At 53.6% G+C, this 126391-nt stretch overlaps 10 protein-coding genes across 21 annotated transcripts; 5 read left to right on the top strand and 5 right to left on the bottom strand.

Moving 5' to 3' along the window:
• The first annotated feature begins 25144 nt into the window (after window positions 1–25144).
• On the top strand, window positions 25145–42494 carry SULT2B1 (sulfotransferase family 2B member 1). Of its 2 annotated transcripts, XM_087421431.1 has the most exons (7): window positions 25145–25374; window positions 29124–29263; window positions 34579–34787; window positions 36861–36987; window positions 37543–37637; window positions 40556–40736; window positions 42303–42494. In XM_087421431.1, exons 1-7 carry the CDS (start codon window positions 25325–25327, stop codon window positions 42476–42478), a joined length of 978 nt encoding a protein of 325 aa, XP_087277557.1. In that variant the 5' UTR covers window positions 25145–25324; the 3' UTR covers window positions 42479–42494. The 2 variants fall into 2 exon arrangements, with proteins under 2 accessions (XP_087277557.1, XP_004440281.2); XM_004440224.3 differs by lacking the exon at window positions 25145–25374 and having other exon boundaries at window positions 29098–29263.
• Window positions 42495–42863: 369 nt separating this feature from the next.
• Window positions 42864–53286, bottom strand: SACK1E (scaffolding CK1 anchoring protein E). Its single transcript, XM_004440225.2, has 5 exons — window positions 50785–53286; window positions 49657–49824; window positions 49259–49383; window positions 45451–45895; window positions 42864–43741 (listed from the first exon to the last, which is right to left on the bottom strand). The coding sequence occupies exons 1-5, from the start codon at window positions 51256–51258 to the stop codon at window positions 43466–43468; spliced, it is 1488 nt and encodes a 495-aa protein (XP_004440282.1). The 5' UTR covers window positions 51259–53286; the 3' UTR covers window positions 42864–43465.
• Window positions 46969–47492, top strand: SPACA4 (sperm acrosome associated 4). Its single transcript, XM_014795312.2, has one exon. It carries the CDS (start codon window positions 47112–47114, stop codon window positions 47490–47492), a length of 381 nt encoding a protein of 126 aa, XP_014650798.1. The 5' UTR covers window positions 46969–47111.
• Window positions 53287–53350: 64 nt separating the features above from the next.
• Window positions 53351–57379, bottom strand: RPL18 (ribosomal protein L18). 2 transcript variants are annotated; one of them, XM_004440227.3, is made up of 7 exons: window positions 57228–57379; window positions 55960–56046; window positions 55498–55605; window positions 54927–55025; window positions 54253–54376; window positions 53963–54032; window positions 53351–53468 (listed from the first exon to the last, which is right to left on the bottom strand). In XM_004440227.3, exons 1-7 carry the CDS (start codon window positions 57228–57230, stop codon window positions 53393–53395), a joined length of 567 nt encoding a protein of 188 aa, XP_004440284.1. In that variant the 5' UTR covers window positions 57231–57379; the 3' UTR covers window positions 53351–53392. The 2 variants fall into 2 exon arrangements, with proteins under 2 accessions (XP_004440284.1, XP_087277556.1); XM_087421430.1 differs by lacking the exon at window positions 57228–57379 and adding an exon at window positions 56413–56433.
• Window positions 57380–57485: 106 nt separating this feature from the next.
• On the top strand, window positions 57486–65710 carry SPHK2 (sphingosine kinase 2). Of its 6 annotated transcripts, none has more exons than XM_087421426.1 (7): window positions 57486–57643; window positions 58644–58800; window positions 61679–62147; window positions 63030–63179; window positions 63285–63379; window positions 63471–63586; window positions 64014–65710. In XM_087421426.1, exons 2-7 carry the CDS (start codon window positions 58762–58764, stop codon window positions 65104–65106), a joined length of 1962 nt encoding a protein of 653 aa, XP_087277552.1. In that variant the 5' UTR covers window positions 57486–57643; window positions 58644–58761; the 3' UTR covers window positions 65107–65710. The 6 variants fall into 6 exon arrangements, with proteins under 6 accessions (XP_087277552.1, XP_087277550.1, XP_087277551.1 ...); XM_087421424.1 differs by having other exon boundaries at window positions 61612–62147; XM_087421425.1 differs by lacking the exon at window positions 57486–57643 and adding an exon at window positions 57652–57980.
• Window positions 65698–71731, bottom strand: DBP (D-box binding PAR bZIP transcription factor). The gene is made up of 4 exons (XM_087421429.1): window positions 71124–71731; window positions 69792–70202; window positions 67983–68194; window positions 65698–66384 (listed from the first exon to the last, which is right to left on the bottom strand). The coding sequence occupies exons 1-4, from the start codon at window positions 71260–71262 to the stop codon at window positions 66169–66171; spliced, it is 978 nt and encodes a 325-aa protein (XP_087277555.1). The 5' UTR covers window positions 71263–71731; the 3' UTR covers window positions 65698–66168.
• Window positions 71732–72258: 527 nt separating this feature from the next.
• On the bottom strand, window positions 72259–77896 carry CA11 (carbonic anhydrase 11 (inactive)). 2 transcript variants are annotated; one of them, XM_087421428.1, is made up of 9 exons: window positions 77365–77896; window positions 77202–77276; window positions 76137–76249; window positions 74435–74620; window positions 74113–74208; window positions 73876–73948; window positions 73628–73782; window positions 73208–73373; window positions 72259–72419 (listed from the first exon to the last, which is right to left on the bottom strand). In XM_087421428.1, exons 1-9 carry the CDS (start codon window positions 77429–77431, stop codon window positions 72394–72396), a joined length of 957 nt encoding a protein of 318 aa, XP_087277554.1. In that variant the 5' UTR covers window positions 77432–77896; the 3' UTR covers window positions 72259–72393. The 2 variants fall into 2 exon arrangements, with proteins under 2 accessions (XP_087277554.1, XP_004440289.1); XM_004440232.3 differs by having other exon boundaries at window positions 72261–72419; window positions 76137–76279.
• An 8316-nt stretch (window positions 77897–86212) lies between these two features.
• On the bottom strand, window positions 86213–92954 carry NTN5 (netrin 5). Its single transcript, XM_087421423.1, has 6 exons — window positions 92310–92954; window positions 89164–89352; window positions 88693–88842; window positions 88270–88323; window positions 87973–88053; window positions 86213–86632 (listed from the first exon to the last, which is right to left on the bottom strand). Exons 1-6 carry the CDS (start codon window positions 92938–92940, stop codon window positions 86268–86270), a joined length of 1470 nt encoding a protein of 489 aa, XP_087277549.1. The 5' UTR covers window positions 92941–92954; the 3' UTR covers window positions 86213–86267.
• LOC101394508 (galactoside 2-alpha-L-fucosyltransferase SEC1-like) lies at window positions 86319–103413 on the top strand. 4 transcript variants are annotated; one of them, XM_087421421.1, is made up of 5 exons: window positions 86319–86450; window positions 87678–87769; window positions 90675–90792; window positions 95204–95315; window positions 100896–103413. In XM_087421421.1, the coding sequence occupies exons 3-5, from the start codon at window positions 90766–90768 to the stop codon at window positions 101918–101920; spliced, it is 1164 nt and encodes a 387-aa protein (XP_087277547.1). In that variant the 5' UTR covers window positions 86319–86450; window positions 87678–87769; window positions 90675–90765; the 3' UTR covers window positions 101921–103413. The 4 variants fall into 4 exon arrangements, with proteins under 4 accessions (XP_087277547.1, XP_087277546.1, XP_087277548.1 ...); XM_087421420.1 differs by lacking the exon at window positions 86319–86450 and adding an exon at window positions 86530–86689; XM_087421422.1 differs by lacking the exon at window positions 86319–86450 and adding an exon at window positions 86712–86774.
• Window positions 103414–111221: 7808 nt separating this feature from the next.
• FUT2 (fucosyltransferase 2 (H blood group)) lies at window positions 111222–122757 on the top strand. The gene is made up of 2 exons (XM_087421419.1): window positions 111222–111446; window positions 117398–122757. Exon 2 carries the CDS (start codon window positions 117400–117402, stop codon window positions 118444–118446), a length of 1047 nt encoding a protein of 348 aa, XP_087277545.1. The 5' UTR covers window positions 111222–111446; window positions 117398–117399; the 3' UTR covers window positions 118447–122757.
• The last annotated feature ends 3634 nt before the right edge of the window (window positions 122758–126391 follow it).

Here is a 126391-nt window from a genome sequence, read left to right as displayed (position 1 = left end):
CCCAGTAGAACATTCTACTAGTATGCTAGCCATGCGTGTCATTTGAAACTTTCTAGTAGCTACATTTTTAAAAAAAGTAAAGAGAAACAGGTGAGATTAATTTTAGGAATATGATTTATTTAGTCCAAGATATCCGAAATATCATCACTTCAACATGTAATCAATATAAAAATTACTCAAGAGCTATTTTACATGCTTATGTCAAATCCAATGCTCAGTTTCCAAGGGTTACATTGAAATGTAGTCTTACCAAAGTATTAACCTCGCATATAAGGGAAAAGTATTTTATGCTGCTTCTGTTTTTAAAGTTAAATTTAAGTTTATTAAAATTAAATAAAATTGGAAATGTTCACTTCCTCAGTCACATGTGCCACAATTCTAGTGCTCAATAGTCACATGTGGCCAGTGGCTCCTGGATTGGACAGCACAGCTCCAAGCCGTGTTTACTTACCTGTATCTCTTGTGGATGCAATGCCAGAGCCTGACCCAGAGGATGCCTCCCCAGATATTAGTCGGAGGGATGGATGGATGGATGGTTGAAGAATGGATAGATAAATAGGTGATGAATGGATGGAGGAATGGATAGATGGATGAATGGATGAATGGATAGTGGGATGGACAGCTGGATGGGTGGATGAGGAATGGATGGAGGAATGGATGGATAGATGGATAGGTGGATGAATGAATAGATGAGTGGATGGATGGCTAGAGGGATGGATGGATAGATGGATGGATAAATGGAGGGATGGACAGCTGGATGGATGGATAGATGGATGAATTGATGAATCGATAGATGGGTGGATGGATAGAGGAATGGATGGATAGGTGGATGAAAAGAGAGGGATAGACAGCTGGACGAATGAATAGATGGATGGATAAATGAATGGATAGATGGGTGGATGGATAGAGGGAGGGAGGAATGTATGGATGGATGGATAGATGGATGGATGAATGAATAGAGGGATGGAGAGCTGGATGGATGGATAGATGGATGGATCAGTGAATGGATAGGTGGTTGTGGATAGAGGGATGGATGGATGGATGGATGGATGGATGGATGAATGAATGAATGGAGGAATGGATGGATGGATGGATGGATGGATGGATGGATGGATGGATGGATAGATGGACGGATGGATGGACAGCTGGATGGATGGGTAGATGATGAATTGATAGTTGGATAGATGAATGGAAGGATGGGTGTACAATCCCTGCTCCTCCCAGTGCCCCCCAGCTGGCACTGAGTTTCCCACTTTCTTCTTCCACCCCCCCAAGTCTCTTCCCCGTGTCTCCCAGATGCCCAGGGCCCCCATATCCATTTCTCTCAGGTTAGTGGTCCCCATTACTGTCCCTCCTTTCCTGTCATTGGGTAAAATGCTACTCTGGTGTCTACCAGTTCCTCTTGCCACTTCTTTAGGATTCTGGGCCCCTCACCTCCTACAGCCAGGCCTTGCATCTCCCCATCCTCATCCCCATTTTCTGAAGAGACTCAACAGACTCCTCGATGCACCACTGCAACCCTGTCCCTCACTCCCCATCACCCCATGATAATTGACTCGTCCCATCAACAGCATTTTTTGAACATCTACTGTGCTCCAGGAACTCTTCCAGGCACTTCCCTTGGGATTCAACAGGGGACAAACATATGACAAGTCCTGTCTTCACAGAGTTGACAGTCTGGTGAGGCGACACAGTCAACAAGACCAAGAAGCAAAACATTTAGGATGTCAGATGGTGACGAGTCCTATGGAAAAAAGTAAAACAGAAAAGGGGGATGGAGACGTTGGTAAGAGAGCTTGGAGGAGGTGAGACTGGGCCAACTTAGAGGAAGGGAGGCAATGAAGCTCCCAGGCACCTAGGGAAGAGCATGTCACACAGGGGAACAGCAAGTGCAAAGGCCCTGAGGCGGGAGCATTTCCTGGGTTTCTGGGCCTCATTGTATGGCTGGTCCCCTGACCCCTCAGGCAGCCTCCAGACCCCCTTCCCCCTTCAACATCCTCCTCTACACTCTCCTTGGGTCTTCTCGGATCTCCTTGTCCCCCAGGGCTGCCCCCCCAGGTTTCCCTCCCTCTCTCCCCCAAGGATCTAGGCATTCCGTTCCCCCTAGAATCTCCCTCCTCTCAGAACCCTGGCTGGCTCAGGGGCCCTTCCCCTCTGGTTCCAGCAGCTCTGTGGGGGGCCTGGCAGGGATTCAGGGGAGGTTTCTGTGGGAGGGACAGGGCAGGGTTGTCACCTCCTCAGAGCCAGGAACAAAGGGTCGTTGAGGGCAAAACAAAGGGTCCTTGCAGGCAGCACAAGGCGAGGAGGCCCAGGCCCGAGGGCCAGGCTAGGTGTCTCGGCTCAGCACCCCGCCCCTGAACCCCACATCAGGAAAGTCCACGCAGCCCCAGACAGGGAGAGCCGGCCCTCTTGATTCTTCCCCCTCCCTGTGAGGGAGCCCTTTTCACAGATGGGAACACTGAGGCTGATACTGAAAGTAACTGAGGCAAGATTCAAACTCAGTCGTGGTGGGAGTGGGGGCTCCCCACACCACAGCATCCTAGAGGTGGGATTTCGGGTAGATAAACTGAGTGGATGTGACGCCCCAGGATTTTTGTCTTCTGCCCGCCCTCAGAGCGAGAGTGAGCAATGCTGTGTGACCTCAGGCATGTCACCCCACCTCTCTGAGCCCCTTTCTGCATGTTAAGTGAGTCTGACATGCCACACCCCCCTCACCTACACAACAACATGTGGCAAACAGTAATTGGTCAGCAAATAGAATTCTAAATGGTGATGGTTTTGTATTTATTCATCCAACCAAAATTTCTCTGGCATATATTAGAAAAATGAGAAGAAATTTCTAGAAAGATTCCATCAAAATGTTAATGGTGGTATCTCCATGAGTAGAAGGGGAATCAAGGGTATCCTTATTTTCTTTCTGGACTTATCTGCTCAGACATTGTTTTTTTGACAAGGTACACACATTCCTTTTATCCTATAAAAATAAGTCCTTTCTGGTGAGGAGATTGCCCGTCACAGCCAGACCCCAGGTCTCTGAGGGTCAGGAGACCAGCAGGTGGGGAGGAGGCGGGTTGGGGGGATAGAGCAGAAGGGGACAGTGGTTTGCCAGACACGCCACCAAGCACTTGAGAAATGTCTCACCCAGTCCTCACAACAGCCCCATGACATGGATACCACTTACAAGTGGGGAAATCGAGGCACAGAGGGCCGACGGGACTAGTTCCAGGCCCCACAGCGGGCAGGTGCTAGAGCTGGGATTCAAACCAGGAGCCATGACCTTCAAGTGACCTTCCCAAGCCCAACCATGCCTGGTGGTTGTCTGTTGCATCTCTCGGTCTCTGTGTCTCTCACTGTCTCTGATTATCTCTGTTTCTCTGTCTTCCCTTTGGCCTTTCACTGTCTCTGTCTCTCTCTGTGTGTCTCTGTCTCTCCTTTGTTCTCTCTGTGTCTCTTGCTGTCTCTCATTGTCTCCAACCCTCTCTAAGTGCCTCTGTCTCTCTGTTTCTCTCTATCTCTGACCCTCTGTATATCTCTGTCTCTCTTTGTGTCTCTGTCTCTCCCTTGGTCTCTCTGTGTCTCTCGCTGTCTCTGTCTCTCTATGCCTCTGTCTCTCCCTTGGTCTCTCTGTTTCTCTCACTTTCTGTCTCTCTGTGTCTCAGTCTCTCCCTTGGTCTCTCTGTGTCTATCACTGTCATTGTCTCTCTCAGTCTCTCTGTGTGTCTCTGCTTCTCTCTTAATCTTTTTGTATCTCTCGCTCTCATTCTCTCTGTGTCTCTGTCTCTCCCTGGGTCTCTCTATGTCTCTCACTGCCTCTGTCTCTCTCAGTCTCTCTGTCTCTCCCTTGGTCTCTCTGTGTCTCTTACTGTCTCTGTCTCTCTCAGTCTCTCTGTGTGTTTCTGTCTCTCCCTTGGTCTCTCTTTGTCTCTCACTGTCTCTCTGGTCCCTCACTGTCTCTGACCCTCAGAGTGTCTCTGTCCTCTTCCCGTCTCTCAGTCTCTCTCTCTTCCATCTGTGGCCCCTGCTGCATCTCACTGTCTCTCAGTCTGCTTCTACGTGTGCCCCTTACAGTGGTGGCCCATGGGGGCGGTTTCTGTCGGTCTTGCCCCCAGCGACCTTCCAGCACTTAGAACAGCTCCTGGCAGACAGGAGGCACTCAGTGAATATTTCTGGAATGAAGAATGAATGGGTGAATGAATGAGTGAATGAATGAATGAACTCTCTGAGCTGGGATTAGCTCCTTTGTCTGATGAGCAAACTGGAGCTCCAGGGGGGCACGGACATGCCCAGAGCCACCAGCCTGGAAGGTTCTGGTGTGGGATGGGTGCCGACCCCCCTGGACTCTGCCCCCAGCCACTTGCAGGATGCCCCAGACGTGCTGGTCACCCTCCTCCCCGCCCTTGGAGAAGGGTGGCTCCCTCCGGCCTCTCCCGCTGTTGGAGGCGTGGGTAGCAGCTGGGAGAACCGGCTGGGTGCTGCCCCTCCCCTTGGGCGGGGAGGTAGGCACCTGGCGGGCTCCCCAGGTGGCAGACGCCGCTGCCGCATATACCTGCCTCCCGTGCCACCTGCTCCCTGCGCGTCCTCCCCGCCCCACCCTCGCCCGCCTGCCATGGACGGGCCCGCCGAGCCCCAGACCCGGGCCCTGTGGGACGTCTATGAGAACAACATCTTGGAAATCAGGTGAGGTCCAGACCTGAGCACGGCCGGGAGACCCCCCGGAGGAGGTGGCCTGAGGGAAGAGCCAGGGGCTTCTCTGCCAAGTGGCCCTGGCCTCCTGCCGCCTCAGCCCTGGTCGGACGCGGCTGGCTGGGCTAGGCTGGTTCGTCCAGCCTGGGGTGCAGGTCCCTCCTGGAAGGGAGTGGAGGACGGGGCTGTGCTGAGTCACTAGCCGGGAAGCCTGGGGTGTCCCTGTTCCCTTCGGGGCCTCAGTTTCTCTGGCTGTCTAAGGGAACCACTTAAGCCGTTTTCTCCCTGATACAGGACTGGGTGGGAGCAGGAAGCTTGGCGTACGGTAGTTGCTCAGAAAACATGAGGGTGTGTTGTCCCCCTTTCCTCCTGGACACCCCAAAAGCCCTCAAATGGGGGTGCTTTCCCTCATGGGGGCTTAGAATGTGCCACCTGCTCCGTTTGGGGGAGGATGGGAGAGCAGAGATGGGTGGAGTTCAGGGATGCAGCTGAGTCCCAGGGTCAGAGGCTGTGTCCCCGGCGTGGGGAGGTTGGGGGCCAGGAGGATGGGCCCCGGACTCCGCAGCCCTCATCAGAGAGGTTAGGACAGAATGCTCCTCACCTTTTAAGTGTGACTCCTTTGTTCCTGGGGATGAGTCAGACACTTACAGTCCCCGCTTTCCAGATGGGGAAACTGAGGCTGAGAGGGAAAGTGGCGTGACTGTGATCATGCAGCCAGAGGCAAATTTGAACCCAGTCTGTCTGACCCCAGAGTCTGTGGTTTCTTCTCTCCTCAACATCCTCGATGATACTCCCTCCCATGGCTCCATTTTTCAGATGAGCAAGTGGAGGCTCAGAGAGGGCAGGCAGCCTGCCCAAGATCACACAGCGAGCTGCTTAGATGATCTCCAACCCCCGATATTTTATGCCATGCCGCACTAGTGTCTCCTGCCAGCCTTCTGGGCCCCTCTATACACCCCATGCTGTACTGTTTTGGGCCCTCCGCTCCCCTCCCTCCCCCAGGAGCCGGGGCATGGAGAGGCACCCGGCCTCCGGAGACTGGAGCGGTTGGGTTCTGATTGCTGTGTGATGCAGACAAGCCTCCTGGTGATTCTGGGCCTCTCGGGCTGAGAGCAGCCCCAGGGCTGGTCCCAGCTCTGCTTGAGGAAGGTCCCAGCCTCTCCGTGCAGCATCCTTTTCTCCCGGTTCTCTGGTTTCTTCAATTTCTCCCTCCAGAGATAATCCAGCTGCCCTCTTGGTTTCTCTCTTCAGGAAGGCTTCACCCCCCTCCCGGCTTGCACAGCCTGGCCATAAAACCCCCAGCCCTTGCTCAGTGCATGAACTTGATCAGGTCATTTGCCCTCTCTCGGCCTCAGTTTCCTCATCTGAAAAATGAGGGTAAATAACCCCCACTTATAAGATACCTCTAGACCTAAATGTCTGCAGCCCCCCGGGTGGTGCCCTTAGGACCTCAAATTTTCATTTCCATGAGCTTCTGGAATCCCCTGGACCCAGAAGGATGCATCTCACGAAGGCCCTTAATGTCCCTTCTGGGGCCCCCTCCCAGACCTCTCAGATACATGTGCCTCCAGCATCATGTGGGAACTTGGTGGCTCCCCCAGAATCATCCCTCCTGCGGGGTCACCATCTCAGAAATGGCCCCGTCGGTCACCAGGCCAGACCCCCAGGCCTTACCCTTGCAGCTTCCTTCTTCCCCTCCCACAGCCTGTCACTCCCCCTCCCCACTCTCCCATCCTCTGTCTCTCTCCATTCCCACGGCCTCTGGAGCCTCGCCCCAGCCTCCCCGCCTCCAGTCCCTCCCAGAGCTGCCCCTTGCCTCCTCCTCACAGCCCCAACACCCTCCAGGCCCTGGCACTCTGGCCTCCCCAGGTCAATCTCCTCCCTCGCCTGCATTCCGCCTCCCCCATTACTTCAGATTCCCTGGCCGTGTCTCCCTGTTCCCCGACCCGGTTCCCTCTGCAGGGATTCCCAGAGAAATCTTTTCTAATCTCCAAATCTAGCCCTGTCCATCCTCAGCTCAAGTGCCTTCCATGGCTCCCCAGCACCCACGGCGATGGTTTCCAAAACCTTTTTAAGACGCATATTTCTTTGTCCAAGAAAAATCTTACTCCCAAGCAGAAATACACAATAGAGGTCAAGACACAGCTGCTCTGGTTTAAAATGGGGCAGCGGGGCTGGAGTCCCGCTGCTGGCCCTGCTCCCATGGTCCCCACCTTCCTCGCTCTCTGGGCCCCACCTGGCAGCTTCCCCGCCCCCTCCAGCCTGGATCTCACACCTTAGGGCCTTTGCACCTGAAATTCCCTTTGTTCTCGGATGACTTCTCTCCCTCATCTGGCAAACCCCTTCTCATACCGTTTAAGGCTCTCGGCGACTGCATATAGGTCCCCCGTCACGCTTCTAGCTCCAAACCCACCCCTTGGCACCAAAATGCTGACGTGTTCACAGAGAGGGACAGTGGGGACCACCTCTGCCTCCTCGCTCGGGGGCTAGGAAGTCTCTGAGAATGATGTCAAGGAATGAATGGAGGTGAGATTGGGCAATTTATGAGCTGGTGCTTGCGACATGAGTCAGGGTTGGAAGATAGGGCACGGCGGGAGACGAGAGAGTGGGGCCATGAGGACAGGCCTGTTGGAAGGAAACGAGAGGCAGTGTGGATCAGAGGGGACCGAACTGGGTGTGGAAAATTTCCACAGGGACCATGACTCCACAACAGTGACATGAGTGACTCAACATCGAGCGAACGAAGCAATTCCCAGGGCACTGTCTGCAGCCTGGTTCCATTTTTTTGTTTGTTTGTTTTTTTTTTTCTGCAGAAGATTGGCCCTGAGCTAACATCTGTGCCCATCTTCCTCTATTTCATATAAGGGATACTGCTGCAGCATAGCTGGATGAGCGGTGCGTAGGTCCGCACCCGGGATCCAAAACTGCAAACACCGGGCCACTGAAGTGGAGCGCTCGACCTTAACCACTACGCCACCCAGGCAGCCCCCGCATAGAATTTTTTTAAGTGCTCCCCATGCTGAACGCCTTCCACATGTTACCTCATTTAATCCTCAGCACTGTCTGAAATTAACCCAAATGAATGATTAACTAGTATCATTGCATTTACGATTGAGGCGACTGAGGCCCAGAGAGGCTGAGTGACTTGCCCGAGTTCACACAGCTGCCAAGTGGGCGTAGTCAGGATTTGAACGAGGATGGCTGGCCTGACTCTATCCCACTCTGGATGGGATGGACAGGCGTGAAAGGAATCCGGAGATGAGCAAGCAGAGGGAGGAGCAGGATCGGGGAGGTGACCACTGCCCGGACAGGAGGCGTGCTTAGTAGGTGCTCCATGCTCTGATGCATTTCCTGGGATGTCCTGGGGGCTGGGCTGCGCCTTGACCAGCCCCTTCTGGAGAGCGTCAAGGCCAGAAGAAGCCAAGCCGGCATTTGGACCCGCGTTGCAGCTCCTCCCCTCCCTCTGATCTCGGAGGCCCCCAAGCAAGGCCCTCTCTGATCTCGGCCTCTTTTTTTTTTTTTTTTAAATAATTTATTTTTCCCCCAAAGCCCCAGTAGATAGCTGTATGTCACAGCTGCACATCCTTCTAGTTGCTGTATGTGGGACTCGGCCTCAGCATGGCCGGAGAAGCGGTGCGCCCGTGTGCGCCCGGGATCCGAACCCGGGCCGCCAGCAGCGGAGCGCGCGCACTTAACCGCTAAGCCTAGGGGGCCGGCCCTGATCTCAGCCTCTTTATGGCTGAAGTCACCAGCCCTGGTTTTACAACCCAGCCCCTCCTTCCTCGGGGACGGCCGAGCCACTCGAATGATTTTTATGGCTACAGGCCTGCCAGTCACAGAGCTGCTTTTTCCGAGGGGAAGGGGGCTGATAATAAAAAGGTGAAGGGCCGGCCATATGGCTTAGCGGTTAAGTGCGCGTGCTCCGCTGCTGGCGGCCCGGGTTTGGATCCCGGGCGCGCACCGACGCACCGCTTCTCCGGCCATGCTGAGGCCGCGTCCCACGTACAGCAACTGGAAGGATGTGCATCTATGACATACAACTCTTTACTGGGGCTTTGGGGGAAATAAATAAATAAATAAATAAAATTATTAAAATAAATAAATAAAAAGGTGAAAGCAATAAACAAATAATAAGATGTTGGACCTCGTCATGTGGGTGCAATTTGTGCAGGCAGAGAGGAGATAAGGCGCCTTGGTGAGAATTAGCAAAATGGTGTAGTGGTTAAGTTTGCGCGCTCTGCTTCAGGTGGTGGCTCGGGGTTCGCGGTTTAGATCCTGGGCGTGGACCCGCATATCGCTCATCAAGCCATGTTGTGGCAGCATCCCAAGTATAAAAAGGTAGAGGAAGATGGGCACAGATGTTAGCTCAGGGCCAATCTTCCTCACCAAAAAAAAAAAACGAGAGAGAGAGAGAGAAAGAAAACGATCACAGCCCTCCTTCCCCTCTCCCCACCACCCCCTGCAAGGGACCCAGGCTGGGAGAGTGAGGAGCAAAATGTGTTTCCTTCCTCACTCGCTTTCTAGGGGCTGGGGATGGGGAGGTGGGACGTGTGCCTGCTGGTCCTGCGTAGGGGACCCGGGAATGGGAATATCCGAGACCTACTTGGAAAGAGCTAAGGGGCCCAGTTCGTCAAAGGGAGGCTCGGAAGGAAAGAGAGTAGGACCCAGCGGACCATCCATGGCATCGAATACCAAAGCAAGGAGGGAGACCCTGGTCTTGCTGGGAGGCCTGCATCAGAGGGCCCAAGAGAGATGTGGCCAGCTGCTTGGAGTGGGAGTCGGGCTCAGGCCGGGACCTGGACGGGGGCTCTGAGTACCCTGCCCCTGCAGGCAAGAAGGCCCGGGTCACCCAGCTGCCAGAAGCAGCCCTGAGTTCAACTCCCACATGTATTGTTCGCTAGCTGGGACCTGCCGGGCAGACAGGGTCGCCCTCGCTGGGCATCTGTGAAATGGGCATGTGGGTGATGCCTGGGAGGGCCAGACCCGCCACTCACTCTCTGCTGACTCAGGTTTTGCGCTGTTTTCTTTCCTCCTTCTCTAATCTCGTCGCCCCTCCTGGTCTGGGCACTCATGTGCCAGGAAGGGTGGGGGCAAGATGAAGAATGGAAATAATTACAACCTTCCTAGGTGCTCGCTGTGCGCCAGCCCGCTCTGCGGCTTTCTGTCAATTAGCTCGCAATCTTCACAGCCCTGTGAGGGAGGCTGTGTTATGACCCCCATTTTACAGATGGGAAAACTGAGGCCCAGAGAGTAATCCTACATCTGGCATTTGCTCCAGAGAGCCCGCTCTTGACCCCCACGCTAAAGAAAGGGATTGGACAGGGGTCTCGAGCTGCAGGAAGAGGCTGCCCCTCTGTGGCCATAACCTTCCCCAGGGGGCTTATCACCCCGTATGGGATCTAAGAGTCTGTGGTCTGAGCCCTCCAGAACAACGCCGTCCCGTAGTTACACAACATGAGCCCGCTAGGTAAACATTTTCTAGTAACCACATTAAAAAATAAATAAAAACAGTAAAAGAAATAGGTGAAATTCATTTTAATTATATGTTTTATTTAACCTGATATGTCTGAAATATTATCATTTCAACATGTAATGGATAGAAAAAATTATCAATGAGATATTTTACGTTCTCTTTTTCACATAAGCTCCTGAAATCGAGCGTGCATTTTCTCAGATCAGACGCTAACCTTCCATCCGAAAGACTGGATATGCATTCAGATCTTATCACTGTTACAGCTGAAAAAGTCGATTCCAGGTCTGAGTTGTTCCAAACCGGCCTAAAAAGTATTCTGATAATTGAATTGAGTGTCAGAGTTTCAGTTGAAATCAATAATAATTAAATAAACCTAGAAGTTGAGCTCCCTGGTGGCACCGGCCACATTTCAAGGACTCAGTAGCCACCCATGGCCGCCATATTGGATGGCACAGAATGGATGTTTCCAGAATCATGGAAAGTTCTGTTGGACCACAAGGCTCCAGGCTGTGAGTGCCCCAAGGGCAGTGGAGGCACATAGTAGGATCTTAATAAATGTATGTTAGAAGGGACAGAGAGGAAGCATGAGAGAGAAAAGAAAGAGAGAGAGAAGTCAAGAAGAACCTTCAGGCTAAAGGCACAGCATGTGCAGAGTTCCGGTGAGGTGGAGCATGGAGTGTATAGGGAACTAGTAGAACTTGACAGTGGGAACGGAACAACACTAGCTGTGCTGCCTTGGGGACCCAAGGGAGGGGGAGCAGGGCAGGCCCATGGGGGCCACAGTGAGTCTGCTGGGCTTTGAGGGACAGAGCTGGGATGAATACACAGAACCCTGAGAATTTGAAGAGTGTGATTAATTTCTTTAGCTAGATTTTTCTCAATTATTATTATTATCATAAAAGTAATACATCAAGTTGATATATGTCAACATTTTTTTTAATCATTTAAAAGTCAGTATAGATTTTAAATGTGCAAGAATTGTGGAGGGAAAGAAAAAGAATGGGGAAGGGGAATTTGCCCTATCAGACCTTAAATTCTACTATAAAGTGAGCATAATCCAAACAATATGACCCCACCCTAAGACCCAGAAATTCTAGTACTACTTATTTGCCCAAGAGAAATGAGAACGTAGGTTCCACACAAAAACAAGGACGGTCACAGTGGCTTCACGCATAATAGCCCAACCTGGAAACAGCCATGAACTGGGGAACGGATACATGCTGTGATTTATTCACACAGTGGAATTCTACTCAGCCGTAAACACACTCTAATATACACACAAACACAGATGAATGTCAAGAACGCTATGCTGAGCAAAAGAAGCCAGATGCCAAAGAGAACAACCTATAAGATGACAGTTCTAGATTGCCCAAGACCAGCTGACTCAATTTGTGATGGAAAAACTCAGAACAGTGGTCCCTCGGGGGGGGGGGGGTCAGGTACCGGTTGGGAAGAGGCACCAAGAAATTTTCTGGGGCAATGGACTGTTCTGTATCATGATAGGGATTTGGATTGCATGAGGGTATTATGCATTTGTCAAAATTCACTTATGATTAGTGCATTTCCTCAAAAGGAAAACAATTTTAAAAGGATGGAAGTGGATATCTTGCAGCTATTTTTTTTTAAAAAGTATGAGATGGCTGCAGATCGACCTGACAAGATTGTCATGATACAGTAACTAAAAAATAAGCAAGGTGCAGAGTGAGGTGTAAGGTGTGATATCAATATTGTTTAGAAGGAAGAGGAGGAGGAGGAAGGAGGAGGAGGAGGACGGGGAGGAGGGAGAGGAGAGGAGGAATCTGAGCATCCACACTGCGAATATGCTTATACTTGATCCTATAAGCACAGTTAGGTTATACACCAAACCAGTGGTCCTGTGATCCCCCGAGGCTGCCATGGCAGTGTTGGGGGAGACCACTGACTTATTAACAAACCCAGATGATAATAAATATATATAACTTATCAATAAACCCAGACAATCAATAGATATAGAGATATGATCCAAGAATTTATTTTCCTAATTAGATTTTCTAAAAAGAAGGAAAAAATACACGGGTGCCATACTAAGGCAGTCTAGCAGAAATAACAAACATCCCCCCATTCCTGGAGCTTAACATAGCCAAAGTTCACGGCGGGCTCACATCCCGGCCCCACGTGGGCTCTCCTGGTCACATGATTTGGGGCCTGGGCTCTGCCACCCTCCGCCTGTGGCTCCCAAGTCCCCTGAGATGTCTCTAGTTCCACCAGCCAAGGGGGCAGAGGGTGAGCACGTGGCAGTCACTGCCACAATGTTCACAATTCAAAATTCAAGATGTACGGAAAGGCAGGAAGCGGAAAATTCTGGTTCCCACAACCATCCCAGACCCGTCCCTGGAGGTAACCACTTTCAGTGTTTGCCTGCCAGAAAATTTCTTTGTGTGTGCCTTGTCTTTACTTATTTATTTTTTTAAACGTAATTAAGATACTACTTTACATGTGGCTCTGCCCTTTTCACTCTTTGTAGTATCTCAGACATCTTGCCAAATAAATTCCACCTTCTTACCCCTCCAACCTTTTATTATGAAAATTTTAAAACATATAAAAACGTTGTGTCAACTTAAAACACGAATTTGCCTGTTATTTTATCCTCAAAATGAACTTATTTGGGAATAGCGAGAACAATCGAAATTCGGGATGTGCACGCTGTGGTGAACCACAGGCAAATCCAACAAACAAAGGAGAGGAGCTGCTTTTATAGAGAAAAAGGGGGAGTAGGGAGGGGCTGTTCTAAAGGAAAGTCCATTGGGGGAAACTAACTGCTCAGGGCGGGAATGGCTTCTCATTGGCTGAGCTGTGGCATTTCTCATTGGCTGAGCTGCAGTGTTTCTCATTGGCTGAGGTGTGGTGTTTCTCATTGGCTGAGTTGCAGGTTTCTCATTGGCTGAGCTGCAGCATTTCTCATTGGCTGAGCTGCAGGTTTCTCATTGGCTGGGCTGTTGCCAGGTGGGGAGAGAAATCTTCCTTCAATAGTAAAGTAGCTTTACTTCATGTGCAAGATGCAAGCCTCTCTCTCTTCCTCTTCAGTGTAATTGGTGATTGCGATGGGGGTGAGAGCTCCCCCTACAGGCCTTCCCGAATCCTATTTAGTTAAGATTTCTTTTACTAATGTCACATTTTCCCCTTTTGATCAAGATCTTCCTCCAAAAGCATCACTGATCAACAGTCAGGTTCCCTGGTCTTGTCCCTCGGTGCCAGGAAGGACCTTTCCTGGTTGTCGTGTCCCACGTTGGAGGGAAGGTGCATAGTGTTTGGAAACCATTCAGGCCACATTTGAGTAACAAGGAGGATTAGGAGGGAGAAGGTCAGGAGGCATTTCTTATTCAAAGTCTATAGTTGTCTGAGGTCATAAGCATCAGAAATCATTTCAAATTGTTGAGCTAACATCACCTTATTGGGCGTGTCATCTTTACAGAGGTTCAACAGGCAACAGGTACAGAACTTCACAACAAGTAAACAGAGTAAGATGAAGAGTGATACTCTAAGCCCCGTTTCCAGGATGTTTCTAAACCAAGAGCCCAGACCTGAAGGTAACCAGCTGAACACATCAAAAGACAGCAGATTGTTAGGTGAAGTTTGTTGTGGACAATGTGCTTGCTCTCTGATCTTACGTAATTGGGTTTCTGCTTCCCCAGAGTCGTTTATCCTCGTGCAACAGAAGGTGTTTGTCAGTGCACAGACACCTCCTTCTTAGCAAGCAGACAATCGAGGGCTATATGATTATCCAAGCCTACGTTGGCCAATGAGTTAAGCAACCATTGCTATGCTGAAATTGCTTTGGCTGTGCAGTTGGCCAACTCTTCTAGAGTCAGGGAGAGATTCCTGGTCATTTGTTCATTGGCACTCACTCTGATCCATGTGAAGAAAGTTCTTCCTGTGGAGACAAACCCAGAGTCACGTGCGCCTCCTGGAACTTCTCATTTAGAGCCACTATGGAGATTCAATGGGAGAGACCAATGAGAAGTCTCTGTTTGGTTATGCAGAGAAAACAGGACAGTAAATACCACACAGTCCTTGTATTCTCCAGTTGTCAAGACAATGAGTTGACCAACCATAAAGGACATTACTGAAACCTCGGCAGATGAAGATGTCACCAGGGGGTGTACATAAGTCTCCCACATAAGTGATATAATCTATAGACTTGTTCATCAGCGTAGAGGCATTAGCATTATATAACCAAGGCTCTGATACTATGTTGTTACATACCGAGAGGTTGCCTAAATATATGGGTATATGAAGAAATTTACAGATGGCCTGGGTTACATTGGCAGCCCCACAGAATTTTTCATGCAAATATTCAAAAGATCTTGCTTTCCCCTCCCAAGACTGAATTAAATTAAAGCAAGGAACGAATTTAGATAGGCTTAGCACCTTGAGTCAGTAAAATGGGCCAGTAGAGCAATCTAGACAAACAACAGCATCAGGAATCCCAGTGAAGTTACTTATAGGGTGAAATTAAGGGTCATTACTGTCTTGTACAGACTGAGGTTTCTGATGGCAAATCCAGCAATCAGAGAGGTTTCCCCCTTTCACAAGGGATTGGGAAATGCAGACAAGGGCATTGTCCTTCCAGGAAAGGGAGGGAGAAAATAAAGAAAGAAACAACAGTGGGAAGAGGGTATACAGGCCTGGTCCAGTCATCTTGGGGAAACTCTCTGCCTCAGATGTCAACTGCTTCCCTTCATGGTCAATTTGATTTGAGGTCCCCAGTGTTTGTTCAGGACCAGATATCAGGTGGAACCTTCAGCTATGAGATGTGCACCCAAGGCTCAGGTCTCTGAAGTCTGGCTGCCATCTGGGTAGTGAGGAGGGCCTAGTATAGTCCCTTCCAAGGAGATTTCTTTTCTTTCTTTCTTTTTTTTTTTTTTGCTGAGGAAGATTAGCCCTGAGCTAACCTCTGTGCCCAGCCTCCTCTATTTTTGTATATGGGATGCCACCACAACACGGCTTAATGAGCGGTGCGTAGGTCCATGCCTGGGATCCGACCCTGCGGAGCATGTGAACTTAACCAGTATGCCACCGGGCTGGCCCACCAAGGAGATTTCAAGGGCAGTAAAATTGGAGATGTCAGTTCGGAGTATTGTATCCAGACATTTAAGGAAAGTAGAAGACTTTAGGATCCAGTCCAGATTACAGGTATAACAAAATCTTAAAGACAATTAATAGGACTAGAATTTAATATCTACAAAGGCGAAAACATAATTTCTCTCATCACAACAAACCCCACTTTTTAAATAATCATAGCAAAATTAATTTCTTTGTATTAAACTTGGCCTGATTATTTATATAAATGCAGCAAGAATAGTGATTGACCATATAAGCTTTTTTCTTTCTTTTTCTGAGATAGATTTTTTGCTGAGGAAGATTCTCCCTGAGCTAACATTTGTGCCAATCTTCCTGTATTTTGTATGTGGGTCGCCACCACAGCATGGCAGCCGGCAGGTGGTGTAGGCCCACGCTCAGGAACCAAACCCAGGCCGCCAAAGCAGAGTGTACCGAACCTAACCACTAGGCCATGGGGCTGGCCCACATATAAGCTTTTTTTAAGATTGTTTTGCTGAAACCTTGTGAGCAAGGTACTAGGCTGATTTTTCAAGCCATTTCTTAAAGCTGTCTGGTCCTATCTGAGTCTGTGTACATCTTTCTTGAATATAATATTCTAGTCAAAGCCTTGGTAATCCAGCCAATATTTCCAATTGTGTCCTGTTAAAAGGAGAACAGACTTTCACTGAACCCATGCAAATACATACATTGTCATGAAAAGAATACTTAAGAGTTTCCAAACTCTGGAGGGATCAGGTAGAGAGAAAAAGATAAAAGTTTCAACCCTTGTTGCAAAGATACACTTTACCAAATTGCTGTAAGTTGTAGACAGCTTCAGGGAGAGGAGAAAAAGGGGTCCTTTACACCTGGAAAACAAAACATTAAAGCAATCATCCTCCACTCGAGTTCCATAAATTCCCACCCAGTTCAGTGTTATGATCTTAAAGCTATCAAAACCTGTATTCCAGAGTACTTGTCAAAGTCTTTTCCATGAGTCTCTTTGAAAATGAAACATATTTGTAAAAGCATCAGAGTAAAACAATAACTATAACTGACAAAAAGATTTTTAAAAAGGCAATGGGTAAATACAATTGACAAGAAAATTTGGGTATTTTTGTGACATACCTTTTAGATAGTAACTAGAATTACAGGTAATAACATTATATTTACATATCAGATGTTTAGGAATTTTATACAATCTCTAGAAAACTTTTTAGTAACATTTACCCATATCATATAACCTAAAAAGGTTTATTATTAGCTTATTCAACCATGCTTCTGATGTAATTTGACATACCAAATAAACCTAATTAATGTAATGTCTCTGTTTTTTCTAAGGAAAGGGAATAAATTTTTTGAGATGTCCCAGGTGCCCTCTAGAAAATCCAAAGTTACATTCAGGTCGAAAAGACTTCATGTAGAATTTGAATATTTTGAAAGGCTTGTCAAAAATATCAAAAGGTTTGGACACTTGATCAAACAGGATCACAGATCAATATAAAATAATACTTGAGTATCTATTTGACCAAAAGTAACAATAACAGGTTTCAAAGGCAAATACAAAAGGTTACATAGTTGTAAGCAAAACTTAACTCCTTCAATATTAAGAAGGCTCAGTTTTCTTAGGTAATTAAAGAGCTGATAGAAAAAACACAGGAAATTATTTTGATAAAACAATAGCCTCTCTTCAGGACAAAATCATTTTCTTTTCCCTTAACAAAATGCATTTCCATTCCATATATCTTCCTTTACTGAAATACACATCCTACTTTCTTTGCATACAGAGATGTTTCCTTTTTTTATTTCTAGTAGCTTTAGTTACACATATTAGAATTCTTAACCCTTAGAATCCCCCGTTCCTGGTAAAACTATGAAGTAAGCAACTGTGGACTGTATTAGCATTTTGTGGCTTAAACAAAGCCACAACTTAAAAGACCTTTTATAAATTTCTAGAAACATGTGCGTTTTTTTCACAGAAAATTGCTGAGCATGGCATAAAACATGTTCACTAGTAGACTCAAATATCTTTAGTTTCTCCGTGATAGGAAGCCAAAAGCAGATAAATTTGTGTTCAGTAATTAACGTTTTAGTATTTTATCTCGTTTGGAAAATGATTTAGGGATTCAATGACTATCCATTTAGTTTTACTTAGCATAAACTTTGATCTTACTTACATTTATTTTAATTACTTGCTTTTAACAATCATGCTTGGATTAGACGTTAAATAGCCAACGATCATCTTAAGTTACTTTCATTCTGACAAATTTGGTAACAGAGACAGCAAGAGCCTACTTGACTAGTAAACCTAGGCAGAGAGAAAAGTTACACATTTGCATTATACCCAATGTTAACAACTCTGATGTGAAAGTTTTTTATTTATGCCAACGACCTTAAGCTAGCTTTTATTTACTAAGATATCCTAGATCACATGAACCTGAAAAGCATTTAAGTTAGTTTCTATTATATTTCTGAGATTTAGGAATACTTAATTTATAAGCACTTAATTTCAAGCCAACTAAATAGAGCTTTTCACAAGTCAATTCTAGCGAAACCATCCAGAGGTAGAAAAATATCACATCTCTATAACATACATACATAGACACAGAGACAGACATAAACAGAGATCTCATAGCTTTCATTTTAAAACCGTGTCTCAGGTACAAAACTCTAAAGAATAGTTGGATCCAAACTGTATCTCTGGCAGATGGACTAAGTTAAGGTTACTTGTTCAGGTGCCCAAAGTCTTTTACCAAAGATTTTTATTTGCACGTTGTAAAGATCCTTTTAGAGCTGTTTTTGGAGTCATTTGATCTATTATCAAAAGTCTAGGGTAATTGTTATTTAAATTTTTCCTTCTAGTTTATTTGCTCCATTTAACTTAGAAATAGTAATTAAGGGCTTAGCATTTGAACTTTCAGAAGGTCTGATTTCAAAGGGAGCAGGTTTTCGAAGAGGGGAAATGAGGAAGATGGTATCAGGGGCAGAGCCTGGACACAAGAAGGATGCCAGGGCGGAGTCTGAGACAAAGGTTCTGGGAAGACAAAGAAGATGGCACTTGAGACGAAGAAGAAGGGGGAGGGGAACATGAGGCTTCAGAGTCCATTTTGTTCTCCTTCAGTTCTTTCATTGTTTCTGCTAATTTAGACAAGGCACCTTGTAGAGTGGTAATTTTAGAGCTTTGTGCATATCCAGAGGCCTCCAGGTACCAACAAAAATAGACATGCCATTCATTTTGCTTAATTTTAGAGGCTCAGTCTTCCAATTTGGTGTTAAGTAAAGCTAGTTTGGGGAGACTGAAAGTTTCCCAATATGGCCATTGCAATTCTGGACTGCTTTTGGTCTGTTTGGCCCACTTAGTTAAAAATGCACGTGTAGGAGGCCCACAGTTCTTAAACATAAACCCAGCCAGGATCCCTGAAGGAGAGTTTCCCTCAGAACATTTAGATGACAGGAATCCCATTTCTGAGATTTCCTCTGAAAACCCATGAAAGTTGCTCAAGTCCTAGTCCTGATCCCCAAAGGAATCTAAAAACAAAAGAAAAGTTTCTGGATTCCCAGCCCTGATTCCAAAAGGAATCTGGGAAACAAAACAAAACAAAAGAAACCTGGATTTTCAGCAAGCCCAATCCCTGAAAGGAGCTATGCTACCTTCGGAAAACAACCAAGTAGTCTCCAAGGATGATGCCTTGAACTCAAGGACAGAGCCTTGACTGAGACGACAAAGTCCCTCCCCTGACAGGACCAAGCTTCTCCTGATACCAAATAAAGTCTGAGAGCTCAGAACACAAAGGGAGTGGAGCTCAAAATCCAAGAGAAGACTCACCAACTCACACAAGCAATGAGCACAAGGGGCTCGGTGTGGGTACCTGGCTCAATTCTGTGGGCCGCCATCTCTCTAGGGTTGTCTCCTTTGGATCCCACTTTTCTGACACCATATATGTCAACTTAAAAAGCAAATTCGCCTGTTATTTTATACTCAAAATGAGTTTATTTGGGAATAGCCAAAAAGAATTGCAATTTGGGACGTGCATGCTATGGCAAACCACAGGCAAATCCAGAAAATAAAGGAATGGAGCTGCTTTTATAGAGAAAAAGGGGAAGTAGGGAGGGGCTGTTCTAAACAAGTCCATTGGGGGAAAGTAACAGTTCTGCACAGCAATGGCTTCTCATTGGCTGAGCTGCAGCATTTCTCATTGGCTGAGCTGCAGCATTTCTCATTGTCTGAGCTGCAGCATTTCTCATTGGCTGAGCTGTGGTGTTTCTCATTGGCTGAGCTACAGCATTTCTTATTGGCTGAGATGCAGTGTTTCTCATTGGCTGAGCTGTGGTGTTTCTCATTGGCTGAGCTGCAGCATTTCTCATTGGCTGAGCTGTGGCGTTTCTCATTGGCTGAGCTGCAGCATTTCTCATTGGCTGGGCTGTTGCCAGGTGGGGAGAGAAATCTTCCTTCAGTAGTAAAGCAGTTTTATTTCTTGTCCAAGAGGCAAGCATCTGTCTCTTCCTGTTTGGTGTAATTGGCGATGTGTGATAGGGCCTGAGAGCTCCCCCTACAGGCCTTCCCGACTCCAATTTAGCTAAGATTTATTTTATTTATTTCCACAGTTGGAAGAATTATCCAGTGAACACTCTTCTACCCACCACCGCTCAAATTTTATTATATTTGTCTCGAATGTCTGTGCATTCTTCTACCCACTCATCAATCTTTTTCGTGATGCATTTCAAAGTAAATTGCAGACATCAGAACATTTCACCCTAAACATTCCAGGCTGCATATCATTAAATAGATTTCAATATTCGTTTATGAGTTTTTCTTTTAGTAGATGCAGTTTATGCACAGTATGCTGCACAGATCTAAAGTGCGCCAGTTTTGAGAAATATACGTGTAGCCTAAACTCCTATTGAGACATAAACACCTCCTCTTCAATGACTGGATTCCAGTGTTGGCAGGGCCCTAGTTTATTTATCCAGTTATGATTTAATTTATCCAATTCCGGGTTGTTCAGGTTCCTCTTATCAACTATGTTGCAATTAACATCCTGGTATATATTTCCTCAGGGGCTTCCTCATGGGCACCTATCTATTCCGTAAATCTCTGGGAGTCGCGTTCATTTGTGCATCCAACAAATAATAATGGAGTCGCGCCTGCGTGGCAGACGCTGGGACATCGTAGAGGGAGAATTTCTGCTTCCTCTTAGCTTCCCTACTAGTGGGGAAGATTGACTTAAAGAAGAGGTCAATAGACAAAGAAAATATTACTAAGTATTAAAAGAGCTGTGAAAGAGGCAAACAGGTAGCTGAGATGGGTAATGATGGCATGGAGGGGGTGTCCCCTGCGAGGTGGTCTGTATAATGTCAATACTGCCAAGCCATCTCCCAAAGAGGTTGCCCTCATCACGCTCCCGCTGAGAGCTGGCGAGGGAAAGAGTCTGTTTCTCTGCAGTCTGGCCAAGGCATGAGTCATTCCGCTGAGGTGGAGGTGCCCAGAGATGGGCTCCATGCGGAATTTCAGGAGGTGAGGGAGGGTGCTTCTGTCCGGAGAACAGCCCAGGCAGGCGGGACGGCTGGACACTGCACAGTGTGTTCTGCGGCTGAGGCGCGTTGAACCCAGCTCAGGCTCTGGGCTTCTTGGCAACACTCCCCGGAGAAAGTCCAGTTGACCACGGGCGCCTGCTGTGAGTCAGCAGGACAGCCTGCAGCCACATTGGGGTCCTGGAATGGTGGGGCCGCTCACAGGAGGGGGCGCCTCTTCCAGCCCCACACAGACCGCAGCCTCCCAGCAGCCTACACTCTCACCCCTTTTGCTCATGCTGTTCCCTCTGGTACCCACACACGGCTCCTTCCCTCGCCTCCTTCAGGTCTGCTCAATATCACCTCCTCAGAGGGCCCTCCCCTGACTCCATCCATCTAAAATTGCAATCCCCACCCAGATACCCCCATCCCCCTCTGCTTCATTTTAGTCCATCACCATCCAGTATACTACACTTAAAACATCATGTGTTAACTTTATGGTTCATTCAAACGTAAACTGCAATCGGGTTTCTTGTCAGTTGCACTCACTCCTGTATCCCCCAGCGCCTGCCATATAGTGGGTGCTCAAGAAATATTTGTGGGGTGAATTAATAAATTTGCTCCATCTCAGGCAAAAAGGCCTAAAGCTCTCAGGAATGGGGAGCTCTCTTTGAACATCAGACTGAGAGGTCCCTGGAAAAAGTCCCATGTCCCGTCCCGTGATCCCCCCACACACACACTGCTTATTCTTTTAATGATACCAGAGAGGGCTTGTGAATGGCCTCAGGTCACAGAGCAAATCCAAGGCAGGCCTGTGAGGTAGGCGGGAGTTGCTTCTCTGCACATCCCTGAGTATCCAAGAGGGACACTGGCCCGCCGGAGGTTTTGTTATAATAACGGCTGATGGGCATTAAGCATTTACGTGAACAAGGCTCTTTTTTTTTTTTTTAATTGATGTTTTAATGGTTTTTAACATTGTGAAATTTTGGGTTGTGCATTTTTGTTTGTCCATCACCATATATATGACTCCCTTCACCCCTTGTGCCCACCCCCCACCCCCCACCCCCACTGCCCCTGGTAACCACAGTACAGTTTTCTCTGTCCATGTGTTGGTTTATATTCCACATGAGTGAGATCATACAGTGTTTGCCTTTCTCTTGCTGGCTTATTTCACTTAACATAATACGCTCCAGGCTGATCCATGTTGTTGCAAATGGGATGATTTTGTCTTTTTTTATGGCTGAGTAGTATTCCATTGTATATATATACCACATCTTCTTAATCCAATCGTCAGTCGAGGGACACTTAGGTTGCTTCCACTTCTTGGCTATAGTGAATAATGCTGCAGTGAACATAGGGCTGCATAAGCCTCTTTGGATTATTGATTTCAGGTTCATTGGATAGATTCCCAGTAACGAGATGGCTGGGTCATAGGGCATCTCTATTTTTAAGTCTTTGAGGAATCTCCATACCGTTTTCCATAGAGGCTGCACCAGTTTGCATTCCCACCAGCTGTGTGTGAGGGTTCCTGTTTCTCCGCATCCTCTCCAACACTTGTTGTTTTTTGTCTTGGTGATTATAGCCATTCTAACGGGCGTGAGGTGGTATCTTAGTGTGGTTTTGATTTGCATTTCCCTGATGATTAATGATGTTGAACATCTTTTCATGTGCCTATTGGCCATCTGTATATCTTCTTTGGAGAAGTGTCTGTTCATTTCCTCTGCCCATTTTTTGATCGGGTTGTTTGTTTTTTTGTTGTTCAATTGTGTGAGTTCTTTATATATTATGGAGATCAACCCACAAGGCTCTTTTTTTTAAAAAAATCATACGATAAAATTGATTTTTTTGTGGGAGTGTATAGTTTTATGAATTTTAACACATGTATAGATTTGTGTAACCATCACCACAACCAGGATACAGAACTGTTCTGTCATCTTTTTGTAGCCACACCCTCCCCCATCCCTAACTGCCCTCTCTTCCCACCCCCCCACCTCCACCCCCACAACTACGGATCTATTCTCTGTCCATATGGTTTTGTCTTTTCAAAAATGTCGTATTAGTTTCCTGTTGCTGCTGCAACAAATGACCATAAACTGAGTGGCTTAAAGCAATATAAATTTATGCTCATACACTTCTGGAGGTCAAAAGTTTGAAATCAATGTCATTGGGCTAAAATCAAAGAGTCAGCAAGGCTGCGTTCCTCCTGGAGGCTCTCGGGCAGAATCCATTCCTTTCCGTGCCTTTTCCAGCTTCTAGAAGCCGCCTGCATTCCTTGGCTCATCGTGGCCCCTTCCTCCATCTTCAAAGCTGGTGGCGTAGCATCTTCCAGTCTCTCCCCTTTCTGACCTCTGCTTCTGTTGTTACACTTTCTCTGACCCTCCTGCCTGCCCCTTATAAAGACCCTTTGATGACATTTAGGGCCCACCCGGATAATCTCTCCATCTCAAAATTATTATTATTATTTTTTTTTTGCAACGAAGCTTAGCCCTGAGCTAACGTACGTTGCCAATCCTCCTCTTTTTGCTGAGGAAGACTGGCCCTGGGCTAACATCCATGCCCATCCTCCTCCACTTTTATATGGGACATTGCCACAGCATGGCCTGACAAGTGGTGCCTCAGTCCGTGCCCGGGATCTGAACCTTTGAACCCCGGACTGCCAAGGCTGAGCGCTCGAACTTAACCACCATGCCACAGGGCCGGCCCTCTAAATTCTTAACATAATCACAGCTGTAAAATCCCTTTTACCACCAACGTAACATATTCACAGGTCCGGGGATTAGGACAGTTAGGACGTGGACATCTTTGGGGGCCATTCTTCAGCCCACCACAGTCATACGAATGGAAGTGTATACCTTGTGACTTCCTTTGTCTGGTTTCTTTCACTCAGCTGAAGACTGAGACTCTTTGAGACTCATCCTGTACCTGAACTCAATGGGTTCGCCTCTTGGTGAGTGCGGAGGAGAAAAGCACAACCAGGGCAGAGTGGGTGAAGAAAGGTTTATTGCTTGCACAAGCAATGGGGAACACGGGGGATATCTCCCAGAGCAGTGTCTCCCCCAACAGGGCGTGAGGGGTCCTTTTATGGTTAGATCAGCGTGCAGTTCACGCATATTCAGTTAAGGAAAAGGCAGGAGATCGGGGTTTCCCGCCTCCCAGCCACGGTCTTTTCAGGCGCATGCGTAGTAGGATCTAACACTGGCCGCTCGGCCCCTCCCGGAGGAGGAGGAGGATTTAAGAAGCTAATGAGGGCAGAGCACCTGAGCGCAGTGAGAGCTGATTATAGCAGGAGTCGAGACGCTGTCTTGTGAGCGATCTCTGCGGTTGGGTTCTTCCTGTTTTTCTGGAGCCTTGTCTGAAAAACATCTGACCGTTTCTGCTAGTTGTTAGCCAAATCCTCAGTAACCCTTTTTCTACCTGTTTTCCTGGGTACCTGGAGACAATCTGCATGGTTGTCAGCATCAGTGGCTTGTAGCATCGCACGGGATGCAGGTACCACTGTTTATCCGCTCGCCCCGCAGGAGGACACTTGGATTGTTCCTCGTCTTTGGCAATTATGGATAACGCGGCTGTAAACACAGAGCACAGATGTTGGGGCGAACATAAGTTTTCCTTTCTCTTGAGTGAACCCCCAGGAGGGGAGAGACTCTGCTTTAAAATCTGCGCTTATATTAAGCTATTTTGTGGAGGTACCTTAATAGACAATATATAAAATAGTACGATATAATAATAATAAGATTCCCCTGGGAGTTAAATATCCATGTCACCAAGAGGATGGAGGTGGAGACTAAGACTCAGAGAGGTTATGTGAGTTGCCTGCGGTCAAGTCTGTGTCTTCCTGACTACTCCCTTCCCCCACACCCCTGCACAGAATGAGCACACCCAGGGAGAACCACATGAAGGGGCCGGGAGGTCCCACCCCATGGCCCTGGGTGGTTAGGGGCAAAAACTGTGGGGCCACACAGCCTGGGTTCAAAGCTCAGCTCTGTCCTCTGCAGCTGTGTGACATTAGCCAAGTGCCTTCGCCTCTCTGTGCCTGCATTTCCTCCTTTGTAACACGGGGGTAGCACTACCCCCCGCCTCCCAGGGCCCTTGCGGAAATAAGTGAATTAAGGCATACACACAATGTAGTGGGGAATGCAGTGCCAGGGAGCGCCGTCAGCGCGATTTTTCTTTCTCCAACAAATATTGACTGAGGCCGCCTTTGCGTGTGCTGGTGTTCTGGATACATCGGCAGTCAAGACAGACTGAAAAAAAAAATAAAAATCCCTCGGCTCACGGAGCTCACACGCAAGCGGAGAAGAAAGGCAATAGTCAACATAACATGCAAAGCATAGAGAGACTCAAAAGGTGACAAGTAGGACAGGAAAACAAAGCAGGCTGTGGGGTGGGTGGGTTCACTTGTGGACAGGGTGTCAGGGGAGGCCTCAGACCTGCAGGAGGTGAGGGGGCCAATCACAGGCCTGAAAGGAAGACAGAGAACGACCAGTGCCAAGGTCCTGAGGCAGGACTCGGCCCGCCGTGCTGGAGGGACAGCAAGCACACCAGTGCGGCCAGAGCTGATAAAGAAGGAAGAGAGCTGAAATGAAGGCAGAGATGGATCACAGCAGACCTCTGAGGTCCTTCCCGCTACTGTGAGGACTTTGCTTTTTTTGTGTGATACGGGAGGATTCTGAGCAGAGGAGGGACAGGAAGTGACTCAGGTTCCAACCAGATCTCTCTGGCTGCCGTGTGGGGAGACGGACGGGCGGGGGCAGGGGTGGGAACAGGGAGATCAGTAAGGAGGCGACTGCAATAGTCCAGGCAGCTCTAATCCTTTCCAAGTTCCCTCAAAGGAGGCCTTCCTAGCCTCCTTCTCCAGCTGAGGAAACTGAGGCACAGAGAGGTTAAGCCATGTATTCAAGGTCACACAGCTAGTTGGTAGCAGAGCCTGGGTCCAAATCAAAGTCTGTCCGACTTCAGCCCATCTTCCTTCCCCTCTGCGTGGGCCAGGCTGCCTCTGTAGGTGGTGACTGAGCCCCCACTACCAGGGGATCTGAACTGGGGACATGTTTGTTTAGTGCACACCTGTCGTGTGCCAGGCGCTGGGGATAAAACACTGAATGACACAGACAAATTGTGTCCTAGTGGTAGAGGGAGGGGTGAAGGCTCATTGACAGTTGTTTACCGAGACCTCCTATGAAGACTGCTGTGTGACCTTGGAGACATATATTAACCTCTCTGGGCCTCCATTTCTTCTGACGTGAAGTGGCGCTCTCCATACCCACTTCATGGGGTTCTGGGAGAAGTCTGTGATAATGCGTGTCTTTGACATAGAATTTCCATAAGGGTGGCTCCCCTGCCCCTCCTCCCCTGCTGGGACCAGAGGGAAGTCAGCCACGATCCTGGAGGTCTGACGAGGCCAGAGGAGCGGGCAGGCCCAGGCTTTGTAGGACCTTGAGTTTCGGGCTGAGGGGCTGCAGCTATTTGGAGGATGGACAGGAGGGAGACACTGGAGGCCAGGAGATCAGGAAGGAGGCTGTGCTGAGGGTCCACGGGGCTGAGCAGGAGACCTGAGCTGGACCAGGGCGGTGGGGACAGACGGGGAGGGCCAGGGCCCTGTGGACTGTGGGGGTGGGAGGCAGGACGGTCGATGTGCTGGGACATTCTTAGAGTCACATGGCCTGGGGTCTCAGGCCAGGCCAGGCCAGGCACCTTCTAGCAGGCTAAGCAGGTCCTCGGCCAATTCTCCGTCATGTTGGCCATAGCTCCGCCAGCTGTCCGTCCTGCTGCAGGCTTCTGATCCAGCTCAGTGGTCATCTTCATTCCTCCGCTCCAATCGAGCGATCGCTGCGGGCCGGGCACCGGACATGGCGTGGGAACAAAACGGGCTTGTGACCCAGGGAGAGGAAAGTTCACCCCGGGGCCAGATTTGAGGTACAATGTGGGGAGAGGAGGCACACAGCATCTGCTTTGGGACACACAGTGACGTTCAGCCAAGAGGGAATCCGGGTGCAGGGGGGCCTCCTCGACCTCCACGCTCAAGCACAGAGAAGGGCAGGGGAATGGCATTCCTGGCAAGAGGAACAGCAGATACAAAGGCCCGGAGGTAGGAATAATACTCGGTGCATTTGGGGGCTTTGGCTGGAGTGTGGGGTGCATGGGGAAGGAGGGACTGGGACAGAGACTGTCTACAGGCTGAGGTGCAAATCCCACTCTGCTTGGTACTTGCTGTGTGGCCTTGGCCAAATTGCTTTCCCTCTCTGAACCTCCATTTTCTCATCTGTCGTATTGTAACGTGCAGGGAGATCCCAGCTCTACCCCATTCATGCCTCGATTACTTATTAAGTATTGATGCTCATTATTTATTGAGCAACCAGTTGTTCTAGGCTCTGAGGGTGCGGTGGTAAGGCTTGGACACTGTCGGCCTGGAATGAGGCCAGGCTTTGGGAGACTCTAAAGGCCCCAGGGGGGATTCCGGGTTTGGGGATCCTTTATAAAGTCCCTACAGGCGATTCCCAAGTGCCCGGGGCTGAGAACCACTGAGGCGGGTAAAAGGACATAACAAGTGATCTTGGGCTTTCTTTCGTTTTTGTCCCTGATAAACCACTTCATTCATTCGTTCACACATTCATTCATTCATTTGCACATCCATTCGTTCGTTCACACATTCATTCATTCAGTCAGTCAAATACCAGTTGAGAACCAACGATGTCCCCACACTGTGGATTCCACCTTGGCTTCCTAGGATGGGGCTTGGACCCGCGATTTGGAGATTGTAGGTGCTGAGGGAGACCGGGGGGGGGGGGTACCCTCATATTTATTCATTCATGCATTCAGGGACTATTTCAGGGGCTCCTGAAGGGCGCAGGAGCTTCTCCTCGCTGGCGACTCCGTTTTCCTCTCCTGTAAGCTGGGGAGGAGATTTCTCCTTCAAGGAGCTGCTGGTGAGACCGAAGACAGAAATAATGCTGAACGCTAAAGGGAGCCTCCGTGCCCTGAGCATCCGTCAGGAGCCAAGCGCTTAACATATATTATCCCTTTTAAGCCTCAGGTAGGATTAAAATCCTGAGGGAGAGATTGCTGTTATCCTCATGTGACAGATGAGGAAACTGAGGCTCCGTGCGATCCGCTTCCCAGGCCACAGAGAGAGCACGCGTGACCCACGAAGGCGGAGCCAAGGCCCAGGCGCTTAGCCGCTAATCTGCCTGGTAACTGATGACCTCACAGCTCCCGCCTACTGAGCTAAATCTGCCTGGCAACCAGTGACATCACTAATCCCACAGCACGTTCAACCAATGGGGTGGCTGATGACATCACAACATTAAGTCATTGCAACTTGCTGAAGGCCTACTGTGCGCCAAACGCGGTGCTAAGACGCCCCTCCTCTGGGCTCACACAATGCCCAGTGTGGCCTCTACTACTGGGTATAATAACAATAATTTTAGCTCAGATTTACCAATGCAGACTATGAGCCAGACTCTATTTGAAGCATTTTTACATCTCTTGTCCTAAGGGTACTATAAAGGGCCACAGATGGAAAGTAGCTTTCCCATGAAAGCCCGATGAAACGCATCCCCATCTCGACTTCACCTTAGCCAGGTCCCCAAGATACCCATCCCTCTCCCGCGCCCCGGACAGGTGACCCCAGGGGAGGCGGCGACAGAAAGACAGCGGATTAAACGGATTGCTCTTAAAACATCTCACTTTGGAAAATTTTACTTCCATGTTTGGCTACGTGAACACATTACAGGGGTTTTGGAAAAGAAGCTCGAGTGAGGAGTTTAGACTGTTTTAGCTTCATGGTGACCTCATGTCTGGGTTTCACAGGTGGGCTCTGCTGCTCTGTGGCCGTGTGGGAGTGGGCATGGCACCTGACTCTGGCCTGTTTCCTCGTTTGTAAAATGGGGTGGTGACTTAGCATCTTCCTCAAGAGGTGGGCAAAGAGTAAACGTATGGAAAGTGGTTTAGCCCCACTTTGCAGATGTGAAGTGCTCCACCAGCTGTGTGGCTTTGGGCAAGTCACTCAACCTCTCTGTGCCTCGCTTTCTTCATCCATAAAGTGGAGATAATAATCATTGTCACCTCATAGGATCGTTGTGGGGTTCTGTAACCATCCCCACTCTGCAGATGAGGAAATGAGGCTCACAGAAAGTTCCTTGCCAGTGCTCCACTAGCAAGTGGGGTGCCCCTGCCCATCTCCTCGCTGGCCCTCCCTCCTGCCCTGAGGTTCCTCACCACTTTCTTCCACCTCGTGTCAAAGCTCTAAAGCTGGACCCCGTGCAGGCTCCTGGGACCTTGGAGGACGCTCAAATGCAGGCCCCTGGCCCCCCACCCTCCCCTGGGTGACCTCTGTCCTCGCCTCCTCCGCGGTCCTCATGGTGTCTCCCTCGCCCTCCCACAGCCAGAATTTGTCAGGCGAATACTTCAGGTACAAGGGCCTCCCCTTCCCTGTGGGCATCTACTCACCCGAGAGCCTCAGCATCGCGGAGAACGCCGACGTGCAGGACGACGACATCTTCATCGTCACCTACCCCAAGTCAGGTACCCGCCGGGCTGGGGGAGGGGCGCCGGGAGAGGGGGCCGGGGACAGAGGACGAGAAGGGCACACTGGGGAGAATGGGAGGGAAGAGCGGCGGCTCTCCCGGCCCCGGGGAGGCCTCCCCTGACCTCCCTGGAGGAATAGCGTCCCCATCCTGTCCCTCTCTAGCCCCTTAACTAACCGCATACTTTTCTTCATGCATCACTACCAGCCACTGTATTACATTCTCATGGATTTAGTCTCTGCATTCCCCACTAGAACAGGAGCCCCATGAGGGCAGATATTTTAGTTTGTCTCGATCACTGCTGTGTTTTTGAGCCTAAAGAAGTGCCTGGCACATAATAAGTATTTAATAAATATTTGTGGAAGGACGGAAGGAAGGAGAGAGGGAGAGAAGGAAGGAAGGAAGGAGGGAGGGAGGGAAGGAAGAAAGAAACAATGAAAGGAAGGAGAGGTGATCTTAATTTTCTCCATTCTGACATTAAAATGCTGCCTACTAATCGTCTGCCATGTGTGGAGACACAGCTGTGAACAAGAGAGACATCTGTCAATTTGTTGGCAGAGACAGGCTTTATTTAAACATGCAATCGCCTATATTACTATATAATTAGGGTTGGGGTGGGTCCCCCCAAAGAAAGGTGCAGAGAGCATTGAGTATACGTCACAAGAGGGTCTGGGGGATGAGGACAGGCTTCCTGAGAAGATGTTCGTGCTGAGACCTGAAAGCTGCAGAGAAGTTTGAGTAGGAAAGGGTGTCCTAGACAGAGGGACAGCACGTGCAAAGGCCCTGAGGTGGGAGGAGATTCACTGAGTTTGTGGGAGCAAGAGAAGGTCACTGAGGCTGTGGTGGAGGGAGCTATGGGAGAGGCTGAGGGGACACGGCCCGAGGAAGCCTCCCTTGGGAGCCAAGGTGAGGATTTTTGGTGACTTTACTGAAAGTCCCTCGGGGAGGTTTTAGTGAAAGAAGGGATCAATTTCAGCTTTTCCTTCTCTAAAATGATGGGGTTGACTTTTCTTTTTTTGTAATATTTCAAAATATTACATTACCCTTTTCAGCATAGGGTTGTATGAGGTTTTTTTGGTAACAGTTTCAAGATATAGCTCACATGCCATACAATTCACCCATTTTAGAGTGTACAATTCAATGGCTGTAGTATGTTCACAGACTTGTGCAACCATCACCACAATCAATTTTAGAACATTTTCATCACTCCAACAAGAAACCCCACACCCATTAACCATCATCCTCCAATCCTCAGATCCTGGTCCCCAAGCCTCCGGCAACCATTAATCTCTTTTCTGACTCTGTGGATTTGCCTGTTCTGGACGTTTCTTATAAATGGAATCATACAATTCATGGCCTTTTGTGACTGGCTTCTTTCATTCAGCGTGATGTTTTCGAGGTTCATCCATGTTGTAGCTTGTGTCAGCGCTTCATTCCTTTCTGTGGCCGAATAATATTCCACAATGTGAGTGTAGTATATTTTGCTTATTCATTTATCAGTTGATAAACATTTGGGTTGTTTCCACTCTTCATCTATTATGAATACTACTTCTAGGAACATTAGCAAACACGTCTGTGTGTGGACATGTTTTCACTTCTCTGAGTTCTTTGAGTGTTGACAGAAATACACAGTCATATAACCACCACTACGATCAAGATATAGAACAGTTCCATCACCCTCAAAAATATCCTTACACATCCTTTTGTAGTCAGCTCCTCTCTCACCCCTAGTCCCTGGCAACCATGGATTTGCTTCCCCTATAGTTTTGCCTTTTCCAGAATGTCACATGAATGGAATCATTCCACACATAGCTTTTGAGGCTGACTTTTCTCACTCAGGACAATGTACTTTAGATTCATCCAAGTCATTGTATTTTTAAGCCCTGAAGAGTCTTCCCTTGTACGGATGGACCACTGTTGGTTTATCCATTCATCCGATGAAGGACATTTGGGTTGTTTCCAGTTCGGGGTGAGTATGAGTACAGATGCTCTGAAGCTTTGCATACAAGTCTATGCATGGGAATATCTTTTCATTTATCTCGGGTAAATACTTAAAAGTGGGATTGCTGAGTCTATGGGAAGTATGTATGCTTAACTTTATGAGCAATGCAAACTGCATTACCATCTTGCATTCCCACCAGCAACATAGATGGGTTCCAGATCTGCTTCCTTGTCAGCACTTGGTATTGTCAGGTTTTTGTAAAGCCACCCTAACAGATGCCTATGAGTATCCACTGTGGTTTGACTTTGCATCTCCCTAACGGCTAACGATGTTAAGCCTCTTCTCATGTGCTGATTAGCCATCACGTATCTTCTTGGTAATGCGTCTGTCCAAATCTTTTTTGCCCTTTTTAACTGGGTTGTTTGTTTTCTTATTATTGAGTTTTGAGCATTCTTTATATAATCTGAGTACACATCCTTTATTGGATCTGCCTTTTGCAAATATGTTCTCCCAGTCTGTGACTCGTCTTTTCATTCTCTTTTCAGCATCCTCTCAGAGCAAAACTTATACATTTTGGTGAAATCTAATTTGTCAATTTGTACTTTCATGGGTCGGACTTTTGATGTCACGTCTAAGAAATCTTTGCCTCACCCCAGGTCGTAAAGATGTCCTTTATATTTTCTTCTAGAAGTTTTATAGTTTTAGATTTTACACTTAAATCTATGATCCATTTTAAGATAACTTTTATATCTGGTATGAGGCATAGATCAAGGTTCTTTGCGTTTGGATGTCCAGTTAGTCTAGCTTCTTTTTCAAATTTAAAATGTAGTAACATCTCTCTTAAAAAGTAATGCATTCATAGTTAAAAATTCAAGAGGTACAAAAGGTTTACCCAGAAAGGTCTCCCTCTGCTCCCACAGTCACCAATAGTCCCTGTGTATCCTTCCAGAATTTGCATACGCAAGCAGAAATGTACATTTTTTTTTTAGCTTTTCCCCCACAAAAGTTGACACGCTATACACACCATTCCACTTCTTGGTTTTGTTTATGTTTTTGCTTTCTTTTTCCTTATATTTTGACATCATCCCATTTTAGAACTATAAACAAAGCGCTTCCTTGTTTTGTTTCGTTTTTTTACAGTTCTGTAGTATTCCATAACATTGGATATACAAGAATTCGTGTTTAACCAGTTCCTTACTAATTAGTATTCACTAGTTTCCAATCTTTTGCCTTTATACACAATATAAACTTTATACACAATGCCGCATCTCACCCATATATTGTTTGCACATGTATGCATTTATCTGTAGAATAAATTCCTAGATATAGGATTGCTTAGTCAAAGGGTCTGTGCATTTGCGGTTTTGATGGATAGAGCCAAAATCCCCTCCATCCATGTTGTAGAAATCTGTTTCCCGAACAGCAAGCTTTGCTAGAAACGGTTTTGAAGATGGATGGTGGTGATGGTTGCACAACAATATGAATGTAGTTGATGCCACTGAACGGTGCACTGAAAAATGGCTAAGATGGTAAATTCTATGTGATGTATATTTTACCACACACCCACAAAAAAAGAATTATTAACTAGTACCAGGGGATTAAGCTACCAAGGGGCAAAGAGAAACCCAATGGATACAGAAAGAGTAGCTATTCCCTCTAGGGCTGAAGCAGAGCACCCAAGGAAATTTGCTGGGGGGTCGGGCTGGGGGTGGGGGGAGTAAGTGTCATTGGTGTCCATTGCACTGCTGACCGCTGTCCATCACGAGAGCAGGCAGGGAGGAGCGCGTGAGAGAACCCTAAAGAGACACCCGACCCTCCCACTGGTTCCTCCAGCGCCCTCTACTGACGGAGCTCAACATTGCGCGAGCTGGCAAATGAGAAACGTTTACAGGGTCCACCTCCAACATCCCCAAACGGGGCAACGGAGAGTGGATTTGGAGCAGAGAGGCAATGCATTGAGAAATGGCACAGGGTGGTTGTTAGAGTCCAAGACAATATATATACTAATAATAGGTGATTGTTAACGTTATTATTTTTTCTCATCTGACTTGCCTGGAGTCTCCCGGAATCCGGACCTATGAACTGGGTCGTTGATGAGGTCCCTTCCTCCTACATGACGTTTGTGGCTCCCCACAGAAATCAAGGGGTTACTCCCAAGAAGGGGCAGTGAAAAGAGCCGAGATTTTTCTTTTTCTTTTTTTTTTTTTTTTTTTGATGAGGAAGCTTAGCCCTGAGCTAACATCTGTGCCCATCTTCCTCTATTTTGTATGCGGGACGCCGCCACAGCATAGCTGATGAGTGGAGCAGGTGCACGCCCGGGATCCGAACTCGCGAACCCGGGCCACGGAAGCGGAGCACGGGGAACTTTAACCACTCGGCCACAGGACCAGGCCCCGAGAGCTGAGATTTTAACTCCAGACTCCTGGATTCAACTCCAGCTTCCTCTATGTGTCAATGGAGAGCTTCTGCCCTAATACGCAAGCCTCAGAATCTCAGAAGCTGAACCCAGTAGAAGTTCATTTCTTATTCCTGTAAACTGCCGTTGCTGCAGGACGGATGGAGGGAGTGGGGGGAAATCCTGGCAGTCTCGGGCATCTGGCTCCTTCCATCTCATGGCTCTGCCATCCCCCGGAGCCCCAGTTTCCACTGGCATCTCTGATGCAGCCAGCAGAGAGGGGAGAGAGAGTGGGGACACGTGGGAGGTGTTTATGGGCCAGGCCTGGAAACGGCGGCACATCGCTGCCACCTGCACTTGGCCGGAATCCAGTCACATGGCCCCACATGTAGCCGCAGGGGAGGCCAGAAAAATGTAGCCCCGTCACATTCCCGGGAGGAAAAGGAAATGGGGTTGAGTGGACAGCTAGCCAGGCTCTGCCATGCGCCACTTCCCAGCTCCGCCACCTTGGCCAGCGACTCTGTTTCGTTTGAGTCTCCGTTTCCTGCTCTGAATATAAAGATAGCCAACCCCACCTTCTCCGAGGGTTGTGAGGCATCCGTGCAATAAGATGTGTGGCAGGGCCTGCCCGGTGGCACAAGCGGTTAAGTGTGCACCCTCCGCTGCGGCAGCCCTGGGTTTGCAGGTTCGGATCCCAGGTGCGCACCAACGCACTGCTTGTCAAGCCATGCTGTGGCGGCGTCCCATATAAAGTGGAGGAAGATGGGCACAGATGTTAGCCCAGGGCCAGTCTTCCTCAGCAAAAAAAAAAAAGAGGAGGATTGGCAGACGTTAGCTCAGGGCTGATCTCCTCACCAAAAAAAAAAAAAAAAAGATGTGCGGCAAATTGTGCAATAAATGCAGCCATTATAAATCCGACTATATCCCCCTCTCTGCCCCTCCCCACCTCCGATTAATGCCCAATTTCTCCTGACAGGCACGACCTGGATGATCGAGATCCTCAGCTTAATCCTAAAGGACGGGGATACCTCCTGGGTCCACTCGGTGCCCATCTGGGAGCGGGCGCCCTGGTGCGAGATCATCATGGGTGCCTTCAGCCTCCCGGACCAGCCCAACCCCCGCCTCATGAGCTCCCACCTCCCCATCCAGCTCTTCACCAAGGCCTTCTTCAACTCCAAAGCCAAGGTGCAGGGGGAGGGAGGGGTCTGGGGGGAGGAGCATAACTGACGGATTAATTCAGCACATATTTCTTGAACACCCGCTATTTGCTTGGCCCTGATCTAGAGCAGTGGTGAATAAATACACAGACGTGCCTGCCCTGGGAGCCCACATCCTAAGGGGAACAGGCAGAGAATAGATGGAACGAGTAAGGGAAATATCTAATATGGCCAAGGTGATAAATTCAGAAGGAGGAGAGGGGGCCCACCTGGTGGCGCAAGCGGTTAAGTGCATGCACTCTGCTGCGGCGGCCCGGGGTTCACCGGTTCGGATCCCGGGCACACACCGACGCACCGGCTTGTCAGGCCATGCTGTGGCGGCGTCCCATATAAAGTGGAGGAAGGGCCAGCCCCGGGGCTTAGCGGTTAAGTGCGCGCTCCGCTGCTGGCGGCCCGGGTTCGGATCCCGGGCGCGCACCGATGCACCGATTCTCCGGCCATGCTGAGGCCACGTCCCACATACAGCAACTAGAAGGATGTGCAACTATGACATACAACTATCTACTGGGGCTTTGGGGGAAAAAAGGAGGAGGATTGGCAATAGACGTTAGCTCAGAGCTGGTCTTCCTCAGCAAAAAGAGGAGGATTAGCATGGATGTTAGCTCAGGGCTGATCGTCCTCACAAAAAAAAAAAAAGGGAGGAGAGGGTGGAGGTAGAGTTAGGGGTGGGGGTAGAGTTAGGGGTGGGGGTTGCAATGATAAATAGGGAGACCAAGGGAGGCCCTGGTGAGAAGGTGAGTAAAGAGCTGGGAGGTGAGGGAAGGAGCTGTGTGGTGTCTGGGGAAGAACATTCCAGGCAGAGGGAAGAGCAGGTGCAAAGGCCCTGGGGTGGGTGTGGCATGCCTGAGGACCAGCATAGAGGCCTTTGTGGCTGGATCCAAGTAAGCGAGGCGGAGAGGAGTGGAGATGAGATCAGGGAAGTAACAGAGGCCAAAATGTGCAGAGATGCGTGGGCTGTGGTGGGGACTCTATTCTCTGAGAGAGACAGCAGCCAGGGGAGGGTTCTGAGCGGAGGAGGGACGTGAGCCAACTTAGGTGTTCACAGGCGCCCTCTGGTGGCGAGGTGGGGAACAGATTGTGGGGGCGAGGGCAGAGGCAGAGACGCTGGTGAGCAGGCGACTGCTAGTCCAGGTGGGAGGTGATGATGGAGGTGAGCAGAGTGGTGGCCATGGAGGTGAAGAAAAAGGGCTGGGTTTGGGGTGTATTTCAAAGGTGGAACCAGGAGGATTTGCTGACAGATTGGATGTGGGTATGAGAGAGACACAGACGGGTCCAGGGTGACTCCCGGGTGTTTGGCTTGAGGAGCCGGGAGGATGGAGCTGCTGTGGACTGAGATGGGGAGGACGGGAGGAGAGGTTTGGGGGGGAGATGGGGAGCTCCCTGTGGCCCATCGACGCCCAGGTGGAGGTGGCCAGTGGGCAGTGGGATAAACGAATCCGGACTCGACAAGAGAGGGCTGGACACATATATTCACAATGTGTGTATATATAGATATATATACAGAGAGAGAGAGAGAGAGCGAAGAATCTATCCTGGGGCACTGGAGAGCCAAGGAGGGCAGACTCAGCTCTGGGTGTGGAAAGACCCCTTTGGGCCTGTGTGGAGGCTGGAAGGCTGAGGAGGAGGCTGGGGCGAGGGTCCAGGCAGAAAAGGATGAGGCTGCGGCCTCGGCTGTGGGAATAGGAAGACAGAGCAGCTTCTCTTCTCTCTTGGTCAACACCTCTCACCCTGATCTCCCCCATCCTGAACCCCATGCCTTCGTCATCCACTCTTTATTCCCTGAAGCCCAACTGTCCCTCCACCTGGCCCACAAACAGTCCCTCTCTCCTTCTAGAATGTGGTCGGAGGAAGCTCTCCCCATCTCTGGGATGAGGTGAACTGATCTGAGTTACCAGTAGCTGGGAAGTCCCCTGACAAGTCTACCCTGAGTCCTTCCTACTGCAGGGTCAGAAGAGACAGGGCTCGAAGGCACACAGCCTCAGGGGCTGGGGTCTCGCCCGCGTCTGACCCCTTCTCCCATCTCCCCAACATCCACGCACAGGTGATCTACATGGCCCGGAACCCCCGGGACGTGGTGGTCTCCCTCTATCATTACTCCAAGATCGCCGTGCAACTGAAGGACCCCGGCACGCCTGACCAGTTCCTGCAGAACTTCCTCAAAGGCGAAGGTGAGGACCGGGGCAAGGTGAGGTGGAGGGAGCCCCTAGTGGACCCAGATGAGAAGAGGGACGGAGGAGGGATAAGAAGGAGAGGCAGAGGCAGAGACACAGGGCGTTATGAAGAGCGATGGACACAGAGAGGAGACCAGGAGAAACAGAGTGATAGACAGAGAGGGAGAGACAGAGAGACCAAGAGAGAAACTGAAAGACAATGAGAGATACAGAAAAGGGGAGAAAGAAACAGAGAGAGAGACACAGAGTAAGCAAGAGACAGAGAAACGGAAACAGAGAGAGACGGACAGACACAGATGCAGAGAGACTGAGAAAGAGAGAAACAAAGAGAGAGGGAGAGAGACAGAGACAGGGACAGAGACAGAGAGAGACAGGGAGGCAGAGGGACACAGCGTGCCTGATGTGGGGGGCTTGGGGGGGTCCAGCTCTGAGGGGCCAGCCTGGAGGCTGTGTGGGGCTAGTGGGCCCCTCTGAGCCCCAGTGGGTGTGGCCCTTCTGCCCGGCCCTCACCCCACCTGCCTCCCCACCCCCACCCCACCCACCCACCCACAGTGCAGTTCGGCTCCTGGTTCGACCACATTAAGGGCTGGATTCGGATGCAGGGGAAAGAGAACTTCCTGTTTATCACATACGAGGAGCTGCAGCAGGTGAGTCCCCCACACCTTGGCCCAGAGCCTCCCCGCCACTCCCCTCCTCACACTCGCCCGCCTTCCCTTCCCGTAGGGCCTGCTCTGCTGCCCAGCACACTGGGTACCGGAGACACAGAGGTGAACAGAACAGCATCCCTGAGCCCGTGAGCGGGAGACGGACTAGGACAAATAAATAAAATAGATGGCAGCTGGTGAGAAGAGCTAAGGAGGAAAGACAGGCAGGAGAGGAGGCTAAGGAGTGTGTGTGGGCGCGATTTTAAGTAGGATGGTCAGGGGAGGCCTCCAGGAGAAGGTAACACAGAAGCAAAGAGCTAATGGAGAAGAGGGAGCCTTGGAGATATCTAGGGGAATAGGGTCCTGGGCAGAGGGAATAGACTGTGCAAAGGCCCTGAGGTGAGAGCGTGCTTGACATGTTCCAAGGAGAGCAAAGATGCCAGTGTGGCTGCAGCCGAGTGAGTGGGAACAAGGATAGGAAATGGGGGGCCACAGTGAGGACTCGGGCTTTTCTCTGAGTAGGTGGGAGCCACAGGTGGGCTCCAAGCAGGGGAGGTGATAGGATAAATTAAATCATTTGAAACTGTGGCACATGGGAAGTGAACTTCGATGATGGTTGTGACCCCAAAGGCAGAGGGAAGCGGTGGAAGGAGACAGCCTTTGGGGTTAGACTGGGATCCTGTCTGGACCCCATCAAACGTCCCTGGGGCAGGCACCTGGGAGAGAGATGCCTTCTGGCTGGGGCAATCAGGGAGGACTCCCTGGAAGAAGGGGCCATGCAGAATGCCTACAGCTTTGCCCGGCTGCAAAGAGGATGCTGGGCTTCTAGAAGGAACCATCCACAGCAGACGTACCCGACCATTCTAGGTTCTTCACAAAGATCTGTTCCGAGAGGCTGGGAACCTGGGAGGCCCCAACACGTGCCCCTTCACCAATGGCCCCAGACATTCCCTTCCTGTGTGGGCATTTCGTTTCTCTTTCGTATTCTCCTTTCTGTGGTACTTTTTGTAGCAGAAAGAGCCCGGACTTTTGTGTCCACAAAGCAGTTAAAATCCTCCTAAAATTTCTCTCAGAGCCTCAGAGGTCTCATCTTTAAAATGGGTGAAAAATGCCACCTCACGGGGTGGTTGTGAGGACCCCAGGGCCCGGCACTGGCGTATTCTAACCATCTGACAGCGCATTAGTATAGTGTGTAGACTAGGAATTATTAGGTTCTGAGTGAGGGCCATACAACAATAGCAATATAATAATAATAGCAAATGTCTCCTGAGGGCTGACCAATGCCATGGACCAAATGCTGCTCCCGGATGATCTCAGTTAATCTTCACAAAGTACAGACAGGTGAGGTCCATATTCGATGGAATCACAAGAAATTGCCAACATTCTATCAGTTTCCATATGCAAAAAATGGCGATTTTATATGGTTCGCCCCAATATTGTTAAGACCCCCGTTTTACAGAGAAGGAAACTGGGAGTTGACAACCTAGAGAGGGTTGATAACTTGCCTGAGGCACACAGCTCTTTGTTGCAGACCCCGTGAGTTCTTTTTCCACCCTGGGAAATCTCTTTTGATGGAAAGATCCAGAAAAGATTTTGGCATTCCCCCCTCCCCCTCCCTTTTCCATCGAGCTTTATTCTCCAAACCAAAAACTGGGCCATGCAGCCTGACAGAGCTTCTGGGCTGCCCCTGGGTGTGAGGAAGTGCCAACATGTTAGAATTTCTGGGACACATCGGTGGTTCAAGAGGATAAAGGGATGGAGGGTTACGAAACCAGGAATGACCTGGAAAATCGGGAACGTGGAGCTAGTGGAGCCGACCAGAAGGCTGACTGTGCAGGGAAGGCGGTGAGATACAGGGGAGGACTGTGGCTTTGGTGACCCAAATCTGAGCTCCTCCCTGGCTGTGTGACCCTGGACAAGTGTCTTACCCTCTCTGGGCCCCTGTTTACCGATTGGGGTAATGATACCTCTCTGCAAGGCTACTGGCAGGATGTGCACAAATATACACGAGGGGCTTGAACCAGAGCTTGGTACACACTAGGCACTCAATCCACAGTGACTTGAACCGTCATTGTCATGAGGGAGGTGACAATTGAGCTGCCCCTGGATGGCGAAGTTTGCCAGGGCGTTCCTGGCAGCCCCATGCCAAGGCCTGCAGGGAGGAATGTGCAGGAAACCGTGAGTCCCAGAAGGAGAGGATGGGGGAGGCAGCCGGGAGGTGAGACCAGACCACACCTGTTCTTGAAAGCTGGGCCTGGGGGCTGGGACTCTTGCCCTGGGGCACTGGGGAGCCACAGGAGGCCTGGGAGCAGGGGAGGAGCAGGGTGAGCTCTAGGTGTGGGGACTGGAGGCAGGGAGGCTGGGGAGGATGCTGGGGCTAAGGTCTGTAGGGAGATGATGAGGCCTGACCAGGCTATGGGGACACCGAGGAGGGGACCTGGCAGAAAGAGTTGAGGGTAGGAGGGACAGACAGGGCTGATGGCTGACGAGCAGAGGGGGAGGGGGAGAAGGAGGGGTGAGGCTGGGCTGGGAGTCTGGCCCTGTGACTGGGTGAATGACAGGCTGTTCTGGGACAGGGACCTGGGGGAGGAGCAGGTTTGGGGCATAGACCGTCTGACACCTGTTTCTGACCTGAAAGAGGGTGATTCTGCATAAGGTGCTGGACTGACCTCTGCCCCCTGCTGTGACCTCTAACCCAGCCCCACCCCTTCCTTTCCACCCACAGAATCCTCCAAAAATCCCTCAGACACCATAGCCCAACCCCTCCTTTTGGAAGTGGGGAAACTGAGGCAGAGAGGCAGAGTCACCCAGACAGGTCTGGGTTGGGACTCGGATATCCAAACTCTGGGTCTGGTGTTCCTTCCTCGCCCCGGGTCCCCTCCCTCCACCCGGCCCCCCTGACCCCTCTCCCCCGCCCCCAGGATCTCCGCCGCTCCGTGCAGCGCATCTGCCAGTTCCTGGGCCGGCCGCTGGGCGAGGAGGCGCTGGGCTCCGTCGTGGCGCACTCGACCTTCGGGGCCATGAAGGCCAACGCCATGTCTAACTACACGCTGCTGCCCCCCACCGTGCTGGACCAGCGCCAGGGTGCCTTCCTCCGGAAAGGTGTGGGGCCTCTGGGGTTCCAAGCCCCACCAGGCCACTGCCTGGCTGTGTGGCTCCAGCGAGTTACTTAACCTCTCTGGGCCTGTTTCCCCAGCTGTACATGGGGGGGCTCCGAACAGAACTGCCTTCATAGGGTCACTGAGGACCCTGGATTAACCCCACACAGCAGGTGCCCGCCATGCCAGGCTTACTCCACCCAGAGGGCTCCAAACGGGGACAAAACGCCCAGGCACACTGCCATAGCCAGCTCCGAACCTATGAGGCTATTTAGAATCTTCATGAATCCTTTTTAGTGTTATGTTCACCCAGAAATATTCAAGTGTTGGATTACGGGGTGAAGGTGAGAGTGTAGTAGTTTCCTCTTCCTGCTGTAACAAAATACCACAAATTTTGTGGCTTAAAACAACACACACTGATTCTCTTACAGTTCTGGAGATCAGAAGTCCAAGATCAGTCCCATTGGGCTAAAATCAAAGTGTCAGAAGGACCGTGCTCCTTCTGGAGGCTCCAGGGGATAATCCGTTCCCTGCTTTTTCCGTTTCCAGACCCCCCTGCATCCCTTGGCTTGTGGCCCCTTCCCCCAGCTTCAAAGCCAGCAGCGTAGCACCTTCTAATCACTGACTCTGACTCTCCTGCCTCCTCTTCTAAGGACCCTTGTGATTAAATTGGGTCCACTTGGATAATCCAGGAGCCTCTCCCCATCTCCAGAGCTTTAAGTTAATCACATCTGCAAAGTCCCTTTTGCCCTGTAAGCTCACATATTCGTAGGTTCCAAGGATTAGGACGTGGACTTCTTGGGGGGGGGGGTCATTATTCAGCCTACCACAGGCAGCCCCCACAGACCTCACTAGGCGTGTCATGTAATTTGTGGTACGTGCATTTGCTAAAATTCAAAATACTATGATTCAAATGACATGGGCCCCAGGATTCCCGGTGAGGGGTGGTGCCCTGAGGAAGCAAGAAACCTGAGGCTCTGAAGGATGCCAGCCCTGGCCTGGGCCACGTGAAACTAGAAGAGTTCCAGCCCCCTGCCTGCTCTGGTGCTGGGGGGTTAACAGTGCAACTCTTCGTTTATTCCCAAATGAGATAATGGAGGTCCGTGGGGCAGTGGAGAGCACTGGAGCGAGGAACCCCTGTTCTACCAGGGAGGTTAGGGACAGGTGGCAGAGGAGGTGACACGCAGGCTGTGAAAGGTGTGCAGGAATGCCAGGTGGGGAGGCGGAGGTTCTGGGCAGACAGATTTAAGTGGGTAAAGCGGAGGAAGGCGAGAGGTTTCCTGGAGCGATGAGCAGGGCAGAGGGGAGCGGAGGGAGGGAGGGAGGGAGGGGCCAAGAATGGTGCCCCGGGGTCTGGCCAGGTGACTGGTGGCCGGTGTGAGCCTCAGCCATCATAGGAGGCAAAGGGGCAAAATGGAGATGGGGAGGCACGGGAGAAGTACGATGCCTCTGGCCAAGGGAACACCGTGGGCGAAGGCCCGGAGGTGGGAAAGGGGGTGCTGGATGTTGGGGGCGGGGGTCGGTGCTCCGGATGCTCCTCACCTCGGCCGTCCCCTCCCCCCCCCCCCAGGGGTCTGCGGGGACTGGAAGAACCACTTCACGGTGGCGCAGAGCGAAGCCTTCGACCGCGTCTACCGCGAGCAGATGCGGGGGCTCCCGACCTTCCCCTGGGACGCCGCCCCCGAGGACCCCAGCCCGGACCCCAGCCCCAGCCCAGCCCAGGCCTCCGAGCCCCCCCACCCGTGACCCTGAAAATAAACGTAGCGCTCCTGCCCCGGCTCCTCGATGCGCGGTGGAGGGGGCGTGCCGCGGGCGGGCGGCAGGGGGCGCGCGAGGGCGGGCGAGGCGCCGCGGGGGACCGCGGAGGCTGGAGTGGGGACCCCGCACCGAGCACCCAGGGCCTCGGGAGGGTGAGGTCCTCTTCCCCACGTGGCACGACAATGGGGTCGTGACTCAGAAGCCCCGCCCGGAGGTGAAGATGCTGCAGGGAGGCCAGCGCTGGGCACCTGACTCCCCCAGGGCGAGGGTGCTGCGGCCCGGATTCCTGGGTCCTTGAGGAGACGGTCTGGCGGCCCAGACTCCTGGGTCTGAGGGAGGAGGGGCCGGGGGAGGAGGGGCCGGGGGCCCGGACTCCTGGCTCTCCTGCTAGGCTGTGGAAATGCAGGTGTCTGTCATGAGGCAGCTTTATTTTGAGCAGAGGCAAACGGGAGCCCCAACAACTCACCCCTTAGCGCCCACAAAAGCAGTCACAGCGCCTGCCGGGTCCCTCTCCATGGCCCTGACCGTCCCCAGCAGGTGTGTCCCCACCGATTTCCAGGTCCTCATTATCCAGCTCTGCTCCCCAGACTGGGTTCTCGCCTCTCCTGGGCCACGCTCAGTTGACCCAGAGCTCCTGAGTACAGTGGGTGCAGGAAGCCTAGGGCCTCTCCGTTTTCCCCCTACACGACTCCAGCACGGGGGCCACCAGCCAGACCTGTCCTTTGGGAAGTTCTGGCCCGGCCGGAATAGGAACAGTGCGCCGTCCTGGGATCCCAGCTAGTCTAGACTTTGTGCCCGTTTTCTAGACTGTGACACTGGGGTCTAGAGCTTGCCCAAGTTCTAGAACAGTGAAAAGAAATTCCTTCCGCTTCCCAGACCCTGAGGCCAGAAGCCTCGTCCAAGGCACAGCCGTGAGGCAGGGGGCTTCAAGGTGACAGTCGTCCAGCTCTCCTCGGATCGGCCAGCTCAATCCGGTCAGGGTCGCCCCCTGGCCCCCACCCGGGTGGCCCAGTCTGGCTGCTGGACGCCTCTGGGTTCTGGGAATTTGGATGCAGCATCCTCTCCAAACCTCCTGCGGGTCGGGGACAGATAGCGGAGGCGGCGGGCGGAGATGAGGGGCAGGGGGCCGCCCCAGGGCTGGGACCAGGCCAGCGGACGGGAGTCTGTTTCACCCCAGGGGCTCCCTGCAGCACCCCGCTGCCTCATCAGGGCCTTGGCTGGGGTGTCCTTGGGGCCCCAGGACTTCTTGATCTGTGGAGGGAAAGAGAGGGAGGTGAGAGGAGGCTCCTGGGGGCCCAGAAACAGGGGACAGAGAGGAGGGTGAAAGAGGATGGAGGAGGAGGTGAGGGAGAAGGAAGGAGAGGAGGAGGAGGTGAGGGAGGTAGGGAGGAGAGGAGGTGAGAGAAGGCTCCCAGTGGCTCAGTCCAGGGAAGGAGGAGGGTGGAGGTGGGAAGGAAGAAGGTAAAGGAGGAGGAAGCATGAGATGAGGGAGAAGGCGAGAAAGGAGGGAGGTGAGGGAAGTGGGGTGAGACAATCTGAGGGGAGGTGAGAAGGCCTCTGAGCCTCCAGAACCACAGGAGGGAAGTGAGCGGGGAGGGCTGGGACCCCTGCAGCTTTGCAGCTGGGGAGAAACAGGAAGCAGCTGGCAGCTGCCTGGGGGGAGCAAATATTTGCCAAGGGAGGTGATGCTGGGTGAGGGCGGCCCGGGACCAGGTGAGGCGAGGACCTTGCCCCTGCCCTGCCCATCCCCCTCCTCCCCTTCAGTGACGGGACGGGGGAGGCAATTCCTGGGACATTTCTCTCTCACCCTTGGGATGGGCCTCTAGCTCCCACTCAGCAGATGGGGAAACTGAGGCTGAGAGGGGGCACAGCTCACAGAGGGATGTACCCCAAGTCTGCCTGCATCCCGGGCACATCCACGTGCTTCTCCTACATGGCTCTGCTCTTACCCTCTCGACAGCCCACTTTACAGTTGAGGACACCGAGGCCATGCCGGGGTCTCCCAGAGAACTGGGACGGTTCTATTGGAACCCCAGTGTCTAACAGCTGGGGGGAGGGGCGGAGACCCCTCGGAGCTCCCCTAAACCCCTCGCCAACACCCCGGTGACACACGAATCCAGGAAGCCAGCAAGCAGAGCCCTTAAAAGCCCGGCCTGAGAGGCAACCAGGGTTGCCAGTCCCTCCCTGGTACCTCAGTTTCCCCATCTGTCAAATGGGCAGGTGGAGCGCTGTAATAACATCCACCACACGGAGTTGTGGCAAAGGTTAAATTTAACCACTTCTGTCAAAGTGCTTGCTGCGGGGCCTGGTGCCTGGCAAGGCGCCCTCAAAAGATCGTTGTTTTGACCTTGGGCAAGTTGCTTAACCTTTCTGAGCCGCGGCTTCCCCATCGGTAGAAACGAGCATGGTGAGTATTGCTTCACTGACTTAGATGAGGATGTCGTGAAATAAATAAAGATAAATTCCACGGGGGAATTTATTGTAATGATGATTATTCTATTTCATTCCACCCTCATTGACTCCTCTTCCTGACCACACTACTGAGAATGGGGACCATTCCTTGCCCATTTGCTAGATGAGAACACTGAGGCTCAGAGAAGGCGAATCTCCACCCTGCCCCCCAGCCCTCACATTGGCGTATCATGTCGGGATCCCCACCCAGGGCTCACGGGGTCTCTGCCCTGTGCCCCCCAGCACTCCCCTGCCTGGCACACAGTAGGGCTACAGGAAATGGACAATGCAATTATGAACTCAGGTGAGCAGCATTGCTTCCCCCTCCTGGCCTGGGCCAGGGACATAGTAGGCCTTCAGAAAACACTTCCTGCTCTGAGTGTTCACTGCAGGGACGCTGCCGCCCCACTGTGTGACCTTGGGCGAGCGCCTTCCCCTTTCTGGGCCTCGGCTGCGTCCATCCTCTTCCAGCTATTCTGTTCCCTCTCAGGCCAGCCACCAGGTCTCACCTCATTATCGCCGTCACTGGAGCCCGACAGCTGGGACAGGCGACTCAGGTCCCACAGGGAGCGGCTGGGCCGGGCCGGGGGGCCGCTGGGGGTCCGGGCACGCTGTACGCTCCTCAGGATGTCGCTAAGCGCCGGCCCCACGACGGCCGGGGCCTCCTGCCTGTCCCCCTCCGAGACGCGGCAGGCAGCCAGACGTTGGGCCAGCGGGCCAGCAGGCAGCGGGGCCAACACGGGGGCCACGGAGCGGCGGCGGGCCACGTGGTGTGAGCTGTGGACCAGTGGCAGCTTCCCCAGGGCGCCGACACAGGGGCTCGGGGTGGGCGCAGGCGGGAGCGGCCAGGAGGCCGCGTACAGTGTCCGGAACTCGCGGCTGAAGGCGTCGGCGATCTCGCCGGTGAGCAGGGTCACCAGACCACGGTGCAGGCGTGAGTCGCTCCACGTGAAGCTGGGAGGCATGGAGTGAGGGCTCAGGAAGCCCCAGAGGCCCAGCCTGGCCCCCATCACCAGTCCCTAACCTGGTCCCAGGGCAGGCTGTGTGACCTCAGGCAAGTCCTGCAACCTCTCTGGCCTCAACATCCCCCTCTGTGGGATAGGAACCATCAAAGTACCTACCCCAAAGGGTAGGTAAAGCCGGGTCTCCCGTGGACAACATGAGTTAAGACACTTCCATTATCACCTGGAATCAGACTTGAGTTTAAACCTGGGCTCTGCCCTGGCCTCACCAAGGGAGGCCTCAGTTTCCCCCTCTAGAAAGAAACAGGATTTGCTTTCTGACATCCACAGGGGCTGCTTGCAGACTCAGCTGCTTCCTATCATGACTGCCACTTATTAAGCACTTGCTATGTGCCTGCTCCGTGCCTCAGTTTCCTCACTAAAATGTAGGAAGATTCGAATGAGAGAACATGGGTCGAGCTCCCCACATGGTGCCCAGCCCGTGCGAGCTGTGGGGAGCAGTGCCCTTAGGATTCCTCTTGTCACATTGGTTATTTAAAGCATCTACCACTGGTCTTGCATACAGCAGGCGCTCAGTAAATGCCCTCTTGGGAATTAAATGAGCCTGGGCTCTAATCCTGGCTCAGGGGACCTTGGACATGTTGCTTTCCCTTCCCCAGCCTCGGTCTGCCCATCTGAAAGGCGGGCTCACCATGGGCTGTGTGTCTTACGCCCCAGCGGACACCGTGCCCGGCCCAGAGCAGAGTGGACACATTCGTGGCTGGGATGGCGAGTGTTGCTCTAAGCATCCTTACCTTGGTGGGTGACAGTGTCCTTGCTCCCTGGCAGGTCGGCGGGCCAGCCTGCCCCTCAGATTGTGACACCCCTCCCCCCACCTATGACCTCAGCCCTGGAGCAGCCAGTGGGAACCCTGAGGGGTCTGTGAGGTCACCCCATTCCGCTCCACAAAGACTTGTCCAGCAGCAGCCGCTGGCTCGTCTCTGTCCTGGGGAAGCTTCTGAGACCCGAGGACTCAAGAGCTGTGGTCACGACGGAGCTCCTGAGAGGGACGCCGAGCGTCGGGAACCGAGGACACTCCAAGTGTGGACCCTGGGAGGCCAGAACCAGGGACAAAAGCCTTGCAGGCGTGAGGAACATCATTCAGCAGTTCCGGGAGGCCCAAGAAGCCCACGGCCTGGCTCGGGCACCGTCACCACCGCCAGGCCACCATGGTCCTCGGCTGGCTGCTGCTTCTGGTGATGGCTCTGCCCCCGGGCACGACGGGCGCCAAGGACTGTGTCTTCTGTGAGATCACCGACTCCTCGAGCTGCCCCGGCACCCACATGCACTGCGGGGACGACGAGGACTGCTACACGGGCCACGGGGTGGCCCCAGGCGTTGGCCCCATCATCAACAAAGGCTGCGTGCAGACCACTTCTTGCGGCAAGGAGCAGCCCGTCAGCTACATGGGCGTCACCTACAGCCTCGTCACCAACTGCTGCTACGGTCAGCTGTGTAACGAGGCCCCCAGCCCCACAGGCGGCCGGACGGCGGGGGCCACCACCAGCCTGGCGCTGGGCACACTGCTGCTGCTCCGACATTTGCTGTGACCTACGTGGAGGGCAGGGCCTGGGACTGGTCTCCCGGCTCCCTGCTCCCCGTGCCCCCTGCCTCCACCCCCTTCCCCCATTAAACAGCCAGAGGCCCTGGACAACCTCTTGTGGCCCTGGCTTCATCCATTCTAGGGCCGTGCACCGGGAGCCCGGTGCTCGGCACAGCATCCTCAGTGGTGGGGAACCATGCTCGGTGGCTTTGACTGCGCTACTGAATTTCGTTGGTTCTAACACGCATATCTTTTCACATTTTATCAGGATGCTCCTTTTCCTCGGTGGCCCCTTAGAGTCAATGAAATATGGTAAATAATAATAATAAACAACAGCTGATGTTTATGAAGCACTTCTTATGTTATATGCCAGGCACCGTTATTTCACTGAATCCTCAAGCAAAGCTGGGAAGGTTGGTTCTCTTCAAAACATCCCAGGCTCCATGCTGGCGGTTCTCAGAGTGTGGTCCCCGGACCAGCAGCATCCGGGGAACTTGCTAGAATGCCAATTCTCGGGCCCCATCCCAGGCCGGCTGAATGGGGCTAGGGCCCCAGGAATCTGTTTTAACAAATCTTCCAGGTGATTCTGATACACACTTGAGGCTGAAAGCCACTCGTCTAGGGCACCAGTTCTCAGCTGGGCACTTCTGTCCCTCAGGAGACACCTGGTGATGTCTGGACACGTTTTTGGTTGTCATGATCGGGGAAGGCGGATGCTCCCGACATCTACTAGGTAGAGGCTGGAGATTCAGTTCAGCCTCCTACAATGCCCAGGGAAGCCCCCACCACACAGAATCACCTGGCCCCCAATGGGAGTGGCACCTCTGTCGAGAAACCTCACTCTAGGGGCACTAACCATATCACCCCGCTGTGGAGAGGCGAAAACTGAGGCACAGAGAGGTGAAGTCAGTTGCCCAAAGTCGTACAGCTAGTAACTGGCGGAGCTAGGAGTTGAACCCGGCCGTCTGGCCCAGAGTCCACTCGCTTCCCCCTGCGTGCTACGACCCTATGAGATAGATGCTGTACTTTCCAGATAGGGAAACTGAGGTTCAGAGCAAGGGAGAGGCACCAGCTCAGTGTCACAGAGCTAACAAGTTGGGGAGCCAGGATCCAGGGTCAGTCGGACCCCAAAGAGAGCAGAGAAGGGACATGAGCTGGTCTAAGGGACGTCTGCAAACCAGCTTTTTTTTTTTTTTTTTTTTGGTGAGGAAGATTAGCCGTGGGCTAACCTCCATGCCCATCTTCCTCTACTTTATAGGGGACACCACCACAGCACAGCTTGATAAGGGGTGCGTAGGTCCTCCCTGGGATCCAAACCTGCGAACCCCGGGCAGCCAAAGTGGAGCATGCGAACTTAACAACTACGCCACCAGGCCAGCCCCTAGCTCTTATTTTTTTTTTACAGATGCTCAGAGAGATGGAGGGACTCATGCAAGCAGAGCCAGGACTGCAATCCAGGTAACTCCTGGATTGAAACTCCCACACACAAACTGTGGGCCCAGTTTTCCAGGTGAGGAAACACAGGTCAGAGAGATGCAGACTCACCCCAGGCCACCCAACAGGCCGGTGGCAGGACCAGTGCCGTCACTGGGCAGGCCTGGCCCCAAGCCCATACCCATTCTGCCTCACAATCCCTCCTCTCCTGGGCAGGGTGTTTATACCCATTTCACAGATGAGGACTGAAGCTCGGAAAGCGAAGTCAACTCCTCTTTGCGCATGCTGAGGGAGAGGTGGGACAGGACCCCCGGGGGTGTGGGGAGGGGGAAGCCACACCTGTAGGATCCTGAGATGACCTTGTCGCCGTCCAGTAGCACAAACTTCTCCCGCACGTGGCCGCTCACGTGCCGACGCCAGCGGCTCTGGAAACTGCAGCCCCACACGACGCGGATGTCCAGGTTCTGGGGTGGGAGGGCACACCCTGGCTCAAGCCGACCCGACAGACCTCCGCTCAGTGCTGAGGGCTCGGGGGTCCCCCCAGGCTTGTCCTACCTGGGTGGCCTATGACTCTGTAGAAGGGTCTGCCCCAGCTCCCCCGTGTCCCCCAGTGCCATGGGCATCAGATCTCAGGGGTCCCTCTCCGCTAGCATCAACCTCAATGACCCAGGACCCCTTGGAAGGCTCTGCCCCCACGGATCCCAGCACCTGGGGAATGAGGACTCAGGGGTCCCTACCTCAGTGGCCCAGGGGTTCACCCCCAGCTGCTGAGCCAGGGTCAAGAAGGCAGGCAGCTGCTGGCGGTCCAGGAGCAGGTAGACGGGCACCCAGCGGCGTGTGGCGGCGTCCACCAGGTCCGAAAGCAGGTCTGGGTCAGTGAAGACGTCCATGACCACGGCCACCAGCTGGGGGGCGGGGAGAGGGGCTGCGGATGGAGCCTGGGGCTCAGGGGGACACTCAGAGGGTGGGGCCCTTGGGGATGGGTGCTCTGGGGGCTGGGGGTTTAAGGCCTGGACCGCTTGGGATGTTCAGGGGGGCTGAGGGGGAGACCCCCCAGACACACGCTACATGCAAATGAGGAAAAGGCAGCCGTTTGTGGAGACCCCGCCTCTAACTGCTGGAAAACTGTCATCATAAGTCACATGTCTGCAGCGGTGAACAGTGTCCCCTGAGCTGTGACACTGCATGGCAGCCCTGCTCCAGGGGTCAGTGGGCTGGATACCCTCGCAGCACACTGTAGGCAACCATACACTGGGTCCTCGGGCACCCTGGGTGCCAGGGGACCCCCTGGGCCCCCAGGGCCAGCTCTGGGGACTGGGGGTGCCAAGGGCCTGTGTCTTACAGACAGAAAAAGGTAGTGGTGATGAACCCCGACTCACCAGCCAGACAGCCCTGGTTCAAATCCCCGCTTGGCCACTTACAGGGAAGAGACTTAACCTCCCGTGACAGTTTCCCCATCTCCTCAATGGGCATCAGTCCCAATCTCACAGAGGCCCTCATGAGGATTACCCGTGTTAACCCATGTAAAGCACTTACTGTGGGAGCTGGCAGACACAAAACCTATTAAATAAAGAACGGGCTATCCAGGGGGCTGCAGGGAGACATCTGGGCCCTCCCTGGGGGAAGGACAGAGACACCCACCCTGGTGGGGGCGGGGGGGAGCAGATGACTCAGACCAGGGGAGTCATGGTTAGGTCCAAGGGGCATGGATGCCTAAGGGCACCCAGGTCCTGGGGAGTGGGTGGGGAATCCCATATCTAAGAGGAGGAGGAGAAGTTCTGGGGGTGTGGACTCCCAGGTCCCAGAACTGGCATGTGGGGCTGTCTGGGTCTGGGGAATGGACACCAGGCACCCAAGGCCCCCACCTTGCGGGCAGCCTGGATTTCCTGGCGCACCAGCTGCTTGAGGGGCGGGTGGCCCTCGCCAGGAGGCTGGGTGTACAGCTGTGCCCGGGTGATACCCTTCCAGGTCAGGTCCTCCGGCCAGCCCAGCCGCAGCGTGGGCACCGGCTCCTCTGACTGTCCGGGCCAGTAGGTCAGGCTGCCTGAGTCCCCATCAGCGGCGGTGGCTCCCTCTGCTGTCCTGCCGGGCTCCTGCTTGGCTGCTGTCCAGTCCTCAGCTGCTGCGGCCAGGCCCCGGAGCTCATCCCCACTCAGGAAGGGCCGCAGCCCCTCGCGCTGCACACAGGCCTCGAAGGCCTCTGCACCCTGGCTCAGCAGAGCCTCAAGCGCCAGCCGCTGGCCCTCAGAATACGGGAAGCCAGGGCTGGCCTCGGTCAGGGTCAGCCCCCCGGCCCCCGAGTCCACTTCCTCCAGAGCTGCCAACTGGGAGGCCGCCATTGGGACGCTCAGGTGGGAGGACCGTGGGGCTGGGTGTCTGAGGGTTTGGCCGTCTCTGGGGGACTGACCACCTGGGGGTCTCCAGACAGGCAGACTCTATGTGGCCATGCAAGTCTTCCAGAATAGCCCTGAGAAAGTCCAAATGGTGCCCTGCAATGTCCTTGGCTCACCGTCCTATCAGACTGGCCAAATGACTGACCACCAAATGTGTGGCACTGCTCAGACCCACAGCCCACCAGCCTCCAGCCACCACCGTGAGTGGCTGGCCATCGGCCCTTCCCGCCAGCTGTCTCTGATGCTCTGACTGACCCCACGACTGGCCCTGTGTGTTGGTCAGGCTGACCACCTGACACGGTCCCCAACTCTGTGATCCATCAGCTGCTCATCTCCCCCCCACACGACAACCTCCAGCCCACTGGCCACACAATGCCCCAACCGACCCTTCAGGTGGCTCAGGCTTGGTCAGGCTGACCACCCACCTGAGCGGGCCAAAGGTCCAGCTGACTCCCCGACCATCTCCAGGCAACAGGTTGTCTGCCTGTCTCCAAGCACCCAAATGTCCTAAATAAAGGCAGAGTGGGCTGCCTGTACGCCCTTGGCCAATAGCACGTCTAAGTGACTATCTTTGGCTGTCTCTTCAACTGTCTGGAAGACATTGATTCCAACTGACTATCTCAGTATCCGCCTGCCCAGTTGAACACCCAGCTGGCTCACCAGCTCTCACTGGCTGACCATCTTGGGCGCCTCCTGTCTCAGCCTAGGAAGAATGCACTCCGGCCCTAAGCCTGGGCATCACTCTCCCCCAGCCGGGGTACTAGGGCAGTGTCCTCTGTGGATTGAAGACCCTGCTCCCCGGGCCTTCACGCCAGCTCAGGCTGCTGCAGTGGAGGATGTGCTGTCCAGAAGTTTCCACTACTATGGAACCGGCCCATGATCTTGACAGCACTTCTAGGTTGAGGACCCGACGAACTGGTCGCCGTTCCTCCGACTGGCTGCCCCTGCCTGTGCCCTGGGCCACAGAGTTGTCTCGGGCTGCCCTCTGATCTATGCTGCTCCCTGGCCAAGCTGCCCCAGTCTGGGTTTCTGCCTGAATCCCACTATTTCCTGCTAGCTGGCAGCCCACTTTCTCCCGGACAGGCCTGCTCTATGTTGTGTCCTGTCTCCCTCTTAAGCTGCCCCTTTGAGGTTCCTGACCCAACCTCTGGACTGTGGACCCCTGATCCCTGCAAACCAGCAGCCCCTCCTTCCAGCCCCAGCAGCCAGGCGGCTCCCTTCCTCCAGACCACAGCCACAAGCCCTGCAAAGAGAAGAGGAATAAAACCAGGTCTCCCTCTCCCTCCCATCCCCCAAGGCGGCCAGATTTCCATACCCTTCTCCTCCTTGTCTTGCCTTTTCTGAGGAATCAGAACAGGGAAACGGAGACCTCCTGCTTTTATTTCTGCGGTTCTTCTGGCCGTCTTGCCGCATTCATCAGGCTTCAGCCTGGGATATGGGAAACCCAGCCCCTTGTGTCAACACAGGGGTAGGGCCGACGCAGGTCCCTGGGGAGGCCTAGGGTGCGGGGCCCGGGATACAGGAAGGTCCCAGTCCCGGAAGCACCAAGTCACTGGGTTGCTCGCCCAGGGGCCAGCGGCCCGCCAGACTCAGGCTTCGGAGCAGGGAGAGTGCCTCACCAGTTCCCACGCACCCCCCTCCCCCACCGCGGCCCCACCCAAGGCCCCTAGCGCCGGGAAGATCCGGGAGGGGAGCGCGGGTCCTTTAATAGCGGCGGGTGTGACTGCTCCGAGGAAGCAGGTGCAGAAAAACCTGACACCTTGTTCTTGGGAGAAAAGGCGGGGCTTCGACCGTAGAGGGGTGCGAGGTCCAACAGGTGCACCGAGGTCCAGCCGCCGAGGGCGCGCCCCACGAGGGCGGAGACCTGGAGAACTCAGGCTCCGCCCCGGCAGAGGGAGGGGCTCATCCCCGACGCAAGGAGATGGGAGCGGCGTCCAACGCCCGGGACTGAACCGAAGAAAACCAAAGGCGTTCTCACTGCAGGCTCCAATCCCCTCCCTCCCCCGTCCACCATTCCCTAATAACACACAGAGAGCAGTCAGCATCCAAAATCTTTTTAATAACAAGGGAGGATCTGGGGTTAGTTTTTGTAGCCGCGGCTGGCCCGTCGGCCTCTGGCGCGCTCGAACTTCCGGCCCTTGGAGCGCACGTAGGGTCTGCGGGGAGAGAAGGGTGAAGAGTGAACTTCCTTACAGAAGGAGCCAGGGACAGGGGCTGCTCGCACCCCGGGGACCTCGGAGCAGAGCCATGTGTGCTCTAACAGAGCGCCGGGGGTGACATCAGGCCGGCTGCTGGGAAAGCCTGGCAGTGCAGGAGGCCAAGACGCCAGCAGTGGCTGCTGCAGCGCCTGCACCAGGCCGTGGAGGGTGTCAACCAGAAACCCAGGCTCCACCGGGGACGCACAGCTCAGGCCTGGCAACAGCCCTGAAGGGCCTGCATTTGTCAACGCTGGCTGCGCAGGGAGCTCAAGAGCCCGAGGAACCACAGCTTTAAGCTGACTCTCGAAGCCAAAGTGGGTAAGATGGGGCGGGGAAGTCCAGGGAGGCCTGAGGCTGGACTAGAGGGAGACACAGCAGCAGCTGGCAGCATGGTAGGGCCTAGACCTGCAGGGGGAGGGTCCAGGACAGAGAGCAGGGCTGCGGATACTCACTTGGTGTGGCTGTGCGGGGTTCCCGGGGCCTTGCCGAAATGCCTGTACACCTCTCTGCCCTTGCGAGGACCTGGGGAAGGGAGGGAAGGGGGGGATCAGGCAGGGACCCAGCACCCAGACCTCCGGCAAGGAGCCGCTCTCCAGGGCTGAGGCTGATTGGGGGCGGGGGTCCCTGACCTCCCAGACCTGGGGAAGTAAAGGCTGCAGGAGGCACACAGCTCACGCCAGACACCTCCCACACACCGGGCCCCCAATCCCTGCAGCCGTGGAAGCCACTACACATCACACACCAGAGAGCAGGACGGTGCCACAGCCCTTCGGGGAGTCCAGGGCCAGCTGGTCGAAGGTGAGGATCTTGCCCCCCGCCTTGAGGATGCGGCTCCGGGCACGACTGCTCACACGCAGGGCACACACCTGGGGGACAGACGACAGGTGCGGTAAGAACCCCCTGCATGGCCACCCAGGGGTTGCTGGGACTTACTATCCACTGTCCTGGCCCAGCAGAGGTGTCCCAGCTGCCTGCTCGGCATGATCACCACCAATCAGAGGGAGCTTCCTGAGTTCACAAGAGCCGTTCTTACCACCTTACTTCTAGAAACCCCTTTAAGACCCCAACAACCTAAAATTATATGTGTAAGGAAACTGAGGCTAGAGATCCAGGACTTTGTCCAGAGGTGACAAAATGGCAGAGAAACTTAGATCTGAACCCAGGCTGCCTGTTCAAGAGCCAGCACCGCCAACAGGGCCCCAGAAGGGGCTTGCACAGGGACACTAACCATCAATAATACCAATGACAATCCCCTTTCGATCCTAAAAGCCACCTGGACAGGTGTGATGCCGCCTCACCCGGCGGGGGGAGACTGAGGGTGCATTGCCAGCCTGAGAGCACCACAGCAGAGCAGGGCTGAGCCCGGTCTGCAAGACTCCACCAGAAGCCTGTGCTCCAGAGCCCCTGCCCACTCACCTTCAGTTTGGGCACCTCCTGGACACGCACGTCATCGGTTATAGTCCCCACAACCACAGCTGTTTTGTTTTCCCGGCCAGGCAGCTTCATCTTCCGGATCTTTGTGGGAAGAAGAGATGCACATCAACAAACTCCCTTCTGGGGTTTAAATCCAATCCCACTGCGTCAGGCATCCCGAGGAACAAGAGCTGTGCCCCTTAGGGCTAAACCCAGCCATGCCACACCTCTCCAACTTGCACAGGCCTCATCTTAGGTCTAGCCTGGGAAAATCTCCCGATTGTTCAACACATCTCTCCTACAGGTGGCTTTTGACGTCTAGGGTGTGTGTTATATGACCTGAAGCCACTACGACCACCCCTCCACCTCACAATGAGAAGGAAAACCTGGCCGAGAGACCAAGCCAGTGGAACAGCCCTGCTGTTCAGCTACAACCTGAGGACTCTGCGCCCACCACCGGGTAAGGGGAACTAGCCAACAGCCAGGCTCCAAGCCCGCCCACCCTCCCAGAGCCCAGCTCCAGACACGATCCAGCCGCTCCCCAGGTTGGCTATGCGCCCCGTGAGCCCCTCACCATCCGGGAAAGGGACAGGGGCGGCCGGTTGGTGCGACTCATGAATAACCTCTTCAGCACTACTTGGTTGAAGGTGGAGTTGGTTCGTCTGGCCAGAAACCTGTACAGCTGGAGGGGACGGGGAAAGGAAGAATGAGAACCTGAGAAACGCACTCTCCCCCTGCCCCCCAACTTTCTAATGAAGGGGCAAAGAGACGACGGTGTGGGCTAGCAGGGTTTCGATGGCTTTCCCCCATCCCACTGAGCTCCAGGGAGAGCCGCCCAGGGCCCTCCTGGCAGGGACCCAGGAAAGCCCCTCCCCACCCCCTAAGCGTATACAGCCCAGAGGCTGAACACAGGGAACTTCCAGAAGCTCAGGGCCAGAACCAGAGATGCGAGCCTGCCCTGCAGGCCCCTGGGAGAAGCCCAGGCTCTGGAATGGAGGCTGTGGAAGCTGCAGTTCTGGGGTGGCCCCAGCCTCACCTTGACCAACAGTCTTAGGTAGATGTCCTGGCTCTTGGGCTCCTTGCGCCGAACCTTTCGGTCCTTGTTGTGGCGGATGTCGACCCCCTGCGGGGTGAAGGGGAGACCACGGACCCAACTGTGATCTGGCAGATTCCCCACCCCATCTACGTTCTCAAATTATTAATTATCTCCGGGCCCACCACTGGGAGACCTCTGGGCAAGTCACTTAAATCCTCTGGGTCTCAAATGACCACTGTGTAAGAAAGAGCTAATTCCAAATGCAGAGCTTTCAACACATGGCATGCAACGCCTTGAAACGCATTAACTCAATAAAACGTCTTAATTCTTTAAGTTGCTATTTTTCAACAATATAAGTATTATTCAAGTTCCCCAAACTTGCTCCCACACATAGACGGTGACAAAAGACGTTTCAACAAGGGCAGACTCTAAGTAATGATAATGGCAACGAACCTTCATCTAGAAATTACTCTGGACAGAACCAATACTAGAACGACCTTTCCCGCACCATCTCCTTGAATTCAACAACCTCACGAGGCAGTTATCCGCTTTAGCGCGAAGAAAATTGAGAGAAGCCCATGATTTCAACTACACACCCCCTGCCTGCTTTCCTGAGATATTCCTAAACTATCTTATGAATTGCAGACAACTACTTAATCATTAATAGCTCCTATTTATCCTTAACGTATGCAAGAACCCGTGAAGAATACTTCCCGGGACTTATTTCTCCCCAAACTCAGATATGAGACAGAATGTACGTGGCCCAGACGGCGAGATGAAGCAACTGGGGCGCAGGCCGGGAAAGCAAGATCACAGGCGGGCAAGGGAGCTGAGACGCGAACGGAGACCTGCCTGGCCCCCAAATCCGGACAACGGACGCTCGACACCCCCAGAACCCAACTTTCCAGGCTGGGGAGTGACAGGTCCGGGTAGAGGCAGCAAAGAGGTTAAGAGTGGCTGTGGGACCAGCGCCGGGGTCTGAATCCCGGGTCCGCCACTTCCTGGCATTGTGAGCCCGGTCATATCACTTAACCTCCTTGTACCTGAATTTTCAATGGGAGCTATAACAGAAAAGTACAGGACGGGCCGGAGGCTGATATGACCGACACATCCCTCGTCTTCGGGCCCCCCCAAATAGCTCCCCACCGCGGCAGTCGCCTCCTTCGGACACTCTCGGAACCCCTGCCTCCCCCTGGCACATCCCCAGCCCAAGACCGCGGCGGATGGCGGCGGATGGCCGAGCCCCGAAAGCGGCACAGCGCGCTCACCATGATGGCGCCCCCTGCTCAGCCAGGTCCGGAAAGAGAGCAAGGATTCGGGGTGGGCGGGGAAAGCCTGCCGCCAGTGGCGCCTACGTGACGTCACCTGGGCGCGACGCGGCGCTCTACCAGGCCTCGAGCCTCTCTATGGCGAATCTGATGACCTGCTAGATGGGAGATGCCGGAAAAGGGTGGAGGAACTTCCAGAGGGGAGCAAACATTACGTCAGGGAGGGAAGGGCCAGCACGTCGGGGGCCTCTCTGGCCCTATCCAGTCCCTGTTCTCGATAGTCTTCCGGAAGAAAGGGATCTGGGACCGAGAGATGCCGCGAGGAGCTAGGAGGACGCGTCGTGTAGTGACGCTCTGGCCCGACGACGACGGCCTCTCTGTGGCTCCCGGAAGACCCTGCGGGCCGAGTATTGGAGGTGAGGAGGCGGGGCTGGCGGGACTAGTTTGGACCTTGGGAAACCTCTTATCCCACGCTTAGGGCGTTTCCTTATCAGGCTCACCGCTGCCTTATCTCGAGCTGCGCTTTCCAGGCGCGGCCGCACTGGGGAAGTCCTACTTGAGATCTAACCGGACGTGATCTTGCTGCAACCCAGTCTGTCGCATCCAGTATTTCCACCTTTTAGGTTCCGCTTCTCCCTCTGCCCCCAGCTGACCCTTCCCTGACCCCTCTTCAGCCTCTGCCACGTGAGGGCTGCTTTTCCCGGCCAGAGAGATTCAAGTGGACCAGCGGGTTCGGTGTGAGGAATGTGCACGGTACTGGAGCGCGGAAGAGGCACACTGAGGCCCCGGGCTTGGGGCATGGGGTGGAGGGGGGATGGGTTAAAAGCTCCTGAAAGAGAGGGGAGGAGAGACTCAGAGAGAGGGAGACAGAGATTCAGAGCGGAGAAGAAATGGAGACCCAGAGAGGGAGTGGACAGAGACCGAGGTTGGGGGCAATGGAGACCCAAGGGGTGAGGAGACCCAGAAAGAGGGGGAAGATGGAGATCCAGGGAGAAGCAGAGCCTTGGAAAGATGTGAGAGGGGGCCTTGCCAGCTGTAACCAAATTCAAATCCTGGCTCTGCTACTTACTGACAGTGTGACCTTGGGCAAGCCACATAACATCTCTGTGCTCTACTTTCCATATCTGCAAAAAGGGGGATGATAACAGGTATAGCACATAGGGTATTTTCCATCATTAGATAAATTAGTAAAAATGCTTAGGACAATGCTTTGCGCGTAAGTGCTCGATTAGCCTCCACTCCTATTATTAGCCCTTATTGGGTGGGACAAAATGGACTGGCTGGGGCAGTGATGAAGCTGGCCTGTCCCCTCTTTTCTCGTTCCTCAGGGAGGCCCTGCCTCTTGGGCCTCCAGCACGTCCAGCCTGGCCTCCTGTATTCTCCAAGTGCCCCTACTTACTCACCTCTCCTCCATAGAGCCAAACGCCAGAGCCTGGACAGTGAGGCCTGACTCCTTGCCCATACCACCCTCCCATGGCCTCCGTCCCAGGGCCAGGGTCTTGCTGATGGGGGTCACACGGCAGAGGGCCAGCAGATGAATGGACACCTTGAAGCAGACGAGCAGCAGGACCAGGTAGGGATCCATCTGAAAGTCAAGCTCACCGTGCCCTGGGACACAATTTCCTCCTCCTCCTTGTCCCTGCTCCTTGTCTCTGTGACTTGGTCTCTGCCTTGGAGTCCCAGCCTCTTGAGTGAGTGTGTCTGCCCTTCTTTCTCCTGGGGCCCCAAGCTCAGGTGCTGTGTTTCCCTGTCTCTCCATCTTACTGGGTTTCTGTCTCTCTCGCTGGATCATTCTTTGGCACATATTATCTGTTGCTACCGTGGGTTGAACACAGCATACATTGTTTGGCAAGAAATGAATTCTTCCTCCGTTAATCTCTTTCTAGCAAGCTCTGTGCCTGTCTCCTTCTGCTTGTGTCTATTTCTCTACAATCCTGTCTGTTTCAAGGTCTCCTGATACTATTCTTGCCTTGATTTCTTTCAGTTTCACCGTGTCTTTGCCTCTCTCTCTCTCTCTGTCAAGCTCTTTGCTTTCTGTCTCTTGGTCTCAGTTCCTCTCAGCCTCTGGGCCTCCAACCATTTTTCCCTCCCTCACCCCTGATCTAGCTGTTTGCGTCAGATACCATCTCTCCCCATCTCTTTCCTTGTGTCTCTGCCACGTGGTGTAACTGGCTCCTTCACCGCACAGATGTTTCTGTCGTGCTGCCTCCACTCTTGGAGCCAAGGTAAATTTTGTGAATTTATGAGCCTCTCTCCCTGGTTTTCATTCCAGAAGTGTCTGTTCCCGTCTCTCTCTATCTGTGTCCATTATCTTCTGGGTTTTCTTGTGTCGTTACCTTGTACATTCTCAATTCTCCTGTCTTTGTCTCTGTTTATATTTTTCCTTTTTTGTGTCTCTCTGATTCTCTGTAACTGTCTGAAAAAGACAACACTCTCTCTCTAAGCCTCTTATTGCCCCTGACTCGGTTTCTCTAGGTCTCTTTTACAAATTCTCTTTGCATATCTCTGGGTCTTTGTTACCTGTATTAGGGTCAGTCTCTCTATCTGCAGGTAAAGACCTCCTGCCCCATGCCCCTCTCTTTTATAAACGCAATGGATGGGACAGGCCCACTTGCCTTCAACAAAGATGGCGACAGAGGCGCTGCCTTTGGGGTCGTGACGCCGCCTCTGCTGCGCGTGTGCCCTCACCTACGATGGCGGCCGGTCTCGCGTAGCGCGATACCCCGCCCAGTTCTCCGGCTCTCCCTTCGAAGGCCCCTTCGCCATGCTCGCGAGTCGGCTGGCCCCGCCCCCCGCGCGCCCTCATTGGTGCGGCTCAGGCCGGCTGCACGGCCATTGGCTGAACGGATGCACACCCTCCCTCTGCCCCTAGGTCTGATGGGGGCGGTTGGTGCCGACTCGAGGGGCCGCCTGGACGAGGACCCGGCGAGTGAGGAGGTTGCGGGGGTCGGGGCAGGGACCAGAGTCTGGGGGACTGAGGGACCAAGAGGAACGGAGACGCAGGTCCGGGACAGGGGTACCAGGGGTGTGGGATGGAGATGGAGAACCAGAACCGGGACTGAGGGATCCAGGAATGGAAATCCAGGTCTCGGGCTGGGTTCTGGAAACGGGGCGGGGATGCAGGCCCGGGACCGGGGGAACCGGAGACAGAGGCTCAGGCTTAGGGATTGGGGGGAACTATGGATGGAGACCCAGGCCCAGGTCTGGGGTACTTGGGGGATGGAGAGAATGGGGACCTGGGGACCTAGGGACAGAAACTCAGGCCCAGGACTGTGGGAGATCTGGGGCTCTGAGCCCAAGCCTGATTTGAGTTTAGGAGTCGGACCTGAGGGAGCTGCCCAGGGCAGGGGGCAGAGGTGGCTCCTGAGGGTGAGTCCACAGATGAGGGTGTGTCTGAGACAGATCTGGGCCCCGGGGAATGTGAGTGGCAGGACGGGCAGGTTGTTGGGTGGGTGAAGCAATGGGGGACAAAGTTGAGCTGAAAGGACGAGGCAGAAGCTGGGTAGAGAGACCAGGAGGAGGGCCTCTGGGAGGGGACCTCAGGCCCTGCTCCCACCCCTTCCCTGGAGAGCATGCAGCCAGATGCCCAGGTCAGTGCTCGGGGTTCAGCTCTTGCCCCCTGTCCCTTGCAGGTGCCTGCGTGTGGCTCCTCTAGCTCTGTGACCCCTTAATCCTTCCATGTCACGTCCCTTTCTCAGTCTGTCTAGCTGCCTACATCCCCTACCTCATGCCTATCTGCTCTTTCTCTGCCTTCTAACTCTGTTCTCTCTCTGCCTCTCAGACGGTTCCTGGAGCCCCTAACTCTCACTCTCCTAAGAATCTCGCATTATCCTAGGTTTCATCTCATTGCAACTGTTTGGTTCTCTCAGTGTTTCTCTGGCTCTCAGACCTTATCCCTCTTTCTCTTTGTGTCTGAGCGTCCCTACCTTCTGCATCTGGAAATGACTCCGTGTATGTGTTGTCTTTTTCTCTGTCTTTGCGTGTCCATTTCTTCATATGTCTCCACCATCCTGATCTCTCTCTTCTGCCTTATTTTTCCCCAAAGCCCTTATCATCATCCAACACACTATGTATTTTACTTCTTTATCTTGTTTTTCTGTCTTCTGATTAGAATACAAGCTCCAGGAAGGCCGGGATTTTTGTCTCTTTTATTCCCTGCTGTGTTTGCTGGGCCTGACACATACAGGGTGCTGAATAATCATTGGGGGAATAAATAAATGAATGTTTTGCATGCCCGGTTGTGAACCCTACAGGATGCCAGCCTTCCTGTCTAACCAGCCTCCACTCTGCATCCCCCGAGTCTCCCCACACTTGTCTGAGTCTGTTTGTCTCTGGTGCTTCCATGTCACTGTCACTGCCCCTCATTGTCTCCTCCTGTCCACAGGCCCTGCCCCTGCCTCCCTCTCATGAGGGTCCTGGACTCTGACTCCTGCCCTCCTCCCTCCCCACAGAGGCCGGACCAGGAGCTGACCTGGAGCTGGGGCCACAGGTCTAGGAGTGCCCTGGACAGGGCCAAGGCCATGGCCCCACCACCACCACTAGCCGCCAGCACTCCACTCCTGCATGGCGAGTTTGGCTCCTACCCAGCCCGCGGCCCCCGCTTTGCCCTTACTCTCACACCGCAGGCCCTACACATACAGCGGCTGCGCCCAAAGCCTGAAGCCCGGCCCCGGGGTGGCCTGGTCCCGCTGGCTGAGGTCTCAGGCTGCTGCACTCTGCGGAGCAGCAGCCCCTCGGACCCAGCAGCCTACCTCTGCATCTACACCTACCCAAGAGGCCGGCGCGGGGGCCGGCGCAGAGCCGCACGCACCTTTCGGGCCGACGGGGCGGCCACCTACGAGGAGAACCGCGCTGAGGCCCAGCGCTGGGCCACTGCCCTCACGTGTCTGCTCCGAGGACTGCCACTGCCTGGGGACGGGGGTGAGGCACTGGGCAGCTGCTCTGTCCTAGGGCCACCTCGGTGTCTCTGCGGATCTCCCTCTGTGGGCATCTGTCTCTACCTTTCTGTGTGTGTCTGTGTGATGTGTCTCTCTGGGTCTGTATGGAAAGAGTGGTACCCAGACAGGGATGAGCTGCGGAAGGAACAAAATCACAGGCAGAAAGAAATGATTTGTGTCTGCTCTCTTGCTAGATTTCTGTCTCGGTCCCCTCCCCCCTTCCACAGGTCCTGACCACAGATGAGTCAGAGGCTCCCCAGTTGATGAGAGCAGCAGACTGAGACATAATCAGTCACCACCAGGGTCCCCTCACAGAGGTCCCCTAATGCATTCCAGGGGCTCAGTGGTGGTATCTAATCCAGCCTGTGGGGGGGTCAGAGAAGGCTTTTGGGCAGAGGCCCCCACCCAGGGTCCTCAGTTGGCACAGGAAGGTAAAGGTTCCAGGGCCCCCACCTGCTGGGCCTCCCTTGGTCCTCCAGGATCCTGCTGGCTGCCTGGGGCCCTGGTGGGGATGGTGACAGGGAAGGAGCCTCACACAGTGGAGTAACCTGATCCTGGGCTCCAGGTGTCTGGAGGGTGAGGAAAGTGGAAACCACAGCTTGCCTTCCTCCTCCCACACGTGGGTCCAAAGGGCACTAGGATTAAACACCTGAGCCATGCCTTTGTCTTAGCACCTGGGAGAGAGGGGCGGGGCTCTGCACCTGGGCCTGGGCAGGTGCGGCCTGGGAGAAAAAAACTTTTAACTCCCCGCAGGCTCCGGTGCCACCCCTCCACCAGTTGCATAAGGGGCTGTTTGCACTTACTATTTCTGAGGTGAGGGGCCTGGGACCCTGGCCTCTGTAGACTCCTTCCCCTCTCTCTGCAGAAATCACCCCCGAGCTTCTGCCAAGGCCACCCCGATTGCTCCTACTGATCAATCCCTTTGGGGGCCGGGGCCTGGCGTGGCAGTGGTGTAAGAACCACGTGCTGCCCATGATCTCTGAAGCTGGGCTGTCCTTCAACCTCATCCAGACAGGTAAGGGCGGTGTCAGGATGGAAGGTGGGACTGGGGGCTAGGACTCTTGAGTCCTGGGGAGTAGGGGTGGACCAGTCTGCCTCACCTCCCGGTTGCCCACATTAGAACGGCAGAACCACGCCCGAGAGCTGGTCCAGGGGCTGAGGCTGAGCGAGTGGGATGGCATTGTCACAGTGTCGGGAGACGGGCTGCTGTATGAGGTAAGTCAGGAGCCCCCTCCCCCAACCCTGCGCCCTGGGGAACTGCAGAGGCCAGGACCAGCACCCAGGTGCCTGCTCTCCCGCCCTCCAGGTGCTGAACGGACTCCTAGATCGCCCCGACTGGGAAGAGGCTGTGAAGACGCCCGTGGGCATCCTTCCCTGTGGCTCCGGCAATGCCTTGGCCGGAGCTGTGAACCAGCATGGCGGGTAGGTGGGGTGCTCCTACCTTGGGTGAGCCTGAGGATGCCATGAGGGGAGGGATGAGCCCTCCTGGGGTGACAGGGACCTGGCACATCTGCCCCCACTTCTGCCCCTCAGCCAGTCCACTGTCAGTCGAGTCCATCAGTGTGGCTGTTGGATGCTCACCACAGCCCCCCAGATGTTTTGGCCATTTGTCTTCAACTGTATCCCTAGTGCCTAGAACTGCCTGGCCTCCAGTGAATGCTTATGGAATGAAAGAACTGACAGGGAACCTGGCCCCGTAAGAAGAGGCCATCTGGAGGTGGCCAGGTGGCTGTGGTGGGCCCAGGGACGTGGCCTGCCTGGCCCCCTGCAGTCCGCTCCCCCCTGCACTCCGTGTCTCTGCCCCAGCCCTCTACTCTTGCTCACTGTTCACCCATCTCTGGCTGTGAAGGTTTGAGCCGGCCCTGGGCATCGACCTGCTGCTCAACTGCTCACTGTTGCTCTGCCGGGGTGGCGGCCACCCGCTGGACCTGCTCTCTGTGACACTGGCCTCGGGCTCCCGCTGCTTCTCTTTCCTGGCTGTGGCCTGGGGCTTTGTGTCAGACGTGGACATCCAGAGCGAGCGCTTCAGGGCCCTGGGCAGTGCCCGCTTCACGTTGGGCACGATGCTGGGCCTGGCCACACTGCACACCTACCGCGGACGCCTCTCCTACCTCCCTGCCACTGTGGAATCTGCCTCACCCACCCCTGCCCAGGGCCTGCCCCGAGCCAAGTCGGAGCTGACCCTGGCCCCAGCCCCAGCCCCACCCGTCGCCCACTCACCCCTGCATCGTTCAGTGTCTGACCTGCCCCTGCCCCTGCCCCAGCCTGCCCTGACCTCCCCTAGCTCACCTGAGCCCCTGCCCATCCTGTCTGTCAATGGTGGGGGCCTGGAGTTGGCAGGGGACTGGGGTGGGGCTGGGGATGCTCCATTGTCCCCAGACCCACTAGTGCCCTCACCCCCTGGATCTCCCAAGACAGCTCTACTCTCGCCCATCACTGAGGGAGCCCCAGAAATGCCAACATCCTCTGGGCTCCCGCCTCCCACCCCTGATGCCCCAGCAGCCATCTCTACTGGGGGCCCGCCCGACCACCTGCTTCCTCCCCTGGGCACCCCACTACCCCCAGGCTGGGTGACGCTGGAGGGGGACTTTGTGCTCATGTTGGCCATCTCACCCAGCCACCTGGGGGCTGACATGGTGGCAGCTCCCCACGCGCGCTTTGACGACGGCCTGGTGCACCTGTGCTGGGTGCGCAGTGGCATCTCGCGGGCTGCGCTGCTGCGCGTTTTCCTGGCCATGGAGCGCGGGAGCCAGTTCAGCCTGGGTTGTCCGCAGCTGGGCTATGCCGCAGCCCGTGCCTTCCGCCTCGAGCCGCTCACACCTCGCGGCGTGCTCACGGTGGACGGGGAGCTGGTGGAGTACGGGCCGCTACAGGCGCAGGTGCACCCGGGCCTCGGTACGCTGCTCACTGGGCCTCCTGGCCGCCCGGGGCGGGAACCCTGAACCTAACCAAGCTTGGAGTCCGTCAGGGGCGGGCCCTACATTCCAGGGGGCGGGGGCTGAGCCAGGGGGCGGGGCCTGGCTGCTAGAATTAGGGCGGAGGGCCGCCGGCCCCGTCTCAGGATTGCGCCCGCCCTCAGGGGACCAGAGGTGACGGTGGAGCTTGGCCCGAATTCCAAGGGGTCGTCACGGTCACAGATAAAAGTGCTCGCCCCAATGTTAGTGCCTGACTAATAAGGCCAGGGCCCACTCCAGAGCCCCGCGTCTGGCTCGTAGAAAGCCAGGTCGGCTGAGGGCGGGGCCTCTTACGCACCGTCCAATGACGGGACCTGGAATGCACGGGCTAGGGGAGGCCTTAGTACACTGGCCAGTCAGGGCCGGGTCTCGCCCTACACACTCCGGTGCCTCCACTTGACTGGCCAATCCGCCCAGGAGGGGCAGGTTGCCCGGGACCTGCTCCCCGATTTGCACTAATGTTCCTCCCCCCGCGGATGGGGGCGGGGAAATTCACTTCCCTTGTCTTCTGTCTCCTGTGCGTCCACCGACCCCAATCTTCAAAGCAGTTGAAAAGGTCTATGCAATAAAGGCCGTCGCTTCATTCCTCTCAGGCCCTCGCCCCTTCCTCCATCCGGCAGCCCGTGGGAGGGATCGGACTCAGCGCTTCCAGTGGCTCCTGCCTTTTATGGCCCCAAAGCCCAGACCTGCCCACGGACTGTGGCCAGTGTGACCCGCTGGCCTTGAACTCGGGCCAGGGAGCTGCCTCCTCCCCCACGACAGCTGGCTCTGGGGTTCTCAAGATTTATTCAGGATCGTGTTAACGGAGGCGGTGGGAAGACGGGGTCCCCGACGTGCCGGGGGCACACAACTGAAGACCCTCCCCGCCCCCGCGAGGGAGGGGGGAGGCTCGCTTTTTCTTAAAAATATAAATGTATTTATCTGCATCATCACGTCCCTGGGGCACCCAGCTGGCCGGCCGTGGGCCACAGGGCGGGGAGGGAAGAGGGTGTCAGGGCGCCAGTCTGAGCGAGACGGAGGAGAGATCCGCCGTGAGGGTAGGGGGCGGCCTCACAGGGCTCCGTGCTGGGCCTGGTAGCGGGACAGCACGGCGCGGTAGTGGGACAGCTCCTGGCGCACGGCCACCACCTCCTGCCGCAGCAGGGCGTTCTCCTTCTCCAGGAAGGCCGCCCGCACAGATATCTGGTTCTCCTTGAGCCGCCGGGCGTCTCGGGACCGCTTGGCTGCCTCGTTATTCTTGTACCGCCGGCTCCAATACTTCTCGTCCTGGGGGTGGGAGGGTGAGAAGGCACTAAGGACCTGGAGAGCAGCTTTGCCTGTGCCTTCAAGGACCAGAGGGCATTTAAGACACCCCCGGGGCTGCTTCTTGACCAGCAGTGGGGCCTAAAGGATGGATCTCCTCTGGGATGGGTACCCAAAGGTCAGCCCTTCTAGGTCCCTGGTTGCTAAGGAGAGCAGACCCCTAGCAACAGCTAAGGTATGAGACAGCCTCCCACTCCAAGCAACTGGACTTCAAGTCTCCACTGCAAAGCAGAACCCAGCCCTCCTCACTTGACAAGGGCCTGCAGTTAGCTCCTGGTTGCTAAGGATGCTTGTTCCCTAGCAACAAGGCGTTCAGGGTCTGAGGGCTTCTTCCAGTGAAAAGCATTATCATGATATATAATCATAAAAGCATAATCACTATATATCACCTTTCCAGATCCTGGTTGTTAAGAGAAGCCTAGGCTCCCTAGTGATGGGGTTTAGTGTCCCATAGAATCCTCCCAGAGCTAGGCCTTTTGACCTGGTTGCCAAGGCAACCTCATCCCTCCTCAGCAAACAAAAGTGAGGTCTAAGTGGTGCCAGTGATGCAGCCAGTCTCTGACCCACTAGCCTTGAACGGAGGCCAGGGAGCTGCCTCTTCCCCAACAGGCCCTGGTTGCTAGACAAGCTGTCCCTTAGCAAAAAGGCCTATCTTGAGACCTCCCCACGCCATTATGCTTAGGTTCTCCAGTCCTGGAATTTGGTTGCTGAGGAGGACCACTCCTTAGTAACAAGGACCACCCAGAGCTCTGAAAGATGCCCCTCCACTCTTATTTAATTAAGCCTAGTTCCTGCTTGCTAGGGCTAATCCAGTCCCTAACAACAAGGCCCTGTGGCAGGAGAAAACACTGGTCTAGGTTTGGTTTAAAGGCTGGTTCTGGTTGCGTCAAGTAGTTGTGTCTTACTTACACAACGGCATGGCAAAGTCTTGTGACAAGCCCAGGCACCTTTTGCTGGGGGAGACCCCAGAACTGGCAAAGACAGAATGCTAGAAGGATGCAGTGACTGCCCAAAGCACCCCAAACCAGAATGTGGCCCCGGCTGCTAATGGGAACTGAGGCCGCTTGCCAAGGAGCTGTCCAGCCAGGCCCAGGAACAAGGCCTAGAGGGGCTGGCAAAGTCTGCATCCTACACAGATGCAACCACTCCAAAGGATGCCCCAAATCAGGATGCCCTGGCCTGGCTGGCTGCTAAGAAGAGATAGGCTGATACCCCGTTGCTAAGAAATGCCATCCTTAGCAACTGAGCCCAGCAGAGCCTGAAGCCTGCCCCAGTGAGGGTTCTGGGTCTAACCGATACGAGAAGCTCCAAGCCTATACAACCACGTCCAGCAGGGCTGGCTGAGTCTGCATCCCACAATGATACTATCTTCATAAATCTTAAGCCCAAACCTCTGCCCCCTTGCACCCCATGGCCAAGGAGAATTGATCCTTGGCTGTAGGTTAGGAGAACCTGAGAGCTAATCCCCGTGAGAAGCCCAGGCCTGACAGTGAGGAACGGGCCACCTCTGGCAGTGGGGCCTCTGCCGGCCAAGCCTGTGTTTTACATCCAGCAGTGCTCACCTTCTGCTCTTCTGGCACCTGGATCTTCCGAGCTTTCTTCATGATGGGCTGAGGCTTAAGTTCCTCCTCTGAGAAGCGATGTCTCCGAGGGTCAAAGGTCTCATGGCCAGGAATGCTTGACAGGGCTAAATCAGCGGGGTCGGGTTCAAAGGTCATCAGCACCTCCACGGTGTCTGGGTCCACAGGGCTGGGTGTGTCCCGAGAGGTCAGGCCTTGAGGAAATAGAATGTGTCAACTGAGTGTGTATTTATTTGGGGGAGGGGGTTCCCAGAGGCTACTCTCTGCTCAGGCATCATATCCACCACAAGGAAGGCCATTATGAGGTCCACCAGGGGTCAACCTCCCTACTGTAAAATATGAAGGTTCTCTAAACCACAAAGATGCTCAGAAATCATGGAATGAACTTTTACAAACAGGGAAACTGGGGCCCAATCATACCTGACTTGCCGGAAGTAACATATGAGTCTGGGCTATAGCTTGTAAAACCTAAGGGCTTCAGAGTCAGTGTTAGCTTCTTTCCTCTAGTCTAGGCTGAATCCTTCTTACTGAATCCCTGACCAAAGCCTAGACTCCAGGCTGTTGAGGGAAAAAGAATCAAATGCATTGAAAAGACCTCAACTTAGCCTCTTAAGAGCTACTGGCTCTCAAGAGTTAGGGAAACGAAGCGGAAACGGTTCTGAGATTCCAGGAGGTTGGTTTAAGAGGAGGGGCGGCCTGTGCCTTTAAGAGCGAGCAAGCCGGGGCCAGCTGAGGACACAGGTTCAGGGCCGAGTCACGTGCCGGCGCCTGCATTCCCGCCGCCCCCCCTGCAGCCACGGGCGCCCTCACGTTCCCCAGGCCCCGCCCCCTCCCGCGCGACCGCGCGTGCGCGAAGAACGAAGCACGGAGGAGGGGGGGAGGATTCACGTGGCTCAGGAATGTGCGGCCGGGGAGGGCTTTGGTTCTGTCGCGAGGTCGCACTAGGGGCAGGTTGTGTTCAGGAATCCCCCATCTGCAATCTGTCCCGGGAGACCCCAAGGTGCCAGAGGGAGCACACCTTTCCTCTTACTTCCTGGGGCCTCTCAGCTCGAATCTCTCAGCCTCCAAGGATACAGAACCCCCTGTTCTCTGGGGAACACATGAGAACCGGTCCCCTCGACCTTCTCCCCGGGCTCCCAAACCCCCTCGCCACTGGGGTACACATGATTCTGGGATCCCAGGCCCCCGCTCTCCCAGGAATATAGGAAGCTCACTCCTCGCCCCGATGGAAGACCTAGAGTGAAGATCCCCGACCTTCTCCCCTCTAGAGGGCTCCAGGACCCCGGGCCCCAGCCCCTCTCTAATGGTGGACGCAGGAACCAGGGCCGCAGGCCCCTTATGTGCTGGGGAAACAGAAGTCTGTGCCCAATCCTCGCTTTCTCCCTGTAGAGGGCCAGAGTTCTGGTCTTATGACAGTTCCACCGACTCTGGGCCCAGATTCTGGGGCGCAGTCCACTCTCCAGTAAATAACTCTGGTGTTCTGGGCTCCCAGTGCCGGCTCCACGAGTATCTGGCCCTTTTGTCCCCACAGAAAAGTCCACCCACTACCTCCCCACTAGAGAGGCTTCCTGGAATTTGAGGTCCCCAGTCCCTCCTTTCTTATGGATCCAGGAGACCCAGCCCTTGATCCATTAGCAGACACAGAACCCAAACTCCTCTCTCGGCTTCTCTCAACTAGGGGACCCAGAATGCGGGCGCGCGCAGCCCCAGTCCCACCACCCCGGACGGCCCCCAGCGCCGCACAGCCCCGCCCTCTGCACCCGAAGCCCCGCCCCGCCCCCGCCGTCGCACCTGCGCGGTGGCCGCCGGCGGCCCCGAGGGCAGCCCGGGCGGGGGCGTGCCGCGGCGAGGAGCGAGGGGAAGCCGAGCCACAGGAGCCGGGCCCAGGGGACGGTGCGGGCGTGCGCACGGGCGAGGGTGCGGGTGATGGGCCACCGGGGGGCGGCGGGCTGGGCGGGAGCCCGTGCTCCAGCAGGAAGGCGTCCAGGTCCACGTACTCCACGTCGCCGAATGGCAGCGTCCGCTCCCACAGCAGCGGCGCCAACAGACTCGGGCCAGGTGCGGTCCCTGGGCGCCCCCGCGGGGACCCGCCGCCCACCACCGCCCCAGCTGGGGCATCCGCCGGGCCCGCCGTCTCCAGGCCCGGCCCGGGGACCGTGGCTGCCGGCAAAGCCGCCTTGCGCTCCTTTTCCTTCAGGAGACCTGGGGGCCAGGGAAAGACCGGACAGGGTCGGGAGGGAGAAAATAGAGGTGGAGAAGAGACCCCGAGTCAGAGAGACACGAGGAAAGGGGGGATAGAGACCCACACGGCGGAGATCCACAGAAAGAGGGAACAGACAGGAGGGATGGGAGAGGGAGGGCAAGGACCCAGAGAAACAAGGGGACAGCGACTCAAGAGAGGGAGAGAGACCCACAGAGAAAGGACAGAGACGAGGGCGGCAGAGACAGAGAGTAGGGGAGAGAGACTCAAAGAGGGGAGGACAGAAGTGCAGAGAGAGACATGGGGACAGAGACCCGGGAAGGGATAGAGACACAGAAGGGCGACGGAAGTTCAGACAGGCAGGTGGAGGGTTGGGCAGGTGAGAGAAAAAAATGACAGCTCTGTAATTCCTCTGTAACCTACCCCCTCTTCCTGTGCACCGCATCCCCTTCTCCCCGCCCCCACACTCTGTAAGGGTCAGGAAGGGGCTCTATTCCTGGGGCACATTCCTCATCCCTAGACTCCATGTGACCCCAGGAGGCCCCGCCCAAGCCCGTGTCACTACCGTGTGAGCATCCGACACACCCCCTCCCTCCTCCCTGGACCCCAGGGGTCCAGATTCTCGAAACCAAAAGGAAGAGGGGGCTGGGACCTAGACTCGGGTCCTCGGAAAGGAGGATGCTGGGGGCCTGGACTCCTGGGTCCTCGGGGTGGGCAGGCTTGAGAGCCGGTACTTTGGGGTCCTGGGTGCTGAGGGATCTAGGGCCCTAAACACCTTAGTAATTGGATAGAAAAAGATTGGGAAGATGGACTCTCGGCACGTAGGAGATAGCTGTGGACCATCCCCACCCCCCTCCAGGACTTGAGTCCCTAAGGGGGTAGGTGTCTGATCTGAGCTGGGCAAGGTGGGGGCTAGAACTCACAGCTGGCTGGCTCTTTGGGCTTGCTGGTCCCTTGCAGAAGGCTCCGCAGCCCAAGAAGCGCTCCCCCGCCAGGGGGGGCCCCAACTGGGCCGCCCAGCAGCAGGGGGGCCGGGGTCCTGTCGCTCATGGGCCGCGCCATCGCCGGGCACCTGCCCGGAGGCTCACGGGCTCATGGAGAGGCGAAGAACTGGCCTGCCAGTCACCAGCACACTCCTGTGGTTCCGGCGAGTGTCTCTGCCCAGGGGCGGGCGAGCGTAGCTTGCAAGCCTCCAGTATCCAGAACAGTGCAAATCGTAGGAGCAACGGGGATTTGCAGTCCTCGGTGCAGAAACGTGCAACTCAAAGGGGTCCCAGGAGACCATGCAGTCCGGGTGAGGGGGTGATCAAATCAGGCGGCCGGCTCTTTGCAACGGAGAGTTCATGGGGGACACAAGGCGCTCCTTCTACAAGGTGGGCGAGCCTGGCTCCTGCAAAATCTGCTGCTCTCTCAACGGAAGGCGCTGTGCAATCTGCACCGAGAGGTGTGCGTGGAGGGGCGGGGGAGGGGGCAGGAGGAGGCGGCTGCCTTGAGGCGTGGCCAAAGCAAACTTCTTTCGCGGAAAAAAAAAAACACCAAACCAAAACACCCGACGCCACAGCACTCACCCCTCCTCTCGGCCCCCGCCCGCGCCCGCGCCCGCCCAGCCCCTCCCGCTTCCTGGGCCATGCACCCCAGCCGCGTGCCTCCCTCCGGCTGAAAGCGCGGGCCAATCGCGTCTCGACCCCTCGAGACGCACAGCCAATGGGACCCCTGGATCCATCAAGGCCCGGGAGGGCGCATGAGGGGCTCAGTGCGTGAAGTTGCCTTCCTTCTGGAGGGAGGCGGGACCCTGACCTACATTTGCCCAATGGGAGACGGCGCTGGGGGCGGAACCGTGACCCAGTTCGGGCCAATGAGGCAGGCGGGAGGGGGAAGCACATGGCTCTGCGCGTGCTGCCTGACCAGGCAGGTGGGTAAGGGCGGGGGTAAGGGAAGCGGCTCCGCATATCCAAATGCCTGTTTTGGGGAACAAGAGGCCAAAAAGCCGAGTCGTGGGGTTTAAGAAGGGGGAGATCGGTTTCTAGAAGGCTGCTTATTCTTTACTACCCAAAAGTTTCCCCGCCGCGCCTAAAATCAGACCACTGAGAAACAGGAAGTATTCTGTCCCTTTAATAGCTTTGTTTTGGGGGTGACTCCCCTCCCCTGGTGGGGAGGCTTGGGGAGGGCAGGCGCAATCCTCGATGGGGAGTCTCAGCGACCATGGGGGGCACCATCCACTGTAAGACAGACGACACCGGTGGGGGGCGTTAGCTTGGGCATTGACCGCGCTGGGGGTGTGCAGGGGGCGGGGGCTGGGCTGCGCAGGGCTGTACCACAGTGAGGCTGCGAAGGGAGAGCCGGGATGTACCAAGTTGAGAAGCTGGGGGAAATGGTCAGATTCTGGACGAGCACTGGGCCGAACTATAGGGAGGCAGCAGGAGGGTGGAATACGGACGTCCAGTTTTGGCTTTAGGTTGAACTATGTGAAAGTATTCATGGGCGGGAGTGGGGGTGGGGGGTAGGTATGGGCTGTACCATGTTGAGAAGCCACAGAGGTGGCCGTTAGATCAGTGGGCTTAACGGCAGTAGGAAGGGAAGGAGGTTGTACCATGTTGATTCTCAGTAAGGGGAACAGCAGATTAAGGAACAGGATAGGGTTGTACCACATGGAAACAGGGAAAAGGATGCGGGCTGTACCATTCTGGAAAGCCATAGTAATAGGAACCACGGACCAGTAGTTAATCGCACCACAAGGAAGCCAGGGGCTTCAGCTTATATACCAAGTTGCAAGTTGCAAGCAGTGGAGAGGAAAGACAAATCATGGAGCAGCAGTGGTCTATGGCTGGGAGGCGGACTGTACCATACTGACACATAGGGAGAAGGGAGACAGAGCAAGTGAGAACTCGGGAGGCTGGACCACACAGCAGCAGCAGAGCGGGGCAGGACTGTATCATATTGAAACACCATGGGGAGACACACAGGCGGGTTAGACCAAGACGTGGAGGGGGTGCAGACTGGACCATACCATGCAGGCGGTAGTTGGGGCCTCGGCAGCGCCTCTCCGGGTGCCGGGGGTCCCTGTTGCCCCTCAAGGCCCTGTGGGCCAAGGGCTGCAGGGGCCGGCCGTTACCGCTGAGGCTCTGGAAGATCTGAGAGGGAGGATTCTGGCTCAGGAGTCTCAGGGAATGCATCTGCCGTGGAAAGGGGGTGAGAAACTGGGAGTAAATAATGAATGGTCCTGGTGATGTCACAGGGAAGCCCCGCCCCTGGGAGCGGGTGGGCGGGGCCTTGCTCAGCCCCATCCCACCCTCAAGGGTTGTCTGATCCTCTTACTCCCCAGCGTTCCCAGTCAGTGGCGGGAAGGAGGGTAGGTGAAGTAAGGGGATACCCAAGGCAGGGAATGGGTTACCCAGGCCGGGGGTGGGGGGCGCAGACAGAGGGTCACCTGCAGGGAGGTGATATTGAGAGCCCGGTCAATGAGGATCCAGGTGACAGTCTCCGAGCAGGGCGGGGTGCTAAGAGAGCCCTGATAGGTGATGAAGCCGAAGGATTCGGGGAACAGAAGCTCCAGGCTCAGGTCTTGAAGAAAGTAGGCATCATCTGCAGGAATATCAGGCCAGAGCGAAGACGGGGGCCCCTCTTGAACTCCCCTCATGTGCATACCCCTCCCCCCGCAACGCACCAGGGACTTACTCTTGTAGGAGATGCGGGTGATGGTATCCCGGTTAAGAAGGCGGCTGAGGAATGGATTTGAGCTGCCAGCCACCTGAGGCAGGGGAACGAGGTGAGAAGGCAGGAGCCCAGAAGTCCAAGCCCCCAATCCCTTCCCCCACCAGGACTCAGGAATCTGGGCTCCAGCCTCCCTCTTCCTCAGACCCCAGATTCCAGGCGCCCAGCACTCCTGTCCCTCAGAATCTTGCCTGGGCTCACATTGACAAAGAGGCTGAGAATGGCCAGGCCATTGGGGCCCCGGGAGGCGGCGCTGAGGTTCCCATAGAGTTCTTGGTTGAAGTGGATGAGCTGCACCTGAGAGGGGGTCACAGAGAGTGTGGTCCCCCAGCAGAAGGGGAGGAGAGAATGGGGCCCACTCGGAGCCTCTGGAGTCTCACATCAGGTTAAGAGCTAGTGCTCAGAGTGGGGAGGCCAGTTCTGTGGAGGAGGATGGGGGTCAGGCCTTAAGAGGAGGGTGAGGCAGGAGGAACTAGGGTCAACTCGGGATGAGGGTCGAGGGTCAGAGGTCAGTGGGCACCACCTCAGCAGCGAAGCCCTGGTGGTTGATCTGGTGTTCAGAGCCGGCTCCATCACGTGCTCCAAATAGCAGCCGCAGTTCGCTGAGTCGGTGGCTATAAAGGAGGGGCCCCCCAGACACATTGACCACGGGCCGGGGTGCAGGCAGGAAGGAGACGTGGCGGCCAGTGTTGTATAGCGTTCCGCGGAGCTGTGGGAGAGGTGGAAGCCATCACAGAGACACAGATCTTCTCCTTCCTGTTTTTCACCCCTACATTTCCCGCTTCCAACAATGATTTAATCATTCAGCAAGTTTGAACACCAGCAACTTGCCAGATTCTGTGCTGGTCCATGGTAGGGGCTCAATATCAGTGAATTTATTTAATTAACAAATATTTATTGAGCTGCTATTATGTGCCATGGATGCCAGGAAGAGAGCAATGAACAAGTAGCCAAAAATCCTGGGCCTCATGGACCTTACGTTCTAATGGAGGCGAGACAGACAATAAATACTGAGTCACATAAGTAACCGCTTAACTCATTACATCCTGTGCTCGTGCTGGGAAGAACTGGAAGCTCTGAGAAGGTGTAATGGGAAACCCAGCCTAGAATAGGGTGGGGGTGTGGGGTCAGGAGAGGCTTCCATGAGGAAGTGAAATTTGAATGGAGACCTGAAGGATAAGTCTAGGTTAGTTGCAAAGAGCAGGGAGAAGGGCATTCCAGGAAGAGGCAACAGCAAGTGCAAAGGCCCTGAGGTAGCCTGTTATAGTGACAGTGAAGAGGCCAGTGGGACCAGAGCCCAGTGAGCAAAGGAGAGAGTGGAGATGAGAGCCAGATGGTGCAGTGCCTTGTGAGCAATGATGGGGCATTTTGTATTTTTATTTAAATAATTGAATATATATAATACACTTGGTGCAGTGCCAGGCACATGATAGGTGCTGTAGAAGTGTTTGCTGTTATTACTTATCCTAATAGAAGGATTTTGAGCAGCAGAGTTATATGATCTGGTTTGTATTTTTAAACATCTCTCTAGATGTGCAGTGGACTGCAGGAGGCAGAGAGGCAGGCCAGCAAGGAAGCTATGGCTCCAGTCCAGATGCAATATTATGGTAGGGGCAGTGGAGGGGACAAGAAGTGAAAAGATGTGAATGATATTTAGCAGGGAGACTAGAAAGGACAGGGATTAGAAATGGGAAGGAGGGAGAGAAGAGGATGGGGAATAGCTCTGTGGCTTTTGGCTGGAGCTGCTGAGTGAATGGTGGTGCCGGCTCTTATAAGAAATGGCATTGCAAAGTGGGCAAGAGCATGGGTGCTGGGACCACACTGCCTGGGTCTGAATCCCAGCGCTGGCACTGTCTAGCTGTGTGACCTCAGGCGAGTAACTTAACCTCTCTGTGCCTCAGCTTCTGGCTCCATATAATAAGGATAATAACGGCACCTATTTGACAAGGTTGTGAGGATGAGAGGCTTTATCGAGGTTTTAAAACAGTGCCTGGCCCTGGAAATCGTCTGTTTTACCATTGCTTCTACAGAGATGGGAAGACTAGGGAGCCGTGTTTGGGGAGGAAAGAGGAAGTGATCCATTTTAAAGTGTAAGGGGCCTCCTCTCCACCCAGTGTGTACCCCTCCTTCCCCAAGGCTGGCCTCCCACCTCAGTGCCCCACTCCCAACCCCCATTCATGCACACCCCCAGTGGATTCGGTAACCCTTCCCGCCAGGCCCCTTACCTTCTCTCCCCCAGTGCTAAGCCTCAGCGGGGGAAGAAAGGGGTCATAAAGGACCCTCTTCAGCTCCACGTCCACGGGGCTCTGCCGCTTCCCCACGGCACACAGACTCCAGGCTGCATTCACCAGGCCCCAGAAGGGAGGCCCTGGGGGCAGGGGCAGGGCAGGGAGGAAAGGGAGTCAGAAGTAGAGATCAGACCCCAGTGCTGGGACCTGCTGAGAAGGCTGTGATCTGGACTCCTGGATCCTAAGAGAGGCAGGGCTGGGGACCTAGACTCCTGGGTCTGAGGGACGAGGGGCTGGGGACCTAGACTCCTGGGTCTGAGGGAGGAGGGGCTGGGGACCTAGACTCCTGGGTCTGAGGGAGGAGGGGTTGGGGGAGGAGGGGACTGGGGCCCAGGACTCTTGGGTCTGAGGAAGGAGGGGCTGGGGGCTGGACTCCTGGGTCTGAGGGAGGAGGGGCTGGGGACCTAGACTCCTGGGTCTGAGGGAGGAGGGGGCTGGGATCCAGAATGCTGGGTCTTAGAAGGGTCTTAGAGGAGTTTCCTAAGACCCTCTAACCTCCAAGCCTATCTCAAATTGTCATTGGGGAAGGAACTACAACTCCCAGCAGGCCCCAGGGCTGCCAGCCTGCCCATCCACTGCTTGCCTGCCCCAGAGCCCATGGGAGTTGTAGTTCTTTCAGCCTCCCTGGTCCCACAGCTGGCTAACGAATGTTTTGGGGAGAGGAGTTGCAAGAAAGGGCAGGACAAGGTGAGGGATAGGCCACCAAACCTCTGGCTCTCAGCAGGTGCGGGGACCTACCTGCCTCTTTCTCTGCAGACACACACACCCTGTTCCACCCCCACACTCTCTTTCCTTCCACTCACTCCCACTCACTACTTGAAATGAGCATGTGTAATGTCCAATGGTGAGCCTCTGGGGTTCAGAGGCTGGGCGGACTCCCGAGGGAGGGAGGGAGGGAGACGGGGCAGGGGCTCCTGGGTCCTGGGGGGAAGAGAAGGCTTCTGGGTCTGAAAAAGGAGGCGCCCTGCAGCCGAGACTCCTGGGTCCCCGCCCTGGCTGCACCTGGCACGAAGTTTCCCTGGAGATTATCCTTGTAGCTCCACCAGTCCTCGGGGTCAGGTGCAGGTCCGATGTGAGCTGGGGAGAGAGCAGCCTGAATCCCTCTCCTTGGCACCCCACCCCCACCCCTCCCTCAGGGGCTCCTGCCCGGACCCCCAGGCCTTACCTGCCGTCCCCAGTGCCGCCCAGAGTACCAGCGCTCGAGGGGCGCTCAGATGAGCGGCGCCCCCCATCCCCAGGAGATCTCTGAGCGACCCCTTCCCAATGCCCTGGCCCCCTCTCTCTCAGCTCCTCCCTCTCCTTTTTGTGGGACCCTGTCCCTCCAGGACTCCCAGCCTTCCTCTCCTCCCCACAAGGAGTCCCGGTTCCCCAAATACGGAGGGAGCCAGGGACTGAGCCACCCACCCCACCAAACCCACTCCTCTCTCCTCTCCCCTCTCTCTGTGCGTCTCCTTCTTCTGCTTTTCCCCCGGACTCCCCAGTCTCCCTCTACCTCCGATCTTCCTCCTCCTCTCCCTCGGGTTACCTCGTGGTTTCTAATCCACACCCCCTCTTGGCTCTTTTTCATCAAGCTCCCCCAAGCCCCTAACTCCATGTCTCCATCCTGCTCCTCTCTCCTCCTTCTCCTCCTCCCTCTCTCCCTCTCTGCCTGTCTCCCGCTTCTCTCTCTCTCTCTCCACCTCCTCCTCTCCCCCCTCTTCTCTCTGTTTCTTTCTCCTCCCTTCCTCCCTCCTCCCCTCCCTCTCTTCTCTCTTTCGGTGTTCATTTTTTTTTTTTTTTTTGTCGTTGTTGTTGGGGGGGGTCAGGTGCTCTCACAGCAGCGGACGCTCCTCGGGCTGGTGTTTGTGTGTGTGTGTCGGGGGGTGCCCAAGGGGCAGGATGGAGGGGTCGTTGGGCGCTGGTCCCCGCTCCCGGCCGTGCTGGGGCTGTGGGGGCCGGGGTGGCCCGGACACCTGGGGCCCGGAGCTGGCAGTTCCCATCCTCCGCAGAAGGGGGAAGGAGGGCCGCTTAAGGTGGAGCTGGGAGAGTCGTCGGAAGCCTTCGTGCTCAGGGCCGCTGGCCCCGGAGGATCCGGGGTCCCCCAACTCGCGTGGACCCCGGGTGGAGCCTGCACCAGCGCGTGCAGCCCCCGCCCAGTGCTCCACTCGGGTCTCCGCCAGGGGCTGCCTTAACGCGGCTCGGGGATCCCTTGGGAGAGTGGGGTGCGGTGAGGGCCGCTGACCAGGAGGGGGAGGCAGAGACCTGGAGAGGGAGAGAGAGAGGCGGGAGGAGGAGCCGGGAAGGCCGAGGCAGAGAGCCGGAGGTGAGGGCGGAGAACTGCGGAGGCTCGGGAAGGGAGGGGAGCCTGAGATAGATACAGAGAGAGATGGCGGAGAGAGACAGCAGGCTGGAGATCGGAGGGTGGGTGGCCGAGCAGGAGGGACGGAGAGACAGACAGACAGACAGATAGACACACACACACACACACACACACACACACACACACTCTGAATGAAAGATATACAGAAAGTAATACACACACAGTAGAGACAGAGAGAGAGATACAGCGAGAAAGAGGGGAAAAGAGATAGAGAATGAGAGAGATACAGATAGAGGCAGAGAAAGAGATACAGAGACACACACTTAGAGATAGAAGCAGAGAGACCCAGAGACAGAGACTCACACAGCAGGTTACAGAAGGAAGAACAAGACCAGGCAGGAGGTGGATGCGGAGACACAGAAACAGAAAAAGAGACTCTTTTTTTTTTTGCTGAGGAAGACTGGCCCTGGGCTAACATCCATGCCCATCTTCCTCCACTTTATATGCGACGCCGCCACAGCATGGCTTGCCAAGCAGTGCATCGGTGCGCGCCCGGGATCCGGACCACCGAACCCCAGGCTGCCACAGGGGAGCGCGCACACTTAACCGCTTGTGCCACCGGGCCAGCCCTGAAAAAGAGACTCAAAGAGAGAGAGACACAGCAAACGCTAAGGAGAAACAGAAAGACATGGAAACACACACCCCGAGAGCTAGGGACAGAGAGACCAGGAGACAGAGAAAGAGGCAGGCACACACACATATTTATAAATAGAGACACTGGTGCAGAGAAAGAGAGATCAACGCAGAGAACAGATGGACAGAGACAGAGAGACCCAGAAACAGACCAAGCTGACATAAAGAGAGAGGAGTCAGAAAGACAGAGGCATTCAGAGATAGACAATTGGAAATGGACATTCAAGGACCAAAGAGGGAGGGAGACAGAGACGCCAGAGAGAGTCAGAAATGGAGAGAGACAGAGAAAACAAGAAAGAAAGGTGTGTGTTCATTGTCCATTGCTGCATAAGAAATTACCCTAAAACTTAGTGGCTTAATGCAGCATTTATTGTCTCACAGTTTCTGAGGGTTAGGAATTTTGGAGCAGCTTAGCTGGTAGCTCTGGCTCAGATCTCAACAGAGACCTCAGGGTCTCTCCTGAGGGTGCAGGAAGCTGTGGGCCAGGGCTGCAGTCATCCGAAGGCTTGACTGGGGCTGGACGATGACTTCCAAGCTCACCTACATAGCTGATGGCAGGAGGCCCCAGCTCCTCACCACCTGGGCCTCTCCATAGGGCTGCTTGAGTGTCCTCACAACGTGGCCCCTGGCTTCCCCCAGAGCGAGTCATTGAAGAGGGAAAGGGAGCAGTATCTCGTATGACCTCATCTCCAAAGTCCCACACCATCACTCCCGCTTTATTCTATTTGTCAGAAGTGAATCACTACTCAAAGGGAAAGAAATTAGGCTCCTCCTCTTGAAGGGAAGAGTATCAAAGAATTTGGGGGCTTATTTTAAACCATCACAGGTGGGGAGAGGAAGAAAGAGACAGAGCAATGGAGAGAGACAGACTCTTAAAGGCCCGTGAGACTTAGAGGTCGGTGAGACATCCAAAAACGCCGAAATGTGTTGAGAGAGAGAGAGAGAGAGGAGAGACTTGAAGGCAGAGGGAGCTATGGAGACAGAAAAGAGGCAAGACAAAAGAAGACAGCAGGAATAAAAATAATAATACTGATAGTAATAGCAGTCTCCAGCCTTGTCTCTCTTCTCTTACCACACCAGGCCCCCTGGCCTTCAGACCTTTGCACAAATGGTTGCCTGTAAGTGGGGTTCTTTTACCCCCTTCTCTGCTGGGCAAATTCCTACTCAAACTCCTGTGCCCTTCAGGAGTCTGCTCTACCAGGAAGCCAGGTGGGCAGGGGCCTCCTCTGAGCTCTGGAAGCCACCTGTGCCACTTCCATTGTAGCGCACAGACGGACTGGGCTTGGTGCCCGGAGGCGGAGGGAATGGCCAGGCTGGGAGGGGGGTCCCAGATGTGGATTTCATGCCTATTAGTCTCGGGGGCTGGGAACAAAGTTAGGGTCATAAGAAACATATGGGGCTTGCCCCGCTCCTCACTTTCATCTCCTACCTCCCCAGCCCCTGAGTGGGAGGCAGCAGGGCCGGGAATCTCTAGGCCTGGGTGGTTCCCACAGTCTCTCCTGGTCTCCTCACCCCTCTCTCCTTGCTCTCAACTCCCACTCTCTTGGGGAGCCCAGCAAACTCCTGCTCTGTGTTCTCGCCTCCCGGGCTCTCCTCTCCTGGGGAAGTGTGGCCAACGGGCACTTAAATAATAACAAACTAACTCAAATGGCTCTTACTCTGCCAAGCGCGTTCTAAGCCCATTACATGCACATATTAACTCATTTAATCCTTGTAATATGCCCTGTGGGTTACTTGCTATTATTGACATTATCCCCATTTTTCAGATGAGAAAACTCAGGGACAGAGAGGGATTTGAACCCAGACAGTCTGGCTCCAGAGTCCATGCTCTTCATGAACATGGTCTCTGGAGTGGTGCCATCCGATAGAATTTTCTGTGATGGTGGAAATGTTCTCTATCTGCTCTGTCCAATATGGTAGCCACCAACCACTTGAAATGTGGCTAAGGTGACCGAGGAAGTGAATCTTAAATTTTATTTCATTGCAATTAATTTAAATTTAAATAGCCCAATGTGGCTAGTGCCTACAGTATTGGACAGCTCAGCTCTAGAGAACTGAGTTTTGAATGCCAGCTACTTGCTGTGTGACGGTTGCTAAGATGCCTTGCCTCTCGGAGCAAATTTCTTTATTGAAGAGGTGGTAAAGAATTCTGGCCAAAGCCAAACACATCTGGGTTTGAATCTCTGCCCGCATATCAAGCTGGAGTCCCCCCAGGAGCCTTAACTTCTTCATCTATATAATGGGGATAATAATAGGATCCGCCCATTATTCAGCAGACATTTATTGAGTACCTATTATGTCCTAGGGCCTCTGTCAGGGCAGCGGAAGGTGGGAGGGAATGTCATGCCATACATCCATCCAGCTACTCCCAATCTCAGCCTCTTTTCCCGGAAATGCCTAAAGACTGCTCTGCCTAGCACCTCATGATGTCATAGCACATTTTGATTTCTGATTGGCTGAGGGTTGGCATCAAGCCCGGTCGGCTAATTTTCCCAACTATCCCTTCTTTTTTCTTTCCTTGATATCAAAACACCCTGTTTAGCTGGAAGCAAGACAGCCCAGCATTAAAGGGTATATTTCCACCCTCTCTTGCAGCTAGGTGTGGTCATATCACTCAATTCTGGCCAATGAGATAAAAACAGGGATTGTGTAAAAACATCCTTATAATCAGCTGTGGGGGGCTTTTGGCCTTTTCTTTTTGCTTCCTCTTCTTTTTGCTGCATGGATATATACACGATGACCGGAGCACTAGCTGCCATCTTGGACCACGAGAACAAGGACCATTCTAAGGATGGTAGGGAGGAAGCTAGAAGGTTCCTGGTGGCTTGACTATCTCCAGACGTCTTTTATGCTGGAGAGAAATACACTTCTATCTTGTTTAAGCCACTGCTCTTTGGGGTTCTCTATGACTCCTGATAATACAGATGCTTGAGGCATGACTCCAGGTTTAGTTGAGGCACAGTTAGGCCATTTATTGATAGTTTTTCAACAAGTATTTATGGAGCATATACTATTTGTCATGTACTTTTCTAGATGCAGGTGATACAGCCATGAACAACTCAAAGTCCTTGCTCCCATGGAGCTCACGTTTTCGTTGAAGAGACGGAAATAGTAGACACAAAGACAAATATTTAATATGTCAGGTGGTGGTAAGCACTAAAAAGAAAAATAAAGCAGGACAAAGGAATGAGGATGATTTTTTTTTGAATTACAGACTCAAGACCAGTGTTTAATTTTAATATACCACTAGATTTATCCAAGCCAAATGTAATGTCTCTGACATCTTTCTAAATATCTTAGCTTGAAATGCTCTCTAAGAGTCTCAGATTAAAAGTAAGAAAGATGTTATCCGAAAGGTGATGAAGTCTCCCTGATTTTCTTTTTCGTTTTTTTTTTTTTTTAAACTTTTTCCTTTAGGGGGCTGGCCGGGGGGCATAGTGGTTAAGTTCATGAGCTCCGCTTCAGCGGCCCAGGGTTTGCAGGTCCGGATCCCGGGCGTGGACCAGCGCACTGCTTGTCAAGCCACACTGTGGTGGCATCCCATATAAAGTAGAGGAAGATGGGCATGGATGTTAGCCCATGGCTAATCTTCCTCAGCAAAAAAGAGGAGGATTGGCATCGGATGTTAGCTCAGGGCTAATCTTCCTCACACACACACACACAGACAAAAAAAAAAAAAAAAAGAAAACTTTTTCCTTTATATATAGAAACTAAGAAGAAAAAGATATTATGCACACCATTTCATGGAAAGATCTACTTATCAATTTTTGCTTTTCCAATGGCACTGCATCTGCTTGTTACTTGGAGAAAAAGAATATTGTTACACAAGGGTGTGATATATATATTTTTTTCTTTAATTTATGCCCTCAATTACAGAATGATTGGAAGGAGCTGCTATTTAATTAGGGTCATTGGGGAAGTTCCCTCTGATGCTGTGAAATTTGAGCAGAACCACGTGGTGGAAAATTCTAGTGCTCACTCATATCCGGTTGTGGTAGGCAGAATAATGGCCCCCAAAGATGTCCACACTCTTTGGTCAATTCTTGGAACCAGTGAATATGTTACTGTACATGGCAAAAGGTACTTTGCAGTTGTGATTAAGGTTAAGGACCTTGAGATGGGAAGATTATTCTGGATTATCTGGGTGAGCCCCATCTAATCACATGGGTCTTTAAAAGCAGAGAACCTTTCCCAACTCTGAGGAGAAAAAGACATGAGGACAGAAGAAGAGGCAGGAGAAATTTAAAGAGTGAAAGAGACTCAACCTGCCATTGCTGGCTTTGAAGATGGAGAAAGGGGCCATGGACCAATGAATGTGGGCAGCCTCTAGAAGATGGGAATGAAAATGAAACATATTCTCCTCTAGATGTTCCAGAAAGAATGCAGCCTTGCTGACACCTTGATTTTAGCCCAGTAAAACCTGTGTCAGGCTTTTGACCTATAGAACAGTGAGGTAATAAATTTGTGTTGTTTCAGCTGCTGAGTTTGTGATAATTTGTTATGGCAGCAATAGAAAATTAATACACTGGTTCTTATCTCTTTCTGGGCACATAATAGAATTCTGCTTCTTCACCTTCACGCAATTGGGTGGACCCTTGCTCACATGGGTCTTGACCCATGAGCTGTGAGTGGAAGGGCCAGAATCGTTCCTGGGCCAAAGCATTTATTTCTTGTGGGGGACCATTCAGTGCGCTCTCCCTCTCCCTGCCACATTGATCAAGGATGCCCTGGGTTGCAGTTGGCGCCATGACAAGATGGTGGATGCCTCTCAGCCTGGACTCTTGAACGACTGTGTGGGAAAGCACGGGACACGTACATAAACAAGAACCAACTTTCATTGTGTCAGGCCAATAGAGCTAGCCTAACCTGACTACTGAAATGGAAGGTCTCAAGGAAGTATGAGAACTAGCTTGCTGTTATCTGAGGAAGTGCGTCCCAGGAAGAGGGAACAGCCAGTGCAAAGGCGCTAAAGCAGAGCATGCTTGGTTTTTATTTTTTTTATTTTTGTGTGAGGAAGATCAGCCCTGAGCTAACATCTGTGCTAATCCTCCTCATTTTGCTGAGGAAGACCGGCTCTGAGCTAACATCTATTGCCAATCCTCCTCCTTTTTTTTTTTCCCCAAAGCCCCAGTAGATAGTTGTAAGTCATAGTTGCACATCCTTCTAGTTGCTGTATGTGGGACATGGCCTCAGCATGGCTGGAGAATCGGTGTGTGGTGCGTGCCCGGGATCCGAACCCGGCCCACCAGTAGCGGAGCACGCGCACTTAACGGCTAAGCCACGGGGCCGGCCCCGTGCTTGGTTTTTAAAGGAACAGGAAGGAAGCCAGTGTGGCTGCAGAGGTGTGAATGAAGGGGGGTTGTAGGAGGTGAGATCAGTGATGTGGTGGGCTCAGGTAGATCCTGTGGGCCTTGTAGAGCAGGGCAGGGACTTTGGATTTTATTCTGAGAGATGGGAAGCCATTCAAGAGCTCTGAGCACAGTAGTAGCATGATCTAACTTGGGTTTTCAAGCCATCATCCTGACTTCTATGTGAAGAAGACTCTAGGGGGGTAGTGGGGAGACCAGTGTGGAGACTATTATGATAATCCGATGGTGGTGGTGGCCTGGACCAAGGTGGTAGCAGTGGAGATGGTAAAAATGGTTGAGATATGATCACATTTAGTAGGTGGAGTGTACAAGATTTTCTGATGGACTGGATGTGAGCGTGGCGTGGTGAGGTGAATGCCCAAGTGAATTGGCTTCAAGAGAGGATGAAAAGGGCAAAGATAAGGAATACAGAGTTTTGCTGGAACAGAGAACTTTTCTTAGAAAATCCCTTGAAGACTCCTAACTCCTGCTTCTGAGATGCCCCCACCCCGCTCCCAGCTGGAGGCCAAAGGCAAGCTTCTCCAGTTATAGGATATTATTGGCAGTTTGGGGTCAGTCACCTCTTGGAGGCTATTTCCTGCCTTTTTTAATCTCATCAGGAGCATACCCAAAATGTTTGTTGGAGGGCTTCATTCTCTGCCTAGTACCCTGTGACATCATGGCCCATGCTGACTCCCCATTGGCTGAGAGGCCCACTTTTCTCTCAGGAAAGAACAGGGTTACTGTCTAGGCCCAGATGGACCTTAAGTCCTATCCCTTCCTGTGAGATGCCCTCAAAGTACTCCCTCAGTGACTCTCCTGCAAAAGTCACTCAAATTTGAAATTGTGATGTTGATAGTGGGTGGAGGGGGCAGAGGTCAGGTGGCAAGGAAAGTTCTAGGCCATGACAACCTTCCATGCCATAGCTGCTTCCTGCGTTCTTAGCCCCACCCTCCTCGCTTGGAGGTACCCAACTATTGGGTGGGGATAGAATTCTGCTTAGCACCAAGTGATGTCATACGACTCTGTGGCTCCCAATTGGCTATTCTCTCAGGAAAGGATTTAGGCTGTGTGTGCTTCAAGACCAGATAAACCTGTCAGAACCCTCTTCAGATATTCACTCAAAGTCCCTTTATTCCTTTCTCAGAGACCATCCTGGGGCCCATCAGGAACAGAAAGTTCCTAAATGTGGAACTTTCTGGAAAGCCGGCACTGCTGTCCTTTCCTTTGGCGTATTTCCCGCCTTTTCTAGCCACCCTCCCTTCCCACTGGCTTTTGGCCAATCGTCAGGTAACACAAATCTGACTAGCACCCAGTGACGTCAGACGAGCTCTTTCATTGGATTGGCTGTTCTGTCAGGGAGCGTAGCCACATTTCAGCTCCCCAGATTTACTCAGGACCTTCTTCATCTGCCCCCCAGAGACCCTCCCAGCACAGATCAGGGGGTTTGTAGACGAAATTCCCAAAGTCTTAAGACTTTATTGAGGGAACCAGCTGCAGAGGTCACAGGACAAATGCCCTAGCCAGAGACCAGAAGTCCTCCTTGCAGTTTGCCACTTTGGGTTAAACGTCCCTCGTGCCTGCCCGGCGCTGGCGCCCGCGCAGTGACGTCAGAGGCTCCGCAGCGTCTGATTGGCTCGCTAAGGGACGCACCTTCGAGGCGTAAGGCTTCGCTCCAGGTCGCTTCCCAGTTCCTTGGTTGGCGTTCGCGGCCGCCGATCTGCGGCGCTAGTGGTCCGGCCCGGGGCTCGGGGTCGGAGGCCGCAGGCCGCGGCAGCCGCCGGCGCGCTCCTCCTGCTGCAGCCGCCGCAGCGGCCGGGCCCAGCGCGGCCTCCAGGGCAGCGCGAGGCCGTGGCGGTCGAGGACGAGGCGCGCGGGGTCGGGGCCGCCGGCCGCGCTGCCCAGCAGCAGGTAGTCGGTGCCGGGCCGGAGGCGCAAGCAGCCGCAGGCCAGGTCGGCGCCGGGCACCCAGGCATCCTGGCCGCCGCGGCGCACGGGCCGCGCCCGCTGCTTGTACACGGCCAGCACGCGCACCGCCAGCCGCTGCCACGCCGGGCCCGCCCCCTCGGACGCCAGCACCTGCGCGCGGAGAACTGCGGGGAGGGGAGATGTCAGGCCTGGGCGGTGGGGGACCTCCGGGGTCCCATGGGGTCAGTCTTGGTGGGGAGGGGCCCGGAACCAGGTGGGGGTGGGCTTCCAGGATCGCGTCAGGAAGGAGACCTTGAACCTTTGAGGGTGAGAGGTCTGGGGTCTGCCCGTGTGTCGTGCGGGGTGGGGCCTCCTGCCGGAGACATGGTCAAGGCAAGGAGGGCAAGGCTTGTGGAGCATGACGTGCGGTTCCAGCATTATGATTGGGAAGGGTGGGGCTACTCCGGAGGAGGCGAGGCCAGACAGGGAGAGGAACCCAGTAGCCTGAGATATGCCAGGTGGGGGGCTTTGGGGGTCAATTTGGAACAGCGGAAAGGTGGGAGGGGCCTAGGGGGACCTTACGGTGGGTGGGACTGGGAATACGGCAGAAGACGCAGGTCCAGGGTCCCTAATGCAGTGGGGTCAGAAGGTGTGAGGATCAGAGCCCTTGGAAAAGGGGGGTATTGCTCGGGGAGGGGCTCTGGGATGAATCTGGGGGCTAGAAGGAGATCTGTCCCTGGCACCTGAGGGTTGAAGTCATACTAGTGGTGATTCAGAGAAGTGTACTTTCCGAGGGAGGTGAGGTGAGATGTGTTGGGGGCAGGACTCTGGCTAGCAAGCTGGGTCTGTGGGGCGGAAGATCTCTGTGGGTGGTGGGGAGAAGAAGGCTCCACCTTGGAAGTCTGAGGACACTAGTGACCAGATGGTGATCCTCAGGGAGGAGAGCTCTGGGGTCCTTTACCTTTGAGGGAAGTAACAAGTTGGTCTGGACTCCTGGGCTGGGCTGAACTGAATTCCTGAGTGTCTAAGGGAGTTGAGTTACCTAGGCCCTGGGGTCATGGGGCTGGTGTGGACTGACGGATTAGGGAACTGTGGGGTGAGTCTCTGTGGGAGTGGGGCTAAGGCTCAGATATCTGGGACTCCAAACGGAGGCATAGAGGGTCTAAGGTACCAAAGTAGGGCAAGAGCCCATTCCATTCAACCAGCTCCCCTTTCTCCTTCCATCCCCAGGAGGCCACTTCCCTCCCTCAGAGATGTCGGGCTGAAGGAGATGGTGGAACTCTGCCAGGCCAAGAACATGAGGGAAGAGGAGACATAGAAAGGTAGCGAACACCCCCTCTCCGTGGCCCCTTCCCGCCACCCTTGTCTTCTGTCCCTTTAGGTCCTAGATCAGGAAGGGCCCTTGAGAGCCCAGGACACCTTCCCATTTCAGATGTGAACACTGAAGGCCGGAGAAGGGGGTGGCTCGGAGGCAATCATTGGAACACCTGTGAGGCGGCTGGCCCCCTTTCTCCCCAGCACTCACCGTAGTCCTGCTGGCAGTACCTCCGAAGGCTCATGTGTACCCTGGTGTCCGAGATATTGCAGTAGTTTTGACACTGAGGGTCTGGGGAGGGTCAGGCTGTCTGCAGTGGGCTCCCGAGGCCTGGACCACAGCAGTCTGCCCCTGCCCATCCCCGCATTCCATCTTGATGGACAGCTGGGGTGCCCAAACCCTTGAGACAGGGCTCAATGGGCTACCGCTGTACCCCCACCTGGGGGTCCGATCAGCCCATCCCCGGTCCCTCTTGCTGCCAGGGATCTCCACACCAGCCTGTCTTACCGGAGCTGTGAGCACCAGGGGTCGTAGAAAGGGTGGTTGTTGCCTCTGGAATTCCTGTGAGAGACCAAAGGAGAAATTTAACCTTAGTCTGCCCAGCCCCTGAGGAATACAGGCATCCAGACCCCAAGTATCTATTCTCTTAAGGCCCAAGAGGGCAAGCATCCTCCTCCCCCAGGAGCTGGGTCCTGGTCCCTAGCCCCTTTTTCCCTCAGACCCAGGAGTCCAGGCTCCCAGCCTCTTCCTCCCCAAGACCGAGGAGACTGGAATTTGAGTCCCCACCTCCCCAAGGACCCAGAGTCCAGCCTCCAGCCTCTAGCTCCCATCTCCCAGGGACCCAGCCCTCAACACACTTGCCCACTGGAGATCTGGGATGTCTCCCCGCCGCCCCACTTAGGACTTATGGCCCTGCCCCTCAGGACTCACGCTGACAGGGCATCCTGGGGGAGTGGCTCTGCTGGTAGCCAGGACCGCAGCGGTTGCATGTCAAGCCGGTGACCCCTAACTTGCAGGAGCACTGCCCGCTGGTGTGGTTGCAGGTGCCACCAGTCGCCCCAATAGGGTGGCACTGGCAGGCTACATGAGAGGAGTTGGGGATGTGGGGTGTCTGAGCCCTAGATGCTCCCTCCCAAGTCCCCAGACCCATCCTGTCTCAGACCCGGGAGTCCAGGCCCCCAGCCCCTCCTCCCTCAGACCCAGGAGTCCAGGCCCCCAGCCCCTCTTCTCCCAGACCCAGGAGTCCAAGGCTCCAGCCCCTCTTCCCCCAGACCCAGGGGTCGGGCCCCCAGCCCCTCCTCCCCCAGACCCAGGGGTCCGGCCCCCAGCCCCTCCTCCCCCAGACCCAGGGGTCCAGTCCTGCCTCCTTTCCTCCTGGGCTGAGTTCTAGGCTCTACTCACCCCTGCAGGCCTTGCGGCTGGTGATGGGCTGGCTGGGGTCCCTCCAGAACCCTGGCTGGCAGTAGTGGCAGTGCCGCCCAGCTGTGTGGTGGCGGCACCGCTCACAGACACCCCCACTCCGGCCACCCGATAGCCTGAACAGCTCGGAGTTGAACCTGCAGCGTCGGGCGTGCTGGTTGCAGGAGCAGGCTAGGAGCAAGATGGAGCAGGGGCGCGTCAGGCCTGGGCTGTCTGTGCCCCGTCCCCAGCTTTCTCCCCACTGCCCTCAGGAGAGGAAATAAAGTGTGGGTACAATGTAAGAGACTGCCTGCAGGTCCCTGGGTCAGCCTGGGTCCCCGAACCTCTTCATTCTCATCTTTAAAATGGGTGCACTGGACTGGAGCTGGGTAAGCCTGAGGGGACTGGTGAACCTCCTGTTGTCCGTGTGAAATCGGGGGGCTTAAAGAAGAGTGGCAGCTCCGGGCGTGGGCCGTGGAGTCAGAGCCCCGCGTGCACGTGTCCACCGTGTTCCTTGGACACGTGACTTCTCCTTCCTGTAGCTCAGCTTCCTTTGCTGTCAGATAACATTTTTAGTGTCTACTGCATGAAGTTTAAATGAAGCCAAATAGGTATAAAGTGCTTAACCCGGGGTCTGACACAGAGTGTGCACCTGCTGTTTAGAGCTCCCACGTGCCAGGTGCCCTGTGCTGAGTGGCGTGTTTCATCCTCATAGCAGCTCCCTGAGGCCAGTACTATCATCACCCCCATCTTACAGATGTGAACACCGAGGCACAGAGAGGTGAAGTCACCTGCCCAAGGTATTACAGCTAAGGGGTGGTCAGAGGCAGGATTGGACCCCAGGCCTTTTGGCTCCAGAGTCTGGGCTCTTAGCAGCCACACTTCAGGGCTTCTCACACAGCTCACATGAGGATTACTGAGTGTGTACGTTTTCCCGGGGAGCACTGATCAGGTTTTCTAAGGCAGTGGCTTTCAAACCTTACTACTTATCACATTTAGCGGGGAAAAGTTTAAAAAGAACAGATTCCAGCGCCCACCCCAGGCCCTCTGCTGTGTTTCTAGCAAGCATCCCAGGGTGAGATGCTGATGCAGGTGTTCATGGACCACTCTTTGGAGAGATTTAAGGAGTTTCTGGCTCCAAGAAGTTGAGAGGCCTGGACCGACAGGTCCCCAGGGCCCAGAGGGTAGTGGGAACATCAGGGAGCTGAGACAGTTGTGTGTTCTTGGGAAAGTGCCTCCCGCTCTCTGAGCCTTGGTTTCCTCTGTCCAGTGGGGATCTCAGTCCCTCTTTCCAGGGTTTTGTGGGCATTAGAGGTGACAGTGCCATTCAGATTATCAGTGGGTAGAGTCCGTGACCTGAGTGATCACTCCACCTCACTCCCCTCTGGAAAACTCGGATGCGGGAGGGATCCAGACCACCATGTAGGTGAAGCCTGCAGATTCATCACAGGAGTTAGTCTCTCCCTGTCTGCCCAGACCCTTCTCCATCACAGCATTGTCTGTCTCTCACCCAGGTTCAGAGCGCAGTGCCAAGCTCAGCCTGGGGGATGTGGTGATCCTCAGAGGGACGGCCTCCCCAGCTCCCAGCCTCTGTCCAGGCCCAGGATGAACCCCGCACCACTCTCAGGCCACGTGAGTCTCCCTCACTCCCCTCTGAGGCCATCAGATTTGGCTGGCGGGAATGGACCAAGGAACAGATGCCCTGAGGTGGTGGGGGCAGGGGGCCAGGGAGGATGGTGGCCTCTTGGGAAGACCCCAGTGGGGATGAGGAGAGTGGGGAGCCGAGGACAGTGCGATGATCTGTAAATTAGTCCATATGACACTGCAGGAGGAAATAGACAGGGAGGGGCAGACGGAGGACATGGGAGGTGGAGAGAGGGAGGCCCAGGGAACTCGAGTATGTGTGTGTGTGTCTGTCGGTGGAGTGGAGTTACCTCCCTGGGCCTGGTAACACACTCAGCCTCTAGCAAGGGCTGCAGGCTGGAGGTGAGAGAATTGGGCTGTCTCTGAGGAGGGGCTGCCAGAGGGATGGGGAAGGGCCCAGACTCTGAAAGGCCCGTGGAGGGGGAGAGGGCATTGAGCGGGGCTGGGGGAGGGCTGGTCCAGCTGGATAGCCCAGTGGATGGCCCAGCATCTAGGAAGGGGCCTAGTCCCAGTGCTGTCCCTTGCTGGCAGTGAGACTTCGGGCAAGTGACACATCCGCTCAGGCCTCATCTTCCTCATCTGGGGAATGGTAACTTTGGCAGGTGTTCAGGAAGCTCTTCCTTTGTGCCAGGTACCATACTAGGCTTTATTTTAAGGACTTTATGTATATTAAGTCTGAATTTTCACTACAGCCTGTAAAGGAAATGCTGTACTATCCCCACTTTACAGATGAGGAGATAGAGGCACAGAGAGGTTAAGTCACTTGCCTCAGGTCACACAGCCATTAACCAGAGGAGCTGGGATTTGCGCCCAGGCAGTTTGTCATAGCTGGCTGTCATGGCCGTGCTCCTGTCTGTCGCCCTAGAGCACCTAGTATGACAGCACCTGACAAGAACTTGCCAGGGACAAGCCGAGACTCTAAAACTTGGCTTCCTGAGCTCACATTCTGGCTCTGCCACTTACTCACTGTGTGTCGTTGTACAAGGGACTTCCCATCTCTAGCCTCACTCTCTTCATCTGTGAAATGGGCCTCATGACAATACCTGCCTGGCACATAGTAGGGGATGGATAATTATGTATTAAATGAATAAATATGTCCCCCATCTGGTTGATTTGATGAGTCAGGAAAGGTCCAGCTGGCCTGTTCCCCTAAAACCATCATTAAATATTACCCAAGCGCCTGCAATGAGCCAGGCTGGGTGCTCAGGACATGTTATTCATGTCATCAGAGTGTCGCCATCGAGTGTCGGGGAGAGACTGGAGGCCCCTAATGGGCAGTTGGGCAGCTGGAAGTCTTGGGGGGCAGAGAAGCGGGGCAGGCAGGTGGAGGGGGGAGGTGAAGAGGGGACCGGGCTGGAGACAGTGTGGAGAGAAGCAAGGAGCAAGGCGCTCTGGGGAGGAGGGAGGAGAGCTTCCTGCCTCTGAAGGACGAGGGCCCGGCTGCTGGAGAGTCATGGGGCCGAGGGGTTGGTGGGGGAGGTCGGGAGTGGGGGCCCAGGACTCACGCAGGCAAGGGTGGGGGTGCCAGGGTGTGGCGGGCCGCCAGGGCCAGTCGCGGTGGGATGGGCGGCAGCTCTCGCACCCCGGGCCGGTGGTGTGGTGGCGGCAGCGGCAGCGGGGGGGCCGGGCGCGGGCGGCACAGCGGGCTGCGTGGCCGTGGCACTGGCAACGGCCTCTCACTCCAGCTGCCGCCAGCCCTGCCCGGCCCCCGAACTCCATGCGGAGGTGGCTGGCCACCACGCTGGCCTTAGGACCCGGTGGGGCGCGGAAGGTCACCTTCTCAGGGCCACCCAAGGCCCCAGGCCAGGCAGGTCTGCGCCACAGCGATCTCCAGGGACCTCCAGTGGCCCAGGCAGCAGACAGGACCAGAGCTGGGGGTCCTGGGGTGCAGAAGCGCAGGCTGACGGACGTCAGGAGGAAGGAGCCACCCAGGGCCAGGGTCAGGCTGCCATTACAGGTGGCCTGAGGACCGAGGTCCGCCCCTGGGGAGAGGGCACAGGCCTGGGGACAGGAGGCCGCCATGCCAGCCAGCTGAGTCACTGGTGGGAGGCAGAAGCGGGGGCGGCCCCCCGGATGGTAGCATGGGTCCGCAGTGGCCTGGCTCAGGAGGAGCAAGAGGGCAAAGGTCACAGGCATGGTCCCAGCAGAGACAGTACCTGGAGAGGAGAGGAGGGCCGGGCTGAGGGCCTCCGGCTGCCCTCATGGGTCAGCCTCCACCCGCTCCCCCAGGCTCCCTGAGGAACCCCAGCATTCCACCCCCAGCCCTGCCCAAGCCCCCTCCCCGGCTGCTTCTAAGCGAGGAAAATAGTTCCATCTGGGGAGAATTACTGTTTACATAACCCAAAGGGGAAAGAACGCAAGCAAAATTGAGAATTTTGCCTGAACTAATCCGCAGCTTAACACCCCAGAGCTATCCGTCAGTGTCGATGGGCAGGGGCCTTGGGGGGCAGATGGGGAAACCGAGAGAGAGGGCATGGGAGGGGGGGGCAGGGCTGGGCAGAGGAGGGGGACTTAGAGACAGATACTCGGAGACAAAGACACAGAGAAAGGAATAGAGGCACAGACAGCAGAGACAGGGAAAGGAGGAGGTGCAGGCCTAGGTGCAGAAAGAGAATGAGCCCCGAGGAGAGAGAACAGGAGGCCCAGAAGGATAGTGGTCAGGCACCCAGAGTCCGCAGGGATTCGGGGGACTGGGTGCCAGGGAGCCTGGGGGCCAGGACAGACAGACAGACAGTCAGGCTCAGAGACACCTGGGAGCAGGAGAGCAGACAGCCCAGCAGGCCCGGGCCTGGCCAGCAGAGAGGGGAGGGAGGGAGGGAAGGAGAGGACCGGAGGGGAGCAGAGGGCAAGGCCCGGTGCCCGGCGGGGGATCAGAAGCAGGAGGCCAGGCCCCGGCCCACCGGGATCAGAGTGAGGCCCTTTCCCACGTGGGGCCCTAACCTTGTTCTCCACACCCGGGGCACGGAGGGGGATTATCGCCAAACAGCCAGCCGCCCTGCCACCCACCCCCAGCCTCCCCCACCCTTAACCCTTTCCCACCCAGGTGCAAAGCCTGGAGAACTGTGCTGAGGAACAGGACGGACGCCTCAGGGCTGGAAGCCTGAGTGGCTCTGGGACAGGGAAGTGGGGGCAGAAGCCCCCTGGGGTCGGGAAGGCAGGGGCCTGGGTCCGCCTTAGGACTCCGGGTGGGAGGACCCTGTGCTTGGATCTCTGAGGACTCTGGTAATCTCAGCCCCCGGCCTGTCATCCTAGGCCTCAGGGTCTGGGGATCAGAGTCCCCCCATTCGTCACCCGTCCTAAGGTCCCCAGAGCAGATGGGGGAACAGGTGTTGGGGGTGGTGGGTGCCGAAGGAGCAGAGAGGCAGGGCAGGGCAGGGCCAGATGCCGGGGCCTCTGGAAGGGTCAGAAGTCCAGACCCCTGGGATGGCAGGAGCTAGGAAGGACTTGGTGCTGAGTTGCCCCCCACTTTCCCCTTCCAGGGCCGGCAGCCCCTAATGAGGAACTCGCTCAGGTCGGGGGGCCCTGGGGCCTTTCTGGGCCCCACTACCCAGGCCCCCGGCTCTGAATCTGGACCTGGCCTGGCAGCCGGGCTGGGAGTCTGTGAGGCACTGGGGGTGCGGGTGGGGTGTCTTCCTCCCCCAGCCTGATTCCACAGCCCCCTATGTCCTCTGCTGGTTGCCCTGTGCAGACCGCCTGCCCCAGCCCCAGATGACGGGCATCGCCCTCCGCCCCTCCCAAGGAGCCTGGCGCCATTTTGTGTTCTTGTGGGCAGGCATTTGCCCCGGCCCTCGGCACCAGCCTTGTTAAGGACCCCATCCCCATCTCCCACCTCTCCTCTTGCCTGGGTGGCTCAGGAGCCACCACTGTCTGGTCTTTAGCACCTTGGGCAACCAGGCCGTGAGTCCTCCAGCGTTCCTGGGGGGTCCAGAAGCCAGCCTCTGCCCACTGAGGAACCCAGATGTCCGGCCCCCGGCTCCTATCCCTTCTGGCAACTGCAGCCCACCCCGAGCCCCCTTTAAGGAGCAGAGTCTGGCTGTGCTCCCACCAGACCCATAGTCAGGCCCCCGTGCCTGGGTGGTGTGGGGGTCCATCTGGAACCCAGGCTCCTTTTCCCGGGCTTTTTTGCGCACACCCCGCCCTTTGCCCCTGACTTTGGCCAAACCTGCGCCCAAGAAGAGAGCTTCCTCTGCAGTTAGTTGCTCGCGTGCTCGTCCCTCCCGCAGGAGCTTGGTGCCGGCGTGGGCTCCCAGGAGCGAGTGCCGAGTGGCTGTGCTCAGGCCCCAGGCTAGTGGAGGTTCTGGGCGGGAGCTCAGAGCGGAGCCCGCAGAATCCAACACCACCACCGCTCCCCCCGCCCCCCCCAATCCCCTTGCCAACCGCAGCCATGCTCTCCCCACAGGGACCCCTGCCAGCCGCGCCACCCAGGACTCTGTGGGACCTGAGTGTTGTCGCCCCTGGGGGGCCCGCAGCCGGACGGCCCCGCGCAGGCTGGCCCGGGAGGCTCAAGGCAGGTAGGAGGACGGGACAGCAGCTGGATGGGCTTCCCGGGTCTGGGGTCCCGCTCCACTCACACTCAGCCCCTGCCCCACCGACTCCCAATGGGCGGGCGGCGGGCGGCTCAGCCCTGCCGTGTGGTGGCCGCAGTCGGGGAAGGGGCTGACCTGCTGGGCGGACAGCCAGCGGTCAGGGCCGCCCACACTGAGCTGGGACGTTAGCCTCTGGCTGCGTGACCCCAAGCCGGCCCCTCCCCTCTGGAACCTTCTGTCAGCTGTGGGTTAGCTGAGCCTTAAGGTCAGTCACTTTTAAGCCCTAAAGATCGGTGTTTCTGGAAGGATCGGACCAGCCCCCAGGAAACCCGAATACTTAGGCCGCTTTCTAAGATGGTGGGAAGGAGGTGGAGGAGACGAGAACGCCTCGGACCTCAGTGGTTCCAGCGGCTGGAGGGAGAAAGCAGGGACCCCGAGGGGGACAGCGCTCCACCCAGCCTTCCCCATGGCCAGTTTCCTGCAAGGCCTCACTGCCTCAGTCTTGAAATTTTCATGCAAATATTGCTGTCAACTCGATTGCATACCAAATGGTTTTGACTAGGAAAATAATGTTTTCTGTCACTTCCCGCTGAGAAAAGCTAGGGCCTAGGGAGGATGGGGCACCATATTTGCTGCTGTGGCCTTGAGTTTCCCCCCCACACCCCCCCGTGATTGTGGCACAGCGTGGGCCGATCCTGACGGGGACTTGGGGACCCACTGCCCAGAGCCTGCCTGGGGCGGAAGGGCTCAGCCAGGGCAGTCGTGATTCTGGTCCCCATGGCCCTGAAGTGGGGGCGGGGGGGGGCAGCCCCGAGGGAGCCAGGACGAGGATATTGGCCTTGAAAGTCAGCTGTGAGGAGGAGTTAGCTGCAAGAGAAAGGGATTGGGGCGGAGACACCCCCAAATCAGAGCAAGGCATATCCGACCTGGGGCTGGGCGGTGAGTGACAGGGTGACGTGGTGCAGTATTCACTGCATGAACTCACTCGGCAAGTACCAGGTGAGCTCCAACTGTGTCAGACGCTCGGCACGCACGGAAACCCCGTCCTGGTCAGGCTCACGCTGGAGAGCGAGAAGAGATCACCACCAAAAGGGAAAAAGTCATTCTGGTCTAGAGAGTGGTGGATGGTGACAAGCGCTTTGGAGCCAAAGCAAGAAGGGACGTGGATATGGGGGCGGGGTCTGGAGGGGACGTTCGGGCTGAGACCTGAAGGAGGGGAGGGCAGGCCGCGCGGGCACTGGGGCAGGAGTGACCCAGGCAGAGGGAATGGCCAGTGCAAAGGCTAGTTTTGCTGCCACAGAAAGTTCAGAAAGAAGGTTAGATCTACTTTATTTTCCTCCCCACCCGGGGACAGAAGTTTCTTTTACCTGGAGGGAAGTTTGCTTCCTCACTTTTGTTCTTAACAGCCTGAGCTGCCCGAGGCGATTAGCACCCCTGGGGGTGCCTTGCGGGGAGGGAGGAGGGGGAGGGGCAGCCAGAGCAGAGAGGAAACAATTCTCCAAGTTGGGAAGGAGAGTTTTTTGGGGGGGTTTCCTCAAGTACTGGGCACCTTCACCCTCACAGTGCCCCAGAGAGGAGGTGGTACCTCCCAGGGGCACAGCTCTGAGGTGGGCTCAGCAGAGTGGGACCCACGGCTCTGGGCTTCCAGAGATCTTTTATCCCTCCCTCGGTGACCCAGAAATAACCGCGGCCCCACAAGATGGGGCAGGTCACACCCCACGTAACTGGACAGAGAGTGTTTTTCTGAGCACTCTCCCTCAGGAAAAATCAGGCGAGTTAACTGAGATTCCTGAACCACACTGCCTGGGTTCAAATCCGGCCTCCACGTCTTTCCCAGCTGTGTGACCTAAAGCAAGTTGCTTAACCTCTCTGTGCCTTAGTTTCGTCCTCTATTAAATGGGCATAAAAATGCACCTTCCTCTTGGGGGATCATGAGGACTAAATGAGCGAAGACAGGCCTACAGTCTTGTGTCTGAAACCCTTTGGACCAGACGTGGTTCAGAACCCACACTTTGGCACCGTCGTGGGGTGTGTAGACCGGATATTATGTAACTCCTCCAGTGGGGATCTGGGCAGCATCCAGTAATCAAACGTTATTGTTTCTGCGGCAAAACACACAGGCATCCCACGCTAAGATAAATAAAGTGTACAAGTAGCCGCACATCTGGTGCAGGCCAGATTTTGTCCCCAAATGAGTTCAGTTCCGGTTGGAGTTTGCCACCAATCTTTAGGAAACTGGCTGATAAGGGAGTGTGGGCCACGATAGTAGGCGCTGGGACCAGTGCCTGGCCCACGGCAGGAACGGCAGAACAATCAGCCTGGCTGCGTTATTTTCCGTGGCTTTTCAGTTGTGTCGGCTGCCGAAAAGCCAGGAGAGGGAGCTCTTGAGACCCTAGGACGGAGGGTGGTTGCAGGCATGATTTGCACAGCCCAGCGCAAAGGGAGAACATGGGGCACCTTGTGTCTATTTCTTGAGAATTTCTAGACAACGAGAGCAGAGCATTAAACCCAGCGCCGGGCCCTTCTGATGGAGGTGGCCCTGGGTGGTGGGTACCTTTGTCCTGAGCCTGTCTCTCCTTCTCAGTAGTCCAGGCTCCAGGCCCTGCTCAGGTCGCCTGCCTGGGCTTTGGGACCTGCCCGGGACTCTGGCTGGGCCGGCGAACTGGCTAGAGGCTGAAGCCTGAGTCCTCCTCTGTGAAGGACCCCAGGCGGGACCTGAGCTGGGCAGGTGGCATGATAAGGGTTGTGACAGAGTTGTCACCAGACCAACGAGAAGAGGGGCTCAGGGGCAGATTTAATTCACACTTTGGAAGCTAAGCAGTGAGCAAGGCATTTCTTGTACTCCTCAGTGGAGGAAGTCGAATCTCATACTCAGTCCTCATGGGGTAAGAGCCAGCTGAGCTCGCTGGGGACCCACATTGAATGTGAGACATCATGGAGGGCCCAAGAGTGTTCAGATTTCCCAAAGAGGTCAGATCAATAAAGTCAGGGGCGCTGGAATACAGGAGGAGAAGAGCTGAGGCAAGGCCCACAGAACCCCGACATTTAAGGGGGCCAGTGGAGGAAGAGATGGGGAGCCTGGAGGGGGTGAGACGGAAGCCAGATGAGGAAGAGTGGGGGGCACGAAATTCAGTGCCTCTGCAGGGGTCTGGGGGACTCCTGGGCTGTAGCCACTGGAATGGCCACAGGGAAACCACAGGTGGTTGGTCAGGGGGACAAGGAGGGGGGGGAGAAAGCAGGTGAGGACCCGCTGGAGACGTGGGGAGAGACCGCTTCCAGGAGCCCAGGTGAGAGCTGGAGGAGAGGCTGACTCAAAAAGAAGCCACCCCTGAAGAAGGGCTTATCCTTCCCATTACAGGACGGGGAAACTGAGGCTCCTGGAGCCCAGTCAGAGCCTGTGGAGTCAGGGCGGGAGCTGGGGTGATGTGGATGTGGTTTAGAGTGTGGGCTCCCCAGTGAGAGTGCTGCACAGCCACCGTGACCAAACAGACAGGCAGTAGCGAGTGCTGGTGAGGATGCGGGGACACCCGAACCCTCAGATGCTGCCGGAGGGAATGTAGAGTGAGGCAGCTGCTGTGGAGAACAGTCTGTGGCTCCCGAAACCGTGAAACAGTGATCATATGACCCAGCCGTTCCACTCCTGGTACCCGAGGGAGATGGAGACTTAGGGCCACACGGAGATTTGTACACGTGTGTTCGTAGCAGCATCATTCATACTAGCCAAAATGTGGACACAACCCAACTGTCTATCAGCTGATGAACGGATCAATGAAACAAGGTATATCCGTGTCACGGAATATTAGTCGGCTATGAAAAGAAATCAGTGAAATACTGATCTGTGCTACAACGTGGAGGGGCCTTGGAAATACCATACTAAATGAAAGAAGCCAGACACAAAAAGCCACGTGTTGTATGAGTCCATTTATATGAAACATACAGAGTAGGAAAGTCCGTGGAGACAGAAAGTAGATTCCTTGGAGGCAGGCGGAGGGAGGAAGGGAAGATGGGCAGGGGGATGGCTGAGGGGGCAGGGTTTCTTTTTGGGGTGATAAAAATTTTCTAGGGCCGGCCCCGTGGCTTAGCGGTTGGGTGCACGCGCTCCGTTGCTGGCGGCCCGGGTTCGGATCCCGGGCGCGCACCAATGCACCGCTTCTCCGGCCATGCTGAGGCCGCGTCCCACATGCAGCAACTAGAAGGATGTGCAGCTATGGCCTACAACTATCTACTGGGGCTTTGGGGGAAAAAAAATAAATATAAATAAATAAAATTAAAAAAAAATTTTCTAAAATTAATTGTGATGGTTGCCCAACTCTGTGAGTATACTAAAAGCCATTGAATTATACGCTTTTTTTTTTTTTTTGGTGAGGAAGATTGGCCCTGAGCTAGCATCCGTTGCCAATCTTCCCCTTTTTGCTTGAGGAAGATGGTCCCTGAGCTAACATCTGTGCCCATCTTCCTCTATTTTGCATGTGGGGTGCCGCCACAGCATGGCTTTGATGAGCTGTGTGTAGGTCCACGCCTGGGATCAGAACCCGTGAACCCTGGGCTGCCGGAGTGAAGCACGCGCCAGGCGGGCCCCTGAATTGTGCACTTTAAGTGGGTGAATTGTATGGTATTTGAATATTATCTCAATAAAGTAGTTAACAAAAAAAGAGGTCATCACAGACAAATATAAAAGCTAAAACTATACAGCTTGATACGGCAGCCGACAGAGAATGTTACAGAGGCGGGAAGTGGGACTGCCGGTCCTTTAAGTCCTGGTCTGGAGACCGTATGACATCACTTCTGCCTCATTTGATTGGCCAAGGCAGTCACGGGCCCGCCCAGATTCAAGGGAGGGCCTGTCCAGGAATCGTGGCCAGCTGGAGCCCACCACACCCACTAACAGTAACAGCGCTTAGCATGGCAGGTCAGGCGGGGTTCACGCAGGCGCTCTGGTTAACCCCATTTTACGGAGGGGGAGACTGAGGCCCAGGGAGATCAGTGTGGGGCACTGCGCTGCCCAGCCAGCAGGAGGCAGAGCCTGCACTGGCCTCAGTCGGTACTCTAAACCTCTGCCCTGCCACACCATAATAGACTGTGAGCTCCTCAGGAGTGAGGACTCATGTAGCAAATACTCTGGAAGTGTTTATTTTACAACACAGAGCACTGCCTGTGTGCTAGGCACTGTCCTTCAAACGTCACCTCGTTTTATTCTCAGGCACCAATGAGGTAGTTCTGTTAGATGGGACCATATGAGACGGCTGTCTGTGTAGGTAAAATACAGTCAAATACTGGCACTTTCCAGTGGGTCGACATGTTCATCCCTGTTTAACAGGCGACGAGACGGCTTCAGAGAGGTGCAGTAACTTGACTGAAGTCACACAGCGCTGCTAAGGGGTGGAGCTGGGATTCAGACCCAGGCCGAAAGGGTCTGTGCTCTTGGACCTCTACCGTGGAGGCCACTAGACTCGGTTTGATGGGTTGAGTGAGTGAATGAATGAATGATTTGGAGGGGGGGTGAGGGAATGAGACTCAGGTGGCCCCAGCCATCCCTCCTGACTTTATCCTCTCTCCTCCCCACAGCCACCATGAGATTCTGGACCACTTGCCCTTCCTTCTCCACCGTCTACTTCCTCTTCGTCCTCTTCATGGCGTCCACCATCTTCCACTGCCACCAGCGCCTGGCTCTGGTGCCCACCCCCTGGGCCTCCTCCGGCCGCGTGGTCCTGGGCCCCAGAGACCTGCCACAGGGGGGCATGTTCACTATCAACTCCAAGGGCCGCCTGGGGAACCAGATGGGCGAGTACGCCACCCTGTACGCCCTGGCCAAGGTGAACGGGCGGCCGGCCTTCATCCCGGCCCAGATGCACAGCATGCTCGCCCCCATCTTCAGGATCACCCTCCCCGTCCTGCACGGCTCCACGGCCAGCAAGATCCCGTGGCGGAACTACCACCTGAACGACTGGATGGAGGAGGAGTACCGCCACATTCCCGGGGAGTACGTGCGCCTCACCGGCTACCCCTGCTCCTGGACCTTCTACCACCACCTCCGAGACGAGATCCTCCGGGAGTTCACCCTGCACGACCACGTGCGCCAGGAGGCCCAGAAGTTCCTCCAGGCCCTGCAGGCCAAGTGGGCCTGGCAGGCAACCTTCGTGGGGGTCCACGTGCGCCGGGGGGACTACGTCCACGTCATGCCGCGGGTGTGGAAGGGCGTGCTGGCCGACAGGGGCTACCTGCGCCAGGCCCTGGACTGGTTCCGGGCCCGCTACCGCAGCCCGGTCTTCGTGGTCACCAGCGACGACATGGCCTGGTGCCGGCAGAACATTAACAGCTCCCTCAGGGACGTGGTGTTCGCAGGCAGCGGCCGTCAGGGCTCGCCCGCCAAGGACTTCGCGCTGCTCACGCAGTGCAACCACACCATCATCACCGTGGGCACCTTCGGGATCTGGGCCGCCTACCTTGCGGGTGGGGACACCGTCTACCTGGCCAACTTCACCCTGCCCGACTCCCCCTTCCACGTGATCTTTAAGCCACAAGCGGCCTTCCTGCCAGAGTGGGTGGGCATTGCCGCCAACCTAGGGCAGGCCAGAGACAACAGCCCTTAGCCCTGCACGTGTCCCTCCCTCGCCCTTGGCTCCACAGGTCGTGTGAGGGGTGCGTGCAGCGCATGGGCTCGGGATCAGACACCCAAGTTTGAATCCAGGCTGCTCTGCTTCCTAGCTGGGTGACTTCAGACAAGTGACTTAACGTCTCTGTGCCTTAGTGTGTCACCTGAAAAATGAATGTAATACAGAACTTCCCTTGGCAGCTCCTCGTGAGAACTCACAAGTTCATTTAGTGCGTTGGAAACACCTGGTAAGTCTTGGCCCTGAACATTGGGACTGCTCTAAGACCAAAGTGTATTTTCGCCCTCTCCTTTGCAGCTCCAGGAGCATGGAGTCCAAATATTTGCGCTTGCCTCCTGGGAGGGTTTGGCCATGAAGCCATCCCTGCCCTTCAGTAAAAGGGAGCTAGGCGTTTTGGGCAGCTAAGAATTGAGGCTTTGGGTTTAATGGGGCCTTATTATGAGAGAATGTTGAGGGTCAACAGGAGTTGAGAAGATGAACCTCAGGGAGATACCCTTGGTGGAGAGGGGCAGGCCCCCAAAATGGGGGTGGGGAGTGGGAGGGCCTCACACTGAGGGCAGGACTCAGGCGGGACTCAACACCAGGCCTCGGCCTGCAGAAGCAAAGACACCCAGAGTCCACAAGTCATAGAAGCAGCAGGCTGACCCCAAGGGGCTGCAGAGACCAGCACACAGCCACGTCAGCAGTCACCTGTGTGGCCAGATGACCTCACACCTTGGCAGTGCCTGTGCCCTCAGGATCTCATGCCACTCTCAGAAACCCCAATATGGACAAAGGTTGGATTAAGTGATTACAGTACTGGTTTTCTTGTGTTTGGTGTATTTTATTTTATTTTTTATTTTATATTTTATTTTATTTATTATTTATTTTATTTTATTATTTTATTTTATTTTTATTTTTTGCTGAGGAAGATTGGCCCTGGGCTATCATCTGTGCCCATCTTCCTCTATTTTCTGTGGGAGCCTGCCACAGCGTGGCTTGATAAGCGGTGCATAGGTCCGTGCCCGGGATCCAAACCTGCAAACCCCGAGCCACTGAAGCAGAGCACGTAAACTTAAGCACTATGCCACCAGGCCAGCCCCTCAGTGTATTTTAAAGTATGGAGATACCACTGTTTTTATTGGAGTAATACTCCTTTTTGGATATTAAAAAAAACTTAACGTACAATCATTTATGTTCATTTAAAATTCCCACCGAATGTAAGTGCACTGGTTTAGAAAACATTTCCATCACATCTCTTTCCTGTTTTAAACCTTTTCCATGTGTCTTATTTATTTGAATCCCCCGTTTCTTGGTATACTTCTGAGGTTGAGCACCTTTCCTTTGGTGTATTAATAATTATATAATTATATTAATGAATAATAATACTGTATCTCCCCAGGGCCATTTTGGGCCCCCATTTACTGCCTAAAGTCATTGATGGAGCCATCATGGTGCAGGGTTGAGGGGAGGGGGTGTTAAAGAAAGCAGGAGAAGGGTCTGGGGGGAAGGGGAGGGAAGTTGGGGAGGAAGGTTCTGTATTCGCTATCTGTGCTGCATAATAAATTACCCTAGAACTTATAATCTTAAAACGACAACAGTAATTTATTATCTCATAGTTTCCCTGGGTCAGGAATTTGGGAGTGGCTTAGGTGAGTGGTTCTGTCTGGATACCCAGTGAGGTAGCCATCAGGTGTCGACTCCGGCTGCAGTCATCTGAAGGCTTGACTGGGGCCAGGGGATCCACTTCCATGGCTGGCAGGTTGGTGCTGGCTCTTGGCTCTCAGTCACATCCCCTTCCTGTGGCCTCTGGGGGTCTGCTTGTGTGTCCTCACAATACGGCAGCTGGATTCCTCCCGAAAGAGAAGTCCAAGAGACCATGGTGGAAACTGCAAGGCCCTTTACCATCTGGCCTCACCTGGTCACACGCTGTCACTGCTGTCAGATCCTGTCAATCACTCAGAGCAGCCCTGACTCAGTGTGGGAGGGGCCTACTGGGGGTATGAAGACCAGGAGGTGAGGATCGTTGGGGGCCGTCTCGGAGGCTGGGGTATGAGTTTGCTAGAGTGGCTGTAACAAGGCACGGCCGACGGGGTGGCTTCAACCACAGACATTGATCATCTCACAGTTCTGGAGGCTCGAAGTCTGACACTGAGGGGTCGGCAGGGTTGGTTCCTTCTGAGGGCTGAGAGGGGAGGATCTGCTCCAGGCCTCTCTCCTTGGCTCGTCGATGATCATCCCCTCCCTCTGTCTTGACGTCTTCCCTCCGTACGTGTCTGTGTTCAAATTTCCTCTTATTATAAGGACGCCAGTCATAATGGAGTAGGGCCCACCAAATGGCCTCATTTTAATTTAATTACATCTATAAAGATCCTGTCTCCAAATGCAGTCACCTTCTGAGGTGCTGGGGGTTAGGACTTCAACAGATGGATTTTTGTGGGGACACAATTCAGCCCATAAAGCTGGCGACCGCAGGCGCCCGGCCCTCCCCGTGGAGTCCGGTTGGCTTTCTTTCCTCCTCTTCCCTCTTTCCCTCTGTTCTCTCAGGGCGAGCCCTCCTCCTCAGGATGATTTACCTTAGCCAGGATCTTCCCCCAAATTATCCCTTTTGGGGAGACTGAAGCGGGAAGCATAGAGGAAACTCAGACCTGTCCCCTGGCCCTCTGTCAAGTGCAACAACCTCAGAGCACAGAAGTAGATGTCCACCATATCTCACATGTCAATAGAATACCCCTGTGCCGGGTCCCTTCCTGCCGCCTCTCCAAATTTCTTCTCCAACATTCTCAGCCATGCTCTGTGCCCTGGGAGGCTGTCTGATGGTATCTGCTATGGACTGAACGTATGTGTCCCCCCAAATTCATGTGTGGAAGCCCTAATCCCCAGTGTGATGGTGTCTGGAGGTGGGGCCTTTGGGAGGTGATTCGGTCGGGAGGGTAGAGCCCCCATGAGTGGGATTGGTGCCCTTATAAGAAAGAGATGCACGAGAGAGAGATTTCTCTCTCCGGCGTCCACCTGCAAACCAGGAACCAAATCAGCAGCCACCTTGATCTTGGACTTCTCAGCCTTCACAAGTGGGAGGAATAAATTCCTGTTGTTTAAGCCATACAGTCTGTGGTATTTTTGTTACGGCGGCCCGAACTGACTAAGACAGTATCTGGGGACTCCGTCGCCCCATTGGCTTGGGTCAGTGGTTTCACAGTCCAGAAATCAGAGGAGGAAGGAGAGTGAAGCTGGGGTGTTGATTCTCCCAGATCCAATCCTACTGACCTGGGGACGGTAACAGCTCCCTCGTTGGTTTCCCTGCACCTCACCCACACCTTTGTAAATCATCCAATTAAACGCCTCTCGTGTTGCCCCCTGTCAGTGCTCCATCTCCTGCTGCGACCCTAAGCGATGGCACCATGCCGCCAGGATTTGGGTATTATACAAAAGAAAGTCCCGCATTGGCACTTTGCTCTGACGTGGAAATCGCCAGCTGAATTTCTGGCCAGCTTAGTGGGATGAGGACTCGTTCTCAGTCAAAGTCAAGTCGATTCAGGGAAAATAATGAAGAGATGTGATGTTTCTCGCAGACTTGACTTGGGGGACAAGATCAAACCTGTGGGGCTATCACAGCTCCTGCTCCCACGGCTGGGGAGCTGGGCGCTAGATTCCTGCGTCTTTCCTTGCTCATCCTGGGACGGTGTGTCATTGCTGGGGGAGATTCAGAAGACCCACCCTCACAGCCACCCTCCCGCGTTATCTCTCAGTTCTCCACCCACAGGGGCCCTGCTGGGAGACAGAACAGGCGCTGGGCTGGCTGCCGGGAGCTGAGCACAGTAGCGTGATCTCGTGTATTTAGTTCTATTTCATGAAAATGTTAAGGGGACCCAGCTCTGTTCCTGGTGTTGAAGTGCCTTGCTTGAAAGAGGAAGTTAACTCCTATTATTTAAGCACCAAAACAGAAGTTGGACAGCGGCCACCAGTAAATTGTACGAATTCATTCAACAAATATTTGCTGACTTCCTTACCGGGTTTGCTAGTCCAAAGAGGAAGATGGTGCTCCTCGACAAAGGGGACAAAAAGGAAGCCAGAAAGACAGGAACGACTTACCCTCCAAAGACGGAGCTCTCGTAGCCCAGTGCTCCAGATGGTATCGACCTGTTACAGGTCGAATTGTGTCCCCCAAAAGATATGTTGAAATCCCCAGTACCCCAGAATGTGCTGTTATTTGGAAATAGAGTCTTTAAGACATAATATAAGATGAAGTCGTACTGGAGTAGGGTGGGCCTTACTCCAAAATGACGGTGACACACAGACACGACGGGAGGACACCATGTGATGACAGAGGCAAAAATTGTCTTTGAGCCTCCAGAACTGTGAGAATAATTTTCTATTGTTGTAAGCCACCCAGTGTGTGATATGTTGTTACAGCAGCCCTAGGAAGCTATATACTTATTTATTGGATGGCTTGAACATGCACTGGGCCAGTGCTGAGCTCCTGGCTTGGCACACCAGCAGATTAGAGACGCAAGTTTGCATCTGCCGTGGCCCAGGGCTTGTGTTCCAGGTCAGAGCATGGAACCCAGTGGCCATGAAGACGAGAACACTGGGGCTGAGTCAGGCAGCGTGTGACCCGGTGTTTATTCAGCATACACTTCTGAGCATGTGTTAGCAGCGCAAATGGTTCCGTGTGCTAAAGAAGCAGTGAGTGTTGCTTTAAAAAATACAGACTGCGCTCATGTTTGTGACAGCATTGTTCTCAGTAGCCAAAAGGTGGAAGCCACCCCAAGTGTCAATCAACGAATGAATGGACACAGACAATGTGGTCTATCTGTACAATGGGAAATATTCAGCCTTAAAAAGGAAGGAAATTCTGACACATGCGACAATATGGTTGAACCTGGAGGACAGTACATTAAGTGAAATAAGCCAGTCAAAAAAAGACCAAGACTGTATGATTCCTCTCATATGAGGTCCTCAGAGTAGTCAAATCATGGAGACAGAAAGCAGTATGGCAGATGCCAGAGACAGGGGGAGGGGAGAATGGGGAATTGTTATTTAATGGGTACAGAATTTTAGTTTTCCAAGATGAAAAAGTCCTGAAGATTGGTTGCACAACAATGTGAATATACTTAACACAACTGAACTTGATACTTAAAAATGATCAAGGTGGCAAATTTCTAAATATTTCTTTTTTTTTTTTTCTATTTTTTGGTGAGGAAGATTCACTCTGAGCTAATACCTGCCGCCAATCTTCCTCTCTTTTGGCTTGAGGAAGATTAGCCCTAAGCTAACATCTGTGCCAATCTTCCTCTATTTTTTATGTGAGTCCCCGCCACAGCATGGCTTGACAAGTGGTGTAGGTCCGCACCTGGGATCCAAACCTGCGAACCTGGGGTGCCGAAGTGGAGCGCGCCAGACTTAACCACTACACCATGGGGCCAGCCAAAGATGGCAAATTTTGTGTTATGTGTATTTTACCATAATTAAAAAAAAAAAAAGACTTTGGGTTCAAGATTCAAGGTTTAAGCTTTGCCACTTACAGGCTGTGTGGCTTTGGGCAAGTGACTGCACCTCTGGGCCTCAGTTGATAGTGATCATCTCCTGGAGTGGAGAGGATTAAGTCGGTTGTGGCTGTTGATAATGTACAGCAATAAATAACATCAACAGAGTTCCTGCCCTCAGAGGGCCTACCGTCACTGCAGATATTATTATTACTGTTTTGTGATCATTCGAACTGTGGTACAGTATAAAACTGTGTCCTGGGGACAGACCAGGAACAGAGGATTATGGGGGTTCTTGGTGGCTCAGGAAGTCAGACTAACCTTGACCCCAAATTGCGAAGGAGCTGCCTGGACAGGGGAGCACAGGGTTTGGGAGTGCCAACTGACAAAAACAGAAACCAGTTTAAGAGGTAAAGCATTTATGCGGGATCAAAGAATTGCAATTCGGGGAGCACAGATTGAGGTGGAAACCCAAATAGTGTCCGGCTAGGGAGTAAAAGTCAGGGGCTTTTAAAGGCAAAGAAGAGAGGTTGTGTTACAAAGAATTTTAATCGCAGTCAGAGGCCGAGAGCTAATCTGATCGACTTGATTCCATCTTCAGAAAGTCCACCTTCTCAGCCTCTGCCATCAGGATGTCCCTTCTCCTGCTGACTTCTCAGACAATTTCTTGTAAAACCATGGCCCAGTCCAAGACTCAAGGAACAAGACGGGCAAGGCAGTTCCTCTGGAATGGCTGCTCCGGCTCTATTTTAAAATAGCTCCACTATAGTCACTTTCACAGGAGTGAGTGGCTTAGATTAAAACCTGCCTCTGTATCGTCTTCTCTGAGTGACTTTCTCCTTGGCCTTCTGAGCCTTGGTGTCTTAGGAGAGCAAGGTAGAGGTCAAAGCAAGACACAGAGGCTACAGGGGCTGAGGGCACTGCGGAGGAACTTAAATTGAGGCTTCCAGGAGGGGCCAGGCTGGGCAGAGCAGGCTTCCAAGGCTGGGGAGGTCTCTCCTGGGGTCAATGGGAGTCATGCCCGGGGGTTGGGGGGAGAGGCAAGGGGGGGACATGGAGCAGGGGGTGGGATGGGCTTAGACTTGCATGAGACACAGTCATACAGTCATATCACAGGCTGATAGGGAGATAATCAACCGGCCATTTTAAAGTGTGTAATTCAGTGGTTTTTAGTACATTCACAATCTTGTGCAACCATCACCACTATCGAATTCCAGAACATTTCTGTTTCCTCAAAAAGAAACCCTGGGGGCCGGCCCGGTGGTGTCGCAGTTAAGTGCGCTCGCTCTGCTTTGGCGGCCCAGGGCTCACAGGTTCGGATTCCGGGCACACACTGACACAACGCTTGTCGAGCCATGCTGTGGCGGCGTCCCATATAAAGTCGAGGAAGATGGGCACGGATGTTAGCCCAGGGCCAGTCTTCCTCAGCAAAAAAAAAAACAGGAGGATTGGCATCGGATGTTAGCTCAGGGCTGACCTTCCTCACGAAAAAAAGCAAGAAACCGTGGAGCCAGCCCTGATGGCCTAGTTCAGGGCGCTCTGTGTCGGCAGCCCGGGTTCAGTTCCTGGTCGCAGAATCACACCACCCGTCTGTCAGTAGCCATGCTGTGGAGGCGGCTCACATAGAAGCACTAGAAGGACCTACAACTAGAATATACAACTATGTACTGGGGCTTTGGGGAGGAAAAAAAAGAGACAGGAAGATTGACAACAGATGTTAGCTCAGGATGAATCTTTCCCAGCCAAAAAAACCCAAAAAACAGAAACCCTGTACCCATTAGCAGTCACTCCCTATTCCTCACCCCCCAGCCCCTGGCAACCACTAATCTACTTTCTGTCTCCATAAATTTGCTTGTTCTGAACATCTCGTGTAAATAATCCTAGAATACTCAGCCTTTGTGTCTGGCTTCTTTCACCATATTAGAGTATGTATCAGTACTTCATTCCTCTTTATGGTTGAATATTAAATGGACTTTTGCAAAGTTACGAGGGATGATATTAATTGCACTAATTTATTTAACAATACCGGTCGAGTACTGAAGCTCCTTGAAGTCAGAGATTTTCTTTCCTCTACCCCCAGATGGAATCCAGAACATAGTAGTATTTACAAGTAATAAATTAATTAAATATTTATTGAATGGATTGAGCAGAAAGAATCATGAAGGGTATAGTCGGGCATCTAGCATGAAGAGAGAGTGACAGAGATACCGCTCCCCGCCCCCACCCCCAGTAGCCCTGCTGGACCCGTGTCTGTCCCGAGGGGCCCAGAGGGGACACCTGCAGACCACACCAACCGGATGCACCAAAGATGAGGGCAGATCCCAAGCAGTGGCGTGTTGAGATTAGCACATACCTCTAGAGAGAGCCGACGGTTCAATTTCCAGGAATGTTGCAAGCTGGTGGTTAAACACAGCCATTATCTAGAATTAAATGGTATCACTGACAATTGAATATGTTATATCAAAGAGCAAAAGTCGTGAATGCTCAAAGGTCATCATGCTCTAATTATTTTCCTGTTATCTGTCTCTAGAGGTCATTTCCATTTATTATAGCTATATGGCAGGGATATTATAGAACAGGGTCCTGCTGAGCGTCTCTCCAGTTCCGTGTTCAGTGGTGTCATGTCGGTAGCTCAAAATTGGCCATGGTGGGAGTATTTACACCATAGAAATGGGCAGATGCCACCCACCAGGGTTTTTTCCTCTAGAGAGCTGGGTTTTAGGGTTGACCAGCATGGCCCTGGTCCTGGAACAGGCGAGCAGAAGGGTTAGGGTGAGAGCCCTCCACTGTTCCCCGGGGGCATTTTGGGAATCGGTGGGGGCATTTTGATTTGTCACAGTGTCTGACTCTAGCACAGCATTTAGTGACTGAGGGCCAGGGCTGCTGAGCGCTCCAGAATGGAGAATTGTCCCGCGCCCCTGTGTCTTTCCAAGATCCTATCAGAGCGTCGTACAGGTGGAAAATCTGTTTCTGTATTTCTGAGCCCGGAATCTGCTTTGCACGTGTTATAAGTCTCCCTTGCTTCTTTCTTCCACGTCATTGAATTGTTGGGGAAACCAGGTCATTCGTCCTGTAGAGTGTCCCACATTCTGGACTTGGCTGATCGTGTCCTCATGGTGTCAGTTCACTGGCAACTTTATCTTCCTGTTTTCTGAAAACTTGTGATTACAGTGAAAGGCTTGAAGGGATTCAGGTTCTTTTTGGGGCGGGTGAGATTTGTAGATGGTGCAGCAACCCCCTCCCCCTGCCCCCCGTCGCCTCACTCAGGGGCCCGGAGAATGGTCGCTTGTCCCTCTTTCTGTGTTAGGATTGTTGGGGGCTCTGGCGGTGCCACCTCATCCCTTCCCAGTAAAATTCCTCGTCAAGCTTGCACCTGATTTTACAAGCATAGACAGCATTGCCTGGAGCCATGATACCCCATTAGGGGATGCATTTATTATTTCCCAAGAGAATCTCTTTTGAAATAGGGGAAACTGAAAAGAGTTGCTATCTGCCAGGTGTTTTCTTCTGAGATTCCAGCCTGCCTGGTTTCAAATTCCAGCTTCTACAACTTTCTGCTGTGTGACCTTGGGCAAGTTACTTTACCTCTCTGTGCCTTGTGTACCATAGGGCCACTAAGAGTGATCACCTCATGGAATTGTGAAGATGGAATGAAATTGGTAGGCCAAGTAAGTGCTAAGAGTTGTTTGCCAAAATAAATAAATGTAGGACCGTGAGAGGGCTTAGAATCAGGAAGAGTCTGGCCCAGCTGTACTCTGTCGCTTCCTCCAGGCTGCCTTCCTGGCCTGTGTCCAGCAGGCATGTGCGGAGGGAGGAGGGCCTTCGGGGTCACCTGGCTTCAGCAGCCCAGACACCCGACCTCCTGCCGGCTCCGGGAGGCCCGGTAGATCCTGGGCGGGGTTTTCCCTCCACGGGTGCAGGAAGCTTCAGGAGAGTTCCGAGTGAAGAGTCAACCCCGGAGAGGAGGGAGCACTCTGAGCTGCTTGCAGAGCCACCTTATCATCTGCTCCCTGACTCCTGCAGCTGGAACGAGGTACCAGGTGAGAGATGGCAAGGGGAAGCTCTCCCCAGACCCTGCGGCATGCTCGCGTATAAACACGCACACACACACACACACCCACACACCGGGCAGATAGCTGGGTACAGACTTAAACCCAAGGGTTCGTGAAGTGGACACACAGCAGTCCACACCTAGGTCTCTGATCCCCTCTGGGATGCACCCCCACCTCGGGGCCTCTGGAAGGAAATGGTCCCTCCTGCGCAGCCCAGGCACCCACCTCCTCTGCCCCCCACCCCCAAGCCAGTGGCCTCCTTGGCTCCCATCACCTTCCTCAAAGATCTGTTACCTGAGGCCCCAGCCCCTCCATCACCACCACTCTCCCCTCCGACCCCCCAGGCCACCGACTCCCTCCCTCCCTCCCTCCCTCCCTCTATCCTGTCACTAGTCGCCTTGCAGGGAAACTGAAAATGAATGTGCATTGGAAAGGCCTGGGCGGGGCCAGTAGGAACTAGAGTTTCCTGTTCCCATCTTGGAGGCTGCTCCCAGGACCTCCGGAATGGAGGACCTAACCACAGGACCCAGGAGATCCCAACCCCCAGGCCCCACCGTAGCCCCTGGAGATGGCTTGGTCCCTCGCTCCCTGATCCCATCCTGAGTCTCCCCTTCTGTTCTAGGCCCAGAATAAAGTTAGGGATTTCAAAGTGGTGGCCCCACATTTTTGTCTTAAGCTCTTCCCGGGAGTTGTGATTATAGTGCAAATTGCGGGGGACACGGATGGAGCGGGGGATGATGAACTAGGTGACCTGAGCTTATCTGGGGGAGGAGCCTGGAAGGGGTAGGGAGGGGCTTTCAGAGCAGAGGTGACAGGAATTGCAAATCACAGGGTGTGACAGGACTCAGCCTGGGGAAGGGGATGGTGGGGATTATTCCATGGGATCGGCTGGTGACAAAGCCTGGGGAGTGGGCAGCCCTGGGAGGGCTGTGAGCTGAGGAGGGGCAAGGCCAGCTCTGGGTGTGGGGACAGATATGGGGGAGGCGAGGAGGCTGAGGCCAGGCTCCAGAGGGGAGAGGATGAGGCCAGGCCTGGGATAGAGAGAAATGGACCAGTCGGGGAGAGTTTAAAAGAAATTATCGGCAGATATTGGTGGCCCCACTTTTCTGAGGGACCCAGAGGCCGGATTCCTCTTTTGAAGTTGGGGCTCCTTTCTCTTCTGTATCCTACTGCGAGCCCCCAAGGGATAACCCCCAGGGGACTGGGATGGAGGAAAGCACCAAGCCCCTCCTCTCACCCCTCCCTCCACGGCTGGCCTTAAGTGCCTGGTGCAGCTATGGGGACTGAGGGCAGATAAGGAGATGGACTTCCTGACCTCAGGGCACTAGAGGAAAGGCAAGCTCCTCCCACTTACCAGAAGCAGCACAGCCTTAGACTCCAGCTGTGGACATTCCCTAAGCTTTCCCCACAAATGTCTGGTGAGCTGCTTTCTGGGTACACGCCCCCACCCCCCACCGGCTCTCCGCCCTCTTCCTCCTCTCCATGCAGCCTCAGTCAAGGTCAAGGGGTCAAGGTCTGGAGGCACTTCCCTTGCAGGCTAGATGCCTCAGCAGTGGTCCATCCCCCTTCCTGGGTAAGGAGGGAGGGAACAACCAAGGAGGCGGAGACACATTGTTCTAGAACATTCTGTGTTTCTTTTTACCCAAACAAAACTAGCCCTATTCTCTGTCTTCTGTAAACAAATTTCAAAGGAACATTTAGGGCCCCACCATGCCAGCCCAGAGATTAAGAGGTTTGATTGTAAAGGTGTGTTCTTCCAATTTTCACCTACTAGATGCTGGGAAATAGACACCAAAAAAAAAACAAAAAAGAAAAGAGGGATGTGGGGAAATGAGAAACTCGAGGCAGGGAGATGTTGGCAGAGACTCAATGAGAGAGGGAGAAAAAAACAGATGGAGCTAGACAGGCACCAGACAGAGGTGAGACCTGATTCCTTCTGTCGCTATTTCCTGGGCATCTGCTCTGTGCCGGAACATGACGACACTGTCCCTCCCTTCACAGAGCTGTGTGTGTAGTAGGAGACCAGGACTCTCCCAGAGATCCCCAAAGGGACTGATGGGGAGAGAGAGGGAATTGGGACAGAGCAGGGGCCACAGATGGGACCCAGCAGAGATAGATCCCTCCTGCCTGCCTTATTCTTTCTCCCTCTCTCTTTCTGTCTTTCACTGTCTCTATCTCTCCTCTTGTCTTTCTATTCCTATCTCTGTCCCTGTCTCTCTTTCCCTGCCTCCATCTTTCTCACTGTATCTCAGTCTCTGTTTGTCTGTCTGTCTGTCTCTCTCTGTCTGGTTCTGTCCCTGTCTTTTTCTCCATTTCTTTCTGTCTCTCCATTTCCCTCTCTCTCTCTTTTTCTGTCTCTTTTCCCATCTCTCCCTTCCTTCCCTCCACCCTTCTGCCTTCCCATAAGCATTTCCCTTGGCACACACCCCCTCCCCTGTCCCATGTCCTGTGCTTGGCAAATTCAGAAGCCAAACAGAGAAGTCCTTGCCTTTCAAGTGCCCACAGTCTAGTTGGAGAAAGGATTCAACACACACCCCGGAGCTCTCCCTCCTCCCACCTTGGTGCTCTCTCTTCCTTGCCCCAGCTTTCTCCTGCTTCCCAGTCCCCAGAGCCAGTCCTCTCTCCCCAGAGTTGGGCGGGTCCGAGGATCTGGACAGCAGCACAGTGATACTTTCCGTCTCTCCCTCAGTAGATCTTACTCACTTTTTATTCTCAGGGCCGAATTCACTCTGCTCATGGATTTCTCTGGTTCATTAAGATATGGCTTAGCATAGCTGCAGAGCGCGTGCACTGAACCACCGTGCAGTGTCCTCTCTTAGTCACCGTGTGAAGTCCATTCCACGCAGGGCTTAGTGAATGGATACTGCCTTTTCACTGGCAATGAGGAAAGGGCCTTATCTGGAAGCTGTGGACCGTAAGACAGAGAATCTCTTGAACATCAGCTGAGCTGTGGAATGAACCTTATTCAGCAAACCCAGCCTCCCTGGCTCCTTTCATTCAAGTTGAAGGGCGCTAGAGGAGGTTGTACCACCCAGGTGTCCGTTTCTGGTTGGGCTCAATACCTGGCGATGACCCAAGGGGCCCAGACCCCCAGCTGAGTTGGTTCAATTCAAATCCAGGCACCTAGTTGACAAGCCTGATTTTCTTCTGGAAAGATAACTCTCACGCAATCTTAATGGGCTCTGAAGGTTTCAGTGACTTATAAATCAAAAGCAGGGATATTGCTATGTTAGGTCCTGTGCCAACTTTTATTATTCATAATTAACCCTAAAGGACCACACCTGCATAGCTTCTCTCACCTTCCCAGGTTCAACCAGGTCACACCCTGCTTGATTTGGCCCCAATGTTCTCTTTTAAAGGCCTCTTGGTTCAACACTTTGACCAGGAACACAAGCCATACACTAAATCCACCGGAAGTCTTTCATCTCTAAGCCACTTTGCGCAGAGTCTCCAGGATATGCTGCAATTAAAGTCTGCTCATGAGGCAGAGCTTTGAAGAGTGGGTGGGAACCTCACATTCACAGGGAAGGCAGTGAGAAGTCTTGAGAGGAGCTGAGAGAGCAGAAGGCCTTCATTCCTTTGACTCCTCTCAGATACCCCCATTTCCGTCTCTCAGAGTCCGGTCTCGATCAGTCAGTGGCCAAACCTGGACTCTGATGTGGCAGCATGGTTCAGATGTTGGTCCAGCCTGGACTGCAGAACGGTACAGCCCATCAATCATTTCTGGATATCATCTTTAGCAATAATAAAGTGTTCGGTGTGATGGTGCTTAAGTAATGATTGTTCTGCTTTTCCCCCCTGGTTTCTAGCCACATAATGGAAAGTCAGAACCAGTTCATTTCCTGCTTTCCTTTACTTACAGCCGCTTTGCTTATGTTCAGTAACCATATCTTCAAAGCCTGATCCTTTCAGGGCGTTTGATTTGCCCTAAGGGATCCCAGGCAACAGCTTAATTAACTGCTTCACTCCACAAACCACTGGTTCAAGTTTTATGTCCCGGGGGGGAGTCCTCACTGCCCTCTACCTCCTATGATACCAAAGTCTGTGCTTGGCAACCTCCCCACTCCTGGAACTAATTTCTGTTGTGACCAGGGTTGAAAAGAACAAGTTGTATATTTGTTCCAACATGAGGGGATTTTCTGGGATTTCTTGGTCAGTAACTGAAGTTCCCTTGAGGTCTCTCCACATCTCTTCAGATAACTTTTGGTTCCTGGCTCCCTCTGCTCAGTCTGCATCTGACATGTCCCCACCACTCCAATCCCTACTCTCTCTTTCAGCATTACCTACTGTGGTCTCATAGAATGGTATTTGGTCTTTGTCCCCAGTTCCTGGCACATAGTTCCTAAAATCTTTGGCATTTCCTGAGTGATCTGGGTAATAGGAGTGTCTTTCTCTTGGCAGGCCTCTAAATAGCTTCAGGATAGGAGCTGGTCACCGGAAAGGCCAAGGCCGAGCTTTGATTAGAAGATGGTAATGTTTAGCCCCACCCCACAACCTGTGGGGAGGGGAGAGAGACTGGAGATTGAGTTAATTACCAGTGGCCAATGATTTAATCAGTCATGCTCACATAATGAAAACTCCATAAAACCCTAAACAGTGGGGCTCAGAGAGCCTCTGAGTTGGCAAAGACATCCATGAGCCAGGAGGTTGGCACACCCCAACTCCACTGAGTCCCTGTGCTCAGGACCCTACTGGACCTTGCCCTATATATCTCTTCTTCTGGCTATTAGTTTGTCTCCTTTACAATAAACAAGTAAATGTAAGTAAAGTGCCTTCCTGAGTTCTGTGAGCCATTCTAGCAAACTATCAAACCTGAGGAGGGGGTCATGAGAACCCCTGATTTATAGCTGGTCCATCAGAAGTACGAGTGGCCCAGGACTTGTGACTGGTGTCTGAAGTTGGGGGCAGTCTCGTGGAATTGAACCCTTTAACTTGTGGGATCTGATATTAACTCCAGATAGAGACTGTCAGAATTGAATTGAATTGTTGGACACCCAGTTGGTATCAGGAGGAAAAAAAAAAATCTCTCATCTGCCAGTTGCTTTCTGAGCTTTTTAGTAAAAATACTCAAGAAAGAGAATTGGCCAACTCATCTTTTAGAGCCAGCCTATATTTGTCATAAGCCACAGCCAATGAATGGAGAATCCACCGTGGACTCAGGTGTCTGTCTCAAGTTCAGTTGTCTGTGGCCAGGAGGGTAGACAGGTCAAGTAGTGGAGTTCTTGATGAGTGGGGCAATTTCCCTTCAAAGGGGGTAGAGATAGGCAGGGTATGCAAAGATGGACATCTCTAGAAACTGGATCCCCAGTAAATGGTAGGTTCATACACTTGTACTCACCATATAGAGACACCCATGTATGTACACTCATAAACACCCACATTAAAACATACAATGTATATACATATAACGTATGCACACTCACTTATATACACACACATACACACATGCCATGTGTTCACAACCACCTGCACACTATATATATAGTACACACCCATATATGTACACAGTATATACACCTCCATACAATACAATGTACACATGTCCATTTGCATGCACACAATTTCACACACACTCATATATGTACACAATATGTAGATACTCATATGCACACACACACACACTATATATATATACACACACCCATATATACTCACACAAAGCACATGCCATGTGTGCACACAGACAATGCATACATATCTACATGCGTAAACACGCATATATGAGCCCAATGTAAACACACTCACATAGCACACACTCTAGAGACATACCTGCATACACAGACCTGAGTATTCACATTCATTTACACACACACACAAAGTAAACCCACACCCACAGACACCCACACAATGTTTGCACACACAACTATGCCACCACGTGCCTGCACACCCCAGGGCCTCCATGCCCCAGCTAACGTCCCCTGCTTTCCCTCCCCCGACAGCCATGCTCAGCACTCAGGCGCCTTTCTTCTTTCCCATGGGCCACTTCATCCTCTTTGTCTTCGTGGCTTCCACCATATTTCACCTTCAGCAGCGGCTAGCAAAGATTCAGCCCACGTGGGAGTTGGTGCCGGCGAGGACAACATCTCGACACGAGCCATTGGAGACAATGGAGTACACCACCGGGAGCCAGCAGCCCAGGGGTATGTGGACGATCAATGCAATAGGCCGCCTGGGGAACCAGATGGGCGAGTACGCCACCCTGTACGCCCTGGCCAAGATGAACGGGCGGCCGGCCTTCATCCCGGCCCAGATGCACAGCATGCTCGCCCCCATCTTCAGGATCACCCTCCCCGTCCTGCACGGCTCCACGGCCAGCAAGATCCCGTGGCGGAACTACCACCTGAACGACTGGATGGAGGAGGAGTACCGCCACATTCCCGGGGAGTACGTGCGCCTCACCGGCTACCCCTGCTCCTGGACCTTCTACCACCACCTCCGAGACGAGATCCTCCGGGAGTTCACCCTGCACGACCACGTGCGCCAGGAGGCCCAGACGTTTCTGCGGGGTCTGCAGGTGAATGGCAGCCGGCCAAGCACCTTCGTGGGGGTCCACGTGCGCAGGGGGGACTACGTCCGCGTCATGCCGCGGGTGTGGAAGGGCGTGGTGGCCGACCGGCGATACCTAGAGCAGGCCCTGGACTGGTTCCGGGCCCGCTACAGCTCCCCCGTCTTTGTGGTCACCAGCAACGGCATGGCCTGGTGTCGGGAGAACATAGATGCCTCTCGTGGTGATGTGATCTTTGCTGGCAATGGCAACGAGGGCTCACCCGCCCAGGACTTTGCGTTGCTGACACAGTGTAACCACACCATCATGACCATTGGGACATTCGGGATCTGGGCCGCCTACCTCGCCGGTGGAGAGACCATCTACCTGGCCAATTACACCCTCCCAGACTCTCCCTTCCTCAAAGTCTTTAAACCAGAGGCAGCCTTCCTGCCCAAGTGGATTGGGATCGCAGCAGACCTGTCCCCACTACTCAAGCACTGATGTTAGCTCATCTTTGGCATCCACTTCTTTTCTAGCTCCCCCAAGATCAGTTCCAAGGCATGAGGAGCACATTGTTACATGCACCAGGACCCTTCCCTCTTGAATCAGAATGCTTTGGGCTGCAAGTAACTGAAGGCCCAACTAGCTTGTTTAAATAACATATTCATGTGGCTCACACAAGACCAAAGGTGGCAGATGTCCAGTGTTAGTTAATTCAGCAGCTCAACAATGTCACCAGTGACCCCAATTCCATCCATCTTCTTGAGCTGCCATCATCTCCTCTTAGACCAGCTCCCTCATGGTCCCAAGAAGGCTACCACATACCCAGGTGTCACGTGCAGACAACCCTTCCCAAGGCAGCAAAAAGAGGTTCATTCTTATCTTAGGTCCCTTTTGAAGAGTGAGAGAAAACTTCTAAAGCCTTCCAGCAACTGCCCCCCATATCTCATTGACTGGAAAGCCTTCCAGCAACTGCCCCCCATGTCTCATTGACTGGAAGTGTGTCACGTACCCACGTGACCCATTACAAGGCAAGGTGAATGAGACCCTGGGATTTGCTAAGCCTCAGATCAATAAATCTTTGCCTCCTGCACCTGGGGGGTTGATCAGCCTCCTCTGAAGGACATGGCAGCTTGCAGAAAGAAAATTGATGTGCTCTTACCAAGGAAGAAGGGAAGAATGGCTGCAGATCACAAAGCAGTGAAGCCCTGAATAGTTGTGCAGGTCGTTCACTACACAGCGGCTGTTGGCCAAGGAGGCAAGTGGGGCTTAAATAGAGCCCACAGTCTACTTTCCAAGCCATGTGCCCTTGGAACTGTGTCCATCCAGAGGGCTCACTTTTTTCTAGTTAGTCCGTCCAGAGAGACCTTTCGTCCAGTTTTCACAAGAGCACCATATTGGCTAGTAGCTGGTGTGTGTCCAACCCCGTATGCCCCACCTCTGCAACCCTGGCTTCCTAGGGCCTAGGATGATTATTGTGGAGAACTCAGAGACCAGCATGGCTCAGTGAACTTGAGGAGAGTCCATTCATTCTTTTAGTAAATTTTTGTGGTGCTGAACCTAACAGACAGGATCCTCGCTCTCAAGGGCTGCATTAAGAAAACATAGTGGCTTAAAACAACAGCGATTTATTATTTTCCACAATTCTGGGGGTCAGCTGGGTGGTTCTCTGCTCCGTGCAATGTTGCCTGAGGTCTCTCATGCAGCTGCACTTATGTGGAGCTCAGTTAGAGCGTCTCGCTCTCCTCCACGTGACCTGTCCTGCAGGATAGCTTGGACTTCCTCACAACATGGCTTTCAACTTGTTTTCTGGAACACCCACTCTTGGAGCCCTCAGTCATCACGATTACATAAGAAGTCCATCTATCTGAAGCCGCCATGTTGTGAGGGAGCCCGACCCCACGAGAGGCCACATGTAGGTGCTTCACTTAATATTCTCAGCTGAGGCCAACTTCAAGTCATCCGATATGTGAGTGAAGAAGCTTCCAGATGATTCCACAGTGTTCAAGTCAGCCTAGCATTTAGAGTGAGCCAGCTGAAGCTCCTGAAAACATGTTGCAGGGACAAGCCATATCTGAATTACTGTTTCACAGATTCTGTGAGCATAATAATATGATTGTTTTATGCCACTAAGTTTTGGGGTAGTCTATTATGTAGCCGTAGATAACTGAAATAAGCTAAATAAATTATTCTGTGTATTTGCAGACACTTTCATGACTTTGGCGTGAACTAGGCCAACATGAACTTCTCCACCTGACTTGGGATCCCATGTGCAAAGGCTCTGTGGCAGGGGGTAGTCTAGTTATACATGAGAGTGAAACAAGGCCAGGGTGGTTGGAGCACATAGAGACAGATGTGGGTGGAGAGGTTAGCAAGGTCAGACCATGAAAGGCCTTGTGGACCATGACAAGGACTTTGGGTTTTATTCCAAGACCAATGGGAAGCCATCAGAGGGTTTTAGTTAGGGGAGTGACATGATCTGATTTGCTGTGTGGACATATATGGGTGTTATGTGGAGAAAGGGCCATGGGGGCAAAGGTGGAGGCAAAGAGACCCATGAGACAGCTTCTGTAATATCCCCAATGAGCAATGATGGTGGACCAAGGAAGTAATGGTAGAGGTAGAGCGAAGTCTCATTTCAAGAGCCCAACAGGGACTCCTAGTGTCTCTCTGTCATAGTTTCACCTTCCTGAAAGAAACAATCTGATTGCCTCCATCAGATGGATGTTTGAGTCAAGCATCCACCATGGGCCAATGACCTAAGGCTGTGGGGAGGGGTCGCCTAATTCAAGGACGGCCGCCATGTTTGTAAGGGAGTTGGTTCCCAGAGAAGGTAATGAAAGAATATAAGGATTCGAAAGATGCTCCAAAAATGGGTACATAGGAAAAAGTTTTTGCCACTCACATTTCAGCTTCACTGAAGCACGTCATGCAGTCACACCTAATTTCCAAGAGGGCGAGCAAGACCGATCTGTCCACATGCCCCATAATATTAGTGCACAGCTCTAATAACTACCTCACATCTCCTTACAGCCTCCACAGTCTCTCTGGGTGGGTCTCTTAGGGCCTCTTTCTTTTGGCTTGGTACCCACAGAATGGGGTACCACAGTACTTACTAGGCTAATAGGTCTCTGCTTGAACAGCTCTAAGGAATCCCCTTTCAAATTTCCGGTCTTATTTTACACAGCTTGAATGGGTGTTGGTCACTTGACCAGGTTTTGCTATTTAAAAAAAAAATAATAAATCTTACATTAATTTGTTTTTTAATTTAGCATTCTTTCTTTTTTTAATGTACATTTTTAAATGTATTTGGGGGACACATTTTACGTGTTTCTAAACTAAAACAACATCATGGTTGGTTGTAGTTTCCAAAGATGGCCGTGACAACATCTCCCCTCGATTTCAAACCCTCCGATCTTCCCCTGCCCGTTCCCATCTCAGTAAATGGCACTATTCCATTTACTTCAACCATAAACTTGAACTTACTCTTGATTCTTTCTTTCACATTCCATCTACCAGCAAGTTCTGTCAGCTTTACCTTCAAAATATACTCTGAATCCGACCTTGTTTCCCTCCTCTACTAACACTATCCATTCAAGTCACCACCATATCTGCTTGGACATCTGAAAAAGTCTCTTTAAAAACAAATTAAAGGGGCTGGCCCCATGGCACAGTGGTTAAGTTTTCGCGTTCCGCTTCAGTGGCCCAGGGTTCACCAGTTTGGATCCTGGCACGGACCTACTCACTGCTCATCAAGCCATGCTGAGGTGGCATCCCACATAGAGGAGCTACAACTCTACAACTATGATATACAACTATGTACTGGGGCTTTAGGGAGAAAAAAAGAAAAAGAGGAAGATTAGCAACAGATGTTAGCTCAGGGCCAATCTTCCTCAAAAAAAAAAACCAAATTAAACATTTTATGCATAAAAATAGAGAGTGTAGTAAGCCCCATATGCCCATCACCCAACTCAACAATTTCAACATTTACTTATCTCGTTTCATCTATGCCCGCATCTTCCCCCCTTTTGCTTTACGCGAATCTTAGACATCAAATTTTTTCATGCATGAATCCTTTATTTCTAATGGATAAGGAGCCAATAAAATTATAACCACATAAATATCTAGGACAATTTTATAATAATAATGTAATATCCTCTAGTAGAAGTCTCTGTTAAAACTTTTCTGATTGTCTGAAAAATGTCTTATTATTATGTTTGTTTGAATAAGATCCAAACAAATCCCACCCATTGCATTTGGTTGACAAGTGTCTTAAATATCTTTTAATCTATAACAATCCTCCTCCTTTTATTTTTATTTATTTATTTTTTGTGTGTGAGGAAGATCAACCCTGAGCTAACATCTGTTGCCAATCCTCCTCTTTTTGCTGAGGAAGACTGGCCCTGGGCTAACATCCATGCCCATCGTCTTCCACTTTATATGGGATGCCGCCACAGCATGGCTTGACAAGCAGTGCGTCGGTGCGCGCCCAGGATCCGAACCTGCAAAACCCTGAGCTGCTGAAGTGGAGCGCGTGAACTTACCTGCCACGGCACCGGGCCAGCCCCCCCCCCCACTTTATTTTTTTAAAAAGCCATTAATTTGTTGATGAAACCAAGTCATTTGTCATGTAGAAGTTCCCCCATTTTCAGTTTGATTGGTTGAGTCCTCTTTGTGTCATTCGCTATGTTCCTGTGTTCCCCTTTTTTTCCTGTGAACCAGAGTTAGAGCTAAATGTGTGTGTGTGTTTGTGTGTAATTCTGTATCACAGTGATAAGAAAGCTATGCTGTGTGGACATTAATAAAACAAACCTCAACTAAATTGGAGTCCTGCAGGTCTGTAGGGGGTGCTGTCACCCCTATCACACATAATCAGTTACTCCAAACAGGAAGAGACAGATGCTCGCATCTTGACAGGAAGTAAAACTACTCTACTGCTGAAGGAAGATTTCTCTCCCCACCTGGCAACAGCCCAGCCAATGAGAAACGCCACAGCTCAGCCAATGAGAAACGCCACAGCTCAGCCAATGAGAAACGCCACAGCTCAGCCAATGAAAAATGCCACAGCTCAGCCAATGAGAAACGCCACAGCTCAGCCAATGAGAAACGCCACAGCTCAGCCAATGAGAAACGCCACAGCTCAGCCAATGAAAAATGCCACAGCTCAGCCAATGAGAAATGCCACAGCTCAGCCAATGAGAAATGCCACAGCTCAGCCAGTGAGAAGCTGTTGCCACCCTGAATTGTTACTTTTCCCCCATGGACTTTCCTTTAGAACAGCCCCTCCCCACTCCCCCTTTTTCTCTATAAAGACAGTTCCTCTCTTTTGTTTCCTGGATTTGCCTATGGTTCACCATAGCACGCACATTCTGAATTGCAATCCTTTTGGCTATTCCCAAATCAACTCATTTTGAGGGTAAAATAACAGGTGAATTTGCTTTTTAAATTAACAGCTGTAAAAAATAGATTGAAAATACGCCTTGAAGAACAAATCTGGCTGACTCACACTACCAGCAAGCAATGATGGTGGACCAGTGATGTAATGGTGGAAGCGAGGCCAAAAGACCAGTGAGATTACCAGATTTCAAGATTTACCATAAAGCTAATGTTATCATGACAGAGTGGTACTGGCATAAAAGATAGACAAATGGAATCCAACAGAGAGTCCAGAAACAGACTACATATATATATATATATATATATATATTAAGATAAGAGGTATTTTTTTTGTGATGTTTCCTCACTACTGCATCTCCTCTCATCACCTAGGGAATTAGTCTCACCCTACAGCTCTACATAAGGCTCAGGTCATTAGTAATCTCCACATTCTCTCTACTGTCGTAGTCTTACGGGGCAGTGGCTTCTCCTCCTCTCCTCCTCATCCTCGTCCTCCTCTTCCTTTTCCTCTTCCTCTTCCTCTTCTACTCCTTCTCTTGCTTTTTCCTAGAGATTCCATTGTTAAACATTTATCAGCACACCTCTTGGCATTTCAAAAATATTTGTATAGGGCCGGCCCCATGGCTTAGCGGTTAAGTGTGCGCGCTCCGCTGCTGGCGGCCCGGGTTCGGATCCCGGGCGCGCACCGACGCATCGCTTCTCCAGCCATGCTGAGGCCACGTCCCACATACAGCAACTAGAAGGATGTGCAGCTATGACATACAACTATCTACTGGGGCTTTGGGGGAAACATAAATAAATAAAATTATAAAAAAAAAATATTTGTATAAAGAAGTTTGGGTCTGACAGGGTGGAGGACCCCTTCCCAAGTCTGTTTTCCCCATAGCAGCCCAAGATCCCATTAAAACCTAAGTCATATCACATCACCCCAGACTCAAAAAAAGGACACACTGTGCGATCCCATTCATATAAAGCTCCAAACTGGGAAAACTACACTATATTGCTTAGGTGTCCATATATTGGTGGTAAAGCAATAAAGAAAGGCAAAGACATAGATAGGACAGAAGTCAGGATACTGGTGATATCTGGGAGGAGGGAAGGGGTTGTGATGAGGGAAAGATGCAAAGAGCTGTAGTTCTGTGGGTGTTCACTTTACAATTATTTATGAAATATACATGCGTGTCTTACCGACTTTTCTCCAATTATGTTCTATTTCACAATTTTTTTGTGTGTGAGAGGAAGATTGGCCCTGAGCTAACATCTGTGCCAATCTTCCTCCATTATGTATGTGGGATGCCGCCACAGCATGGCTTTATGAGTGATGTTGGTCTGCGCCCAGGATCTGAACCATGAACCTGGGCCGCAGAAGCAGAGCACGCCGAACTTAACACTACGCCACGGGGCCAGCCCCTATTTCACAGTTTTTTAAAGGAAATTAAAAGATTCCTCTGGGGCTGCAGTGTGGGAGGCCAGGAATTAGGCCTCAATGTGGGTCTGGGGCAACACTGTCTAGAACTTTCAGTGATGGTGGAAATGTTCTCTATCTGCGCTGTCCAAAATGGCAACCACAGGCCACACATGGCTACTGAGCACATGAAATGTGGCAAGAGTGACTGAGGGACAGAATCTTGAAATTTTATGTAATTTGCTTAAATTTAAATTTAAGTAGACCCATGTGGCTAGCAGCTGCCTTCTTGGACAACATAGGGCTAGATGTTTTAAAGAATAGATCAATGACACGACACTGAATGTACCGCCTCTGAGATGAAATAGCAGTTAAGCTGTATGTGAATCACTGTAATGAGAGAAAAATTAGCTGGCAGGGTGACCACCACCGTGATTCCACCAAGATTTTGTTAATGGATGTAACTCTACAAAACCCACAGGCCTCCCTTTCCCAGCAAAATCCCCCAACAGAGCCCCCTCTCCCAGCAAAACCCCTCATCAGAACCCCCCACCAGAACACCCCCAGTGAAATTCCCCCCACCACCAGAACACCCCCACTCAAACCCCCTCTACCACCAAAGCCTCCCCACCAGAACCCTCCTCTTCCACTAGAAGCGCCCCCCAGATCCCCTCTTCCATACACCATGAGGGAGCCATCTGCAAAAGGCTTATGCAGAAGGAGTCGCTCCTAGTCGACCTCAGCCAAGCTAAGCCAAAGGCTTTGCTGAAATGCAGGTTTGTTCTTCTACATTAGTTGAAGTCAGGAAAATGAGGCTCATTTGTCACATCTTCCTAGTGAGCCCAGACTGAGCCCTGGCTCTTTCCTGCAGGCTCACAAGACACCTGATGGACAATCTAGTATAGAACTGTATTTGGGGTTCAGCAAACACAACAGTCTCATCTGCCTTCTATTCTGAGTCTTGCACCCTGTATGACATGAATACCATTCCCATTCTCCAGACTTCTTTTAATCAAATGCAGACAGAGTAAATAAAGTTAATCTGGTCCATGTGCTTCAGATGTTCATGATCTTAAACACGTGTTGTTATATACGATAAGCCAGCAGGGCCTGAACTAAGAGAGGACAGTACATTCCACATAGGATTTGAGCTGGGCTCGTCTGCTTAGAGTGGTACCCGTTATGGATTAGATTGTGTCCTCCCAAAAAGATAGGTTGAAGTCCCAACCCCTAGTACCTGTGAATGTGACCTTACATGGAAATAGGGTCTTTGAAGATGTGGTCAAGCTAAAATACGGTCAGCAGGGTAAGCCCTAATCCTATATGACTGTGGCCTTATAAAAAGGAGAAATTTGGGCACAGAGACACATACACACACAAGGAGCACGCCACGTGAGGATGAAGGTAGAGATTGGGGTGATGCATCTACCAGCCAAGGAACGCCAAAGATTGCCAGCAAACCACCAGAAGCTGGGAGAGAGGCCTGGAACAGAGTCTCCCGCATACCCTCAGAAGGAACCAACCCTGATGACTCCTTGATCTCAGACTCCTGGCCTCCAGAACTGTGGGACGATCCATGTCTGTGGTTTAAGCCACCCAGTCTGAGATATTTTTGCTACATCAGTCCTGGGAAACTAATACAGC

Source organism: Ceratotherium simum, chromosome 33, assembly GCF_057802395.1.
Source record: "Ceratotherium simum simum isolate JZ-2026a chromosome 33, ASM5780239v1, whole genome shotgun sequence".
NCBI lineage: Eukaryota > Metazoa > Chordata > Mammalia > Perissodactyla > Rhinocerotidae > Ceratotherium > Ceratotherium simum.
This window is presented reverse-complemented; position numbering and strand designations above follow the sequence as displayed.

Coding starts and splice junctions, on each gene's coding strand:
- SULT2B1 (XM_087421431.1), top strand. CDS start 25,325: ATGAAGGCAGAGATGGATCACAGCAGACCTCTGAGGTCCTTCCCGCTA. Junction 29,264..34,578: donor CGTCACCTACCCCAAGTCAG/GTACCCGCCGGG, acceptor TTCTCCTGACAG/GCACGACCTGGATGATCGAG. Junction 37,638..40,555: donor CATACGAGGAGCTGCAGCAG/GTGAGTCCCCCA, acceptor CCCCGCCCCCAG/GATCTCCGCCGCTCCGTGCA.
- SPACA4 (XM_014795312.2), top strand. CDS start 47,112: ATGGTCCTCGGCTGGCTGCTGCTTCTGGTGATGGCTCTGCCCCCGGGC.
- SACK1E (XM_004440225.2), bottom strand. CDS start 51,258: ATGGCGGCCTCCCAGTTGGCAGCTCTGGAGGAAGTGGACTCGGGGGCC. Junction 49,384..49,656: donor TGAACCCCTGGGCCACTGAG/GTAGGGACCCCT, acceptor CTCCCACCCCAG/AACCTGGACATCCGCGTCGT. Junction 45,896..49,258: donor GTCATCTCAGGATCCTACAG/GTGTGGCTTCCC, acceptor CATGCCTCCCAG/CTTCACGTGGAGCGACTCAC.
- RPL18 (XM_087421430.1), bottom strand. Junction 54,377..54,926: donor AGGAGGTGCCCAAACTGAAG/GTGAGTGGGCAG, acceptor TCTGTCCCCCAG/GTGTGTGCCCTGCGTGTGAG. Junction 54,033..54,252: donor TGGCACCGTCCTGCTCTCTG/GTGTGTGATGTG, acceptor TCCCTTCCCCAG/GTCCTCGCAAGGGCAGAGAG.
- SPHK2 (XM_087421424.1), top strand. CDS start 58,766: ATGGACACCTTGAAGCAGACGAGCAGCAGGACCAG. Junction 62,148..63,029: donor GCCACTGCCTGGGGACGGGG/GTGAGGCACTGG, acceptor CTCTCTCTGCAG/AAATCACCCCCGAGCTTCTG. Junction 63,180..63,284: donor CTTCAACCTCATCCAGACAG/GTAAGGGCGGTG, acceptor TGCCCACATTAG/AACGGCAGAACCACGCCCGA.
- DBP (XM_087421429.1), bottom strand. CDS start 71,262: ATGGCGCGGCCCATGAGCGACAGGACCCCGGCCCCCCTGCTGCTGGGC. Junction 70,203..71,123: donor GCCCAAAGAGCCAGCCAGCT/GTGAGTTCTAGC, acceptor CCTGGCCCCCAG/GTCTCCTGAAGGAAAAGGAG. Junction 66,385..67,982: donor AGGTGCCAGAAGAGCAGAAG/GTGAGCACTGCT, acceptor TCCCACCCCCAG/GACGAGAAGTATTGGAGCCG.
- CA11 (XM_004440232.3), bottom strand. CDS start 77,431: ATGGGGGGCGCCGCTCATCTGAGCGCCCCTCGAGCGCTGGTACTCTGG. Junction 74,209..74,434: donor ACCAGGGCTTCGCTGCTGAG/GTGGTGCCCACT, acceptor ACCCCCTCTCAG/GTGCAGCTCATCCACTTCAA. Junction 73,374..73,627: donor TCAATATCACCTCCCTGCAG/GTGACCCTCTGT, acceptor TTTCCACGGCAG/ATGCATTCCCTGAGACTCCT.
- LOC101394508 (XM_087421420.1), top strand. CDS start 86,648: ATGTCAGGCCTGGGCGGTGGGGGACCTCCGGGGTCCCATGGG. Junction 86,690..87,677: donor GACCTCCGGGGTCCCATGGG/GTCAGTCTTGGT, acceptor TTCCATCCCCAG/GAGGCCACTTCCCTCCCTCA. Junction 90,793..95,203: donor CCGCACCACTCTCAGGCCAC/GTGAGTCTCCCT, acceptor CTCTCCCCACAG/GGACCCCTGCCAGCCGCGCC.
- NTN5 (XM_087421423.1), bottom strand. CDS start 92,940: ATGCCTGTGACCTTTGCCCTCTTGCTCCTCCTGAGCCAGGCCACTGCG. Junction 89,353..92,309: donor GCACCCCCACCCTTGCCTGC/GTGAGTCCTGGG, acceptor TCTTGCTCCTAG/CCTGCTCCTGCAACCAGCAC. Junction 88,054..88,269: donor CCCTGGTGCTCACAGCTCCG/GTAAGACAGGCT, acceptor GACCCTCCCCAG/ACCCTCAGTGTCAAAACTAC.
- FUT2 (XM_087421419.1), top strand. CDS start 117,400: ATGCTCAGCACTCAGGCGCCTTTCTTCTTTCCCATGGGCCACTTCATC.